At 40.1% G+C, this 144,179-nt stretch overlaps 3 protein-coding genes and 1 long non-coding RNA gene across 10 annotated transcripts; 1 reads left to right on the top strand and 3 right to left on the bottom strand.

Annotated features, from left to right (window-relative positions):
• Positions 1-37,498: 37,498 nt before the first annotated feature.
• Positions 37,499-40,354, bottom strand: LOC135412486 (uncharacterized). Its single transcript, XR_010429678.1, has 3 exons — positions 40,096-40,354; positions 38,635-38,705; positions 37,499-37,815 (listed from the first exon to the last, which is right to left on the bottom strand). It is a non-coding gene; the product is annotated as an uncharacterized LOC135412486 (long non-coding RNA).
• An 8,660-nt stretch (positions 40,355-49,014) lies between these two features.
• Positions 49,015-52,060, top strand: LOC135411048 (acrosin-like). The gene is made up of 5 exons (XM_064648170.1): positions 49,015-49,149; positions 49,419-49,649; positions 49,942-50,207; positions 50,488-50,633; positions 51,102-52,060. The coding sequence occupies exons 1-5, from the start codon at positions 49,076-49,078 to the stop codon at positions 51,864-51,866; spliced, it is 1,482 nt and encodes a 493-aa protein (XP_064504240.1). The 5' UTR covers positions 49,015-49,075; the 3' UTR covers positions 51,867-52,060.
• A 25,591-nt stretch (positions 52,061-77,651) lies between these two features.
• On the bottom strand, positions 77,652-98,752 carry SLC30A10 (solute carrier family 30 member 10). Of its 2 annotated transcripts, none has more exons than XM_064648171.1 (4): positions 84,044-84,674; positions 83,539-83,622; positions 79,813-80,049; positions 77,652-79,060 (listed from the first exon to the last, which is right to left on the bottom strand). In XM_064648171.1, exons 1-4 carry the CDS (start codon positions 84,552-84,554, stop codon positions 78,594-78,596), a joined length of 1,299 nt encoding a protein of 432 aa, XP_064504241.1. In that variant the 5' UTR covers positions 84,555-84,674; the 3' UTR covers positions 77,652-78,593. The 2 variants fall into 2 exon arrangements, with proteins under 2 accessions (XP_064504241.1, XP_064504242.1); XM_064648172.1 differs by lacking the exon at positions 84,044-84,674 and adding an exon at positions 98,234-98,752 and having other exon boundaries at positions 78,491-79,060.
• A 4,521-nt stretch (positions 98,753-103,273) lies between these two features.
• Positions 103,274-142,831, bottom strand: EPRS1 (glutamyl-prolyl-tRNA synthetase 1). 6 transcript variants are annotated; one of them, XM_064648159.1, is made up of 35 exons: positions 142,678-142,831; positions 140,228-140,312; positions 135,725-135,824; positions 133,815-133,971; positions 132,556-132,695; positions 131,794-131,894; positions 130,380-130,506; positions 129,648-129,840; positions 129,126-129,297; positions 127,933-128,166; positions 126,402-126,486; positions 126,040-126,099; positions 125,731-125,751; positions 123,542-123,652; positions 121,747-121,883; positions 120,853-121,060; positions 120,333-120,445; positions 119,622-119,739; positions 119,139-119,510; positions 118,031-118,261; positions 117,119-117,364; positions 116,221-116,451; positions 115,671-115,936; positions 114,473-114,524; positions 113,408-113,617; positions 113,171-113,243; positions 112,308-112,387; positions 111,858-111,959; positions 111,057-111,212; positions 110,741-110,938; positions 110,209-110,382; positions 107,936-108,096; positions 106,691-106,769; positions 103,922-103,986; positions 103,274-103,646 (listed from the first exon to the last, which is right to left on the bottom strand). In XM_064648159.1, exons 1-35 carry the CDS (start codon positions 142,721-142,723, stop codon positions 103,496-103,498), a joined length of 5,055 nt encoding a protein of 1,684 aa, XP_064504229.1. In that variant the 5' UTR covers positions 142,724-142,831; the 3' UTR covers positions 103,274-103,495. The 6 variants fall into 6 exon arrangements, with proteins under 6 accessions (XP_064504229.1, XP_064504231.1, XP_064504230.1 ...); XM_064648161.1 differs by lacking the exon at positions 118,031-118,261; XM_064648160.1 differs by lacking the exon at positions 125,731-125,751.
• Positions 142,832-144,179: the final 1,348 nt, after the last annotated feature.

The following is a 144,179-nucleotide window of genomic DNA, read 5'->3' as shown; positions in this document are numbered from 1 at the left end:
CACTTACCAGCTCAGGAAGAGCAGGTCAGGTCATCACAGTAGGGGCTCCATGCAGAATACAACTCAGGAAACAGCTATTGTCCCAAATTACATTCTGTTGCCTGGGTTATTCCTGTGTTTTTATTTTAAATAAGAGCAGATAATGCCTCCTGAGTTCCCTTTTCCTTATCCTATCTCACCAATGCATTAGAAACTGCCTGTATCTGAGGGTTTCCAGCTGTTAGCAATGGAGATAGGGCTAAATCTCTTTACTAACTTTAGCAGTCTCAACCTGAAATGTTTTTGTGACTGAAGAAAGTTAATGAAACCTTTCTGGTGCAGCTGCTAGTCTGAGTTAAGAAAACATCTCTGCACCGCTCCATTAACATCTCCTCTGAACATTACTGCAATAACAAGCCCCCACCCCAAGGATTCCCATACTGTTTCTTCAGAAATGAAGGTGTCACTGTAGATGAATTGTCATCTAGCAATTAGCAGAAGGGCTTAATTCAGATTTCTCTGAGATGTGATCTGTGCATTTACATGAAGAGGAGCAATGTATCTGTGACATTTGGCACTGGAAATGTACAAATGTCTCTCCAAAGGTGGTTCGGTTTCCAAAAACAAACTGACAACTTTCAGCTGTTGTTCTTAGGATGACAGAATAGGGTGATAGAATTATACACACTGACATCAACATTATCAGTGCCTGATTAAATGTGTTTGTATTTCTTGCAGCAGAACAAATTTTATAGAAGCTTCCAGTTCTTTCCAGGTACAGGGTGGCACTCTCCAAACAAATGCCATTATCTCCCACTGTGTGTTGGGACAACTTCCACAAACCTTCATCTTCTTTTTTCCCTTTCATTTCCGTTTTCATTCGCTGCCCCTTCTCCTTTATTCCCACCGAGGGAGGGAGGATGTTGGCAGCCCACCTTCACAACCTGTCTCCTTGCAGCTCTCTGGCAGAAGGGGCAACCTCATCTAGACAACTGTGTTTAGCTATTTAGTGAACAAAAGCCAAAGCAGTAAAGCTGTGGTATGGGCAGTTCTCAAGATCAAATCTGCTGTTTGTATGTGCATTGCCAGCACTTCTACATCAATTAATGCTTTTCTGCAGTCAGGTGCTTTTCATTAGCAAGAAAAAAGAGATTCCAGGTGATGATTTTATAAATGTGTTGACAAATGCCAATATTTTTTAATTCAAGTTATGATTAAAATGATTGCAACCTCCTAGGGAATATGCTAGGAATGCTCTTGATGTGGTTAGGAGGGGGAAATACTGGCAGAGGGTGCCAGAATGAACTCTTTGATTCTGCAGAAAAACTGAACAACAAGCCAGAAGGCAGTTTGTTCATATACACGTTGTAGATATGTGGCTTAGAACAGTTTACTGCATACACAGGTTAATAACTGAACCGTGGAGTTGCAGTTCTGATGCAGGTTACATTTTAAACTAAATGCTTAAGTTCAACCACTGTCCACAATCTAAAGCCCAAATCCTAGCCTTCTGGTATAGATACCGTTTCCTGTTATCTACAGATTTTTCTTCTCACCATTAACAGTGTACCAAGCAGCACAACTGACAATTGCCATATGCTTCTTCTGTCATCTTCCCTTTAGGATACACGCATACATGTGTGCCTGTCTTTATGGCTGCATTACACAAGGCCACAAAGGGTGGTTCCTCTCATTTAAGCAGTCTTACGGTTTCTGACAGCTCTGAGGTCTTGTTTGTACTTACAGGTCTATTCAAAATCTATGTCTTGTGCTATACTATCTGCAGCCCTTGCATACACTTCTGAGAGTGGGTGTGTAGTTTAGCTCAGCTAATAAGCAAGGCTGTTCCCTGAACTGGCTTACAGGAGAAGCTCTGTCTGCGTGAAATTATTTTCTGCCCCAACACAGACACAGTAATGGTAACATGAATCCCAACTTGGCCCCTTCATATAGTGAAGAAGTGTCACTACTGTCTAAGAAAGTGTAATACTTTATCTGGCAGTTGTTTAACAACTCCAGTAAGTTAAAGAAACAGCAGACAAGAATTTGTATGTGGGTTGCCACCAAAACACAGAAGGATTCCTTCCCTAATCCAAAAGAGCTCCTTCATTTTGTCTTCTTGATTTTAAGGCTTTTCCAAAATTTTTTCAGTGTGACCCCTGGATGTTAGAAAGTCAGCATTTGGCTGACTAACCTCAACACTGGGATGGTGTCATTAGTAATGCTTGTGCTTTGAGTGCTGGATTTTTAGGTCAAGGAGTTTCACAAAGAACAAGAGGTGCTGTTGCATCCAGGGTTCAGAGGTCCTGCACGAAGAGAATCAAGTAGCAAACAGCAGAGAGCTCTGAACTAAGGTCCCACATCTGCCGTGCCGTTGGTCAATGCTGGCATCTGTCACTCTGCATGTCCCTAAAAACCCTTTTGTGAGACTCCAATGCTGTGGCAAAGCACCTTTCCATTAGCAATTGAGAGACATAATCTGTTCTACAAGTACTACAACCCAGCGATACTATCAGCCCAGCAACCTGCTTATGTGCACATTCACAATCTTTCTATTAATAAACTAAGCTATGAAACAGCAGATTACTTTCCATAGGTGAACACCTAACCTGACAAAAAGAAAATGAGCACATTCTAAAACTAGAGTGAAATTAGTGTTTAAAGAAAACACCAAAACTCATTAATTACAAGTTCTTTTGAAACAATAGGGAGAAAATAGTACATTATTTGTCAGTAGAAGTGCAAAAAAATAAAATCACTATGGAAAGAATTTTTACTTTCAAAAGCAGACAGATGCTCTGTTGTGGTTTTAGAGGAGAAGGGAGGAAATGTTGGTTTGGCCCATTTTGATCTCTAAAGGCTTGTAAATCAGTGATAATAAGCTTTCCTAGTCTAGCCTGGGAGAGGCTGTCCTGGAGTGATTCACATTTCAAAGAGCTCAGGATAAACAGTGCACTACTCTCCAGTTTGTTCCTGTGGAGTAAGCAGGACAGTACAAATTGGGGAAGACTGCTATTTTAGGGTGGACCAAATCTTCCAACAACCTCAAAGCCAGAACAATTAGTAAAGTGGAGCTCAGCTGCTTTCATATTCCAGCCAAAATCACTCCCTTGTTAAACTCTGGTAATTAAATAAAGGATAAATAAACTAAAGAAAGGCAAAGGATGACTGTTCCCTTGGTTTTGTTACTGGGTTGTGTCACAGGATATGTTTCCTCCAGGACCCTCCGGATTTTGTCCCTTAAAAAAAGTCTGTTTATTCAGTTGAACTCTGCAGAAGGACATTGGTCCTGAGAAACAGAAAAGATTTATGGTAAATAAAATTCATCTAAAAGAATGAATTTTAGATGAATTTTCACTGTACACAAACCCTTTGTGTACAGTGAAAGGCCACGAATAAAACTGTCTCAAAGTCAGTCTCACAGTGCTAGCAGGACAGAAAGCACTAAAGCTCTGAGGCTCACAATGATGGCAGTGGAGAAGGGACCACGGGCCAGCAATATCAACTGCTTTGGCTACTCCAACCAACACTACACCTTACAGGGTAGACCAGAAAAACTTAATTCTTAGGTATGGAGGATGGTTTTCCAGTATAACCTAATGAGTGCATTTATACCTATAAATAACTACATATAATATCCATGTTTTCTAACAAAACTTCATTTCTAATACAGAAGGAGGCCCAAGTGTGTCTCCAGTTGAGAGGGGAAAAAAAAAGAAAAAAAAGCCATCCAAATTTCATTTGTATCAGCACAACTGATAAACAAAAAAACCCAAAACACAAAAACCTAAATGAACAAAAAAAAGAGATTTTTTTTCATTGGATTAGCTAAGAACAAAGAACGAAATCTCAAAGAGATTGCAATACTAGATAGACACTGCAGAGTTTGAAAGGCAGCCAGCTGGCATAAAGCAGGTGTGGGCAAAACAAAGTAAATGGTATAAGTTCTCCATCATGAAAGTACAGGGATTTTAGCATCCCTGGAATAGAAACTATTCCAAGGAGAGTAAAGGTGCATGTACACCACAACCTGCAAAGACTGCAGAGCTAGTACTGACTTAAAAGCTGTAAGAGGTTACCATTTCACTGTCCCCATGTGGCTCTGGAATTTGCCATATGGATCTCAACATCATACTGCATGGCAGAGGCTCGACATGCCCTACACTTCACATCTGCTTATACCATACCTCTGCCTTAAATACCTAACCAGCTCACTCCAATCTTTTCATTAGGATCTGGAAAACTGACATAATCAAAAAATCAATTCACAGAAAAAGAATCCTATGGTAATAGCTAGGGGAAGACATCAAGGAAAAGGGGGGTCATTAGTAATCAAAGGCTATGATTTTGCATTCTGTGTTTGGTCTGCATACAGCAAAAAAAGCACCTTGGAAAGAATGAAGCTCTCCCTCCCTCATATTTACATTAAGGTGTGCCCAGAGACTGCAGTCAGCATTGAAGCTGTGTTGTGCTAGACGTTCCACAAACAAAGCAAGAGATAATCCCCCATCTGAAAATAATTTGAAATCTAACCAAAAATACAAAACAGAGAGAGGAGAAACAAAGACACTGAGATGGAAGAACTTGGCAGCAGTTAGACAAGACAGTGGAAGAGCTGGAGACAGAGTCATGCCTCCTGCCTTTCAAGTGTCCTCACTGCTAACTCATGCTCTAGCATGAAGTCAGGCAGTTTATATGCCACAAGCCTATTGCTTGTAGCACTGTATGTACAATTGCTCTCTGAAAGGCTCAGGAAAATCACACTTCTTTCATGAAGGTATAAAAAAAAGATCAAAAGACAAAAACAGATTGTGTGGAAGGGTGTTGATTTACATTTTAGAACAAAATTCATATTCAGAGGATGAAAAGCTTTAAGGTAGCAAACAAAGCAGAATTATAAATATTTTGTTATCCGTGAGGTTATATCTATGTAAAAAAAGACCTGGCTCTTGGTCTATAAGGTCTATAGAATAAAAGAAAGCAAAAACTGGTCCCCTTTCTTCATCTCTGTTTTTTTCACTAGAAGAACAAGGAGATTATTACTGAATTACAAGGCAATAAATTCTGACACAACTACTTTATGGGCATATGCTGAAAAAATCTTGTGGAATTTGCTTGTAAGGGAGGTCATGAAGTCAAAGAAAAGTTGGTCTTTTAGGAAGGGCTGAATAACTTCATGAGTCATTACCACTAACTCTTGGTATTATGCAAGAAAATGTACAAAAATCTTGTTTAGAGCACTAGATGATTCTTCACGTATCTCATTTTTAACACAATGAAGGACTGTGACTAAGGCATTGGGAAGAAGAGTTACTGTCTGATATTTATGCATTTCTCCTAGTCTGGTTTGCTACTACATGTTCATGGTCTCCTTTTTTCCATGAGTTTTCCCCCTTGGGGAGAGATTTTATCCTAATGCTGACACCCAAACACAGCAAATGTACTTACACACTGTTTCAAATATACACTCTATCGTTCCATTACTAAAAAATCCAAGACTTCTGTGCTCTACAATTGCCTCAAATCTGTAATTTCATGGGATACGAATATTTAATATTTTATATCTCTGAAGACTTGACAGCATTATATTTTACACCATATTATTGCTGACTATAACAGCAGTACATCCCTTAAAATTATGCCAAAATTAAATGTCAGGTGTGAAGTTTGTCATCCTTACAATGTCAGGTGCAAGGTTTGTCATTCTTACAACATTCACTCAAAGTATCAAGAGAAAGTAAAAACAGAGATTGACATCATTTACTACACTTTCAATGAGCAAGTTGTATGCTGCCACCAAACCCACTGTAGACATCAAAATGCTATTATTTTAGTAGTCTAAAACACAAACTCTGGAGATGATGAAGAATACTGTATTTCTAGAAAGCTCACCTAGGTGCTCTGTAGTGCCTCTGGAGGAATGTGCTTCTTCCCGCTGACAATCTATGGAAAACTATACCCCTAAACTTAAATGGTCCTGAACCTCATATTCTTTGGCTGCCTAAAGTGATTTAAAGTAAATTATGCAGATACCCATGGGTGTGTCTGCTGCTGCTCATTTTACTCACACAAGCAATATGACTAATTCTATTTTAAGGCAAATCACTCCAGTTAGGTGATTCAGTCTGCATCCTGTATAAAACAAGACAGGGAATTTTGCTCAGTTCTGTAGTGATTTCAATGAATGTTACTTGAAAAAAGTCTTGCTTTTAAACTGCTCAGTCCAACTGTCTCAGAAACAGTCACTTCAACAACCACTGTGTCAACACAGATTTTTATCTAGACACTGGCACTTCTTCAAAAATCATTTTAAAAAAATTTGGGAGTGACAGGGCTCCTACACTCTCTGCAGAACCGTAGTAGGAACAGACCCACTCATTAATGATGACTCAGAAAATATAAAGGCAGAAATTATGTCTCCATTTTACACAGAACATCAGGGTTTAATCATCACCACCTTTTTAAAAGCTAAAACTTTATTTTTAAGACATGAATTCTTAAAGGGCAAAAGTTGTGTAGCTGTACTTTGCTTTACTCAAGTGAGTTCACATTGTGTAAGATCAATATCGCTCATTTCAGCAACTGATTTCCCTGTGGATCTCAGGAGAGAGGTAGACTTCAATATTTTGTGACTGTCTTGGAGTCTGGATCATAGTAGGCATAATCAAGATTAGGCATCTTCCCTATCACAACCTCCTTCCCTCAGGAAGCCCCAAGTTTTCAGAAACTATGCTGGATTGAACTCCAGATGGGGATGTGCTTTAGTGTAGATATCATGCCACAAAACTTACTCCAGTTTCAGGGACATGAACCCAATGAGTAATTTCAGACAAACTACAGCAGCCTAAAAAAGAACAAAGGGCTGATGTACATAAATAATAACTTCATCCTCTGAGACTGAAGACACTAAGAGATGTTGAAGAAAATATACAGTTTCTGAGGTTTTTCACCTTAAATAGAAAGGCTAAAACATCATAGGCTGGAATAGCAGAGTCATCCTGTGGCAGGACAGAAGAAAAACACTATCTTTCAGCTGACCAGAACTCAGAGATCTCTCCTGTCCTTGTATCAATTTGGGCATGAAGTCACAGCCAAACCCTTGGTCATATGGCTGGCATTTGGGTTAGCCACTGCCAGCTGATACTGAGCTCTGACTACTAACCTTTTTTTCTCCAGTCTTAAGTCTGCCAGCCTTGTCAATACCCTGCATGGTCCCAGCTCTCTCCTAGCCTAGGCAGAGCAGACACCATTACTGTTTTTACCTGGAGCAGTAGATAACAGTATGAATTTAGGCAGTCTGTCTGGGGTAAAGCAGAAGTCACACTATATGAACATTTTCATTTCAAAGGGTTGAGCAGTTGCTTTTCTTCCAGCTACTCAGTTTTCTCATCTTTTTAGGATTCAGTTTTCTCCACTTGGCTTTTGCTTAAGACAACAGTTTATGCTAAGTTTGACCACAAACAGTTAAGCCATTTCTGAGAATGTTGACAGAAAAGTACGAGCATAAATTTGCGCTTTTTTTTATGTTGGCAACATTTTTAGTTTTGAACAGCTCAGCATCTCAGCAGGAAGTGGAAGAGAGTTAAAATTTGACCCTAGGTCAAAAATGTTTTTTGATGATCCAGTGAAAATCTGCTTTTCTATCACCAAGTCTGTAAGACACAGAGTTTGAGTAGCAGTTGATCATCCAGCCAATGGGTCATTCTGGTTTTCATCATTTTAATAAGACCTAAGGCCATGAAATTGTTCTTAACGAGCTCTGCTCTGAATTTTATGATGTGGCAAAATTAGTTATTTAGGAACTACTGGGTACTATAGTGTACCTTTTTATTGCTGTCTAGGTAGTACCACTGAGGTCCTTGCAAACTGTGTCATTCAAGTTATGTTAAATTCTTGAATGGATGATTTAATTAAGGGTTGAAGTTTCTTTAGGTCAAGATTTAATATCAAACTACAGCAATGTATGATTACTTCTTCTCTAAAAGAAGTTAACTATATCAATTTTGCCAACACATCCTCCTCCAGCTCTTTTATTTAATCTTGTCCAATTATAACCTTAGCTCATGTTTGTTGGAGTTACAAAGGGAACCAGAATTACAAATGTTAAATGGGAAGAAAGGGGATTTTTTATATGCTGCCTTGCTTCATAGCTTTATTGCTTACCAGATGCCCACATGGGTGAGACGAGACACTCAGACCATCAGCTTTGCCATCTTAAGATCTGCTGGCAGGACACAGATATAAATTATAACTCGCACCCAGTGGGAAGCGACATGTAAACACAAGATAAAGCAACGCGTACAAAAGCACTGGCAGAAGCGTGGGTGTTGAGAAAGTTAGCAGTTTTCCTGTCTGAAGGAACCAGGCCAGCAGATAATTCTTTGGAGTGATTTCTTCCTCCTAGAAAGTACTTGAGTGACCTTAAGCTGCTGAGCTGGCAGCAAGTACAGCTCGAGTTCAGCGGATGTACATGTCTGCACTGCGTGATTCCACCACAGGGACCCAAGACCTTGGGAAGCAGCTTTAATTGAATAAAGCCATCCAGGGCATGGACAGCACTTGCGTTGAATTGTTGGAACAGCATGAACTGAAAGAAGCGCTGCGGCCTAAAAGCCATAAAACTGTACTGACCACATCTTCCAATGATTTTTTGGCGCTGAATTACACAAAGTTGTCTTTTCTTGTTGCGTTGCACAGATATATGACACAGATTATTCCTTCATTTTTCGAAAGATCATACATAAAAATTATCTTCAGAATGTCCCTAGATGTACTGCTGGAAAGAGCAGCATAAAATCCCTTACAGAAAGGGTTTTCCCTTTTTATCCCTTTGCAAAGAAATACATATTTCTGTCTCTTCAGTTTGAAATGAATATTTATTTATCCGGAGTGCATACATATACACATATATAATTTATGTGTTTATATACATTTACAATAAACCTATTTTTCTAAGAGTTCTGAAAACTATGAGAAAAACTACTGAAGGAAATCTTCCTCACTTTTTTGTCTTGTTTCACCATTTTCAATGCAGCAGCCTCGGGTTCCTGTAGCTTTTAGGTTGACTACAGGATTTGAACTATTTGAATTATCATTGATAATAGCTCACATTGACAGTACTGAGTATAGAATAGTCAGTAAAAATAATCTACCTTTGCCCAAAGGCTATAAGACCCCTTTCTTTTTATTTTACATGGCCTTATAACTTTCATTTTCATTAAACACACTTTTAATACTACACAGGATCTCGAAGCAAGAATGTCTATACCCAGCTTAATTATATATGGTTAACAGAAAAATATAAGAAACCACTTAAATTTCACATCTTCTACTGTCTACACTAACATTACAGGAAATGTTTAGAAGAAACTTGCACATGGAGTTGTGCAAGACAAAGATTCCTGTGCCTTTTTCTGACTGCTCATAGAGTGCTATTTCATGGGATAAATGGCATAGCTTATTGTAAAATTCAGATTAGCAGATAATATGCAAATAGTGAGAAAGTTTTTGTATCAGACAGCTGGCATTATAAATAATTATAAATCCTAAATATTTTCCCTATAACTTTGTTTCACATTACCTCTCAAGTTCTTCCCCCAGTGAAATGAAGGCTAACAAAAGGAAATAGACAAGACTCATAGTATAAACCAGCTTATAGTTCCTCTGTCACTAAATAAAATCATGCAAGAAAAATGAAAATGTTACCTAAGCTTATTTAAACAGTACTGTAGGTCATACATTATTCATGTTTAACTTCAGTGTCAAAATACTTGCTGAAAATTTTGCCTCTACACTAATCCTTTTGGCTAAAAACAGGTTCTGTGATGCCATTCCAGCAACATTCAGGCAAAAAAATGTGCACTGTTTGGATGAGTAAAAGCAGCAATAGATGGAACTTTCTAGTGTAAGGTTCTTGTAAGGCCTTAGAACAGCTTGATAAAACATGCTGTGTTATAAAGAGCAAGTGAAAATTAATAAAAAGAAGTGAAATGCTGAATCTTAAGTCAGCAACCCTTATGCAGCAAGATACAAGAGGCATCAATTCCATGATCCTTAGATACAGTAGTAGATGCAGTTAAGAAGGGACTGGATGCTCCTGAGTGTTGAAAAAAGGCTGCTACCTCTGTCCCCCACTGTGGAAGGAGGCCTGTTGCATCTACATCAAACACCCTTATGGAGTCTTGCAAGGCTGCAAGTCTCCCTGAGCATCACCCCAGAGGTGCAGGCTGTGCCTGCCCCAGGAGATCGCATCCCTGCACATTGAGGGAAGCACAGTGGAGCTGTGAGTGCGGTTACAAATCACACTGTGTAGCTTTCAAAGATGCTCACTGTCAGATTCAATAAATAATAGTTAAACTTCTTTTCCTGGACCTTCAAGAAATATCTTAGTGGTTTTGGAAGGTGGAAGGTTATTTAATTCAGATGTTCTTTTTCAGTACAAATTACGTTTCTCTGTGAAATTGCCCTTCATCTTTATCCCAACTGTCTTCAATGGACAAGTTAGGGAAGTTGTCACTGGATAATTTCCTGCTTCATTACAATGCTTTAAAGCTTAATTTATATTCACAACTATGCTGTATATAAAAAAATCATGGTAATGAAAGTTAACCTGTAACATTTCAACAAAGTCAGTAAATATTGTTTCAAGAACCTCAAGTATAAGTACTTAATAAAAACACTTCTGTAAGTCCAAACTTACCCATACTTGAAAGGCTGCTCAGTCAGGTTTTTAAACCAAGATTGTCACTGAGTTGCCTTAGAAGCTGTGGGTTTTAAAAGTATATTTTCATTTCTTTCCATATTTTTCTTTCCTTTCCCTTAAAAACATTTTTCTTCTCAACAAAACATGAATAGTTGATCTTTATCAGAAAAAGACAGAAAGATATTCTGGAGAGCACCTAATGCATTTTCAAACCACAATTACTTTAATGAAATTTCTTCCTTGGCTCCAATTTTCCATCTTATTTATCATACAAATATGGGAAAAAAATCAGATGTAAAAGCATAAAAGTATTTTTGGCTTTGTTACTGTATAATGCTGCATGAGCTATTTGACTTACTAACAACTTTAAGTGACATTGAGCGAAACACAAAACATCAATCCTCCTTGTGGGAAATAAATTAGCCACTGTTTGTAAGTGTGAAAATTATACACTCTCATTCCTCCATATTCCATTCTATTGCGCTGCTTCTTTGACAAGCAATTCATGCTGCCAGATGCTTCTGGAAGTTCTATGATGCAACTATACAATTTTTCAAAGCAAATATGGTAGGTACATTCCTAATTGCACACTGCTTCTCAAGAAATCATGGACTGTCATTAGAAAACACTCAGTGCAGCAAATGGCTGTTTAAGTGTTGATTTTGCAATAGGAAATCTGAAGGAAACAAATGCATTTAGTTTGCAATTCTGTATAGGAAAACTCCAACAACGAAGACTAGACCTTTAAATTACAATTCTATTCCTCTATAAAAGCAGCAATTCATCAGTTTTATCTTGTTCAGCCTAATCTAGGATTTGTCTCCTTCCTGGCCTAACCCTAGTTATCTGAACCAAGTGTTCAGATGCTGGGATGTTAGACAGGTCAAGATTTCAGAAACCCATCCTCAGTTTGGGATTCTTACTAGGAGCAAACCCCAGGGCTGACCCTTACAGAACACAGTTATGTGCAGTGGCAATTTAGGGGGGAGTTCCTCCTTAGCTTTTATGTACTCTGCCTCAGGAAAATGCAATCTATTTTCAGACACAAGAGTTAGACTGATAGGAGGCTGAGGCAAAGCTATGTTTAAGGAGAATCTGTGAGTGTTTCTTACCTGGCCTTATCAGGAAGCTCTACCCATTCTCCTTTCCACTTTCTGGCAAATGTTGGCAACTTTGGCTTAATACCTGGAATTTTTATGGTGATATATAGGATAGACAGAACACCTTCTGTCAGGGCCTTGCCCTTGGAGTAATCTGCTCTTCATGAAGACACACACAACACCAGCTGCCTTCAATGAGACATGTAAGGGTCTTCTCCTGTGTCTATCACCATGACATATGAGCATCTTTATGGGGGTTGCAACTGTTTATTATAGTTTCTGTGAAATGGCATTAGTTACCCTTTTGACAGAAATTGAGATATAAAGAGAATACATCTTCAATTTCAAATGTTAAGAGCTTAAATACTTATCAAACATTTCAAGTAGGTTTGTTTCCTTTTTGGTTTTAGTGAATTGATGTTTCTTCTCATTCACACAGAGGAATCAGTCGTCTTCTGGCAATAATTTCCCAATATTTGTTGTATGGAAAAAGTGAATTCCGAGAGTGTCAATTCTATGAGCTCTTTACGAGCTCATATTTTACTTTATTTTAGTTAAAGATTTTGCTTCAAACTGAAGACCTAGACAATGGAAAAGGAGGAAGATCCAACTGATATTCTATATTAACTTTAATGGACAACCATCTCAATCCTTTCTATGTTGCAATCCAACCTGTTTGTCCTTTTCTATCTGCTTAGTCTCTCATACCCTGCAATAATATAAATAGCATTTTAAAAAATGTATTAATCTGGTGGCCATTACAAGAGGTCAGGGTGTGGACACCATGAGCTTCAGACTGGAGTGCAAAGGGAGTTACACAAGGGAGAGATCTATGCAACCAGAATAGACTCTCTCAACTCCTTCCAAATGCATTGATGATAGATTGTGTGCTCTTTTTATTCATGTACACAGTGATCTCAGCTTTGTTCAGCCCTGTCTTTTGAGTGCAGGCATTTTAACATAATAGATTTTAAATAACCAAGAGGAGTAGGTAGCTCACTAGTCTGATAAATTGTCTCATTTTTGATAAACATCTTCCAGGGCCAGTCTTTGAAAGGGATTCAGTGTTCCATTATAAAGACTAGAGAGTCAGGAGAATAAATTACTTACCCTATCACTTCTCTATGCTTCAGGTTTTCAGCTTTCCTTTCAAATACATCTGGTGAGAGTCTCATTTGCAACCTTTGCCTGCTGCTGAGTGCTGAAGACCTCTAGCAAGGAAGCTGTACTCTCTGAAAAGGCTTGTGTGTAAAACAAATGCCACTGCTGTTGCTACTGTTGAAGAGCTCCTTCTGTAAAAGACCTGTGTAGCAAGTATGCACAAAGGGATTGTTTGACACCATCAATGTGTGTGTTTACCAGCTCATGATGCATTCATGCCATATATGTTTGCAGATGTTCTACAGCCTGATTTATGAATAGCTTAATTCAAGGGGCATCTGTTGCAAACAGTAGAAGAGGGCCCCCTTGACATAGCTGCTGCTACCTCAGCTCTTGAAACTTAAACAGGCTGTGCCTGCAGTATTCTCCCCAGTCATCTCTCTTGGTGTATGTTTCTACTTTCTAATTTTAAACTTCAAGCTGTCTGCTGAAGAATGACTCAGAGAAAGGATGGGTGACTTACTATGGAGGAAATTAGAAGTCCAGTCATAGTCAACCCAGACTTTTGACCCTGAGCCTGAGTCACACTAATTGTATGTGCTGTAACCCCCACACACACACAAAAACATGCACATAATCAAACAATTACTTTTTTAAAAGTGTCTGGACTTTCATGAAGGTCTGACTCTGGTTTGGTCTGGAACTGAAAAAGGAGACAAAAGAAGAAAAGGCTCTTCCTGCAGTTTTTCCAGTCTTGTTTAAAGAAAAAAAACTGCACAAAAATCTTGGCTTTACCATAACAGCATTGTGCTTGGCTTCATTGGGCTACTCAGGAGTCCAAAGCCTATTAAGTGTGTTTGGGATTCTCAGCTGATATGGTAGGAACCAGGCTTCTCACTTCAAAAGGCATTGTCACAGTTCGTCTCAGTCACTGGCATTCTCAAAAAAGAGGGCAAAAGCTACAAGGGTCTGAGGGACAAGGTGGTTTTCTGCCTTATGATTTTTTTTTTCTAAATAAAAAAAAAAAAAAGCCTGTGAGTAACTCTTACCCCATATAAAATTTCAAAGTGCTTTTAAAATCAGATAAAAAGCTGATTTCCCCACTTGATGAAGGGGAAACTGGAGGAAGCTATGGAAAAGATATGCTTGCAAAAGGTCTCAAACAGAGCAACACTAAAAATAAGAGCTTCTGCCTCTCATAGGCTACCCAGCAATGCCCTGTTACTGTGAATCACTGGCCTTCCATCATCCAGGGAATATCCAAAGCAAATTATACCTTTAAGATGAATCTTGATGATTCAATTATAAAATGACCTGTCAGAATTCTTTGTGCTACTGTTCCTTTACTTAAAAGTTCCTATCTTCTAATTTGGCCCCATCTGTTGTCTCTGACAGACAGAACCTCTGATCATCTTAAGGGTAAAACTTGGATGATGTATCTCTTTAATTTACTTCTCTCTGCTTAAAACTGAACATAAAGATAATTTTCTGTTGGTGATGCAAATCATGAAACATACAGGAGATAAAAGACTACGTAGTCATAGTTGCTGGAACAACTCCAGTATTCAGAATTTTCTTGGGTTTAATCTTTTTTCTCACCATTTTAACTTCACAACATCTGAGGCAAACTAGCTCTGGGTAAATTTCCCTAAATGCCATGATAATGAAAAAGAGAAAGAAAGTTGTCTGCAATATCCCAGAGAGGTTGTGAAAATCAGATTGGAAATTGTGTCTTTCAGAGTGTGCAGGGATCTTCCCAGCTAAACAGCCAGTTGGTGGAAGGTTACATCAGGCTAACTGAGAGAATTACTTAACTCTTTTCTTAGAAATGTTTCTCCTCTCTCCTCCCTAAAGTGTATACACAGTCACCATCTCCTCTTCACATTATCTTTTTCAAAAGATTAGAGAGGAAGTCAGGGTCCTTTAGAGGCTCTCAGGACCCATCCTTGATGAGAGGCAGGCTGACTATCCAGACCTTTCCCAGCAGTGCTGCGCTTTGTAACTCTAAGTGACATTAAAGACAGGTCTGAGGAAGGAAGGTCAGACCCCAGGATGGGAGAGGCAAGGGGAGATGCCCCTGCTTCTCACAGAGATAACGTATCCATTGCTTCTCAGACGCGTTTTTTTAATATCTGCCTGCAGCAGCACAATTATACCCAGGGTCTCCTTTGCAGTAACAACAATGAGGAAAGATGTACTTTATTACTGTTAAGAACTGAATGTCATTAATCAGTTAGCACACAGCTGGGCCTGTTGGAATCAGTAACTGCTCTCAGCCCACATCCAACAATTCCTGGGTCAGCCTGAAGGAATAGTCCTGCGGCGTGGTCCCAATATTATTTCTTTTGTTTTTACTTCGGTTGCAGCAGTTGCAGAGAGCACTTCACTGTCTGGATGACATAGCAGCACTACCCTCAATTCTCATCCCTGACAAGAAAGATTGTAAGTCCCTTAATACTCTAATGAAGAAGCATTTTAAAAAAGAAAAATGATCTTTAGAAACTTTAAATGGGGCCAAGCAGGGTTGCCTTTAGAAGGAGCAGGCCTTCAGCAAAGTCCCAAGAAGAGACGTCTCCGCCACTCCTGACATCTGAATTCTTTCAGAATCAGAAGGGTTTTTTAATTTCATATCAAACCTGGAAAAAGATTAAAAGTTTATTGTCTGCTGCACTTTTGTTGGGGTTAAATGAAAAAGGAAAGACAGAAAAATCATGAGTTTACCCTCTCCATATACTTTAAATCTAACAAACCGCCTGCTTTTCATTGTGACAGTGGGTATCCTTCTCTTCTAAAACTGTTTCCATCAGTGTAGCTCTGAACTTTCTTTTATGCTGCTGCAAATCAGGGTAGAACTGTTATGATAAATTTGAGATCTGGCCTAACATGGATCTATTCCGTAGACACAGACATTTATTCAATTATATGAGATCTACTTCTTTGGATGAGTTTCTGGGAATAGGAGAGCATGGATTTGGAAGAAGTTCTATTTCTAAGAAGCTCAAATCCCTAGGGATAAGATATTCATAAGACTGCAACCACTATACATTTAAACAAAAAGAACATCTTCTGCCCACAGTGAAATGTGCTGATGGCTCATCAAATGAGGTATCTGAACATTGGTTCAAAGTGAACCACTCCTATAGCACTCAGAAGATATTATAGGAGTTTTCTACATCTATAAATAAGTGGCCTGTAGTGCAATCGACTGTTTTCTGGAAGTGAAAGTCTGGTGAATAATTTGTGGCTGTTTGCTTAGAAAAGGTTTCACCTGTGAGAGTTAAAGCAGTCATCCCAAAAATGCTGAATTCTTTCCTCCCTTTTATTAGCATTCCAGTCAGCAAAACTGTAGAAACTGTAGACTAGTCATACCCTACTAGTCAGACTACCTGAACACAGAGCGAATAGTTCATGACAAACTTCCAAATCTGAAATGCAGTGACTCACAATAACTGAACAAACTGAATAGCTGGCTATTCATAAATGACTTACAAAGAGAACAAAGGTTAACCTTTGGAAAGTCATTTAGTACTCATAGTTGGCCATGATCTCTTTTTTTGCCTTTTAAAATAACAAGAGTGATCAAAAAGCAAAACAAGCCTTGAAAGACAAGCAACCTAATCTCAAAGAGATGAATCTTTAGATCATGCATGAAACACCATTGCTGGCTCGGCACAGCAATTACTTTGTGCAGTTCTATGAGAGATGGGAGCTGTGAGCCAAAAGTAAGAAACAAGGCCAGAACCAGCACCAACTTGCCACTAGCAGTAAAAAATATAAAGAGGCTGCTTTAACTGTGTGTTTCCAAATCCACAGTGTTCTCCCTCTACCAATTACACAAGCTTTTGTACTCTTATTCTACCTGGCTCCATATAGGTCTTTATGGTATATTCAGCTGAGCCTCTGAGCAGTTTTTATTAGTGCAGCAAAGTGTCTAATGTCTCTCATTTGTAGTCTTTTACTTCATCTACCCTTTCTTCCAGAAAGATGGTATGTGGGAATTGAATATTTGAGACACTCTTGAGCATGATTCATGATTCCAACTGAGTAATACATAACTATCTTTCTCCTCATCTCTTGCATGGCTTTTCTGATGTTTTGCTACCAATGTAGGCTTTCATATCTCATCTGAATCTAGCCTGGGATTCTGAAGAATTATTGGTGAATGCCATGGTTTGAGAACCCCAAAATCCAATTCCCTAGTCCAAGCCCCCTCCCACATCTCAATGGTGTCACAATTTTCATCTTTTTATAGAGAGTACTTTCTCTGTTTAGAACTATATAATGAAGGCAAAACTTTTGTGATACATACAATACTGTACCTAAACTGCACATGTGTGTGCATGACCCTGCCCAAGGATGGTCTGTACCCACCTGGTGTTGTGAGGGAAGACACCATTAAAGATCTAGACCATTGTGGGGGTGGAATTTCACCAAGGGTTTTATAAGGGTCATCTGTCTTATTATTACAGCTACATTCATGATCGGTGAAGCAAATGATTCTGTCTGTCAGTTATTAGTACTCCCAGAGCTAGCAAAAATAAACATATCCAAAACACTGTCATCTTTTGATTTCCTTTCACATGTGTTTCAAAAGCCTATGTCTTTGCAGTCAGTTTAAATCAACATATTGAATGGATTTTAATTACATATTTTCTTCTTATTCTGCCACAGAATATAACATTAAAAAGACCTTAATGGGGACTTTATATATATATATGTGTGTGTGTGTGTGTGTGTGTGTATGACATTTCCTTCGCTTTTCTCTGCTTTCATAACATGTGGAATTATGGAAATTCAGCTCCCACCTCATTCAGTTTGATTCATCTCTGGGGATGGCATTGCATTTATCTATCCATCACTTCAAAGGTTTTGTTGTAGAGGAGCTGGAATGTATCTACAGATTCACTTGACCAAGATGAGTCTGCACACCACCATTTAGGTGGTTAGCAATAGCTACAGATGCTCCCATGGATCCTTTCCTGATAGAGTGAGTTGTGCTGTGTCAATGCATGGATTCAGCATATTCTTGGCCTGGGTTGAAGTATGAGGGTGATCACAAATAAATCTAAAGTCTGGTAATGTAAACCATCTTCACTACAAACATCAGATGATCAAACTCCATTGAAATTCAACAGCCAAACTGAGGTGATTCAGTTTTATGATCTCAGACAGTTTGTTGACAGCAATATCTAACCTCTTAAAGGTCTCTTAGATGTGGCCTACTAGCAAAGCCGTTTCTGAAGTAACAAGATTGAATCCTGACAGATCAAGAAATCTCAATGTTTTACCATGAGCAGCACCTGGATTTGTGAAAGGCACTTTACATAAAATAAAACAATAAATCTTTTACTCTGCCCTTCAGATTACAGAGAACTAAGCCATGATGAGCAGCATGGGTACTGTTTAGATAAAAGAGGAAACTTCATGTGTTGCTGCCTATAGAGGACACAACAGAAGTAAGATTCAATTCACCCAAATTACCTGATCAAACCTAGCATTAATTAGCACCTGGATAGCAAGGTACAGGTTTACCCAATGCCCTAAGAGATCTTAGCTTAGGATACTCAGGTGGAGGAGGGGAATTAGAAACTTCCCTTAATTGTTCTGCATGTATCTAATGAACATTACAGCTTTGTAGAATTTTGGCAACACATACTGCTGGGGTATTATTTTAAACTTTGCTTCCTAAATCCAATAGCCTACTGTTTCAAAGCAATTTTGTTTGCTATCCCAAGTATTAGCTGAAGCATTAACAAGGTGGACCACGGAGGGCTGTGACAGAGACGGCGTGTGGGCAGCACTTTGCTAATTTGACCTCTCTTCACAGAAATGAGAGGAAACTGTGATCTGAAGCTGACATTTCCTTAGAACATCGCCCAGCTTTCCTAACACTGGGACCACAATTCACTGATAACAGGGCTTTGAAGTATCTGGAGAAGAGCCAGGAAACATTGGAAGTATTCTTCAGAGAATATCTGTTTCAGATTACCCCAATTTATAGTAAGCCACACATGCTAACTTTAGCATTTCTTCTGCCTTTAAAGCTTTTCGTCTTCTGGATGATTGATCTTGAGCCTTTTCCTTTGGCTCAGTATAGCAACATTTCTTGTCCAAACACTGCATTCCTACTTGGCATCCAGTTTCTTCCCCACCGTGTGTCACTAAGTTCACTTATCTTTCTCATCCTCTGACCCACATTAACTTTTGCAAATATATGATTTTGCTGGAGTTGAAGCAGAACCTGTGGTAAACACTGCACTGAATGTGGCTAAGAAACTGCTTGTTGTGGTTGCTTTATTTTGTTCATTTACACCTGCAGCACTGAGTCTTCTAGTTCTGCACTTCCCCTCCTCATCATCAGAGGCAGTAGAAGGATAACTCATAAGCAGGAATTAGGTTTTTCTAGTCCCATTTGAATTCAGTTGGGGTTGTACACCCAGCTTTCATGGCAAGTAATGCAAATCAATAGTAGCAGCTTTGTAGGGCAAACCACTTGTTACTGAGGATTGACATTCACAGTTTCCTCATGCTAAGTGTTGCCTGATCCCAGGTACTGAGTGCTCATTTGCAGCCACATGATTTTATGCAAATGTCTCCCAGTTTGGTTTCATACAAAAAGAAACCAGATCACGAGCATCACAATCTTTGTGCTGCTGCAAGTTAATGTTAGTAAGAGGTGATAGCTGGTAAGGTTCTTCTGATCCAGACTGTAAGGCCAATACAGAAGCACCATTTTATTCTTCCGAATTCTTGGCTAAAAAGGGTGCCAGAGCAATCATCCTGCACAGTGAAATACAGAGCAGTTACAGCAAGTTGTGGCTCTGCAAGCATCTGTCACTTGCCTAGCCACCATACAATGTCTGCAGCTCTGACTGAGCACCTCCAAAACAAAGTATGATGCATGCATTGCCTGCTCTTCAGCCACACCATGGGGCTGCTGGCAAACCTGACTATCACTGCCCAGCCTAGACATGATTTCTAGGGCATGAATGTTGATAGCTAAACAGAGACCGTAAAGTCCATTTGGTAAGTCTGTCAAACAATCATGGTTTAGCATCTAACCTATGGTGTAAAAGAGTCTATAACCTGCAATGAAGTTCTGAGACACTCCTTTGCCTCTTCCCTGGCTGGAACGTAATGTCAATTAATGTTACACAGAGCAATAAAAGTGGATAGCAGGCTACTCTACTATCAGGCACTTGTCTTGGGAAGACAAGTCAGCATTTATATAAATTCTTGCTTTCAACACATCATATAAAAATGACAGAAGTCATCCATTTGAAAAGCTCCCTTCTTTTCAAGTACGACAAAAAAAGTCTGCTTTCCAATAGGAAGACAATATTTCCTTTTATCACTACTGTAAATAGCTCGGGATGCTTTGAAATCTAAACAAAGTAGAAATTATGATTTGGGCTTCCACACTAGTACATTTTGGGTTGCTGTTTTTAGACCTGTCATCTACTGCCTTTGATAATTTACTCTGTCAGTAGTAGCATAAAAAGATTATCTGAAATGGTGGGAAGACCAGCTCATTCTTTGGTGGGGAAGGGACTATACACAGGTAGTTGCTTGTTCATCTTCCTCACAAGCCATGAAAAGGGCACTCATCAGTTTGTGCATCTCACTAACATCAAGGCTTGCGTGCACTGCAGTCAGGAACTGCAGTAGGTTGGCCATTGCTGTCTGGAAATTTGGCAGCGCTTTGGAAATTTAAGAGAGTCTTTTCAAAAGGGGAAAATCTACATACAGTTTTGGGGGAAAAAAAAAACCAAAACAAAACAAAAAAATACCAAACAAAAACTTCCAGAGAGCTCCAATTAAAAATGAGCTCTGCCATTGAGCAAAAGACAGCCTCACATACTTCCCTGAACTGGGACTAACGCCCCATATTTCCTACTCTTCAGCAGTCTCAATCTTATATAAAATACTGTTTCTACTGGTTTGGTGGGATTTTTCTTTGTAAAAAAGGTTACTGCTGAACATGAATACAGATATTCACCCAAGTGCATAATGTTGTTAAGTTCTGGGAGAGCACAACTTCCCTGCTGTTATCATGTGTTCTTCTCATTCTCTTCTTCTTGGGAAATTAGACTATGATTTCACAAGAGGTTGCCTCCTGAAATTTCTGAGTTTCCCTTACTATGACGAAAACAGCCAAAAAAGTAATAATTTTAGAAAAGACAAAAAATTGAGTGAATCCATTTTCTATACCGAAGCAACATTTTGAGGTCAAATTTACCTACATTTATTTTCACTGAAAGAATGTCTCTTTTGATGCATTTTACTTTGAATTGAACAAATATCTAATTACAAAAGTGTGATGGATGAGAGCTGATGTCACCAAAAGAACTGCAAGTCTTTTATTTCAGGTTGACCTGACACAATGTTGGGGTTTTTTCCTTCCATTTTTCAGTTCAAATATAATTGTTCAGACAGTCATTTGGCAGAAGACTTTACCATTTCTAAGGAAAAAATTGACTTGGCTATCAAAAGCAGTTGTGGAAGCAAGCACTCCTGTTGGGACACATATCTACTGAGATAACAGGTACCTTACAGTCATGAAACGCACTCTCCAGCGTCACATAAAAAAGTTCAGAAAAAGACTGTCCCTCTTCCTGATTTTGATTGCCATCAACTACAGTTTCCCAATTTTACCAATTACAGTGCCTGAAAACTTTAAATTGATGACAGTCTGAGACCAGTGTTAGATTGCTGTCAAAATGACAATTTGGCACTGAGACTCACTTTCAGGATTTCCTGTTCAAATTCCCTAGATGAAGGCAAACTAGTACTAGAGAAGAAATGGAAGGTTCCAGGCAACTGGCATGTGTCTGCTTGATCCTGGTGGTCTTGCTTCACCGTGTATGTGGAACTTGATACATTTCAGTACACTACAGTCAGTGAAATTTTACTCAAACTTACAACCCAGAATTAAACTACCTTCTAAATTGCAAAAGCACATTACTAATGATGACAAGCTTCTCACACTGCACTTAAACCACTCTTTTCAGAAGCTACCATCCAGCACATGAGTATGTCATAAACTCCCTGAGTACCATGATGTCAAGTCAGAGAGGAGTGGTTTCACCGAGGTCACACAAAGGTTGCACATGGAAGGTGAAAACAGGGTTTAGTTCTCCTGTGTTCCAGTAAAGATTTTTGACAGCAGACCATCGTCTCTCACTGATGTCAGCCTCTGTAATAAATGATGTCTCCTTGGTGGGGAACTGCCCAATCTGACATCATTAGCAGATCTGGAATTGCTAAAAGGTTTAGGGCTTCATCATGTTTTGCTTTTAATTGAGCATGAAGCTGTCTTGGCAATAATACCATAAAAAGCCTTACACCCAAATAAAATCTGTTTGCATTGGCTGGTCTTCATGAAGTGATTCAGAACAACAAAGCTGCAACTTCTTTCTTCATGTCGGCACAGTTGTCAGGACTAAATATTGTGGGCTGCACGCCTTTGAATGAGATTAATTGCACAATGTTTGTGAAAGTGCAAAGCATTTGAAATGCATCTTGTGTGGGAAGAAAACAAATGAATCGGCCCTCCTCCCCTTTTTGGATCATTTGATCCCCTATTTGGATCACTATAAAAACAGATAAACTGCTGAGTAGGAGACAAATAAGTAGGGTCATTCTTGCAGGGAACTGTGCTTATGTCATGTTCACCCTGGATAAAACTAATATATCCTCATACGGCTTTGGAAAGATTTCTTCTTCATTCCCAAAATGAATAGTTGACAGTCCATGAGAGAAATCTTTAAAAATAAAAGCACGTTTTTAAGTTTAGGTAAATAACACATTAAACCTTGAATTTAAAATCATCTTTAATGGTACCATGCTTGAGCATGCCACTCTTAGTAACCCACGCTTTTGAAGATCAGAATTTTACAAATACTGAAAGATGTTTCCTCCATTCCCACCTGACTTCTGGTTCCCCAGCTCATGAGGGCATTCCACATGATCCATATGCCACATGCTTTAATTTCCAGAATGTATATTATCCATAATTGATTTAATCCCTCAGCATTGTGAACTGTAATTGTATAATAAAATAAACGAGTTGTGTCTGTTTCTTGTTCTCCTCAGCCCCACAATACATGCATTTTACACAGATGACAAAGACATTTTAGTGTAGCATCATCAGATTTATTCAGTTAAGAGCCCTGTTCTACCACACAGATTTTTACTGCTCATTTCAGCAAGAGCAAGGTCCCAGTCTGCAACTGTGCACTAATAGAGAATTTTCACAAATTTCTTAAGCCCATCTGTGAGGTACCTTCAAAAGGAGTGCCTTGCCTTTACCCCATGAGAATCCTTGTTGACTTCTCTGTACAAATTCCAGCAACAGTGTGGCCCTGCAATCAGCTAGATCAATCAGTTGAGCTAGAAGAATGGGAGCTCTGCTAAAAAATAAAATAAAATAAAATTTAGAAACAGGTTGTTTAACCAGATTATCTTGCTGCAGGATTGCTATTGCCAAAGCATGGGATAGGCATGAGTGTGAGCACACAATTAGGTGCACTGGCAACAGTGGAATAGTCACTTCTCTTACAGCTTGAAGTCAACTCAGCCTTGGAGGGTTATCAGTAAGAAATGTATATTTCAGATGTACTGGGCTGAATCCTTTGCTGATAAGTCAATAAACTTAGGTCATTGCTAGAGGGGTCTGGACTAAAAATTTGTCCTATTATAGCCAGTCTTCCCCTGAAGCTGAATATATTAGGTAGTTCTCCAATATAGGTGAAATATATCCTCACCACTCCTGTTTTCATAAAGGGCAAAGCAAGAAGATGTGTTCTTAACCACACGCCTGACACAGCAAAACACATTGTGCTTATCTGTTCGTCAGCCCACAGCCATGATTCAGCTGCAATTATGACTCTTTCCCTGAAATAACAATTTCATCTATCATTACTATCATTATTATTACTATTACTGCACTATTTTTTTAAATGGTAAATACTATCTACCTTTGTGGAATGTAGGAAGGCTGTTTTACTTTTGATATTGAAAAGTTCTCTTTCAAAGTAAACATTGGCTGAACCTCAGAGTTGGTATACTGTTTAGGAATGCAGCCTTGCACAAAGCCAGAGGCTTTTCAGGGTGTTACAAGAAACCTCAGGCATTGCAGTCATCCCCAGGAATCAGATGAAAATGCTGTGTACACGTGTCAAAATGCCAACTTCAACTGTGTGAATATGTCAACATGACTTGAGCTGGTAGGAAGGCAGGAGCTATATGAAACAATAAAAAGCATTGTTCAACAGTCTGTTTTCTAAAACGGATTAACTGCATTAAAAAAATAACTTGAAAAAATAACACACAAAAAACAAGACAAAAGAAAAGCTGAAATAGAACTCAAGAATGAGACCCTACTGCTGCTCTTTCAAACAAGGTTAATAATTACAAGCACGCAAAGAAAAAAGTCCGGAGTGTCCCACACTTTGTTCATTTGTAATTAAGACTCCAGTGTTATTTTCATTTTCACTCCATCCCATATCCTTTGCTTAAAAGTCAGAAAGTCTCACCAGCTGTCCCAAGATGGTCTTAGAACAGACTTTGTGGAGGAGAAGCAATCATTTCTTATAGGACACAAACTTTACACTATAAAATCTCCAGATCTAATCACTGTTTTTTCTTTCCACAACGTAGCTATGGGGACTATTCTCCTTACCATTAACATACTGTAGAATAGTGGCAAAACCTAGCTCTGTCCTGTCAGGTCCCTGTACTGTCATGTCCATCCAGGTGCTTGGAGACCCTGTGTCCCTTTGCAGCAGTGAACTTGGTCCTGCTATTCAGGAGCTGGAGAGGTAACAGAACAGCTGGAGAGGAAAAGGAATTAACAGCACTTCCACAGTCTCAGGTCTCTTTGTACAACTTGACAACTCATCTAGAAAACCCAGAATATATGAAGAGATGGAAATTTAAGCTCCTTATTCTGAAAGGGAAGTCTCTTAGGCCTCCAGAGTTGTGACATCAGCAGTAGAGCCAGGCAGAAAATGTGAAAGACATAGAAGACAACTTTTCAATAAAACCATTAGGAACAAAAGATATTTTAATTCTGAGTTGCTGTCCCAGCCCCTTAAGAGCCAAATATCACAGCTGTCCCTCTTCCTCCAAGATAGCATTTAAGCCAGGCTTTATTTTACCATGATGCACTTTGGTGTCCACCTCTCAGAGGTGAGGTTGGCAATCAGAAGGCATTCTCATCAATGCTTGTCTTGAGGTCAGAGGAGCCTGGCTCAGAGGTAACCCAAGCACTGCAGCAGTATGTCACAACCAAAAGGATGCTGAAAAAAGCTTGGAGAATCTTCAAGGTCATATGTTTTCTGTTTTGATCTCTGTTTTCTGTTTCTAGAAAATAACCCAGCATTTTTTTGCACATACAAACAAAAACACATTTCTGTCCTGTATTTCTAACAAGACTTCGTAGTAATGATGACTCGAAGCTGAAATTCATGATCTAACTGGAGACTGAGCCTCTCTGACTGATAACAGTAACATGAATAAGATATATTTGATGATGCTTTCTGGCTGGAAAGGGAAGGATAGACAATGTTTATGAGCCTCTCATTTGCACAGTGGTATAATGTAATGATGGAAGGCTAGAATTTGTCTAAGTGAAAGGAAAGATGCAAGATAGTTCCACATTCAACCTTCAGGCAAAAAGCAGAAGAAAGTCTGTCTGCACAGAGGCAGTAATGAAATGGCTCAATTGTCAAATAAAAATTAAAAAGCAGACATTTGTAGTTAGGAAATAAGATGGGAAAATTAGATAGATGTGAACAATCCTGTCTGGAATAGTGAACCGGCATAGCAGCTAAAATCAACTAGGTAAGATGCTTAACACAAAGAATCAAAACTGGAAAAAATCCCACCCATTACAGATTGACCAAGAACTACATGTTCTTGAAACTCAGCATGATTACAGTGATCTGGAAAGTGAGAAATCATTTGGAATGGGATTGAATTGAGACCCCACACCTCCTGGCGCAATTATGCTAATTTCACAGAAGCTTACTCACTACAAATTATCATTATAGATTCTTTAAAATGTGAAATGTGATTCCTAACAGATGCTATGAAGGTGTCAAACAGATCCTGCTGCGAGCAGAACTGCATGACAAGTCACGTGAAAACTATCTGTTCCGGCAGCATAACCAGCAGAACATGCAATCATGAGTTTCACATTTCACGTTTCTCACTGAAATTAGGTAACACTGGAAGAAGAAAAGTAGCAATGCCAGAAAAATGGGTTGTCTAATGCACCTCGTGGCAAGAGCTGTTCAAAAGATTTTTTCAAATCCATTCTACCAAAGGATTTTTAGATTAGAATTGTTATGCTGAGCACCAGTGAAGGACTTCTGGCTTCCTGATGTTTGATTCTCCCCACAACAAAAAGTCCTGGAAGTCCCCCAGGGCACTGAGACCTCTCATTCCTGATAGTCAGCCTGATAGTCAGTATAGGATGGAATGGAACAGGATGGAATTACAGAAAGTTGAGGTAAGTACTTTTTGTGATAGTTTTTCTTCTCATTCTTCCATTTTGTTGACTCTGATCTAATATTCAGTCTCTGCAAATATTAAAGAAGGTACATCAAATGTTGGACTTGTGCCTCCTCTATAAAAAGTCAGAAATATTTCCCTAGTTTAATGCACATTCTTATTAAAAATCTTCTTAGTAAAATGAATTAAAGGAATCTGAAATAACTTATGAAATGTGTAAGTAATGTATATAGATGGCATAGATATTGTTAGAATCACAAAACTAGCCAGATTCTAGCATCTCAGTTCAGAAGGGCAGGGAGAATTGTACCAAGCATTAAAAAAGACAAAATCCATAACGCTTCTGTGAGGCAAAATGTCCAGCAACAAGTAATAAATTCAGGTCCACTAAAATATCCTGCTTTGGAAGCCAAAATATTTAATTTGATTTTCTTTTTTTAATACATTTTTATTTGTATATATATATGTATATTTATTTGTTTTCACAGGGAGGGAATCATTATTTTTTTAAATGTAAGAATTCCAATACACAAATAAAATTTGACTTCAAAAACAACCCAAAAAAACCCCATGTTCAGATAATGAAATGCTATCTTTCAACCTTATTGAAGCACAAGATAATTTTATTTTATTTTTAATGAAACTTCACTGAAACAAATTTTAAAATTCCACTGGAAATTTTTCAATATCCTCTGCCTAGTCAGATATACATAATTCCATCTCTGCAAAGTAATCTTAGCTTTACTTCAGAGCACTTTCAGATGTCAAAGGAGCAGGGAGTAGTTCTCAGAGCAGCCTCCTGTCTGTCAGAGTGTCTTTAGCACTGGTTGGCACGGAGGGAGATTGTGGCCCTTTTTCATCTAACAGCTATTCAATGCAACACATTTGTTATTCTTTGCTGCCAAGGAGACAATCTGCTTTTCATTTCCTCTGAAGAAGAGCATAATACTATGAGTAAAACATCAGATATAATTAGGCAAAATGGTTGAGTGCCTGACTGAGCAGAGATATGGAACTGTCCTGAATATGAAAAATAGCCATACACCTGAGAAAGAAACAAGAGAAAGAAGAAAAGTGGTACCCTCCCAACTGGAGCATGCAGAGGCTATCACATTACCCTTTTCTTGTGCAAGTAGGATATTTCCTAGGGATTGTGCAAACTAATCAGGTGTCCTCTCAAAACATCTAGCAAACAAAAAAAATTAAATTAAAATAAAATAAAGTAAAATAAAATAAAACAAACTACACACAGAGATCCTGCTTTTTTCCTACACAATGAAATAATATGTGCCTTAAGATGGAAAACCTACACATTTATAAGTTTGTATACAACCTGGACACAATTCTCCAGTGCTTTATGCCAATTACATGTGTGCCTGCATCTGAAAAATGTCCCTTAACTTACAGAAGGAGGAGTTTGTAAAAAGTCTTTTGCTGCTAACAACAAATATCAATCAATTCATTACTGTTCACAAGAAGTGAACGTTTTGAAACAAGAAAGCCTAAATTTTCATATTCCCCTGAGCCATCACATGCCTCATAGACCAGGAGGTTATGGAGGGCTGGAGTACCCTCATGGAAATGCAGGGATCCTTCAGAAGAAAGCAGAGGAGTCAGCTATCACGTAACTGAAGCTCCCATTTCATCAAAGCTGGACAAAGACCTGCAAGGTGCAATTAAAAGTACTATCAGTCCATCAAAACTCAGTAAATAGAGTATTGCTATGGCTAGTAAGAGACCACAGGCTTCATACTGACTCTGCAAGCCTCATCTGGACTTGTCTCAGCCTGCCTAGAGCTTTCTTTAGCCTGCCTAGAGCTTTCTTTAGCTTTATTCCCTTGTAAAAGTAACTTTTTAATGACCAGGTAGCAATTGTTTTATCTGTTTTATTTCACTTATCTTTGGTTAATTATGTTGTCCAGCCATCATTTTTATAGATCCAGTTGTAAAAAACAGCTTTTCTATACTAATGAATGAAGTAAACTTAAATATTGTCAAGAACAAGATAATTTAGGTGTAAAGGCAAGGTATGGTAGCAGAAAGCTTGAGGATGAGGACACAGGTCACAGTGTAGATGAGTACAGGTGAGGGATAACAAGAGAGAGGCCACAAGACAGCACTGGTGGCTCTGGGGATGCAACTATCTCACTAATCAAAGAACTGCTGACTCAATGAATGTATAAAACTGCTATTTAGGTGAATAAAGTGAACAAAATTAAGTCTTTAATAGACAACAAATCTGGGTATAATTTGGAGATGCAGACTGATGAAAAAAACCTCTAGTGTTAATATATGCTAGGAAAAAAAAAAATCTAAAAATAGTCTCAAATGTACCCTAGAGTAAAAGGAAAAGGCCTTCAACACCACCTACATAGCCCTATGTGTTTAGAACTTAGGACACTGATGAAACACTAACTCCTTTTCTAGACAGAAGCCAGTGAGCCAAAGGGCAGGGTGAGGGAACGTGCAAAGGAGTGTGCATACAGCAATTTTAACTGCATTGCTGATGAGTTTTCTAGAATTGTACTCTATTTTCCTTTCCTTTAGTGTTTAGATCTGGACTAATAATTAATTATTCATTAATTATAATGATAGCAATTCAGTCACACAAATAACATTTGACATTACAGACAAGATATTTTCTTCCTGCAGAACAAAATTTTGAGTGCAGTGCTACTTTTCACTCATGGGTGATCTTCATACTTGCCCTGGACACCCATGGATGTAAGAAAGAGCAGCATGTCATTCTGCATTAATGTGTGACAGAGCAATAAATTCAGCACTGACAGTGGGAGAAAGATTGCCAGCTTTTCTTACAAGGACATACTGGCATCTTGTTTTCTGGGCTGAAGTAAAGTGACTCTGCTTGTGCTCTCCAAGCCTGACAGCTTCAAACGTGAAATCATACCATTGTGGTTAGCCCAGCAGTGAACACAAGCCCTGCTGAGAACCAAGTTCAGACTACCCCAGGTTCAGCACGGCCCTAACACAGCCACAGCACTCCCAGTTTACAGCTGGCTCACATCTGGCTGCTTCAGAGAACAGGCTTCTCTCTGCCTGCAAATCAGCTCAGAGACATGCTCGAAGATACAGCCCAGAAATCCAAAACACTCATGAAAACTTCTTGTATTCCCCATTTCCTTTCTATTCTTTCTCTCTCTCTCTTTTGCATCAGATTTTTGGGTATGGCTCCTCTCCAGGAGGGCACATGAATGCTTTACTAGCAAGAACACTGCCTACAATTTCACTAGTGGCTTAGGCAGTGATGATATTAGTAGGAAACACCTTGTGGAGTTTTCTGTGACAGGATGGCCATTGCTGATCATCCCAAAGCAGCACTGGAGGTGAGGAAGAAGCACACCTCAGCACACTACAGCTCAGCACAACATGGTCCTCAAGTAGATTTCCTTCTTCATCAAATGTTCCTGTGCAGGACAATGCCTTTCAGCTACAAGAGGCAATCAGATCTGTTGCTCATTTCAAGAGTATGTTACCTGAATGAGCAGTGACTAGGGGACACTTTCAGCTGCAGCCAAAGAGGATGATGTGGGTCAGCAATGCAAACTGATTCAGTCTAATAATTGTCATAGCTGAGAATGTCAGGAGGAGATTTACAGTGGTTCTGCAGTCTGGCTTTAGCCTTTAAAAGTTAGGGTGGAGACTGTAAAGAAATTGGCAGCTGATAACAGAAATGGAATGAAATCAAAATATCTATTCTTTGTTTATTCATCATCTTGAAATATTTATAATGGTCCAAGTACCCCTCCACCCACCTCACACTAGAGCTTTTAAATATGTGTCCAGATTCAAGACTGGCAGCATCTTGAGTCCATCCTCAGATTAACCCGAACTCTTCTACTTTGACCATTAACAGATACTTTAACAAAATGAGACCAGAACCTAAGCTAGCATCAGCTTTGTATTTGCTGTCTAAACCCAAACTAATATTAGGTGTTACAAGACTAAAATAATCCCTAATGAACCCAGGAAATGGCATCCTGAATGAAGTCATGCAAGGCCTGACTCCAGCCAACAGGCCTCTGTTCTACATATATATATATATATACATAAAACAAATTTGGGGCCAACTGCCCTTAACAGAGCAATGTATACTACAGGACCTATCTAACCCCATCTGACTTAGGTTTCTCCATTCTCTAATTATTTTCTTTAAAAAGAACTGTACACATAGAGTCCATATTAAAATCACGAATGCCCATAATGCTCCCAGAGTTCACATCTGCAGTTTTCTTTGTTCTCTTTAAGGCAATGGCTGCCAGTAGGAAGATTACATGTTGCCTTGAATTTTCCCAGAATATGTCTCCTTGGATCCAGCATTATGGTTCAGCCTCTTGTACACATGGAGAGGGCAGCTGGAACATTTCAGATACAGATGTGAACCTCTCCAGAGTTAATTATTCACATTGTTGTTTGCATCTTAGATTTCAGTTACCCAGCTTGTATTAAAGTCCTACATACTATGCACTAGCCTTGGTGTGCCAATACCTTTTGGGAATTTCTGGCTGTAACTACTGCTTCATACGTGTGCTCCCAGACACTTTTTGATTTGTGCAACTGGTAGTGAGATTGTGAACATAGACACGGAAAAAAAAGTCTCCTGGAAAAGCAGTTATTTAAACAATTAACAGCATAGAGGAGATTAAGGATAGCTCTTCTAAAACCCTTTAGCTGCATTCCTTATTCTCTATAGTCCCCATGCATTCCCTCCCTTTGCTGATCTGAAATTCCTAGCCCTGCTGGCATTTGTCTTTGTGTACTGTTTTTGCTGAAATTGCAAGACACTTTGTCAAAAGGTTTTTGAAGGATGACACTTTCTCTCAGATCTGAAGGAACAGCTAGATCGTTCCCTCCCACATCCTCCATGCACTTGCTACAGAAGATCTGTGTGGTGTTTATGATGATCTATTTCAGAATTCTTTAACATTGGACACTCTGGCCTCATAGTCTGACAACTGATTGATAAGTCTTCTTTTGTGGGCTGAGAATGACTGACCTTTTCCTCCGGGATTTCCATTATAGGGTAGCCCTGTGTCCTCTTTCTTGGCCAAGTGCCATGGGAAAGACAGCTTGCAAAGACAGCTCAAAGAATGATGTAAGAATTAAAAAAAAAAAAAGAAAAGAAAAAAAAAGAGGAAGAAGAAAGCTTTGAAAATCATTCAGCATGACTGTGCAGAGATAGTTTAATATACATGAGTCTTTTTATCATGTAAGAATTCTTTCTCACATGTCTGTGTTGACTCTGAATGTTAAGATGAGCATTGCTTTAAATAGGTTTCCCTGGACATGTCTGATCTCTAGGAACTCTTTAAAAACAATTATCCACTGGGATCAATCTCCAAACAAAATCCATCACACTCAAGGCATGTATTTCCAACTTCACAAGTCATTAGTTAAGCTGGAAGAAGAAACTGCAGAAACTTAGGGTTTCCCTAAGCTCTTAAGTTATACAATCTTGTCAATGCATCAGAGGCCAGTGAGACCATTACTCAGGAATGGCTAATGGGAGGACAATAGGAAGGAAGAGTCAGCTGCTCAAGATGTGGGAAAGTCACGCATGATCCCTGAGAAACTTCTTAGATTCCCTCTTATTTAATGAGGTTCTTTTCCTTCACCAGTTACTGCAAAGGTATGGATTCACAAAACAGCTGGTAGCTTATAGAGCTGCATTACCTGATTCATATCGATATCACACTCAGCCATAACTGTGCAAAAGTCAAACGCTGAAACTCTGAGCTTCCAGAAAGGTTAGATAAAAAGAAAAAACAAAACAAAACAAAACAACCAACCAAGCAAACAAAAAAACTACTGCAATAGCTTGGGGCAGGGGGAATAATGAAAATAACACAGCAAAACTTGATGATCCAAAATATTCAGTCCAACTTCTGCACAAAAGAGGTGACCACAGTTATCCAGACCTAAATTTTTCGTGCTAGACAAGGGCTCCTATAGCATTTGTTACATACCTAGTCATTAAATACTTTCCATGAACAGCAATTTCTCAGAATCCTTTGATGTTAAGGACCCCCAAAAACATTGTATAAATGGGAATTAAGAATTTAAACATGTAGACACTTTCAATCTCTGTTTGCAGGTTTCTGGTACTGGATTTTTTGCATGGATTTCTGTTGGGTTTATCCTAGACTTGTTATATTTATATTAGGTAGAAGTATTTCATTAGTTCTATGGCTTAGGACCTGTCACAACAAAGGAGAACAGAGGGAGGTCTGGGAAAGCATTGGGATACCCACTGCCTTGGAGTATTGCTCAGAAATCTGTCAGCGTATATTTCGTCAAATGTTCAAAGAAGATGGACACAGATTGAAGGAGACTTTTTTCTCTCTTACACATTAACCAAACACTTCCCCAGACACAGGAAGATGATCATCATACTATTCCTGATGAAACTCAGGTAAACACAGTGCCCATATTGCTTACAAGTTCAAGCATTTAGGGAAGTCTGCAGAATGGAGACCTGAATCTAGAAACATTAATGTGTGCTTATTACTATAAAGTCCAAACATAACACCATTCAGAGATCAAGTCATCTATTGGGACGTGTGTTTACTATCTGTTGGCCATGATTAGCAGACCAGAAAACTTGTCATTGCCATAAAGACCTTTGTGATACTACGAAGAGGAATCATAAAAAATGAAACACCCTGCAGTGTCATTGCCACAACCCATACTGGGTTCAGTTGTAGGGTGGTCAGACTTTTATGCGAGATCAGTAAATTCTGGGACCTGCCAAAATAACTCACTCATGCAAAGCTCTGCTGAATGTGCTACTGCCTTCAAGCAACTCTAGAAGATTTGCCGAGGAAGAATTTTATAGGTTGGATATAATAATACTAAATCCTATGATGTGGGCCTAAAAGAAAAGAAAATTCAGCCATATCAGAATTTGAATTTGAACTTTACACATAGATGGATCACCTGATGCTGAACATGATCACCTGTAGAAACATTTAACTCTTCTTTTACCTCATATGATTTCAGGTGGAAATGAGTATATTTAAATCTAGATTTAAATTTTTACCAAGTTTAAGGATTAGATGTGTTTCCTAGAAGGGTCGTGACACGGCACAGATCTGAACTACCTAGAAGTAGTACTCAGCTCTAGATTTTTTAAAAATATATCAAATCCAGCTATTTCAGTTGTCAGAGCACCAAGCTCAGAATCACAGGCATTTGCTTGAAATCTAGTCAGTATTAGCAACCAAAGTGAACAACAGAGATATAATCTAATACATTTTCTTTCTTCTATAATTCTTTTTGAAATTAGAGGTAACTTCATGAGTTAGAGGTCTTTATGAGCTGAGTTTTGGATTTCTAGAGGGAGAGAATAAGTAATTTCACTGAACAATCAATAACCACTGCAACAAAAGCAAAATGACAACAGTGGACGGGAAAGAGTGGGGAGAGGGGTGCTTTAAGTCTTGAACTCTTTTATGTTGGTTTTTTCCATGCAGAGACATTGACATCTCATATTTTTTATAGTGTTTGACAACATCATTTTAAACCAAGACACTGCTTCATCCGACTGGCCTAGGAAGTGAGACTAGTGCTGTTTCCAACAGGACTGAAAACAGTATCAGACTTTCAAGAGGGGTAGTATGCTGTGCCAAGGAGTTTATCTAACTGGTAAGAGGGTATTGTCCACAGAGGAAGAAAGAAACCAGTATTCTTTGGTAAAGGACCCAAGTATACCTGACGAGCAGGGGCACCTTTCTCCACCATCAAAGGCAATGGTGCAGCACGAAATTCAAACATCTGAGAATCTAATGGCTGAAAATTAAAATAAGCTGTCAGTCTGCTAAAAAAGATTTTTAATTCAAAATAAATCAGACTAACAATTTACAGATGTTTGGAAAGAAAATGTTTAAGTTACTCACTTTCAGAGCCTGAGCCCTCCCTACCTTCAGTATTCTGCTTGCATTTCAATGGTTGTGGTGGCTTTCTCCCACTGCCTGCTCTCTCTTTATGCACAGCACAAACCTCATCGGTCAGCAGGTCTCGTACTCACCCTTGACCTTAAAATCACATCATTTCTATTATCTTCAGAGTTAAGCAGTGGAGATCAGGAGAGAAACTGAAGAGTTGATTATTCCTTAAAAGAAAGAATTTATGAAGCCAGAATATATACATATATATGAATATATGTCAAACAAAGAAAAAGTCATATTTGGAAAATAGCAATTTGGTCAAAATGTGAAAATCTTAAGCAGCAAAATAGAGCTTTAGAGAAAGGAGTAGAGGACACATCTCTTCTGGGATTTATGCCAGCACTTTCTAAAAGCACATGTAAGAAGACCACCTGTGCTGACAAGCCAGAAAAGGAACCTCAAATAAAATCCTTTAAGCTCCCATCTCAGTTCAATCCTTCCAGCTCAGAGACAAGGGACATGACAGGAGGATAGGAGGAAGACAGGTCAGCCCCTATCACTATGCTACTGGCTTTGCCTCTCCGTCCTCTGTCCAGCCAAACCTTAGGTGATGAAGGACATGGCTACCATCTGTTTTATCTACCAGTATTTCTTAAAATACACTGTCCAGTTTACACCTTTTCTGCTGCCCAGCTAGGTCTTTCTTCACTTTTTTCCTCCATGATCAGAATTTATGGGAATTTTTTCAGTATTGAACATTTCAATTTTTTAAAAAACTTATAATAATAACAAATTTAGCTCCCTAGTGCATCCAACTTCCTCACTGAAACTGGAAAACTAAATTTCTCTTTCTTTTTAGATGGTTATTTTCTATTTTGAAGTTTTCACTTGGTAAAAGTACTCAAGAAAAGAAGGGTCAAGAAATGCACATTCCTAAAAATTCTACTCCTGAATGTGTCAGGGGTGGGAGATAAAGTCCCAACAGCTTAATATGAGCATGCATTATATTTTTAAAAGTGGATAAGAATATAAAAGTTGAGAAAATTTAAAGTTTTTACTAAGCATTTTGCCTCTCTGATTAAAAAAATTATGTATTATTATCTTTACGCTAGTGTTGGTCTAGTAAAAATTTTTCTTCCCCTGGTTCTGTAACCTGGGAAAAGACCAAGAAGGGAAGGAGGGTCTTTAATACAACCAGTTCATCCTGGAGGATATGAATGCAGCTGGTTGTGTCAAGGCACTGGAAGAAACATTGCTCACATGACTGAGGCTTGGTGCACTGGCTTGTCCCCAGTGAACATATCACTGTGGGTCTTTCTTCAAAAATGAACTCTGGAGCCTAAATCACTCTTGAAACATGTTCAAAATTACCCTGGATGCATTTTAGAACATCAACAGTAAAATTGCAGAGAAAACTTTTCCAAATCAATCTCTTATGCATTTGTGCCACCTAGTGAACAAAACCAAGTTGAAATGCTTTTGTGAGAGAGAAGACAGATTTGACATTCCCAAAAATGCTTGCAAACTGGCTCCCAAGAGTGCTTTGGTGGTTCACTGGGTTACTGCCTTTGTCCATCACTGGTGGACTGCCAATTTCAAACCCTAGGACAGCAAATGAATGTGAACTGGCAAACCAGAGACACCAAAAGATTTTTTGTGTCATAGGAAAAAAAATCAAATAGCTGGATCTTACTCTCATCCTCTCACAATCCCATAAGTGACATTAGCAGTAAGTGTGTGCAACAGAGCAATGAGCAACTCAGACTTATTCTGTGTTCAGGTATATAGAGTGTAACAACCAAATTTAAACAACTAGTGTCTGCTGTTTTGCAAGGGGAACCTTAATATTACTCAAATTAATATCCACTTGGACTGTAGAAACCGTACTGGTATTATCCTGGGACACAGTTTCCTATATAGTCATTGCTATTTTGGGACCATAATACATTATGAAGACATAGCATTATTCATAGTAATAGCAGCCTTGAGGCCCCAGCCAAAAATAGGGAAACTTGAGCGTAGCTATGATTTACAGCTTAATCCAATAAGAGGGGAAAAAAGGAGAAATCCTCATTTTACAGATGAGAGTGATGAAGTTACTAAGTCGGGCAGAGCATGTTTATGCTGTATATTTTAGGCCAAATCCAGGGCCTGGTGACAATAGTGAGTTAGTGTCTGAGTGTATACAGTGTATATATCCATGCCTATAAGGTTCCCTTGTCTCTGGCATGATGCTCCTGCATGGCTTCCAGGACTGCTCAGACCAGGAGCTTGCAAGGATTCAAAATCCACATAAACCTCCTAAAATGTCAGTTGATTTTGGTTTAGTTGGTGTAATGTAAAGCTGTGGGGCTTGTTTCCAAATTCCAGGCTGAAATCCCTAACCAAGTGTTGTTTCGGTATTTTGCTTTGAGCCAGTGTGAATATTAAACGACAGCAATCAGATCCTGTGAAAGATGTTGGGTTTGTTTATCAGTATTTCCAATGTAGCAACTATCCTAGCACTAACTTTCCTCCCACAGTAATAAACTCACTTGCACATTAAGCAACAGGTCCACAAGCTATGAAACAGTGCCATCTAGTGCATAATGGAGGATAGAATAAACAAGCTTTTTTCCCAAGGGAAAACGTCCTGAAGGTAACTGCAGAATACATAGTTTGCACAAAATTTCTGGTTTCAATTGCCTGTAAAATTTAGGTCTGGAGTATACAAATTAATTTCTATCTTTTCAACTTTTGAGCTCTTTCATTTAAGTCTTATGCAGAGAAAACATTTTGCTTACAACAAATTCATAGCCACCCCAAAATTAGGTATATATTTATCACAGCAGTATCAGTTTCACAGCCTGTGTATTGAATTCTACTAACAAAGAGTAAAGCAATCAAGGAAGAATCACTAGTGGGTCTCAAGTAATGAGACTGGTTATGATTGCTCATTAAAACCTTCTGATAAGGCATTTAAAAGATCTAAACATACAAATTTACAAACCACTGTTTTGCTTCTGAGAGCAACACTGTAATTAATTCAGAAAGCCTAAAGATGCTGGTTATAGCACAGAAGACTGTAAAAATAAAAACTTCCAAAGCAGCACCAGATGATCTTCAGCACGCCTGCAAGCAAGCTCATACTGGAGAAGCCAGTGGATCATTTCCCCAAATTCTCCACATCTCTGCCATGATAGTACACAGTGATATGCAAGGAAAATGAGATGGTCTACTCTAAGAGTTTAATTTATAGGATTATGCTGCACTGCAAAATAAAATCACTCTTTACGTTGGACAATAGCCAAGTTCCTGCTCGAGGTACGATACATTGCAGTGCGGGACAGTCACCGAAAAGGGATGTATGTCCACGACCCCGTAGCCCCATCACAGAATGGTCGTTCTTCCTTAGTACCCATAGGAAGCTTTCTTCATTTTCCTGCTCCTGGATCTCCCCCAGATTCTTCAGGACATTGTTTACCACTGTGACTTAAAAGGTGTGCATGCCCCATAAGGAAGTACAACCTGTCTATAAGGGATAAAATACCAAGTTTGTCATTGCAATCCTCTTTTAAAAGCTGTATTATTTTTGGACCCAAATATACATTAATATCTTCAGCCACACTTGTCTGAGCAGTGATTTCAGCAATTTTCACATAGTGTATTATTCTTGTCAGAAGTATTACTATGCAAGAAATGTACAGGCTGTTACACTGATAATTCAATAGGCAGATGTCTTCCTCTGAACCTGCAGTGATCCAGCTTATCCACGTCAGCAGGAAGCACCCTGGTACCACTGGAAGTCTCTGCCACTGCACAAGGTGCACAGTCATGACTGTTTGCCCTGATTTAAGGATTCTGGGGCTGTTTCAGCTAGACCAGAAATGTCAGCTCAGGTGTCTTGGATTAAGTCCAGGTATATAATTGCATTCTTCCTGTCTACATTTCCCTTTTGCTTTTTGTTGGATAAACTATTCCTCATGCTGCAGCTTAAATTGTGTTTTGCTGCTCTGTATGCTAAAAAGTTGCCATATTCCACCCCAAACTTGGCTGTATTTAAAGGATGGATTAACTGTTCTTTATGTATGCAGTTTGGAACTGAAGTGCATGGCCTATTGTGTGTTTTAGGATCATTGTTATTTAAAATAGTGGTTTACCACTGGTATCTTCCCCTTCTACTCAAGTCTTGAAAAGTATATGAAAAATAGACCACTGCAGAGAGCGGGTTAACATCCACAATTAACCAAAAATCAGTATTTGGTTAGAGTCTGATTGTTGCGACATTTTTCTGGAGGGGGCTGGGAGGGAAATGGCCTCTTCAGAATTAAGGAAAAAATAATCCACTTACATCATAGAAAGCTGGAATCACATCAAAGGCTGTGAAAGCTCAGAAATTGGCAGCTTGAAATCCGCTAAGAACTGAAATGAATTTATACCTTTTTTTAATAAAGCTGGAACAATGATTCAAACAACTTAATCCCTTAGCAATTTCACAACCTTTTGTTACTCTTCAGAAGTCCCTCTCTTGTCATGGTGTGTCAAATCACCCATTTAAATCTTTTGCATATTTGAGACCAAATTCTGCTCTCCTGAGTGTTTGATGCTGTTGAATTCAATAGCACTGCAGATGTGCTTGGGAGAGCTGCAGAGCTTGGCCTCTGGCCTTGACACAGAGGGAATGCCAAAGTGGGGCAGCACAGCCTGAGGACAGCACACAACTCTGTTCTCTGCATATCTGTGTTCTACTGCAGCCCTTGAGAGAAAGTCAATTAGCCTTCATTTTTAAAATGGGAGTAACACCAACCTGCTTCCCGGGAGAGCTGAAAAGCTTGAGCACAGCCATGTTACAAAGCCTGTTTGATACCAGTGTGCAAAAACAGGCTCACTGGCCTTTTTGAATTAAGTGCCTATATACACACATGATCTCTTCAGCCTGAAATTGTCAGTAGAGCATCGTGTAGATGCAGGATAACTGATGTAGCATCTAAGTTCCCATCTAAAGTGTAGGGCATGGTCTTCTTGGTGCCAGAATAGACCCTCTGCTGGACATGTGGTGCAAAAAATAGTCATGCCAAGCTCCAGGTAGTGAAAGGGCACTAAGGCACATGCCTAGGGCCCCTTCAAGCCAAGAGGGGTATGAGTCTCAGCACAGAGCAGTGAATAAACCAGATGTGATCCTAGTCTATTCCCCGTTTTGAAGGTACCTCAGTGCATAGCCAAGAAGGTAAAATGCATGAAGGAAAGAAGTAAAAGGAGCCCAATACTGTAGTTAGGCATTTGAGGTGCTCAGCTGCAATGAGAGTGACCTTTTAGGGGCCATTTGGGTGTTGCATTAGCCACTGGAGATAAAGAAAGCAAATAACTGAGGAAGCAGTGGGATCAGCAGCCCTAAATTACCCCCTTCAGATCAGTAGCTTGACCACTGCTTTAGGTGCTGGTTTCAAGCTGTTAACTGTAACCCTGATGCAGCCAGACCAGCTCCTGCTGGCGCCAGTGTGATTTCTGGAGCAAACACCACTCTTTCCCTGAAATCATGAGATGAAGCTTTACACACACAAGCACACACATGCCTGTGTTAGTTTTCTGCAATGTTAATCCTGTTTGATCCCTGCACATTCTAGGTATAAAGTTACTTTTGCACATTTACTCTGTTGACAGCAACCTTTACCAACCAGCAGTCCTCTGTTATCTCCCTGCAAGAGCTCAGGACTCCTGTACTGCAAAAACAACCCCTTTGAACAAGAGCTGGCTCCTCTGCAGAGCTGCCAGTATTGGGAAGGCAATGTACTGAAGAAGCTCCCAAGCGTACCTCAAAAACTCAGGTAGTAGGAACAGAGCTTTCATAGTGCTTCTTGGTTGCTTTAATCTCCTTCCTTAAGACTTTGTGATCTTTTACCTGTCCTTGTCTGTGAAAGAAAAGCATTTGTTCCTCATAGGTTTACTCTGTCTGGTAGGAAACATACCGCTCTGGCAAGCTCTATGTATATTCAGGCGGACTGCATCACTTTGGGAGCCAGGAAGAGGGACAGAGAACACCCCAAGCAGCTCTTTTAGAGCCAGGTGAGACACAGATCGCTCATGGCTTCCAATTTGGACTATTCCTGAAAGCCAAGATGTCCAGTTCCATACACTGAGCATCATGACAGTACATGGAGGGAGGTAAACCTCAGCGGAAGGCCATGGCCCCTAGAAACCTCATCTGCTACTGATGAACATCTTGAAAGATGATGAAATAGATTAAAAACTTGCCAAGATCTCACAAGAGCCCTTGCTAATGCATTTCCTTCTGGTTTAAATATTTAGTGGAGCAAGGGCTAGAACCTGGTTCTCCCAGATGCTCTCCATTGGAGAGCATTAGTCTCCAGGCAGTTTGGTCATTCTCACCCAGGAAGCACTTAAGGAAAACTTTAATGGGTAAAATTTTGGTTTATTTCTACAAACACTTAAAAGCAATAGACCATGTTAGTGAATCAGGGCTTAGCCTCCCTCCAGTTTTAAACTCAAGGTCCTAGTCTGGTTGACAGTCATATTTAAATGACAGTTAATTATTTGCACAGTGTCATAGGTGTGCATAGCAATACATCGTTTAGACAAGTCCCTACCCCAAGGACCTTACAGTCTAATCTGGACGGACACAGTACAAATAATTAAAGAATGACCCATGGAAGTAAGAGCAGAAGCGAGTCTGCGTTCATAATAGCGTTCATCTGCTATTATGACTGTGAGACATGCTGACCCCTCTGACTAGCTCGTGCTGTTGCAGGATTTGTTTTCCAAATACGTGGCAGGCACAGCAGCTCTGGAGCCGCAGCAGGACGGGGCAGCGGCTCCGCTCCGTTCCTGAGGCTCTGCCGCCCTCCCGCGGCCGCTCCCGCTCGGCCCGCTGGCCTCGGCAGACGCTGCAGCCCACCCTCCCCTGCGAATGTCATCTCGTACTGGTGTGCATGTGGCGTCCTGCAATCCCCAGTATCATTACTCTGCCAGCTGAGGTACCCCTCAGCCTCTTGTGTGTCTCAGAAAATGAAAAATTTTCCATCCAGAAAGCATAATTTACTGCCTTTTCCTTCAGAGCATAGGTGATCACAGAATCATAGAATCACAGAATATCCTTAGTTGGAAGGAATCCACAAGCACCATTGAAGTCCAGCTCCTGGCCCTGCACAGAACAGCCCCAACAATCACGCCATGTGCCAAACGCTTCTTGAACTCTGTCAGGCTTGGTGTTCTGACCACTTCCCTGGGGAGCCTGTTCTAGTGCTCAATCACTCTCTGGATGAAGAACCTTTTCCTAACACCTAATCTAAACTGCCCCTGACACAGCTTCATGCTATTTTCTTCGGTCCTGCCGCTGGTACCCAGATCAGGAAAAAATCCGATACAGAAGTTGAAGGCCATGGTACTGTGTGGTCAATAACACATATCCATACAGGGACAAGCTAACGCCCACAGCAGAACTATGAATTTCTAGAGCTCTTATCTACATTACAATTCAGGCTTACATGAACCATTTAAAATAAAATAAACAACATTCAAATAAAATAAACAGCATTCCCAAGTCAAAGAAAGGAGGGTTAGCTTTTGAGGAAACTCAAAAGTAAGTTCTCCACTGACTAGTAATTTTCCAATTTCTAAACAAATCCTTTTTTTCTAAGAATAATAATCCATCGTCATTGTTGTTGTCATTGTTGTTATTGTTATTATATTTTATTGGGGGGGGGTTATTTATTTATTTACATTCCAGGCCTCCCTAATGTCTCCCGTTTCCACTGGAGACTACAAATAGAAGTACCATCTTGCAGAGGAGGAAGGTGAGTCCTGCACCAGCAGGATCCAGTCTGGATCCTGAATAAGGTAGAAGAGAAATTTTACAGCCTTGGTGCACTCACACCTGAAAGGCTCTTTCAAATGCACATATCTATTCTTGTGCGAGCTGACAAGAATTCCCTCCTTTGACATGGGTACCCTCTTTTGATTATGTACTATAATTATGTGCCATGATTAGTTACAAATGCCAGCAACATCTTCTGGATTTCAAAGAGCTAACTCTGAAAAGCAGAAAAACTGCATGAGTGAAGAACTGAACCAGCTCACAGCAAATGAGGAAAAAGACTTCGAAGGACTTGGGAAGATTTCTTCAGGAAATTTGAAATAGCAGCAAGAAAAGCCACAGAATTAGTACTTTGCCAGGGAAATCTTCCCTGTTTCTTATAAGCACCCCTGACAAAATTTTTATGGGACCACAAAGAATTCTTGCTTGCATTTCCATGAGATAAAAAACCAAACATATTTACAGGACCAAACAGGTCCTTTGTCCATGTGTATGCCCAGAAAACAACAGATAACCCAGTTCAAAAACCTGGGTTATCCCAGTCACACAGCTCAAAGGAAGAGATCAGGGATGTCCTAGCCAGCTGAACAGCAAATGTTTATTGCATAAGAAAATTGTGGTGATGTAAATATTGTTAGGTTGCCAAGGAAATTGTAAAAAACTTCACACCCTCCATAAATGTGTACACATCTTTGGACAAAGACGTCTCTATGGCTTTGGGACAGAATGTGAGAGACATGCTGAGCCTTAAAATATGCTTGAAACTTTACAGTGTGATATTGGAAAATCCAGACAATCCATTAACCTTTTACATATGTATGCATACACGTATTCATATGTGGATAAAACCAGCAAGCTGAATAAAATACTCAACACCTACACTTTAAATGGACTTTATATGCACACCTATGCTTTAAAAATATTTTTTCCATTATTACTGACGTATACTTTAAATACGCATTTTATGAAACAAATAGCAAAATCCCATCATAAATATTGATCATGTAAAAATGAAAGTATGAGGAAGATACAAATTGTTCCAAACTCAACACAAAAGTGTGAAATACATTTCACTTGCTCAGAACAAACCAGCATAGGAAATTTCTCATTTCTGTAACAATTCTGTCCATTTCTGTCTCATTTTGATTTTCTTCTACTTCCTCATCTCAAGACTGTGAAGAAATACCCTTTATACATACACACACACTCTTACTATACTCTTGATTTCTCCAACCCCAACAGAAGAATCACCCACAAGCCATTTTTTCCAGTTTCCAGAGAAGCTTCCCACAGTAATTACCCTCCCATTAACGATTTATTACTTTTTATCCCTCGTGTTTTTAATTTGTACCATAGAATGCCATGCTTAACATTCAAAATTTATTCCTTATTGCTCAAGTCAAATCTGTACGTTTCTTTACCTGTGGCAGGGACAATAAGAATGGTGACAATTGTTCTTCAGTACAAGAGCAGACTAGTTTATGCATCCCACACCTTGCACATTATGAATAAAGACGCTATACATCACCTGACTAATGCAAACACAAAGCCTGTTTCTACTAAGACTGTATTACAGGCTCTTTATGTAGTATATGAGCAATATTAGACAGCACAGAATAATATTGCTCAGCTGCAATAAGGATGAACCTGAAGAACTGAAGCTATAGATGGCAGGAAATCATGCAGAGCTTCCCACGCTAACATCAAGCAGACTGAATCTTTGACTTTAGGCTTGTCACAACTGCACCGGATTGTCCTATAAAAATACACTAAGGATCGCAGTTTCCTGAACTGTACTCAATACAGTCATATTTCTAGGGAAAGTTATGTTCATAATTCAGTTGGCAATTAAGTTTTTTCCCATTAAAATATCATCATGTGCCTCTTGGAATGCCTGAGCCTCACGTTGTGCATCATGCAGAGTAACATCGTGCTACACACATTAGAATTAGCAGTGACCTGTGTTATCTGTGTTACACATCTGTGTTATCTTGCCATGCAACAAAAAACAAGTGTGATCATACCTGGCAAATCAGTGTGATCAGCTGTGTAGTAAATCATTTCTTTTCTTGATGTATTTTAACATTTGAAGGATGTAGTTTAACAGAAAACAGCAGTAACCAATCTTATGAATACATATGACATGTAACCTAGCTTTTCCCAGCCATTCTATGCTTACAGACAGTTGGAACTCATTGGAAAATACTTTACATTGAAGACAATCCAGTTCCAATATGGAGTAAAAATTCAACCACTTAAGATTTTTCTAAAAAATAGAAATTTCCAGCATCTCTTTTTCTGTGTGTAAAGAAAAAAAAATATTTTGCCTATGAGAAGGAAAACAATTAGCCTTTTTTTCTCCTCTCTCACCCCATTTCCTCAGAAAGCTCCAGAGGTGAGCTAATTGAGGTGTGTCCCAAACATAAAGCACTGCCAAAAGTCAAGGCCAATATGTTCTGAGCAGAAATTCTGTTTGCTCCTTTGGAGGATGAAACCACAAATATCAAGTGAGAGTTCCCAGATAAGTTTCTGGAAGTCTGGAAGACCCAGCATTGTTCTCAAAGCTTTCTGACAAACCCATGCTGAGGAGAATTCTGATGTACTTTAAGAGCAGTGAAGATCCTGACGTATCACCCCAGCAATGTAGTCAGTTACTCTGTTTAGGTCAGTATCATCCCTATTACCTCACCAAACTCAGCATTTCTCAAAATAAAAAGCCATGTGAAATCTTAAAATGTTTTACCATACCTACACTTCATGACTCCATTTGTGGAAGAAAATCACTGGAAAAAAACACAGTCACCTATAGAAATATTTAGAAGTGTAACTTCCAAACAATTCTCCTCATTCAAAATGATTTACATCTTCTTGGACGCTTCCAGCTAAGAAATTAAGCTAACTTGTCAACATCAAACTAAATAAACAGCAGATTTTCATTACAATCTATTAGGACAGATTTTTATTTTTTCTTAAATTTCCATGGTGAATCTTTGAAACAGTTGCATTCACAGCTGCTCTTCAAACATCCACATCCAAAATGTGGAGATATCATGAAGTCAGCTAAGATTTGATGTTGTGTCCCCAAAATAACCGAAGAACATACCATCTTATGCAACCTGGGTAGCACAAAATTTTCCAGAATTTGAAAGATAACATAGACATAAAACTGTTTCCAAGAAACATATTTGCAATAACCTTAAGCAAATATTACATGAAAGAAAGCAGACTCTGCAACAAAAAAACACAACTAATTTTATAGTAAAAGTCTACTCATATCAATAATATCAGAGCACATACAGAAAGAGAGCTCACATGATCCAGGGTTACAAATATTATTCAGTATTGCTAACACTCACTAAATACTATTTATACTGTCCCAAAGAAAAAGTGGAAAAAAAAATCCCACATGTGATCACTTTAACACCATAAATATTAAAATGCCCATCAACCTACAGAGTTATGTGTCTCCAGCTGAAACGTTTCTTAAGTGACCTGGGAATGCTCTCCACTTATCTTTTGTGTCGAAGTATGAGTGTAGAATAACAGTCTCCATGGGCAATAGGTGAAGAGTTACAATACTGAGTATTCACAACTTTCCTGAGCTTCCAAGAATGTAATTTAGGAATTTTTATTATGTTTAGACAGATGACTGGAGCCATGTGAATTTGGCACTTTCTTGGGCACAGTTCTAAAATTCAGGAGAGGAAGTGTTTTTATGTAGCTGTCTCCTTTATGAACATCTGCCCAATCATGGTTGAAAAGAGACATCCAAATACATTCCAGATTTTCAGTTGGGTGGCAAAGTGTTCTCTGCTGAAAATAAAGAGGCCATTGCTACAGTTTGGGCTGCTTTTGGCTGCAGGATCCTCTTTCATCTTTGGTATGTCAGAAGCTTCTTTCGAAAACTAAATGTCCAAAACATAAATATGGGGACGAATGGGCTGAAAATGGAAGATTGGTGAGAAGAAAAGAGATAAGTTGTTTTTAGAGTTGTTTTTGCTCAAGAGACTTTTGCAGCTGGCAATGCTAGGCCTGGGAAAGATCAGTGTGGGAAAATCCCATTTATTACACCTGCTGATGCTTCTCCTCTGCTTTTTTTTTGAGATGTAGGAGATAACACTTTCTCATAGACACAGTTGAGGTCCTTGCTGGGAGAGAGGGAGATCGTAAAAGCACAGGGGAGAACACAGCCTTGAAGTGATGCATATGCAAAAGGTATTGTTATAAAAGCACCAGAACAGGCCTGCTGCTGCACTCTTTCACCCACTGCATGATTTTAGCAGTGTATTTAGGGTGTCTGACTTTGGAATAAACTTTTCTTTAATACCTTAGCCATCTGGGTTTACCTGTGTGCGTATCAATGCTTACAGTAAACATTTACCTTGGGCAGCTATTCCAGTGGTATCCTGCAAACGGCTCTTGAATCTGCTCTCAGGAGCAATTAGCCTTGACTTTAAAAGTCAAAATAGCTTTTTATCATTGGCTCCTCCCAGTCAGATACATAATGACAAAAGCAAATTTAGAAGCCATTCTTGGTTTTTCCTGATAGGTCAAGTGTTCTTACTGATGCATCAGGACTTGAAGAATTCTGTATGACCAAAACAGTGCACCAGGCAATGGTGAATGCCGTAATTGAACTGCTCCGGTCTCATAGCTTGAAGTTCTCTCTGTTGAAACATATTTTCCTATTCTTGCATTCTTTCCTTAACAGAGGCTACCTTTTTATTCTTATGAAGGGATGAACTTGTGACTGAGATATTGGGATATTGACCAGAACTACTCTGCTTGAGATATAGAGGAGACTGCTCAGATACTCAGCAGACTCTTGAATGTCAAGATATCCACTCTTATTCAGTGAGTCAGGAAAACACAAAAACTTAGTGGGCTGAGGCTAGAGATAGTCCAATGATTACACTCCCTCTAGCTTTAGTTCATTCTATAAATCTATTAGTTAATTCATAAAAGGCACATTCTGAGGATCTATGCCAATTGCTTCCAAAAGGCAGACTACAACACTTCTCATGCAGAATCTGCATTAAATTACTCTGTGATATTTGCTTATTAGCTCTGAAAAAAAAAAAAAGACTGGTGAAATCTTTACACACACATTCCCCTAGGAAAATTATTTTAAAATGTTAAATTTCAGTAAATGAAGAAGTGCTTTTCTTCAGCTCTCTACTTAGAGAGTACCCATGTATTTTCATAAGATGGCCAAGATGTGCAAGCTTCCTGTTTTCTGCATTATGAGGTGCAAATGGTAATTTCTCCTTCTTTTAAAGAGCATTCTCATCCATATTGAAAGATCCTCTCACAGCTATCTTCTACCTTCTCTTTCTAATGTTAAACACCAAATCCATTCACACTATGATTAATCTTATGAGACCATGTTTCTTGCAACCCTGATCCTTCTCAGCCTTATTCTCCAAAGGCCTCTCACTAGCAGGTATCTTACACTAAGAGTGAGCCTCAGAAACTGACACTGTCAGTGGAGCAATAACAGGACACTCCGGCCCAGGTATGGCTCTGGAAGTGGTTTTCCCTCAGCCATCAGTAATGCCACAGAGAATCACCTCTGGTCACATCAGGGGAGAGGGTGTGGGGGCTTTCTGGAGTCCACGGCCAGTTGCTTGCTCTTGACAAGGGGCTATGCTGTCAGAAGAGGAAACAGATGTGTTTCCTTACACAGTCCCCTCTGCTGTAATTTTTGGCTGTGATTACCTGGACACACATGAAATCTTGGAAAATGAAGTTCTTGAAGTGGAGATTGAAATGGAATACTTTAGTTAAAATAATATGACAATTTTTAAATTAAATTAATTTTAATTTTATATTTCCTCTTAAATATTCATTACCCTAGTGTGACAAACTAAAGTTGTGTCTGGACAACAAGGGAATAAGACATTTCCATACATGTAACTACAGAGTTTTACCAAAATTATTCTGTGTTTACTCCTTGATGTTTAGGCTCAGGGGAGCCAGCCTGTCTGTTGTTGAGACACTGACAGGGAAGACTGCTACAGGCCCAATCCCCTCTCTCTCTGCAGGGGGGTGAAGGTGCCGCTGTACTCTTTGCAGCTGCCAGTCCAGGATGAGGAGGATGGAGCCTGTCAGAGGGTGTTGCTGTGGCTGACGTGGCCAGAGTGGACTGTGCTGCATCTTTGTTTCACTGCACTTTGTACAGGAAGGGTGATGCTGCTTGGGCACACTCAGCTTTTTGGGCTTGCACTTCACTGTTCGGCCGCCCTGTCTGTAACATGATTGGCTCCTCCACATCCAAACACACACATGCTTCCTGCGTTAGCCATGTTCCCTGGTTGTATGAGTTTGGGGGTGGAGTTGGTGCTGCAGAGAGCAGAGTGGCAGTGAACTTCCCAAAGAGGCTGCAATGTAACATCTCATGTTTTCCTTGGAGCTCTCAGCGGGCAGTGCTGGGAGCCAGGCACTGCTGCCTGCCCTGGGGCCTGCACGCCCTCATCCAGCAAGAAGAGGGGCCTAAAGAATGCTGGAGAGAGACAACTTACAAGGGCAAGTAGTGATAGGACAAGGGGGAATGACTTTCAAGTGAAAGAGTGTAGGCTTAGATTAGACATTAGGAAGAAGTTCTTGACTATGAGGGTGGTGAGGCACTGACACAGGTTTCCCAGAGCAGCTGTGGATGCCCCATCCCTGGAAGTGTTCAGGGACAGCCTTTGAGCCAAGCTTGGAGCAAGCTGCTCTAGGTGTCCCTACCCAAGACAGCAGAGGTTGGAACTAGATGGTCCTTAAGGTCCCTTCCAGCCCCAACCATTCCATGGTTCTACAATTCTGTGTTGCTCCTGCCCCCACCCCCACGCCAGAGGCCCCAGTGCCCAGAACACAGAACCCACCACGCTGTGACATCAGCCCTGGGGACGAGGCCTTCACGGGCAACACAGGCTGCGGAGCCCTCACTTCTTGCAGCTGACACGTGCCTCTGAGAGCCATGAATTGGCTCTGCCTCCTCCTCGTCCTGCTGGCCACGTGCGGGCTTGCGCACGGCACGTGGGACAACTGTGGGTAAGTGGCCTCACGCTGTGGGAGGGAGCTTGGGCGATGCTTAGGAGGGGCCATGGGAGCAGGCCCGTTGTCCCCTGTGGCTATGCCCCAGCTTCCCAAAACCCATGGGGGAGCCTCAGTTCCTTGCCAGCAGCCAGGTGCTGACATGGACAGACACACACCCCGTGGGCTCCGCGGGCCTGCTGTCCATGCTGGTGGGGAGGGCAGATGGCTGAGCTTCAGGCTGAGCAGCAGCACAGAGTAGCACAGTAATGACTTTCTGCTTACAGATCGATGTGTGGGCTCCGAGCCATTGGTTATGACTACGGCGCCAGCGCTTATCAATACGGCTACTACGGCATGACACGCGTCGTGGGTGGCACAGGTGCCCATGAAGCATCCTGGCCCTGGCTCGTCAGCCTCCAGCATGAGTGGATACCAGACACGGGGCATTTGTGCGGAGGGTCCCTCGTCCACCCGCAATGGGTCCTCACGGCAGCCCACTGCTTTGACTCTGTCACGTAAGGAGGAGCAGGGAACGGGGGTATCCTCACAACACCAGCAGGTGCCCTGTCACCAGCACCACGTCTTACTCCCATCCCCTTTGCTTGCAATGAGCCCAGCTGAGAGACTGGGCTCAGGAGAAGGCCGGTCTCATGCCACTGCTTCCTAGCAGCCCCAGCTCACCATTCCCACAGCCTAAGGCATACTAGCGCAGTCAGTGCCCCATAGCACTGAAGGCTGGCAAGTGCTGGGCTGCTGCAGTGCATGGCTCTGCTCCCTCTCACCCCTTTCTCTGCTTCTGCCTTCCAGCAACATCAGCCTGGTGTACGTGGTGATCGGGGCCACCCAGTTGACTCAACCAGGCCCTGGGGCACAAGTCCGCTACGTTAAGCAGCTGCGCCTTCACCAATACTATAATAAAGACACCATGAAGAACGACATCGCCTTGCTGGAACTGGACCATCCTGTCCAGTGCAGCCCCTACATCCAGCTGGCCTGTGTGCCTGACCCGACACTGAGAGTGTCAGACTTGTTCTACTGCTTTGTCGCTGGCTGGGGTGCCACCACTGCAAGGGGTGAGTTTCCAAAAAGGACTTGTGCTCTGAGGGCAGTCTCAGCACCCTGGGGAGACAGGTTGAGCTTCCTGACAGCAGAGGCCAAAGCCAGAGTCCTGCTGCAGGACAGATGCCTCTGGACAAATGGGCCTGGCTTGCGGCCAAAGTCACACAGCAGGGACACAGCACTCCAGTGCCTCTCCAGAGGCCAAGCCAAGCCCTAGCGATGGGAATCAGCCTCAGGTAGGGCAGGAGAAGTGGCAAGGAGCTGCTGAGTGCTCATTCCTTTCTGTGCTCACAGCTTCAAGAACAAGCGATCTCCTGCAGGAGGCCCAGGTCCACCTCATCGATCTCAAGCTCTGCAACAGCAGCCAGTGGTATGCAGGGAAAATCCACAGCTCCAACGTGTGTGCTGGTTATCCACAGGGCATCATCGACACCTGCCAGGTAGGAAGGAGTGTGTGATGAGCCACTCAGCCCCCAGCAACACAGGCAGCCCGTTCAGCACTGCCCAAACACAGCCCCTGGTGGGCCTTGACCCATCAGTCAATCTCTCTCCCAGCCCCACGTCCACACTGCTGTTGGGGCTGCCCTCCCATTCTCCATCCATGTGTCCTTGCTCAGTGCCCCCAGAAGTCTGTCACTCTGCCCAGAAAGTCCATCCAGGCAGGCCTGGGGTCCAGATGCCAACCCTGGAACATCCATCCTTTGCACATCCAGAATCACTGTGCAGACATGAGAGAGAGCCCTACCTTGCAGGACCCCAACCCACTCACAGTCACTTGGTGTGCTCTGAATACATCCCTGGCACCTTGCTCTGCTGGGAATACAGCTCAGCTGTGAGAGAGAAGGAGACAGCCCCAGTGCTGACCGGGGCCACCCAACATGACCTTAATCCTCTCTGCTCCACTGCAGGGGGACAGCGGTGGTCCTCTCATGTGCAAAGACAACGTCGCTGACTACTACTGGGTTGTTGGAGTGACCAGCTGGGGAAGAGGCTGCGCAAGACCAAAGCAGCCCGGAATCTACACCTCCACTCAGTACTTCTACAATTGGATCCTGGCTGAGATGGCTGCAAGCCCATATAGAAGGGCTTCTCTAGCAGCACAGACTTGGGGTCATTTTCCAACTGCCCCACAACCCACTCAGTATCCATGGATGAGACCAACTGCCGCACAACCACCATGGACAAGACCAACTGCCGCACAACCACCATGGACAAGACCAACTGCCGCGCAGCCGCCATGGACGAGACCAACTGCTGCACAGCCTCCATGGACGAGACCAACCGCTGCACAGCCTCCATGGACGAGACCAACCGCCGCACAGCCGCCATGGACAAGACCAACCGCCGCACAGCCGCCATGGACAAGACCACCCACCACAAAGCCACCATGGACGAGACCACCTGCCACACAGCCACCATTGACAAGACCAACCGCTGCACAGCCGCCATGGACAAGACCAACCGCTGCACAGCCACCATGGACAAGACCAACTGCCGCACAGCCGCCATTGACAAAACCACCGGCCTCAGAGAAGCCAAAGCCACTGCCGAAGCCAAAGCCAACATCGTCGGACCAAGTTAGCTCCTGCCCCTATTCAGAAGATGAGCTAGTGAAATTCTTTACTCAGGCGAAGGATCTCCTCAAGGAGATCTTTGGGGAAAACACAACTTGAGCAGCAGGACAGAGAGGATCCAGTGTGAGCTGCAGTACACCATGACCATTTCCTGATGGTGCAATGCCTGCTGATCCAAAGGCCGCCTCAGTGTCAAAAGCCTACCCTGTCCTGCCTACACTCCTCTTCTGTGTGCAGGCAAACACTGAAGTTGACTTAGTTGTTGAAATAAAGTTGCCTATGTTCACAGTTAATTATGTTTTCAGTCCAACTCTGTCTCTTGGGAAAAGCAAGGACTTCCATGCTCAGCACATGCAAAATGAGCCTTAAGTCAGACAGGTGGGCACAAAGGTACAGAGTCATTCCAAAGGGGTGCAACTGGGCCTGGCCAGAGAGAAGGGTACTCAAAGCCACCATGAGATGGAGGAGACTGGCACATCAAGACTAGGAAGCAGACAGGAAAAAAAGTTCAGTAAGGTTCCAGTATTTGTTGAAAACTCCTAGCAGACATTGCTGCTTCATTGTACTCAAGATAAATTCCTCCTATATTAATCATTTGTGAGAAGACTGTTGCTGTTTTACATCACTGACACTGCTCCTGTATGCAACTTCCCCCTTTCCCCAGCAGCAAAGAGGGATTGCACTTTGCAGTGTGGCTGTCAGTGCTCTTGCATTTTTCCATTCTTCCGGTCCAATTTTGACACACCGGAACCTGAGGTGCACTTTATTTTCTAAAACTGTGTCAGAATGAATTTACAAAAAATAATTAAAGAGGAAAATGTAGGGGAGGGAGGTGGAAATACTGAGACCTTGAGTCGTGACATCTGTCAAACACAAGCAAGCCCCAACTACCAAACCTTGGGGTCCTTTGGGGCTGAGGGAAGCCAAAGGCTCTCACAGCTGAGCTGGTTGCACCCAGCCCCAGCACCTCTCCTGGCTCGTTACCTCCCACCCAGCCCCCCAGCCAGTCCTTCCTCACTCTGTCCCAGTGGGGCCCCACCAGCTTTCCGCAGAGCAGACCCCAGCTCTGGTGTCCTTCCTCCCCAGGGAAAGGACCTCAGCTGTGCTGTGATGGCCCTCTGTGCCCCAGACACCTCCTCTCTGCCAGCTGTGCTCTGTGGGCAGCTCTGGGCCAAGCCCTTGCCCTCTCTGGGTATCAGAGATGCTGGGCCCGCACCCTTTGGAAACACCTCACCTGCCTGGCTCAGTGCTTCTCTCTGCCCTTCCGGACAGGGATGGGACATCCCCAGCTTCTTTGGGCAACCTATTCCAGTGCCTCACCACCCGCACAGTGAAGAATCTCTCCCTTATATCTGCTCTGAATCTACCCTCTTTCCATTTAAAACCATTCCTCCTTGTCCTATCCCTACAGACCCTACTGAGAAGTCTAAATCAAGTAAACCAATACATTCATACCCTTAATCAATAATCTGCTAAATCATACTTGGACTCAGTGGAAGTCATCCTCTGCATTATGCCTAGCACCAAAATACAAAACCACTGGAGAGAAAAAAAAAAAAAGGCAAAAAAAAAGACTTAATAATGCCATGTACCACCATGGCATGAATTCCACCTGTTCTCCATCTCAAGAGGCACCACATTGCAAAACATCCTTCTGCCCCCATGCATTTGTAGCCCATGCCCACTCTCCAGGTTGCTGCATCCCTCAGTACACACTTCCAGCCTTCCTATCCAAGTCACTTACAGCTCACACAAGTGAAATTCAATCTATGCTAATTTTCCAATTAATTCTCTATCCTGCTTTCCAACATTCTCACCCCAGCTGACATGAAAAGCAGGCACCTAGTTTTACACTGAGATGGCAGAACAGATGAATGCTTAATGACCTAAGTAGTTCAATTCACTGATGATTATTAAATCCCAGAAAGTTTTCCAAAGTGAATAGCAGGCAGGTTCACACCACACAGGCTAAATGTGACACCATGAGCTTTAGTTTAGAATTAGTGAAAAACTTGCTAATGTTTGATTTCCTTCAAGGGAAATAGATGGTTCCAACAAACTCTAAAAATGCTTTTTTAAAAAATCCTATTAGTCATGCCTTACTCAGCTAAAACTTAGCCCAAATTGAGTCTGTTCCCTGGAGTTCTTTCAGCTACCCACAGAGCTGCTCTGCCAAACTGCCCTGTCTTGAGACTGCTATTTTTGAATCTGTTTCTTGCAATACCCTGGTCATCGGAGTGCAATAAAACCTTCAAAGACTGAATTGTTACCTGTACTCAGAAATGCATTACAGGTTTTCATCCTCAACCTTGGAAAGAAACAGTCTTTTTCAATGAGAATACTTCAGGAATTTTTATAGATTAGATAGATAGATAGATAGACAGATAGATAGATAGACAGATAGATAGATATGGAACTAAGCGTATTTTTTTACTTAGAACCAAAACATTACCAGTGCATAAAAAATTCCCCCATCAGCTCCACTTTATGGCAATCTTGGGAGCATGTGATGAGCACATGTTGACATGATTTTAGAAAGTTTTGTAATTGCCAATTGCAAGGTTAGATTGTACCCCTAGTTCACTGCCAGGGTATAGCCTATAATTAAAAAAAATAAAAACAGTGACCCAACAAAAACTCTCAACATCAGGGAAACCCTGTGGGTGATGTATTTCGGAGTGGTCTATGAGTTCTTTGGATTGTTGGAGTCAACTGCCTGCCTAGGAGTACACTTGAGGCATATAACAGCACTCCCCTGAAATCCATGGTCTGTCAGGTCAGATCTCTTAGACGATCTACATAATTGCATAAATTGCTTTCACTTCTTGTTCTCTATATACAACTCAAAACAATCAAAAACAGAGTTTAGGCGTCATTAGCCCATATAACCTATTCCATAGCACAAACATGTCATTACATTAATTAACGTACTAATGCTGATTACTTAGGACTGCATAGCACATTAGGGCAATTAATACTGCAATGGTTTGAGTTGGAAGGAACTTCAAAGGTCATCTAGTTCCAATCCCCTGTCCCTAGTCAGGGACACCCTCCACTAGACCACGTTGCTCAGAGCTTCATCCAACCTGGCCTTGAACACTTCCAGGGATGGGGCATCCACAACTTCTCTTGAAAACCTGTTCCAGTACCTCACCACCCTCACAGTAAAGACTTTTTTCCTCATACTTAATCTAAAACTACTCTCCTTCAGTTTAAATCCATTTTCCCTTGTCTTGTCACTACGTGCTCTTGTAAATAGTCTCTGTCCATCTTTCTTGTAGGCTCCCTTCAGGTACTAGAAGGCCACTGAAGTTTGCAAAAACAGATTGTATGGAAGTCAAATTTTAGAAATCTTCAGATAAGCAGGCAGTGCATTGCAAACTTTACTATTTCCTTTACCTGTCCAAGATGGGGCACTAGGTTTTAATTTACCTGAGTTTGAGTCCCAAATACAGAACTAATTTCGCAAATGAATTCTGTAAGAATCTGATCCAGTTCTTCCCAGTAAAAGGTTGCTGCTAAACTTTCACATTTATTAATGGAACAACCACATACAACAATAAGGTGTCCACACACAGCAAAGGACAAAACCAACAACATGCTCTACCTGCAAGATATGTTCTACTTCAAAGAATCACTGCAAGATGCCCCTGACCAGAGATAGAGAGGTCAGCTGTGATTCTGCCCAGATGTAAGACTCACTGCTGCCTGAACTCACATTGTTTTGCTGTCTGTGACATGGAGTATTCTTTACAGGATTTCTATGAGTAGATGAATTCAGCACAATCTCTGGAAAAATAATTCCCAGGAAGTACAGTTAAAAGAGTCATGAGAAGCCCTTTGTTTCCACTGCACCTTGGGAAAATCTACAGACTAGGAGAGGAAAAAATCCCAACTCTTTAAAAAAAAATCCTCTCTACAAAAATAAGTGAGGAACTTCACAAGCGTCACTCGCTGTAACTGCATTCATGAGTTTTACCAGTGTGTTGAAGTATAAGCTTGATGGAATACTTCAGTAGTTCTTTTCAAAGTATTTTTCCACAGAGACTTGTATCTTTATGCAATTGTAGTTTTCATAAGTGATCCAAACGTTCTGTGATTAATACTCATAAAGAGTTGGTTCCATACATTTTGATGACTTCATAATATTGTGAAGCAAATCACGAACACGACAAACTCCTTTAGTTCAGGCACAATTTAAAGCCAAACTAAAAATGCCACAAGATATTAACTTCGCATGTGACATCAAGGGAAGTTACAACAGTTGTCAAAGCTTAGAACATCTCTATTCTGAAGCATTTAATAAGCAATGCGTAACGGTGGAATTCTCCATTCTACCCACAAGGGTAGAACCAGTTCCACTGTTACCTAAAACCATGTTATTCCTCTCCCTCTTTGAAATTGCTTTATAATTTCAGGGCACACAAGACTCTGTAGTGGCACCAAGTCACCACTCAGCCTCAAGGTGCCGTCTTTCTTTTCTGCCCCCGTGTCTTTCATTTTTTCTGTCTTTCTGCCTCCAATACACACTAATTTTCATCTAAAACTTGTATTTTGGGAATATAAAAGAAAGAGCATTGCTATTTTGTCCCCCAAATAATACAGATTTAGTCTCACAGTCTCTGCCAAAGCTTCACAGAGCAGCAGCATGGACAAGCACGATTCATGAGTGGCACAACTTATCACCACAGACCTTCTGTGTAGCCACGCACAGAAGAATGAAATTGGCACTGTCTGCCTGACCCTGCCTTCTCACATCTCAAGAAAAGTGTGAAAACAGACACATTTGAAAATAAAAACATTTTAAACTTTCACCTTGAAAAGAGCTGTTGGTGATGTGGCTGTGTGGCTCAGAGAAGTACAGCTCAAGAGGTCTGCCCTTGGTTGGGCACTCCGACGGGTTGAGACAGGAACTTGCATCGGGTCAGGAAAGGTGTGGGTTTTGTGGCTCACCTGGCAGAGCAGGCTCCACTGTTTGCTCAGGACACCCCAGTGAGTGGAAGGCACAGAGCAGCCATGTGATGGAGAACCTGGAAAGCGAAGCACTGGAGTAAGGCATAGGAGAGGTTGAAAGGAGATAGAGCACAAACCCCAAAGGAACCAGATTTCAGTAGTGTCACTCCTGTCTACAGCTGTCATAGAATCATAGAATCAGCCGGGTTGGAAAGGACCTCTGAGATCATCAAGTCGAACCCTTGATCCAGGACGTGGTTGCTGTCCCTTCTTCCAGTGAGACATGATATAGTCCAGCAACTGGAGCTGTGATCTGCTGTGGCATAGGGTCACCTGAAGGTTTATTCAAAAGTCAGATTTGTACTTGCACAAGGGAGCACTTAGTGCAACACAGGGTTACAACATTGATCCTACAGGAAAGCGTAGAGTGATAGACCACCAGGTCATACGGAGAGGAGCTTGGTGCAGGGCTTTGCTATTCTGCAAAGGTTTTTCACAGTAACAGCAACAAGAAAGTTGCAGATTTTCCTGGCAACAGACACCTCAGACCTCCAACAGACACTGCCTAGGTACTTCACACATTTCCTTGCCCAGGCAGAACACACAGAGACTTCAGTGCATACCTCTGCATTGGAGGGTCCAGCAAACTCGATGTTTTATGCCCTGCTTGTAACTAGAGGTGCTATGAGTAATGACAGTAACGAGAGGCACATGATGGCTCTGGCGCAGAAGCAGGTAGTGCCTGGAATGCTTGTTAGAGCACAAAGCCTGGCTTTGTTTCTTGGTTGTAAATTGTTCAAATCTCTTGGAAGTTTTTTTGAAATCTCCTGAAAAAGATTGAGAAAATAAAAATTGTTTCAATAAAAAAATTTATGCCTTCTCCTTGAGGAAGAAATCGCAACAGTTTTGTTTTTTTCCCCTGATCATTCATAAGGTACTTCATAAATAACTGATTCTTTTTCTCTTACAAGGGGATTAAATGCATAAGTATCTCCCAAGGAGATGATAAGATGTAAAAAACAAACTCATTATTTCGATGAAAAAAAAATCTAAATAATACTGTTTTAAAGAGTTTTGCAAAGTCACTGAATGAGCATTTTGTTGACGTTTATCACTTCTCCTAACAACTACCTCAAAATCTTATTTCAATTGTAAAGTTTAAGAAAATATGGCTGTCTCTTTCATTGTTTTCTCTTTTTTCCCTCCCAGTATTGGGCAACTTTTTCATTCATTCCCTCGTTAGGCTTCCCGCACTGCCAAGCAACACCACCGGTTAATTTTCCAAATGTCCACTAGAGGGTTCATTTCCACAAGGCTCAGCTGCACAGCAGGCAAACTACTTCAGCAGCATGCGCAACCCTGTCAGTCAAATCACGCCATTGCGAGCACCTATATGCCTTTGTGCTGTTGTAGGGTAGTTATGTTTCAGCAACAGCTCAGTTACCCGAATTGGAGATTAAACCACCCTTACGGGATCTTATGCACTTCCAGGTGCCCGCAGCACTGCGCCCTTGGAGCACACACCCACCACCCTCCCCATGCACCTCACTGAGGGAGCTGGGCTGGCCTGTGAGCTTGTACAAACCTCAGTGCCACCAGCAGGCACTGAATCATGGCAAGTCTCATGTTGTTGCAGAGGTTTATTAACCCGATGAACTCATGGGTGACTTCAGCTTTCATTTTGGAGAAAGGAGGTTTCTAGTGCTCCTGGTAGGGGGACAAAACCAATTGAAAAAGCTGAATAAGCACATCATGGAATCATTTAGGTTGGAAAAGATCTTTAAGATCATTAAGTTCAACTGTAAACCTAACACTGCCAAGTCCACCCCTAACCCTTCTCCCTAAGTGCCACATCTACATATCCTGGAGGCTAAGGGATCCTCTCTGCCTCCTCTGTAATTATGTACCCTTTCAGCCCAAGAGATCCTTCTGTACAAATGTTGTACATGCATCCTTTGCATCCCTTCCCTGTCCACAGCCCCTGAGACGTCCCAGACAGGGAAGGGAGCTGAGAGGCCCTGCTGCCAGCAGCGTAGTGCATACAGCTGTGGTCTTTAGCAAAGCTCGAGCTCACTCAGCACCAGTTTCCTCACTGATCCATGGGACAGAGGCCCTGCCTTTCTCCTCCATCTGCTCTCTTTCTAATATAAGGCAGCCTTTATCCCCTAAGAACCACACTTTCAACATACCCAAGCATGCAACAACCCAAACTTCTAACAAAGCGTATATTATCTCAAAACAACAACAAAAAAACCCTATAAAAAATTAGGTCAACAAAAGAGATTAAAAAAAAAAAGAAATTGAAGGTAGAAAAAACTCATCCCAAGGATGGGTTTTCTCTGAGTGCTGTGAAACACCAGACACTTCAAAAAATCTGCTAGTTACTTTGCTACTATTTCTGATTTTTCAGGAGCTGTAAAATGAGATGAATAGACTAGTTGTGAGGACTGAGATTGACCCTTGGCAAATGATTTCTTGTTTGTCTGTAAAGGGAGAGGTTGATCTTATTCAGGGAATTGGGGAATGGCACAAATGGGAGGCTGGAATGGGTTGAATGGATGTTGCCAGTGCATTAGAGGTGATCTCTGTCCTAGGAAGACAAAAAGAGCCTGTAGACACAGATAGCTCAGATGCTGATGCCTTTGCTCAGGGTGAGCACTGAATGGGCCTTGTTTGCAAAAGAAACGTGTGTCAAGGACATACAAGGATTTATAGCATCCAGAGATTAAGAGAGTTCAGAGTATACAATCTATTTTCACATACAAAGAGCAAATTCTTAAAGGGTTGTTAATCACCTCAGATGTGAACTCAAACCATAAGGTGAACCCAACAGCTACTAGGAAAGGCTGATAGCACAGCAGCAAACTCATTGCCACCAGATTGCTCCAATAACTTGCACAAATTGGCTCCAGTAGCTGCATCATGGATTTGATTGAAACTGCTGTGCAGGAAGAGGTTTTGTCATGACGTCTTGCTATTTGGTAGAAAGTATCTCATTCTTCCTCTGTTTTATTGATCTTCTTCAGTAAACAGTAACTTTTTCTTGTTTTTTTTTTTTAGAAAGACTCTGCAACATTGACTTCTAGCTGCAAATCCTGGCTACAGTAAGCTGGTTTTCCATCCTTTCTCAGCATTTATCTGCTAAAGTAAGGAATGCTTTCTGCAAGGGAAATCACTTCCACTTGAAACTGGCCCTGATACTGCACTAGAGAAATTTAACGAAGGGAACTGTCCTGCAGTAGGAGAAAGAAGAGCTAAATGACGGCTCTCCCAGCCTCCAGGGGAAACTCAGCAGCATTGGCCTGTCCTGAAATCAGAAGGTGCATGTAACTTGTGTCCGGGACATTCCATTCCTTGCAGGGAAAAGAGGTCATATTTTATGACTGGCAAGTAATACTTCAATCATCTGCAAAGAAAATCAGATATATCCCTTAAAGAAGAGAAAGGGCAATAGAAAATGCTTGCCTGTTACAGCTATGAGAGTCATTGGGTTCAAACTGTCAATTATCCTAGGTGAACTTCTCTATACTTTCTAGATCATTCACTGCTATTAAAATGCCTTAAATGTCAAAAATGCTGGTGGATGCTTCTGTCACAGGCATTGTTAACACTGTGCCTACTGTTGGTAGCACGCAATGATGATAACAATTAATCTACTGTTTTCTAGAACAGAAAAGAAACCATGACTGTCAAGCATATAGGGGAAGAAATGGCTAAAAATTAATTTCAAGACTGCAAGATTATATTTTTGAAGTACCTGTAATTAAAGGGACTAGGTTTGGAGTGATGGGTTTTTCTGGTTTATTATAGTTGTGTTTGGCCTTTTGAAATGGCCAAGTTTTCTCCCACCTCAGAGGCAGGCAGTCCAAAAGCAGAGGAATGTTCAAAAAAAAAAAATCAAAAAGCTTTTGAAAGAAAGGTTTCAGACGAAAGGAAATGAGATAGCCTTTAACTTCCTTAAGTAGTTCTCAGACCCTGAATTTTTTTTCCTCTGCTCTGTCCTACTTTCCAGACTTATACCTAAGCCTATAGTACAGGAGTAGTATAGGCTTATATACTGCAATATACTGCAGTTACTGATCTCTTCTCTCTGGTGACCAGTGACAGGACCCAAGGAAATGGCATGAAGATGTGTCAGGGAAGGTTTAGGTTAGACATTAGGAAAAGGTTCCTCAGCCAGAAGGCAGTTGGGCATTGGAATAGGCTCTCCAGGGAAGTGGTCATGGCACCAATCCTACCAGACTTCAAGAGGTGTTTGGACAATGCTTGCAGGGGCAGTCTTGTCCAAGGCCAGGAGTTGAATGATCCTTGTGGGTCCCTTCCAACTCGAGATGTTCTGTGATTCTGTGATTCTATGACTTGGAATATTTTACCACTTTTACTGTGGAATAACTCTAACTTCCACTGGAAGCTCTTTTTTTGTCCAATCTTCCCTGCACATTGGTCTCACCTCCATCACCACAAAGTATGTCCCATCAGACATGTTTAATCTTTTGCTAAACAACTCACCTTGGGCAGACTGTTAGTGTCCCAAGATAGACACTAAATAAAAACCTGCCTTGTCTGAAATTAGAATATGGAAAATAATGACTGTAAAGAAAAAAATCTACCTCTACCAACAAGGATCTGCTGCAATAAAATATAAAATAGCCTTCCAAGGACTATTTATATCTCCCGGACTTTAATGATATCATGCAGAAATGTATCTTGAAAATGCTTTAACTTCACACTCACAGAGTTTAGTGGTAAACAGGAAGATAACTGAAAAAATCCTATCCCCTACAGCGAAAAGAAAATGTGTTCCTTCAGACTATCTTCTTTGTAACAGAAATCTAATTCAACAATGATCACCTCAGCTGATCAGTTTCTTCAGTTTTCAGACCTGAAAATTGTTGTGTTCATCCAAGGTAATTGCAGCTTTGCTTTGCTTTCAATAAGTAATGTTTTAACACCACGTGTTTTCAGCATTGCCCACTAATAACCACAGTGGTTTATTAAATATGTTATTAAGTAATCTTGTAGACTTCTGCTTGTTAGACAAATATGTGGTATTGTATATAATACTGCAAATTAACGCCCTAAAGGATATTTCTTCTGAAGAAATTTCACTAAATAAGTTTTTAAATCATGTTTTGGGGGAAAGCGAAGTTAACATCAGTACAGTGAAAAGATCTTCCTTTACATGCTTCTTTAGGCTTTGCTTTATACTTCACTTGAAGGCTGGCCCTAAGGTCACCAATTTATTTGTTATAATTTCCTTATATGAGGAATACTACGAGACGAAGTGCCAGTCAGCCTACATTCCACCAGCACCAGTTTCCTTCCCTGTGCTGATTCATCTGCTTTTATCTAACAACATTTTGAAACATTTGGGTTTATTACTTTGGGATTGTTTGTACTGAGCACACATAGGTGCTGCTGTTTTGGGCGGGGGTTTTAGCACACATTAACCTGCCCGTGCTTTGAACAAATATCCTCTCCAATACTGACTTGAACAAAAGGATGAGTCAAGAGTCCAGCAAAACATCTCTCCCACATCAAAAAATCCATAAAGCTGCCTCCTGATCCCGGAGACAGTGACGTGTGACTCCCTGTATATAGGACCTCAATGAACTTGGATCTTCAACAGACTGAATTCAACCAGTGTTAGCAAAGACCTGACTCTGCATCTGCAGGGGGCACTTACCTGAAGCTGAAGTACTGCAGATGACAACGTGACATAGGTGACAATTTGGCCTGCAACTTCTCAAATGAAGAGATGAAAATGAAGGAGGTAATACTATGAGCCCATGCCCTTCCGGCAGAGGGGCAGCAGCTTGCACGGTTCCGGGTACCTCACAACCTGCTCCACGCCACATCTCCTCCTGTGCAGCACTGGAGGAACAGCCGTGGTACTCAACAGTGTAGCATTACCAGTCTCAGTCTGTGTGCAATGAATGTATAAGGATAGAGAACCACAAATGTATTTAGGACTGGCAGTGAGAAGAGAAAATGCTGGTTTAAACAAGTGCAGGACACTTTTGTTTGAAAACATTGGTAGTTTAAAAAATGTAGATTATCCTGAAGCCATTCTTTACAGAAATCATTATTTCTTCCAGTTTAGGAAGGCATGGATCAATAGCAAAATGGAGCTTCACAGCATGATTCAACTCACCTTTGACCACCAATTTGTGTTTCTTCTATGAATCAGTATTATTAATTATTACTGACTCAAGAACAAACCCTTTGTTGATACCAAAAGTCCACGAGTTATCATAAACTTTAACTTTGACCATGATCCAGTGCCTAGTAAGCTTACTAGGATTTTAAATCTATTGCTCTTCAGATTAGACTTCTTACTGAGAATTTAAGGTACCATGGAACAGACTGTCCCCTGATCTATTCCATCACGAACTAGGATTAATTCCATTTGCAACATTAATATGAAACCACTGCAAGTGAAAGATTTAACTCAGTACAAGTATCAGGCTTGCATCTCTAGCTTATATCAAGGCAAAGAGAGCAACACAGAGCCAGGCTCTTACATCATGGCTCCAGAGATCATGCTGATCTTCAAGTCTAAAGGTGAAGAAGTCTAACTCAGCCCTCACTGTTCCCACCATTTAGTATGAATTTCCATATAATTTCTCTGTTTTACTGACATCTCATCTTCCCTTGGGGAATTTTGCGTATAGATGGGGGATGGGGACAAGAGATAACATTCACCTTCCATTCCTCAGAAACAAACCCAAAGTCTAAGCAGGTTGCTTTTAAAGTCTCTAAAGCAAGCACTGAGTTGGACCCTGCTTAATTGCATCAGGCCCTGACAGATGCATATGCAACCAAAGACTTCACTAAGATAACAGTGATATCATAACTCATTCTGATTTTTTCCGTTGAATAAAAACTAGATGTGATTCAGTTTACAATAAGTTACCTTATTTCATTCTGAGATGCAAGTGTCTGACTGAAACTGTACAGGACAGCTCATCAGAGTAGTGATTTTTAAGTTCCATGCAAGACCGATAGGGAATTACCATGTAAATGTATGATTCTCTTATCACTGAACAGCTTCTGATCAGGAAAGTAAGTCCAACAGGAGCTTTCAAATGCCAGTAGTTCGTAAGTTCTTGCCATCTCCCAAAATCTCTCTTGGTGTGAAGAAGTTCAGCTTTCCAGAGGGTAACCTGTCCTTGTGTTGGTCAAGTCGACCCACACCAGAAGAATGCAGCTGACTCCTTGGAGCCACCACCCAGCAAGACTCTCTGTACCAGCCTGTCCTGTGCTAGCAAAGAGGAGTAGCAAAGATTTTCATTGTTTAGAAACACTGCAGTCTTCAAAAAATACTCTCCCAGCACTACTCTGACACAAGGACTTGTCTCAACAGGCTCATCTTCAACAAATGACACTAAAGCAGAAAAACAAGTACTCAGATATTTGCCATGATTTCTATTTTAAGGTTTCTCTTTCATCTTATGTTTGAAGGAGCTCTCCAGCTTTGGTACAGCTGCACTCCTGGTACAGTTTCTGCAGTCCTATTGAAACCCATTCCATGACTAGAGAGCTCGAGGCCTGTCAAAAACTTTCAGCAGCAGCACTGGGATTCCCAGCCCTGACTGCACACTCCGAAACCCAGAGTCCGACCCAGAAGGTCCCTGGGCAGCATAAAGAGGAACTGTATGCTTTCAAAAAGCAGGCTAAATAGTTCATTACTTTCTAATTAGGGAACCTACACAGATTAAAACAGATGCTTAAGTTGTCCTGTGTATGGCATACACAAAGCAGATTTCTGTCTGCACAGGGTGGTAAGCAGATAAGAAACAAGGGAACTGCTCCAGGCAGATAATAAAATTCATGATAGTATAGAGCTGTGCTCCCGGACAACTGCAATTCAGCATGATTTCCATAGAAGTAATGTGGGGTTTTTTTCATGTAGGACTTCATGAAATATTTCTTGAAAAACATTAATTGAATTATATTGCCAACCCAAGATCTACAGAAGGGTATCTACCCCTGACTGCCACAGGCCTGTGATCAGGGACCAAATAATTTTATTTTTGAATCCACAGGTGAAGCACAAAGCTTGGCACAGGTACCAGGACTGGGAGCCAGTCTGAGTGCTCCTTTCAGAGCTGAAGAATAGATTCATTAACTTCTTAGTCACATTGCTAAGCCTAAGCTACTTATAGAACCACTGAAATCAATGAGATCACCAATTAAAATAGACCTACATGCATAAATCCCAATGTACTAACTCATAACCAGACTCAGCATCACTAAATCTGAGGTGAAGACAAAGCAACCAGAAAACAACAGTAACACATGCTCCTGACACCCCTTTTACCGTAGCTAGCTTGGCTACTCACACCAAACACCATTAAAAGCAAAACTCACATAAAAAATTTCCAAAATCAACAAGAAGATTGAGAATTTGGTCTACATTTTAAACTCTTCGGGCTCAGAAGTGGCACTCATTTTATGTTTCTAATACCTCTGGCGAAACAGGGCTCTGACTTTTGTTCTCAGGTGCTCTCCTAAGAAAGGAAAAATTAGTAATTTTTAGAGCAATAAACTTTAGGATATTTCTATATTGATTAACATTTTTAAACATATACCCCTTAGTATGGGGTCAAATAAGACTTCAGAGTTTATTTACAATGCCCAGCTGGGCAAACAAAATTTGACCTTGTTAACATAGTCTTATCACTGAAAGACCAAAAGAGGAGAGGATTAAAAAGAAAAAAATTGAGAGGACAGAGGCATTGGTTTAGCCAGGAAAAACAAATAGCAGTGGTGGGTATCACAGTGGAGGTTCATGAGATTCAGTTCCCCAGATCGTGCAATGCCCATGGTCTCAGCAAAGGTGGAATCACCAGTCTTGCAAATCAGCTGAACTTCATTTTTAATTAATCAGATTAAAAGGTAAAGTGCCCAGAATCTTTGCTCAAGATCTGCTAGACTTCTTTCCTTTAAATGTATAACAGCAGTCAAATTAGTCAGAATTGTTTAATCATTCATACAAGAAAAGTTGCCTATCTCCAGAGAAGTGCCCTTGTAATCACTTTTGTAAATACAGTTGCATTAATCAAGTATAGGATAACAGGTTCAAAGCTGTAAACCCTGGAAATCTTTTACCATATGAAAGGTTATTATAGGCATTAACTCATAATGTCTGTTGGTTATCATGACAGCATCAGTTCCCCAGGGGTCAGGAGGTTTATGCTAAAGCACACAGTGCTGAGTAAAGAGCACGTATAAATCTCTATTGTAACTGAACCCAAAACACCCTTTTCTCTTCACCACCTCAAACAATAAATCGAGAACAAGAGAAACATGCAGGTGCATCCTTCTTGACTTTGTGCTCATCCCAGGTGCTCTAAAATGCTCTCAGTGTCTTGAGAAAAATCAAGCATCAGAAGATGCTCTGGATTTCTCCAACCACTGCTGTAGGGAGGCAGCAGACCAAAGTGGCAAAGGCAGAAAAAAATGGACTGAGCACAGGTGAGCCTCATGGCAGCCCCACCTGGCTGCAGTCTAGCCAGCCTGGTCTCAAACAAGACAAAAAACTGGTTTAAAAATTGTGTGGTTTGCCAGTGTTGTGGATGGGCAGGATCTCAGGGTCTTGAGGTTATCTGTGGTCTTTGCCAAAAGGAGAGTATTTAGCAGCTGAAGGGAGCTTTGTCTTGGAGTCACTGTGTGACCCTGAAGGAGGCTATGGAAAATGGTCTAGCCAGATGCTTCCCATACCCATTATTTTACATGGTTTCACACAAAAGATCTGAGGGTTCACAAGTATTTCCTCAAGAAGTAATATTACAGTGTATCCTTGTATTGGTCTTCCTCCCTAAATTGCTTGAAACTAGTCACTATAGCCTTTCTTTTTCATGTTGTTGGTAGCAGCAGTAGTAGTAGTAGTAGTAGTAGTAGTAGTAGTAGTAGTAGTAGTAGTAGTAGTACTAGTGTGAAGAAACACTTCACCATAGCCACAGCAACTGAGTTTTCACATCTTCAAACTTTCTAACACACCACTTGACGGTTTTCAATAAAAAAGTTATGAGCAGCAGTTCTGTAAGAGCAGGTAGTAGTTTTCTACGGGTAGTAGTTTTCAAGCAGGCTGCTCTTTCAAGACCTAGACCTGGTCACTCTGAATGCCTCCTTGTGCAATTTTTTCCACAACCAAGCTAAGGAGGACTCCAAGCAGAAGGACAGCAAGCACAAGTTGGCCAGCAGCATGCTGGTGAGGGAGAGATTAGCAACCATGAACAAACAGGCAAGGAAGAAAGGAGATTAGTGGGGTGCTGGGTGACAAGGGAGAAAGCATCTGAGAAGAACAAGCAGAAGGAAAATAATCAAAGGGATTGGAGGGGCCAGATAGAGTCAGGGTGGAGCAGGACCCAGCATGCTTGAGGAGGGGTGATAAGAGCTGTTGGATTGTGGCTGTTGTTGCCAGCCAAAAAACATCATCATCATCATCATGACTGGGCTTCATGAACGAAGATTTGGGAAGCCAAAAAACATACTGCAGTAGCAACTGCCCACCGAATAAAAAAGCAAGAGGACTTTTCCAAGGGTTTTGGCTGTATTTGGCCATCTATGCCCTCTTCTTTTCTCCCTATGCATGTCTAGCTTACATTTAAAGACCACCTTTGTGCTCCTCTGTACTGAGATCAACCACAGCAGGGAAAATCAGCATGAACTCCAGGACAACGAAAGTCCACTTATCATGCCTCTGCCTTTTACACAGCTTCAGTACCTAGAAGCCTCACATAGCTGGGATCCACACAGCAGTCTTCAGTAATGATACAGGAAGCACACCCAATACACATGAAAGCCTGACCCTAGATGCTGGCAGTTTCTTCCCGGCAGACACACAGCTATTTCAAGGGCAATTCTGCAATCCTAACATACTGAATTGGTCCAATTTCAAAGCAATAAGCAGGAAGGATACACCAGATAGAAGATATCAGGGATACCCAGCTAGCAGTGTAGCAAACTGTGCCTAAAGCAAAACCTTGCATTTGCTCAGTGGTAATAAATATGGTCATATATGGTCAGTATCGTGTGTGTGTGCACACACATGTGTGCCTGTAAAAATAAACACATGCATATACATGTATGTGCATTAAGCAGAAGACATTCCTCCACTTCATCAGAGCTGCTGCTGGCATTTGCTGTGGAAACATCCTTCATCCTACAAGAGACTCCATGCCCCTCTTCCTTATGGATCCTTGTCCTGAGGCCACATTTGCCCAGAATGTTTTTGCTCTGTGTGTGTGTGTCCCATACAAAGAAGGTTACCCTTGCCCACGCAGCGCAGGCGTGGGGCTGTACAGAGATGCTGGATTCAAAGAAGGCACAGGCACGCTGCCGAACTCTTTGGCCAAGTGAACAACTACTTTGAAAGAGCTCTGTGAGCCAGGCTCCTCTTTGTTCCCCTCAGTCTCCCATTGCTGCTGCCTCACATGATTATTCTTTGGCCAGGACACAAAGTGCTTAGAAGAGACAGTATTTGTCTTTCAGAAGGAAACTTAACATCAGTGTTAGTTGGGGGGTTGCAAATATAAAATAATTTGTAGAAGCCTTTGACTTCTGCCAGAAATAATATATATACATGTACAGAAACAAGCACCACTGCCAGCAGGAGGGGGTCATTGCCTTACTGCTCCATGGCCCCTGGAGCCAGAAAAATAAATTTTCATCCTGTTGCGGTGACCACTGAGTCACTGTGTAACCCCATCTTGCTGTGCTGGTAGCCCAATTCCCTGCCACGTGGAGAAGAACGGAGCACAGAGACAAATTTACAGCTGGTGAAAATAGCCAGAACTTCCTTCTAGCCAACGCACTTGCACTTCCTTCTGCCAGCAGATAGTTTGCTCCCGTGTTCCTTCATCAGGAGCCAAATACCTTCCTTCTTGGGCTGACAAAGAAGCACAAGGAACAGTGATGCTCAGTCTACTGAAGGCAGGATTTTTGGATAGCCTTCATGTCAGCCCAACCACTAACCCAAAAATATCAGTTTACTTCATGGAAGAGCAGTACCCTGCCTTACAACCAGGAGGAAGCATAATCCATTTCATCACTTTCAGACCTTCAGAGCCCTTAGGAGAAACTTGGGATCTCTGCTTTTGCTTTCTTCTTTCTTTTCAGTGCAGATGTACAGCGCCAGCATATTAGCATAAAAGCTGAGCCAGTGTTACTTTCAGGGGAAGCTGGACTTCTTGTCACTGTGAGTGTAAGGAGCTGATTGGTTAAGATCAGATTAGTATTTCGGATACGAAAGGGCAGAGGCAAATAGGAGTTACTGCAGAAAAATGAAAAGGCTCTCGTCTGGAGATAATGGGAATCAAGGGAAATTGTAAAAAAGCCTCAATACCTATCTGAGTAAGTCCCTTCCCTTCAAGTAAAAAGCATCAGCAGTAGCAGGCACAAAGAAGATGCATACACCACTGCCCACTTCTAGATGGACTCAAGCTATGCTTGAAAGTACAGCTGGCACTCAGAGAACAGGGTTTGTAGGGGCCACTGAGAGAGTTCCACAGGTTTCCACTCTTCCCTCTCTGAAAGTCCAGCAAATCCTTCCCAGTCAACAGCTGAAATTGTTTGTCCTGGGGGATGCACAATGTCCCTTTGCCACAGCACAGGCACAGATGTGGAGCAGATGCTCCACCACAGGTCTTCTCCCCCAGAGCTGGTGTGGCTCTGAGGGAGAAGCTGAACCCTCTTCCTCCTCATTGAGAGCTGGGGAGCAGCTCCTCTGAGCACCATGCAAAGGCCATGGGGGCTGTGGTTATCTCCCTCTGGTATGACTTATCAAGCTACATCCAGACAATTTAGGGCTCACTGAGCCCTAAACTGAACACTCACACTCTTAGAAATTACACACTGGAGATGTTCATGAGTAGAAAGGTGCTCCCCAGATGGCAACATTCTCAAAATCATTTGTGTGTACTTGTTTGAAGTGTTCACCAGCCATCAAAAGGGCTGCAGGTATTGTGCTGCTGGTGTGTGTTTTGTCACAGGGTAGACCCTGCACATTGCTGGGCACTTAAAGCTCAGCCAGAAGGAAGCACTTTCTGTGAACAATTCAGTCAAAGGAAACTGGGGTGTGCAGAAAGGTACCATCCCTACTTCATATGTGAACTCTAGAAAGAAATAGCTAATTAAAGCAAGTGCTACTCTGCAGGAAATCATGGCATTCACTGTGCTGAATTCCCACTGCTGATTGTCCTCCCTGATCTAAAACTTGGGTTATCAGCTCATCCACATCTGATGTTTTTTACAAGACTGATTTTTAAGTTGTATATTTAAAAAAGGGTTGCTTTCTACCTCTTGAACCTCTTGCAATCCTTTACTTACAAAACTATCTGTACACTAGGCTGTGGACTTACTGTGTCAAGTCAATGACTTGTATAACGTCATGACCAGGTTATTTTCCCATACTTACCCTGGAGCCCCTTACTGTAGTTTTGTTTCCATCTCCTCACCATAGGGTGGTCAACGATATCTGGTTAAAAACAGATGGAGAACTTTATTAAACACGGGTGAATGCTGAAAAAAAAAAAAATGTGCTAGGACTGGAAGGAAGTAAAGAGAAGTGGAATGCCATATCGAACGTGTCACTTGCCTTGCATTGTTTGCTTCCAGAGCCATGCAAGCAGCTGCGGTGATAGCGTTATCTGCCAACTGCACTGCTGATTCAGGCAGCCTTTCCCCTCCCAGCTCGCCCTGTACGCTGATGCAGCACCATATAGCTAGGGAAAAAGAGGAAACTTTTCAACCCTAGGTCCTAAGAAACTACCACCATCTTCATTTCCTTTTCTATCTGTAGGTACTTCTACCTTGCAAAACAGAAGCTCAGGGACAAAGGGCCTCATCAATATTGGTAAATTAAACTATGACTGGGGATGAACCATGATCATCTGTACTACGAAGGTGTTCAGGCATTCCACAGCCCATAGTAATTACTGCCATGAGGCACAGTCCAGAGTCAAGGACCTAATCTCAGCTGGCCATCAGCACAGAGCCACTGTCTTCTGAAGTAGACAGCATTTCAGTAGCATAGATGAAAGCTCTTCCAGCCGCCTGGTCTATGTGCCTGAGAATGTTCCCAGGTATAATTAATTCACTAATATATGAGTACTTGATAACAATTCATGGTTATTCAAGTGTCTGCTATCTCTATTGACCAAGATACGTGCTTCTTTCATCAGACAACCAATGTTACTTTAAGCAAAAACAAGTTCAACCCACAGACTAACACGGCTGCTCTAGTGACTTCTCTAGAAAGCTGGTGGTAAGCATTGCAATTATGCCTTTCCAGCTACAATTTTATAAGAAAATAACCCTGTGCCTGTAAAATATCACTAGGACTCAATAATAAATTCCACACTTGCATCAGAGGGCAAAGCTTAGGTCCCTGAAGAGACAGAGGCTTACTCATCCCTGATGAACACCTCATTAACCTCCCTTGTCATTTCATTGCACATCCCGTACTCTCAATTTTACTGAACCTCCACCTTACCCTAACTGGAACATTTGCTAACTTCATCCTAACTGTATTCTAAATTTGCCAGGGAATATAACTTACCCTTCGTCCTCCATCTGTGATCATTGTTAATGCCCCATTCCTTTCTACAGCTTTGGATCAGAACAAGATCTCCACCAAATCAGAAAGCACTTGCCATCAGCAGAAAGACAGGCACCCATTTGTGGTGAATCCACAGCAGCCACTTAAAATATTCTTACAGAAAGGTGTGGGTTTAAAACTGCACATTTGGAAACCCCGAAAACTGTAATTGCAAATAATTATAACTTGAATTCATTAGCATTTTGCATACATAAATATTGGATGCATAAGAAGTCATACAGATTGTAGATTTTTTTTTTTAAGAAGCTATTTTTAAAAGCCCAACCTACCACATTCCATCCCAAATTCATGCTATTTCTGTGGCTTCTTGGAAGGGAGGTAAGTACCAAAACAGTAGCAGCCCTCTAATGTGGAAAATACCTTCTGCTCCAGAAGAACCCAGATACAAAATAAGGGCTTCTGTGTAGAGAAGTCCTTGAATTCCAAATGTCTTACACCAGTCTGTGCAGCAGGGAAACTGCTGTAGATGTCAGGATCAAAACTGCACACTCCAAATCTATCAGCCCTTTTTTTTCATGTCCTAGGATGGTGGTTTTTCAACATTTATTGATCAGAGTGATCTTATATCTGTGAAAAGTAACCTCAGGATCACTTGTGCAGTGTTGCTGCAATCATTTTCACGTACAACCAATAATGGTTAGGTTAAACCTCCAACATTCATTTTCTGTTCAAAATTTTTTTTACCTTTTCAGCTTGTCTTCAGCTTACTCTTCAGAAAGAAATGAGAGACCTGGCTATTCTGGACAATGACATCTCAATGACATCTATGCCTCAGTCTTCAATGGCAAGTGCTCTGGCCACACTGCCCAAGTTGAGAAAGGCAAATGCAGGGGCTGGGAGAATGAAGACCCTAAGCCCATAGTAGGAGAGGATCAGTTTCAAGATCATCTAAGGAACCTGAATATGCACAAGTCCATGGGACCTGATGAGATTCATCCATGGGACCTGAGGGAGCTGGCAGACAAAGTTGCTAAGCCACTATCCATCATGTTTGAAAAATCATGGCAGTCAGGTGAAGTCCCTGACAACTGGAAAAAGGGAAGTATTTTTAAAAAGGGGGAAGTGAAAAACCTGAGGAACTACAGACCAGTCAGTCTCACCTCTGTGCCAGGCAATATCATGGAGCAGATTCTCCTGGAAACTGTGCTAAGGTACCTAGAAAACAAAGAGGTGATTGGTAACAGATTTCCCCTTTACAAAGGGGAAATCATGCCTGAGAAATTTGGTGACCTTCTATGACAGGACTACAGCATTGGTGGATAGGGGCAGAGCAACTGTCATTGTCTACCTGAACTTATGCAAAGCATTTGACACTGTCCCACACAAAATCCTTGTCTCCAAGTTGAAGAGACACGGATTTGATGGATGGACCACGTGGTGGAGAAAGAACTGGCTGGATGGCTGCACACAAAGAGTTGTGGTCAATGGCTCGGTGTCCACATGGAGACCAGTGACAAGTGGTGTCCCTCAGGGATCAGTACTGGGGCTAATACTATTCAACATCTTTGCTGGCAAAATGCACACATCTCAGTGGGCACACTGAGCAAATTTGCTGATGACATCAAGCTTTGTGGTGTGGTCAACACACTGGAGGGAAGGGATGGCATCCAGAGGGACCTTGATGGGCTTATAGGTGGACTGATGCAAACCTCACAAAGTTCAACAAAGCAAAGTGCAAGGTCCTACACCTGGGTCGTGGCAATCCCAGACACATCTACAGGCAGAGTGGAGAAATGATTGAGAGCAGCCCTGTGGAGAAAGACTTGGAGATAACGATTGATGAAAAACTCAACGTGAGCTGGCAATGTGCATTTGCAGCCCAGAAAGCTAATGGAATCCTGGGCTGCATCAAAGGGAATGTGGCCAGAAGGTCAAAGGACATGATTCTCCACCTCTACTCTGCTCTTGTGAGACCCCACCTGCAGTGTACAGTTCTGATGCCCCCAATATAAAAAGGAGATGAAACTGTTGGAGCACGTTCTGAGGGGAACCACAAAGTTGATGAGAGGACTGGAGCACCTCCCTTTGAAGACAGGCTGAGAAAGGTTCATCCTGGAGAACGGGAGGTTGTGTGGAGACCTCACAGCAACCTTCCAGTATCTGAAGGGGAACTAGAAGAAAGCCAGAGAGGGACTCTTTGTCAGGAACCGTAGTAACAGGACAAGGAATAATGAGTACAAATTGAAAGAGGGGCAATTTTGGTTAGATATTAGGAAGAAATTATTTACTGTGAGGATGGTTAGATGCTGGAACAGTTTGCCTAGGGAGGTTGTGCATGCTCTAACCCTGGCAGTGTTCAAGGCCAGGTTGGATAAGGCATTCTATAATTAACAAAATAAGTAGGTACATAAACAACTGGAGAATCAAACATGGTCTAGAACCACAGGTGGTAGATACTTGATATTGATGCTAAGAACACCAAAGGAGCAGGCAAAACCCAGCAGCGCCAAGTAGGAAGACAGCCCCTGCATCTGCAAAGAGCTCACCCAGATGCAGCCAAGATCCTTGTCTGCTACCTCAGAGTTATGGACTCTAAATTCACTCCAAAAATAAGAAATGCAAGGCTGTTCGCAGAAGAAAAGCTTTTGAGTGTTGGTTCCCATTTCTTCTAAATACATACAAAAATTTGCATCGTTAACAAGCTCACACATTGAGAACAGACTTCACTCATACAAAGGTCTTAAAATTATCCAAACTGACACAAGCTCCGTATTACTAATGTACATCAAGCTTAGAACAACAGGTTTATTTAAAAATACACTTTATTTACAAGACATTCAAACTTCATTTTGAAAAAAATATAGCTATACATAAAACTTTAAATTTTTCACTAATGGTTAATAAAACCATAGTGAGATTTACAATTCATTGATTCAGCAATCACGGAAATTACATCTTGGCACATTAAATCATATAATGAACAGAAAAACTGGAGGAAACTTTTAAGCAACAAAACTCCATAAATGTAACAATTTTGTACAGCAACATCCTCACAACAAGGTGTCACTGTTCAAATAAAGTATTTAACATAGAAAGTGCTTCCACTGTACAGCAGAGTAAAGAGAACTTACAGGAATGTTCATAGTTTTTGAATGATCTTCTACCTATTTTCTAATTAGCGATCCAAGCTTTCCCCCAGGATATTAATGAATGACCAGTGAACCCCCATGATTTCACTATACCTTCCAAGGTTTAGAAACCAACCTTTTTAGAAAGTTGATTCAGGTAGAGTGTTTATAAAGAATTTAAGTATATATAAATGCATATGTTCACATCTCAGGATGACTACTACTTAGACAACAATTCTACACAGATCACAGGATACAAAATAGTCCTTATAGCTCACATAATAGCTCACATCAAGCCATCCATAGACCTTGGGTGGTAAACTTCACTTTGGGGAAAATTCAGGTGCTGGCATATTCCCTTCAAAGTTCAGAATAAAAGGGAGTATTCAGGACAATAAGTGTTATTAATCAGGAATGGAAGAGGGAAGGAACAGGAAAAACTAAAGAAGGTCAAAAAGTGTTTTGCAATGGTAAGGTGTGTCACATAGGAAAACCAGTAAGAGGGTGAATTTGAATAGAATGGAGTGCAGAAATTTAACCAGTGCATAAAAGAGGTATTCTTAAACTGTATTATAAGTACACCACCATGACCAGAAGGCTAGCAAAACCATCCTGCTTTTATTGAGGAAACAAAATAAGAAAAATATTAAAAGGAAAAAAACATAGAACTATGAGTCAGAGTAAGTATTGCAAAGAACACAAGGAAAATGAAGTCAACTAAAAACTTGGCAAGACAAAAGCAATACTCCTAAAAACAGCAGCAGTTATTTTTCTTTACATTGAAGAACAAAGGCAAGACCTGCATTCAGAGAGTTACAAAAGAAGGAAAAATTAACAATCAAATCGGCACTTTCGGCACATATGAAAATGTGACAAAGAATTGATTCACTTTAGGAAAAGGCACACAACTGATAAAGGCCCATAAACTGCTTTTGCATTCAGTGTCATGTTAACTTATTCCAGATTTCACTTTTACTCCAGAGCGATCTGGTAAGGTTACCAAATGTTTCATTGTCATACAGCTAGGTCACATGTATGACTGGTTATGGGTCAGAGGGCCACATTAGCTGGACAACCAGTTGAAAGTCAAACATAATTTAAGCAGATTTCCTTTGCTACAGGCAGTGATGGGCAGAAATGGACAACCACTGCAAGAGAACCCAGATGCCATAACGAGACAATTGTAAGGCAGTACTTGAAGAGGACACAGTAGCACAATCAATCAGGGAGGGAAATAAAGTAATTAAGCTGAAGAGGCCAGAACAGAGATTTTATGACAGTGCAATGGATTACAAAACTGAATGTAAAACATCTGCCCATAGATACAGGCAGATACTGAAATATACTGTATTTCAAAATGAGGGAAGACTACTCCAAGAGAATTAGAAGAGATATGCCAAGAACTGAAGGGAAATAAGCCAATACAACATACACACTGGAATTAAGACTTCTATAGAATTAGAGAGGGGCCACCCAGTACAGCCTAGTTGTGACACACTTAAAAGAGACGAGAAAAATATTTTGTTGTGGGACTCAAATGAAGGCAAAGATGTGGTCAGAAACCTACACAAAAAAAAAAAAGCAACGTTCATCTCATAAATAACATAGCTCTGTTGGTTTTGCTTGCTTAACTAATAAAGCAAATTTAAAATCTGCTTGTTTTCTAGACCTGAAGATTTGTATAATCCCTGGTATTTTCCCATTTATTCACAGGCAACAATTACAGTCCAGTCAATCAGACAAGAAAAAAAAAAAAAGCCTAAGAATGTTACTTCATTGTATTTTCAGACTTCAACACTTTCAAAAGTTTAGAAAATACATAACCATGGTTTTAACAAATACTAGAAGAATAAAGATGGTCCATTTTGTCAAATGCTCCAACATCACACAAACAAGTTTTTTTTAATCCCAGAGTAAATACTGCCATTCCAGTTTTCAAACATTTAATAAAATATATACATATATTTTAAAAATTACCTGATTTAAGACACAAATGCATAATTATGAAAGGGTGCTTGTTTTAGAGGATATCTGGAAGCAACTTCTCCTTAGACTTTGTTGTTATTTTAGGAGCTTTCCATTCTGGTTCTCAAAAACCATATAAATGTATTTGTTATTTACATCTAAACCTCATCATTTAAACACCATCATAGATGAAAAGAAGGAAAAAAAAAGAACAGAAGAAAGGGCTGTCTTACTTTATGCCACATGCTTTTAAAAGACAGAGCAATTCTTACAATGTTTCCTGATTTACATTAATTCGTGCAATAACTGCCAAGCAGGATCCTGCTGCTGCCAACAGAAGTAAACAGGCCAGAGGATCAAGCTTTTAATTATATTAACAAATGTTAATTTATATAATAAAAATCTATAATAAAAGGCTATGAAACATATTAATTCACCCAAGAATCTGTTCAAAAGGGACAGGTAACTACAAATCTAGAAATGTGCTATTTAGACTGCAATCACTGCTTCAGTAAATACTATTTTCCAAGCAGTAAAATATCCTGCTGTGTGTTTTAATATTCATTGAATTAATGCAATCATCTTTATTAATGTGGAGTTGGCTGCTTTTAAGCCAGCCTTACAGGGAGGTCCCGGTATTGTCCCAGCCCAGGTATGAAATCAATTTGCTCTTTCTCTTAAGGTGTCACTGAGGTAAAGACAGCACTATTTTATAAAGGTGTCCCCATGAATAAATGGATAAAATAGCCTGTCCAGGCCACACGGACCATTGAAAGGCTGCTTTTGAAGCAAAGTGTATTTGAAAGCTTCTGGATCCGACCTGAATGACCAGGGAGGCTGAGCACTGCACTCAGTGTGGATTAGGTAGTGGATCTCCTCTCCCAGAAACATGGAGAGCACACCTGACCTAAACCCAATCCTGGTGACAGAGCATGTCACCTTGTTTTCCTTAGAGGACCCCTGCATGCCTTCAGAAAAGAACAAGCAGCAAAAAGATAATGAACTGCTTCACTAAATTCACTTTGAGATACACCTTTGGGCAGGGGGAGGAAGGGCAGGGCAGAGGGGAGGGCTCAGACCTTTAAAGGCAGACAACAAGAAATAATTAAGACTAAACTAGGAACAATTCCCTGGTTTAATTTTTTTTTTTAAAGCTCCCTCTAAGTGATAATACTGCATACAAGACTTAAAGGTACTTCCTTAATTAATACAATTATGTCTTAATTAATAAATTATGTCTTAATAATAGAATTGCAGAATTTTAACTGTTTATAATAAACACATTAGCTTATTTATTCAGCATGAATAACAACAGACACTCAGTGTTAAAGATAATGCAATCATCCCACACAGTGATAAAGTAAGACCATGGTTCTTAGAACTTCTGTTGTCAGAAGGAAAAAAATATTTAAAAAGACTGAGTTGTACAATCATAATGGTGAACAAGATAAAAGTTAATTGGATGACTGCCTACATTTCCATTTGCTAGAATCAGTGCAGACAACATCAGTAGGTATTTATTTGCTTTCATGATAAGCAGTCTATTCCTAAGCACACTCATCTGTAATTAGGCTGGGACTCCAGTATTACTATTAGAGAAGCAAGACCAGCTTCTGCTCTGTCCCTAAATACAGGAGTCAATCAAGAAAACAATGCAAGTCAAAATTCCTGAGTGCTTCCCCTTAGACACACTTAATTTCATTCACAAACCCCACTGGCCAGGAGCACAAGTGTTACTGTAAAACATGAAAAAATGGGGTTTAAGGACCAGCAAAGCATCTTTACTGAAGTCCTTCATAAATATACAGTACTTCAGCCCAATACAATCATTAACTGGCCTCAGGGCTTTCACGAAACAGCTCACTTCAGCAGGAAAGGCCAGAGTTTCATTCCCAGTGCCACTGGCCATGAACTGCAAACATCAGTGCAGACAGCGAGCAATACACCCCATCCACTCTAAGAACAGGAATTCACCCTTATTTGGTGACAAACTGGGTAAGGCTGCATCAGAAAAATCTTAGATGAATGCAACAGCCTTGGTGGAAATCTTAATCCTTATTTCACATACAAGGGGCTTTTAGGTGTATTTTGGTTTACAGCTAAAGCACAGAAATCTTTTTGCCACACCAACTTCAGCTACAACCACCAATGACCCCATTCACAGGCATGATACGTTTGTTCTGTGAAAACAAGATGCAGACTAGAGGGAGCTGCCTAAAACCGTGTACTGCTCGCCTGTGATTTGTCATCAGAAATGTCACAATTTTTCAGGCTGTCCTCTGCTGCCGGGTCTTCGATTGGGATTTCAATGTCACTTTTACTTGAACCATTGTCTTTGTGCCCTGCAGAAATGTAACTGTTGTTTTTCTCTCTGTAGCCATTAGTTTTAGCCCGGGGGGGCTCCCTCTGACTGCAGCACAGCTGAGGGTCACAAGCTTTTGAGATGCAGGGCGAGCTGCACAGTAGCTGGGAGGTCTTGTGGTCAACATACTCTGGCTGGATGGTCACAGAATGGACCCCTGCTTCATGGAAAATCTCCCGTATTTTGTAAGCAGCGTCTTGGTAATTGGCAGGGGTTTGGCACTTGACATGAAGAGTGGCAATGTTCTTCCCACTTGCAAGCTCCCAAACATGTACCTCATGAAGGCTGCTAACTCCCGGTACACGAGCTAGTCTGTCAGCTGGAAGACATAAGAAAAAGGTATTAGAGGCTTTGGTGTACTGGCTAATTATCCACTGTCCCATTTGGCACCCCATCCAAAAGCAGCAGTATCCAAACTATCATTTTAGAAGAGATATACTTGATAAAACATGTTTACTCCCAGCTGCCTTCAGTTCAGCCTCCAGATGACTGCATGAACAGGCCACCTCTCCTTTTGGGTTCACCCTTTCCTCAGGCAATTTACCATTTACCAACTGTTCATACAAGAAATGTTAGAGCACCAATTCCTCCATCAAGACCCCATATCTTCTGCTTTCTTTCCATCCTGAGCATGATGGAATTTCAGAAATACCTAGTGCTACCCCACAATTGACCAGTGTGAACAGCACCTTAGAGTTACAAAATAAACCGACCTTAATGGAAATTTCTCAGCTGTTTTGGAAGCCTTTAGGAAGAAGCCAATACAGGGTTGGGAAATATTGTAACTCAATGTCGTTTCTTTCACAAGCAACCCATACAAAGCATTAACAGCTCAAGACCTGGTATTTTTGATGTATTGTTGGAGTACCACATTCTCAAAATGCATGCTTTAACTAATCCAGAGAGATTTGAGTCATGTTGCTAGGACACAGGCATGTGACTATTTCTCACAGTTCTTGAGCATTTGGAGCTATTATGAGTAAATAATCCAAACCTGTCATTCCACAAATAACATATGCATTGAAATATATCATTAAAATTAACAGCATTTCAACAACAAATTTGACTTACTCAGCACTTGTATATTAACACCTTTGGGGACCATCTGCAACAAAATAGTTGAGGTCTCCTTGATAAGTGGGAATGCAGAAGACAAGATGATGATCACCATAACTATTGTCAAGCTTGGATCAATGTAGCACTGCCAATTACACGCAGCATCCCCCAGAGGACGTACATAGAAGATAGTAGCAGTAACTACCACGACCACAGATCCAAGTGCATCTCCCATAACATGCAAAAGAACACCTGAAACAAATGGCACAATTTCCATTAGTGAGGTGGTTTTGGTTTCTTTGCTTTGTTTGGGGCTTTTTAGGGGGCAGGGGGGAAACACTCCTGCATTTTTCAAGTATGTTCTAGTTGACATGAAGAATGCAAAATTCCAGGCATTAATATCATAACCAAAGTTTCCAGTAACCACTTTCAGGAAAAAACAGCAAGGGAAACACTAAATCTGAAGCATAGCTATTTAAGTAGGATGCCTTATTAAACATGTAGGGTAGGCCAGCAACTTCTGTCCAACTGCAATGCCATGGTAACGTAAAATGTGCTTGCTTCAATGTCTGCAAATTTTTAAGAGATCCTGGCACATTAAATCTCAATTAAAAATTGATGACTAAATCTATCAGTTCTACCCTGGAAGCTGAGAGAGCCACAGATAACCCCCAGTAACAGTTATTCTCCCCCATCAGTTTATATGACACTCCTGAAATCTAAAAAACTACCTAAGCAAAACCTAAGTCCAGCCTTGTGGCTTTGAATACCCTCAAACTCCAGTTTTCAGAACAAGTTTGATTACCAGTCATATTAAATCTTGTACACCAACACTACTCAGACTCAGCAAAAATCAGACTCTGGTTTGAGATCAGTCACATGGTTTAGTATGTGCCTGGACTACTCTAAATGGAGAGGAATGCTAGGTGCCTCTTTTTACATCTTTAAATACTGTTTTGCACAAAAGGCAAAGACACAAAACAGGCTCTTTAGTAGCACAAGTTTAGCTGCCCTGTAAACTACAATGATCGAAGTAGTTTTCTTGCTATGAAGTTACAAAAATCCAAGAAGTCTCTTTTTCTTCTTTGTCTTATTACTTTACATAAACTTCCCTCTTCCCATCACTACTCAAACCACTCCACTTTTGTCAGTCTTTACTATTAGACTCAGATTTCATTCCAACCCATGCCTAGTTCAGGGCATCTCTCTATGTATGAAGTTAATTTCTTTGTCAATACTTATGAGAGAATAAAATGAACAATCACCTTTTAACATCCCTATGACACGTACTTTGAAGTGTTTCACTGCCATTTAATCCCTTCTTTGGGCTAGAGAAGCTGTAAAAAGCTCCCCCCAAAACTCATTAACAACACAGCAAAGAGTTTGGACTCTTCGGTGATGCTGGATACTGGATTAGCCCTAGAATTGTGCCTGTGCTGCTGTTTCTTCACAGTTCTGGACACACACCTTGATTTGTGTGAGGCAACAACCTCTGGAGTTCCTCCAAATCACTTGGGTCAGATAAGAAAGTACAAGCTTCTAGTGAGTCCGACTCTTTCTGCTAGAGTCAGGCATGTTCTGCCCCATTTGGCAGACTTCCACAGGGTTTTACTCCTCCTAACAGTGTTGCAGTGTTTTCTTTTCATTTACAAATAATCTCAATTCAGCACGGGCTATCAACTATTGCACTAGCAAGAGGGACAGGCAGGATGCAATTGCCAAGGCAACTAACCAAAGAGAACAGCTTATAAAGAACAGGAAAATGTTTCAGAAAGTCTTCTTTTGAGTTAAGAAAAAAGTAAGTATATCAGAATTTTGAGGAATTATTAGCTGAGAATACAGAATTTGGAAAATGCTTATGTTACACTAATAATGTCAATAATATGTACACCCTGGTAATACATCAATAATGAGGGCCTATGCAGAAATGAACCCATTTCCCTATCAAACCCCAAAAGCTATGATTATAAGCTAGAAATGAAGATTAATTTTTACTAAATAAAGTATTAGTAGTGGTATGTTAAGCATGGTAAGATCACAGTTTCCAACAGCTTGTGTTGGAAAGTCTGAATTACCCTGCATATGCTCAAGAAGTATAAGGAATAATTTCACACTGCAATAATTAATCCTGCCAGGCAGAATTTGTGGATTCCTGTTCCTACCACTTTTAAAATCAAGGAAGCCATTCCTCTAACAATCCATTTTGTCCAGCCATGTTTTTCAGGGAGGCTCCAATTCTACAACATAAGAATTTTTTGCCAAGTGATTATAAAGTATAGCTATGTAACTAACTTCAAAAGAAAAACATAAATGTTGAATCAGAATTTTAAAGACACATATCTGTAGCACTGGCTACAGAAGCAATGAATATTTGTAAGGACAATAAAGACTGATTTTGTAAAAATTACATATCGAAGTATTACTTACAAAAATTTCTCTTTTTAAAAATGAAAGATGACAGCTATTTTAAAACAACTGTTTTAAAATATCCTTATCCTTCAGACATTTTTGAAAGTTTCCAGCATCATTATACCCAGGCACTGTGGTTCAGGCAAGCAAGGTCTTCTCTAAAGCAATTTCTTATCCTTCTCTCCTCATCCCCAGAATAAGTTTCCTTATTCTGCTGCAATAATCTTACCATTATAATGCCATAATATTCAGTGACACCGATTTCTAGACATCCAGGCAAGTGTTGTGGCTCTAGCACATGGTTTGATTTTCCAAAGCATCTTGCCTTATAGATGCATTCTGTAGCTCCGAAAACACTTTTGAAAGACAGGTAGACAGACACACACACACACACACACACACACACACACACTAGAAAAACCCCAGCAAACCCAGGTGCCTGACTGCCATGTCGACCCCTTAAGCAGAATTCACACAGTGCAAATTTACACAACCTTGGAGGAATATCAGATGTTGATACATGACCATAAGAAGCCTGAACTACTATCCTGTCAGGTTTCTGACAGCCCTTTCCCTGGGGACAAACTCAATGTTTCATATATTCAAAGACATCTGCATTTGGCTCTGCTCAGAGTACCTATATAGACATGTATACATAGAAACACCTACACAGACAGGGAGTGACACGTGGGTAGTTTATTCCTAGAAGTAGCTATAGTATTTCACTCCACAGATTCCCAGAGACCTGCCAAATTACAACGTAAGAGGGCTGATCCTGTCCCAGACTTTTCCAGGAATGGGTTCACAGTTCAAGGACCTGGAAAAACATGGTGCTGCAGCACCAGTTTCAGAACTTTTTTCCTTGTGCTGACAGCAAAACATTAGCAACCTTGGAATTTAAAAGAAATTCTGTTATCTGCTGAAAAGCATTTTAAAGTTGAAAACTGCTCACCTACTACAGCTGTGACACTCAAAGATGCTCCTCATAGCTACCTGCGTTACCTTCCTGTAAAACCTCTACTGACTTGAGCTTAGTGCAATAGGGTTTGTATCCTTTCCAAAATGTTTGGCTGCACTCTTCTAAAGAATAAAAATCAAAATGTGAGCACACTCAGAGACAAATCAGCATGACACTATTTTGTTACTACCTCTACTATCTCATACAACCAAAACCTTTCTGCCAAAGATAACCAGGTCCAATTACACAGAAGAGTCCTGGGCTTTTGCTCCCTTTCTTACTGATAATTTGGGAAGGGGGGGGAGGAATCTGAGATGCAAACCATGAAGTGTTTTAAGCTAATATAACATTAGCAGTATATTCCCATGCCATACCTCTGATGTTCAAGGCTTCAGACTTTTTCTCTTTTTTCTTCTCAGACCCCTCTTCAGGGCTTTTTTGGTCATTTGGTGAATCACCTGCATTCAAAGAAGAAACGCTGTGTTGTGTATAAGTTCTACAAACAGAAAAAACATCAACCTTCTCAAAACCAACTTCTTTCAAAGATGACAAGAAGAAAACAACCAAGCCAAAACATTTCCTATGCAGCCCTCTGAGCAACGCCTCCTTCCCCCATCCCGCGGAGACGCCCAGCAGGCCAGTGTAAAGTACAAGGTGAAAGAGGCGGCGGGTGTCTGAATGAGCTTAGTGAAACCCCACAGGGCCCACGGGTGGCTCTGGGGCTCTGAAAGGGCCCAGAGGATGGGTCCAACAGCTCGGCGAGTCCCCAGGGCAAAAGAGATGGAAGGGATGGAATGGGAAGGGATGCAGAAGCGGGGGGTGAGGGATGCGGAGAGGTGAGGGACACGAGAGAAAGGCGAAGATGCAGCCGAAAGGCACCTGCTTCAGCCGCCTCCCCCTCCGGCGTGCCCCCGGGCACATCCCGGAGCTCAGCGGCGGCGGGCGGCGGGGCGGGCGGGCGGCGGCGGCAGCAGGCGCCCCAGTCCTGAAAGACGAGGAGCCCCACGACGTTGACGGCGAGGCCGAGGGTGCCGACGATAAGCACCAGCTGGGCGTCGTCGATGGGCTCGGGCCGGGCGAGGCGCAGGACGGAGTCCACGAGGATGGTGAAGCAGAGGGCGGTGAGGAAGACGGCGTTGCTGAGGGCTCCCACCGCCTCGGCGCGGCTGTAGCCGTAGGTGGCGCGGGGCCCGCGGCGGCTGCGGCGGGCGATGCGCCCCGTGGAGAGCCCCACGCAGAGGGAAATGAGGTCCGAGAGCATGTTGAAGGAGTCGGACACCAGCGCGATGGAGTTGCCCAGGTAGCCGGACACCAGCTCGGCCACGAAGAAGCCGACAGTGAGCACCAGCATGAAGATGAGGCGGCACGTCTTCCCCGAGTACCGCCCCATGGCGGTGGTGCGCTGCCCGCGGGTCCCGCTCCGCGCTACCGCCGGGACATCGCCGCCGCCGCCGGCCCGCAATAAGTGCGGGCGGCCCGGGCCGCGCCGCCGCCACACGGGCCCGCCCGCGGCCCGGCCCCGCCACACGGCCCCGCCCCGGCACCGCCCCGGCCCCGCCGGGCCTCGGGAGCTGCCGCGGGGGGCACGAAATCAGCCAAACACGGAATAAATAGGAAAAAGAGATGGGCCGCGGGCAGGCGCGGAGCTGGCGCGGTGACTGGCGAAGGGCCCTGTCGGGTGGGCAAAGTCACTCAGTGCTGCCCTGCCTGCGCTCCCACCATCCAGAGACGGTGAAGTCCCAGTGACGGATCCAATAATTACGCTCCTTTGGTGCTTTATTGGTGGCTTCAGTGCCAAATCAAAGGACAGAGTGCCATCTACTGAGCCAGCTGATTTCCGGCCACCAGCCTCTAAAAAGGTGTGTCAAAAACCCAGTCGAGTCCTGGGTGGCATCAAAAGGAGCGTGGCCAGAAGATTGAAGGAGGTGATTCTCCCCTTCTGCTCTTTAGAGACCCCACCTGCAGTACTGTGTACAGTTCTGGTGCCTGCAACATAAGAAGGACATGGAACTGTTGGAGCAAGTCCTCAGGTGGGCCACCAAGTTGATTAGGGGACTGGAGCACCTCCCCTACAAAGACAAGCTGAGAAAGTTGAGGCTGTTCAGCCTGGAGAACAAGAGGTTGTCTGGAGACCTCACAGCAACCTTCCAGTACCTGAAGGGGCCTACAAGGGAAGCGAGGGAGGGACCCTTTGTCAGGAACTGTAGTAATAGGACCAGGAGTAATGCGTACAAATTGAAAGATGGGAAATTTAGGTTAAGTATTAGGAAGAAATTGTTTACTGGGAAGGTGGTGAGATGCTGGAATAGGTTGCTCAGAGAGGTTGTGGATGCCCCAACCCTGTCAGTGTTCAAGGCCAGATTGGATAAGGTCTTGAGCAACCTGTTCTAGTGGAAGGTGTCCCTGCACATGGCAAGGGGTTGGGACTAGATGATCTTTAAGGTCCTATCCTACCCTTCCAATCGTTCTATGATTCTATGAAAATAGCTCCTTATTGTGCAAAAATTTATCCTCAACCCATAAGAAAAATAATTTCATGCATTTTTAAACCTACAGGATAGTCTACAAGAAGCATAATAAGCAAGTAAACCTCTATCTTGTATTTGTATTAGATTTAGATTTTTTCTTGTCGTTGTTAAAACAGTTCTTGAGAAAGTGACAGCCCTGCTTGCAAATAGAAAAGGACAGACCTGGACTACTAATACAGCATTTCAAGGTTGATGGGAACAACTGAATAATCAAAGGAGGTGATGGGAAATTAAGTCATCCTCAACTATGGAGTTCTCAATAGGAGAACTGGACCCCCCCAAAAAAAAAAATAGGTAGAATACATATGACCTAAAGAAAATAATGTCCTTAAAGTGGTATCCTGGGAGAGTTTGGAGTATTTCAGCTATGCCTGAGGCACACCAGTGCAGAAGGATGACTTCAGCAACTGCAATTCATACTTATGCATCACATCACACATTTTACCACACTTGACAAAGCACCCATCACTATCAGATTATAAACCAGCAAGGCCAGGGAACACTATCTTGTCTCACCTACCAAAGGTTCTGCAACCAGAAATTCACAGAATCACACAGAATATACTGAGTTGGAAGGGACCCACAAGAACCTCCAAGTCCAGCTCTTAGCCCTGCACAGCACCATCCTCAAGAGTCACACCACGTGCCTGAGAATATGGTCCAAATGCTTCTTGAACTCTGGCAGGTTGATGCTGTGACCACTGCCCTGGGGAGCCTGTTCCAGTGCCCAACCATCCTCTGGGGGAAGAACATTTTTCTAATATACAACCTAAACCTCCCCTGACACAACTTCAGGCCATTCCCTTGGGTCCTGTCACTGGTCACCACAGAGAAAGGATCAGTGCCTGTCCCTCATCTTCCTCTCACGAGGAAGTTGTAGACTGCAATGAGGTCTCCCCTCAGCCTCCTCTTCTCCGGGCAGAACAGATCAAGTGACCTCAGCCACTCCTCGAACGGCTTCCCCTCAAGGCCATTCACCATCTTCATTGCCCTCCTTTGGATGCTCTCTAAGGGCTTAATATCTTTCTTATATTGGGTGTCCAAAACTGCCACAATATTCAAGGTGAGGCTGCCCCAGTGCAGAGCAGAGCAGGACAATCCCCTCCCTCGACCAGCTGGCGATGATTTGCCTGATGCCCCCCAGGACAGGGTTGGCCCTCCTGGCTGCCAGGGCACTGCTGACTCATATTCAACTTGCCATCGACCAGGACCCCCACATCCCTTTCCAATGCACTGTTTTCCAGCATGTCATTCCCCATCCCAGGTGCAGAATCTGGCCTCCCTCCCTTCGAGGGCATCAACGGCTCCTCCCAGTTTTGTGTTGTCTGCAAACTTGCTTAGTATTTCTTCCAATCCTGGTTCCAAGTCATTTTTGAAGATGTTGAAGAGCACAGGGCCCAAGACAGAGCCCTGCAGAACCCCACTAATGACAGGTTGCCAGTTTGATGTTGCCCCAGTCAGCTGGGACCTCCTTTCCTTAAAGACTTCAGGAATTTCCTCTTTTTTCTAACTCTGAAGCTATTGCATTGTTACTGCTATTAATTGAGTTTGAGCAGTTGCTTGAATAAACCTTTTGAATGAGGCCTCTCCATTTCACCTAATTCTGTGCACACAACCAAAGCCTGTCTTGCACAGAACACAAGATGTATCTTAACCTCTGGAGTGGGTTTGAGTAGCCATTCAGAGGATAATTACCCCTCCAAGGAATTAACACACACAATTCCCAGTTAACAAGAGATCCTTGTGCATGCCCTTCATACATTCAATACCCTGCAATATTCAAACTAACAAATGCATAAAAATAAGTGTATTGAAATGAACCTTACCATAAAGATAAACATAGTCATAGAAACAGATAGAGTAACTTACATCAACACACATTTCAGCTCTATAATTACAGCCAACAAGATAAGAGATTTTTAATGGTTGTGCCAAATGAAAAAGAGTATGACAAAGGTGGAACAAAGAGAAGAAAAATGTGAGTTATAGGAAGTCAAATAATCAGATATAAATTTTTAAATGATGGTCTATATTTTCTTTACTATAATTAATGATAGAAAATTCTGCCTCGGGCACGTCACTTACAATGAAAAAAAGACAATTCTCTGAGGCCGAGATCATTGCACCTGCATAGAACTGAAAAGAATTTCCAGTCGTTCTTATTTTAGGAAGACTGATAATACTGACTTATAAGCTGAAACATCATTAATCCTCCTGCACAAAATATGCATCAATCCTCTTTGGGAAAAAAAAAATAACAGCTCATAGTCCTGAACTCACTTCAAAACATAAAAATATCAGTTATTTTGAAGAAATAGTGTTAAAAGTATTATTTTCAGCAAATAAGGGTAAGTCCTCTGACATTGGACACAAATACATCTAACTCTCTGAAGATGTCAGAAGCAGTACACATTCAGAGCTTCAGCTCTGAAGCTTTATCTGCTGATCCGCCAATTTATTCCTTCTGTCAAGCTCACACGTCTCAGTCTGCTTCTTATGATACAGCATCAGTCTGAAAGCCACACACTGACACACAAACAGAGCAATATTTGTGCTGAGTTAGGCAATGGGTCCATCTCTGAACTATTTCCAGTTCCCATCCACACATTTTGGAGATGAGGGAACCAAACCTGCACTGTCTTCAAAACCCAGGGCAGCCATAGATTCATACAGAGGCACAGCAAAAGTCCTGACTGCCTCCTTTACTCCTTTCCCAGTACTGTAACACATTTGAATCGCTTTTGTCTTCTGAATATCTAGCGTATGTTTTTATGGAACTGGTCATTCTCTCCTGCTTTCTGTTTCTCATCTTCTGTCATAGTTAAAGCCCAGCTGGCAACTAAGTGCCATGCATCTCCTTGCTCACTCTCCCCTGCCCCCAGAGGGATGGGGAGGAGAATCAGAAAAAAACCTTATGGGTTGAGATAGGAACAATGTAATAATTGACACAAAGTAATATATAATACTCATACTATTAAAAAGAATAATAATTGTTCTGTGGTTTTGGTGGGGTTTTTTTTAAAGAGAGATTAATAAACCCCAAAAGACCAGTGATTGGCAGCTCCTGACCAACCCCTGAAGAATATGTACTGGGCATGACTCTCTGTGGTATGGAATATCTCTGGTCAGTTTGGGTCAGCTGTCCTGGCTGTGCTCCCCCACAGCTTCTTGTGCTTCTCCTTGCTGGCAGAGCATGGGAAACTGGAAAGTCCTTGACTTAGAGTAAGCACCACTTAGCAACAACTAAAACAGCAATGTGTTATCAACACTCTTCTCATATGAATCCAAAATGCAGTTGCTATAAAGAAAATGAACTATCCCAGTCAAAAGCAGGACATCTTCAGTTCTTTATCCATTCAGGGCCTTTCCATTTGCACTATGGCTGCTTAGAAGCCTCTTGGACATCAAATCTTTTGCTTGCCCCATTCTGCATACAAGCCTCCCTGTCCCTCTTCATCCAGGTATCACAATCGCTTCAGGACAAAAGACTCCTAAAACTGTCAAGTGATCAAAGGTAATCATTCTCATTCAAGAAGTTGTTGTTTTCAATAACAAGAATAATTAAATTTGGTTAATCTTCAGAATAAAGTGTATGTTATCACTGTAGCTATTTTTCACCTTGATCTTCTTCTACATAATCAAAAAAAAAGTCATAATTCTTCATGTTGGAGTCACCAACCCTGTAACCAGTGTTTTCACTCGGGCTCTTCCCCCTTTCTGGGCACTGCTGTTCTGCTTGCACCAATCCACTTGCAGTATCAGAAGATTTGGTCTCAAATCCTTTTAAAAAGGAACCATGTTTATGTTTGTTTTGCAGTGTGCTTGGCATCCTTCTGTGTTTTACACTGACTGCAGACATTCAACAACATAATGTTACAGTTACACTTACTCATCCAGAACTGAGATTATCTGAACAAGCTACATACTATTAAACAAAACAATCAACCTAAATATCCCAGGCTCTCTGTTTCTAACTATGCTGAGTTGGAAGAAGTTCCTCTTAAGAGGTTCAGAAAAGGTTGTCCAAGACCTTAGTTTTCTGAACTATTTGCCAACTCTAGTTTCAGCTACAATACTGCTAGAAAAGCTACAGTTTCCTCATCCCAATCAGGAACAGGAGTTGGTAAAATTCTTAAGAACTCATAAAATTATTACAAACAAGACAACTTTCCTTCTGAATCCCAAAGATGCAAAGCAGTCCTATAACCTTCAAGATCTCTGTGTGCCAAGCTTTCAAAGTACTCAGCATACCAATTTTTAACACCTAGCCATTGGCAGTCAGACCCTCTAGCCAAGAGGTTGTCCCCACCTGGCCATAAGGGGATGCTTAGGTAACAGTAAAAGCAGGGTGAGTATATATAATACTTCCTCTTAATACTCTTTTATCCTTCAAGTATTTTCAGCTCAAATGAGTTTCTGAGCTAGGTGTTTCGTAGCCCTCAGTGGATTTTTCATTCATCTGCAAGTCTAGCCTTTCACACACTGATGTAGACTTCAACACTAATTGGCAACAAGTTCCCCACATCACTCTCATGGTGTGAAGAATCATAGGATGGTTTAGTTTGGAACCCCCCTATCATGAGCAGGGACATCTTCCACTAAATCAGGTTGCTCAAAGCCCCATCCAACCTGGCTGAGAACCCTTCCAAGGATGGGGGATCCACAACTTCTCTGGGCAACCTGTTCCAGTACCTCACCACCCTCACAGTCAAGAATTTCTCTAATACAAACATATCCTCTTTCAGTTTGTACCCATTACTCCTTGTCCTATCACTACATGGCCTTATAAAAAGTCCCTCTCCAGCTCTCTTTTAGATATTGAAAAGGTGTTTTAAAGTCTCTCTGGAGCTTTCTCTTCTTCAGGCTGAACAGCCCCAACTATATCAGCCTGTCACCTCTTTCTCCTTGTTTTGAACCTGAATCCTGCTAGTTTCACTTAATGTTTTCTTGTTCTCATTTCAGAGAATGGGACAAACATTCAATGACTACTCACCCTATGCCACTCTTGGTTTTGCAGACTTGTGTCATGCCCTCCTTAAGATATTAATTTTCAAGATGACAGGTAAAAATCTATTTAGTTCCTTCCAGAGAAGCCATTACCAGCCCTTGAAAGTAGGATATCTCTATAATTATGAGATGTGACAATAGTAACAGCAGTAATGATGGTAATTTTCTTCTACTACTGAATGAAAATAAATCACTCATAGCCTCGTGCTGCTGTAGAATTTGAATAGCAAAAAGAATCATAAAAATAAGGAACTAAGTATAAATGGTACCATTAAGAGAGATCACTCTTCATCCTTCTTATCAAAGTCCTGACAGAGATTACTTTTTGACCCATCATAAAAATTACTTTCAAAAGACATTTCAGAAATGACCTGGAAGAAACTAAAGAATGAAAGAAACCAACGCCCACACGTTGCCACATGTGATAAAGGAGTTATGCCTCTTTAAGACTAGGGAGGAAAATGTTACATTTGCACTAAAAAGCTGAGGCTGACCCTGGGCACATGACATTCAGTCCGTGGCTTGAAAAGCAATGGATGGCTGTGAGAGGACCTTTCAGCTTCATTCCGAGAAGACCTGGAAGGCTACTATGAAGTTTCTTTCTCTAAATTAGGAATGCTGGGCCAAATTCATAGCAAATCTAAATGGAAACCATGTGGTTGGCTTCTGCTACAGATAAATTTGACCACAAAATGAATCACAAAATAAATACTGACCAACAGACCTTGTTGTGGAAGGGGGTTAGTATGAGAGTATTCTGTTTGCAGGTGGTTTGTTCCTCAGTGCTTTCTCATTTTATTTGTATCTCCCTCTCACACCTGCAAGAGGAAGATTAAGTTTCACTGAAGGGTGAAACAGCTGGGAAATCATCAGGTCTGCTTCAATCCAGGGACCAGAAACCTGAAAGGTAGCTCTCCAGCAAGACCTCAGCAGTCTGGATGAAAGCTTTATCAGTGCCCTTGGCAGAGTACAGAGGTGAATGTCCCTGGATTTTTAATCACAGCTATGACTTCTCATGACAGTCCTGAAACTGTCCTGGGGAGAAGTATTGTACCAGTGGTTGGACACGGAGAACGTATTTTTCATGGATTTCTAAATTTGGCTTGAATACAGTGGTAGGTCAATCTGAAATTAGGACCCTGTGGGATTATTTAGTTTCTACCCTGGAATGTCTTCTGTTTTGTTATATTTGTTATATTTTTTTCCTATTTTAAGATAGTTGTTCAGTTTTTTAGTTCTAAACCACCATTCCCTGCTCTTCATATCCAGCATACTGGATATTTTTGCATACTTTAAGACACATCCAGTCATTATCTGCTCTAGCACCTGGATAATACTTCCTGAAATATTTCAAATACTTGACAATTCACTTTTTTTAAAGTGTAGTTCTGTTATATTTCTCATATAAATTTATGTGTTTATATATAAAATCTCCATATAACCTTTTTCTACTGGGAGGTAGCACAGCACATTGCAAAGAACATGAAGAAGAGAAAGCCACTCACCGATTTCATCATTGTAAATTGCATTGAGCCCTACTGCAAAAAATTCCTTTTCTATTCCGGCAGCATTTCTAGACTGAATCTGATACCAAACTTGTGTCTGTATCAAACTATCTGCAGAACAGCCATCCAAATAAAACAATTGCAGTTAACTTATAAAACATGTCAACCTTAAAAACCCGATTGTATTGAAACTGTTTATGACTTTGAACTCAGTTATCTTACAGTCCTTTTATTTCCTTACAGCTCACCACAGATACTGTGATGTAACAGACAGTCTGTCTATTCCTTTGCTATGAAATTGGTTCAAGGTTGAGAGCGAATGCAGATACCCAAAGTTCAGCAGCACTAGTACTGTTGGAATCTAGGTTCAGAAGGTTTAACCTTACCTTTATGCTCTTGCATCAACCATCCAGGGATGCTTTGCTTGCTTTACTCATGGATTTAACTTTTTCATTCTGCATTTTCCATTTTGCCCAAAAAGTAGCCCTAAAACATTTGCTTTTACTTGCTTTGATGCAAAACTTTCTCATTGGAAACTAATCCTTGGATTATCTTTGAAGGTTTCTTTTAAGAGCATTCAAAACAGATCTGAAGAAAATTTAGAGAAGCATGTTACTAAATAAACTTTCACAGTCTCTTACCTTGTCTTTTTAAAGGTTTTGTGTTAGAGCTTCACTGAATATAGATTAACACACACCTAGTTGCCTTTTCAGTAGCTGCTCAGAAAAGCTTTGGAAAAATTTGATGAGGATTATTTGCCACCCTATTAAACTAAAGAAGACCTTCAGAAAATATGTGTTCAGTCTTAGGTATTTGATAAACACTTAAAATTACTTTGAGAGTGCCTCTTGGCCTTTTTACTCAATTTGAGAGGACTACATTCGGCAGTGCTGTAGAACTCAAAGTCATATAATCTAAGTATTTAGTTATAGTAGGCTTTGGTTACCTACATGACAACACATTAACACCTCTGGGATTTATGGAAATAGACACATAAAGCATACATCCCTTCATTTGTGCATACTATGTTGTCAAGCATTTAGGAGTTGGATGCCACGGTGCACTACCCAGGCAGCATAAATCCTGAGGATGAGGATGCACTGTGTGAGTGAAGCAACTGTCTCTTGGTAAACTCTGGTGCTGCACATTTGACAATCATCTGTATGAATGCAGTCAGAGGATGAATTGGCATGAAGAGTTTACTGAAGAGCTAGTGCTTTCTGGGAAAAATAGTATCAATCCAGTGAAGATAGACTCAAAAGAGAGGCAGCACAGAGTAATGCTGATCTTGAGGATATGCTTTTAGGCTTTTCAGGTGTGAAAAACACAGTAGGCCAGAGTCTGGCATTACAGGTGTTCCTTCTCATTCCTTACAAAGGCCTCTGGGTCATCAGACTGGCAAAGTCTGTCACCCTTTCAGCAGTGCACTTGAAAGAGAAACCTGTTTCAATCGGGGAACTCATTTTTTTCTTCTTAGATATGGGTGAACTTAGTGATCACACTGACAACCTCAGAAACTGAAACCCTCTATTCTGGAACTCTAATTCCCAGACCATTTTTGCCATCTGCACTATAGGTTGTTGGGTCTGTTCAACTGGAGAGCACCACTACATTTAAAATTGCTTTTTGATACCTGCACACTTTAGCTCACTAGGTCTCCACTGGGAAGGTCTGTGGCATTAAGATGCAGGTTAAGCAGCCATTTATCCACTTATTTTGGCCTATAAATGTCCTCACTTCCCCTGGGATCAGTATGTTTGCAACAACAGCTGTGAAAATCTAGTTCAGAATATAACTTCAGTGCAGCCTTCCCAAGTCACCTAGGCATTTAAGGCTAGTGCCTCTCTTCATTCACACATGTGTACCCCAAAATCTCTCCTAATTACAAAAGCCTGGAAAAAAAAAGATACGTCTCACAGCAAGCCTCAGAATAAACAAACTCACTCTGCGTAGGTCCAGAAGGAGAAAGAAGGTGTGTTCTGCATTTAAGTGGCTGCTAGCTTACATGCCACCTCTTATCTGAGAGGCAGGCTGCTGGTGCACACTGAGATAGGAGAACCAAGATCCAGCAGTGTTACCACGCAAAAAGCTCACACACATACCCACTAAATTGTACAAAGGGGAACATAAAAGCAAGCCACGTGGCTGCTAACACAGAACATGTTTTATTTACTGAATTGTGAGCTGTGCAAAGACCATGAGGTCCCTCATGAGAAGATGAGAGCTGTTTCTCACAGGTCTCGGACATTTTATGGATGGCTTAGTGTGAGATGGGTTGGGCTGGGTGACATTTTTATTTCCTACTTCCCCCCACCTCCCTGTACAGATCACAAAACGACAGAACAAATGTTTTGTTCATGTTAAATCTTTATTAATTTTCTCAAGACAAACAACAGAGAATTATTATAATCAGACTAACGCGGTGCTTTCCAAACTGCGATCCCTCTAACAGTTTAAAACTGTGTATAAATGAGTAGAAGAGACATTTACACTGACCTACATGAACAAGAGCAGTTGGATCACTGTGTGTGGTAAAACAGGCTTCTGCATTTTTATGACTAACTGTAAAGGGCATGGGCAGTATTAAAATTGTCTGGTATTTATTATAAGAGCATAATTTTTTTTCAGCTGCTAATTACTTTGCCATATTCTTCACCTTTGTGCCAAAACTTTCTGCATAAGATACAAGATTTCGAAATTGTCAGAAAACTCTGGCTAAAGTTGCTCTGTCATTTCCAGCAGCAAGAAATTTTAACTCCTAGGAAAAGTTTCCTGGGGAAGCTTTAATTTTTCCCTGTTTTTACAAGTATTTCCTGGATTTCAAGTCAAAGCAATAACTAGCTATGATGGCCTCTACCATGGATGGCCCAGCTGGCTCAAGTACCTCTACACAGCAGTTCCTTTAGAGACAGAAATATTGTTATACCTGTAGTAACTTGCTCTGGGTCAGTATCAAAAGAAAGAACAGGGGCACGTCCTCCCTGTACTCTTGCTGACCTCTCCTCCTAGTCCTAACATAGTGTGGGGAACTACACTTGTGTGAATCAAGTGCAAAGATGGACCCACGGGACAGAGAGACCTTAATTCAATCAGGTGGGAAGACACAGGTGCTTACAGCTGGCAGAGGGGACAGACAGGAATTTGCACAACAGAGACAAAAGGGAATGGCAGCAGATGAAGACTTAGGCAGTAGGACACTGTAGGACACAGAGGAAAAGGGTAGCAAGAACCAGAAAAAAGAGAAGGGTGAGGGACAGAAGAGTAAGGGATGAGAGGAAAAACAAGCCTAGTCAATGGGTGGAGGAGGGAATTGGCTCTTCTGGGTAAGCAGAGATGGCAACTTGGAAAAACTTACTTAACAAGAATATTCATACTAAGATGAGCCCCTGAGGTGTGAATGTTGCAATGAGTTAAATGAGGAGTACAGATGTAGAACAAGGGAAAAGGATGGAGAGCTGGGTTGGCACCTGTAAACACCTCACTCAGTGTCCAGACCTGACTACCAAGGCTCGTTGTAGGCACATCTCACTCTGCCACTGCTGTCAGCAGCATCTAGGAAACCCACCAGCTAATTTTCCATCCCTGATGGCAGACCACGCAACAGAGAAATGAGATGAACTGTTGACTGTGGTGATTAATTGTGGCATTAATACAGGAGGAAGAATTTGTTTCAGTGGATTTAGATGCTCCTGCTGCCCTCAGCACCCACAATACAACACTAGACAACTGAACCACTCTATTTCCTTTTTGCTTTGTGTTTTTCAGACAATCACATACAAGAGAAGAGAGGGCTGTTTAAATCTATTCCTACTTGGGGAACAGAGATACGAAGGCAATTGTCCCCTTTCCCTAGAAAGCCTAGGAGGTAGAGGGCTACTCTAAAAATCTTTACCTTTCAGTGAACCCTTTGAGGAGACTCCTCAGGTGTCACTAAAGGTATTGCCCGTGGACAGCTGGACTGCATCAGCAGGATTCAGAGACCATGCCCATCTGCTTGAATTTCTGCTGCTGATGCACTAGAAAATTTGCCTTGACTTCCATCTCCGGGAAAGAGCATATTTTCCTCATATACATATCCTCATAAGAGAGATACGGAATCCCTTTTTTCCACATTTTTTAATACATAATATATATGTAGAGCATGTGAGTACACTTTTCAGAGTACAGCTATTTGGGGAATAACATTTCTTCTGAAAGAAAAGTAATAAAAATCCTACTCAGGTTGAATACAGAGAGAATTAGAGGAAATAAATGGGAAATTTTACTGAAGTGGGAATTAGAAAATTAAGTCCAGAAGAAAAGAGCATTCCCTCGACAGTATAAAATGGCATTATCTTACCTGTAGGCACTACTGCAAGCAGGGAAGTTTCATCATACCAGAAACAGAGAGGTAAAACCACCAGCTAATCTACACAGTATATTTATGGGATGGTACGAAATTCATCCTTGGTTCACGCAACTTAAATTCAGTTGAAAGCAAAGTGGAATTACCAGGTATTTCGACAAAAGTCTATTGGACAGAGAGGGATGGCTGTGTTGTCCCAGAGATTTATTAGGAGTAGGATCCTGGAAATTCAGTGAGAACATCATTTAGCTGCACAGTTGCCATTAATTTCAGTTAATTTCCTTATAAGTGCTGATGTGTTCCTCCTCCCTGACTTCACCTAGAAGCACAATTTCAGAAGCTGTCTTCCAAGAAGTCACCATAAACAAAGACTTTGTCAGGAACTGCTGACAGTTCCCAACACAAAAGCCTATTAAATCCCTCAGCTAATTACATATCGCCACAAATTTAGTCTAAGAGTAGCTCAGATGTTAAAGAGTTGGGCATCTAAACACACAGGCACCAATATCAGTTATGCATCTGGGTTTAATGTTATACACCAGGAAAGTTAAAGCTTCAATACGATCTGCAGATACCTTTGATAATGAACAGAAACATTTTCCAATTCAAGATCTAAATCAAAACACATTAAACACTAAAATATAAACTATCAGTTTTCTAATTTTTAATTCCAAAGCCTGGAAGTCAAACATAGGACTTACCTCACCTCAGCTAGAGCAGTATATAACAGCATATAACAGAAGCTGCTTTTTCAGGTGGGGTCCCTCAGCTTTCCCCACAGCACATCCAGGTAACACTTTGCAAATATCTGGCTCCTATCTCAACTGAAATATAACTATTCTTAAGAAATATGTTTGTATGTGTATATAAAAACATACAGAGAGAGAATAAGAACTCGCATGTGTCATGCATCAAAGAAAGTGAAATAGCTGCTGCGGGAATGAGAAAAACAGTCCCCATCTCTCCTCCCAAATGAAGAAATTTTAAATTCCTATGCTAGGACAAATAAACTAAAAGGCCAAACCTCTGTGCATCGAACAGAACCTTCTGTAAAAGATTTCTGTAGCAGAGAACCTGTTTTTCCTCTGCATGCTTTCCCAAGCACAGGTTAACAAACATCAGCAAAGAATACTTCAACTCCGTTTTTTCAGTCAGCATCCAGATAGTCTCACAACATATTCCCAAACCAAGGAAGGCTGAGACTCTTCTCTTGCCCTTACCTATTCTCTTATCTCATACAAACTGTGAACACTGCTCAAAGATAACCACATCTTTGACAAAATTTATAGCAGAATTACTAAAATATTGAGAGTGGAGACTGTGGGTGACAGATATTTCAGGATTAGGTATTTCATAACAAGTATCTCCTCAGGGTGGCAGTATGTTTTGTCCCTTGTTTGGCCAGCCAGTGGATTAGGGAGAAAATTTCTCCTGCAGATCACTGTACACTTCAGAAAGACAATACATACACTGCTTGCACGTTACTTACTGATAAACACATATGGTGGTAACTGGAAACATGCGTGGGTTCAGGCACAAAATCCATTACCCTCGCTAACAAAAGAATGAAGAAAACTATGTTTTACATGCCCATCTCAGAGAAGCAGTAAACAGTCTTTATAAGAGTCATTAAGCAGAAGTGTAGAGGGCTGGGAACGCTGAGCAACCGCATGAGGCTATTTACCTGTTTCAGTGTCTCCGTGGGATGCACGGCAATAACAGCAGTCCATGAAGATAACGTAGTTTAACACATTGAGGAGTAGACCTGCAACCCCGATAATGAGGACGAGCAGTACTTTCTCCGTCTTCTGAGGATTGATAAACCTCTTGATAGCCTCAACGAAGACGCTGAACATCAGAGCAGTGGCAAAAACAGAGTTGCCAAAAGCTCCCAGCACGTCTGCTCGGCTGAAGCCGAAAGTGCTGGCCTTGTGCCACTTGATGCGGCTGAACCTGACGCCGAACAAACCGATGATCATGGAGATCAGGTGAGAGAGAACAGTAAAGGCATCTGAGGCTAAGGAAAGAGAATTGCCCACGTAGGCTACGGAGATCTCAACAGCAAAAATGACAAGGCTCAGCACACACATGGCGATGAGCCTCATGCTCCGGCCCGAGTAGCGGCCCATTTCTGCTGCTCTCTGCCCCTCACTCCCAGGTTCAGCAAGACAGAGCTGCGTGAGGAGCAACTCACTGCCTGTGATTCTGCCCTTTATCTGTCAGTGCTGCTCACATGTGGGAGCCACTTTTATAGGAAGCAGTAAAGCAATAAATCAGTTTAAAGGGCAGTTTAGCAAGATTTGTCATGTGAAGGCAGCCTGAGGGCTCCAGTCCTGCAGGTGTTCCACCCTCAGGAGGCTTTTTTTCCTACAAAACAAAAATAAGCCAAGGGAGACTACTGGGAGCACCAGCACTTGCTGCTCTACTCAGTGGCAGTGTCCTAAAAAACTGAATAAGGTCGAGAGCATAAGAAGGTGGCTCAGAATTTTAAGTGGTTAGACAAGGCCTCTCTTTTGCACAAAACTCTCCTCTCATGTTTGTTTCTGCCATTTCTGTTGGTAGTAATTTTAATAGTGAAAAAAATCTTACTACATACCTGTGGAAGAAGACATTTTAAATCCATGTTGAGTGGACATTATTTGTAAGAACATGCTAAACCTGTGAGAGTCACTGAAGATGTCGTACACAGAGCAAGCTTCAAAGACAACTGAATTCATCTTTCATTTTACCAACCTAGTACAACAACTATTCAACTTCTTGTTCTTTTGTCATGTTTTAACATTGCCCATGGAAATGGAGAAAATTTGGAGGCTATTTGCTAAACAAACAGCCAGTACACATGGAAGCTGAGGCTTAACAATAAACCACATTGTTTATTTCCCATTTAGAAAACCCTGCCTATCTCAAACTCCCAAAGTAAGCCTCATAGGCTTGCACGGAAAAGTCAGAGTTGGGGAAAGCACAACCAGAAATTAAGGGGAAATAAGAGCTGCTGAAGTCCTTGCTTGTACTTTGTGCCATTTCTGGAACAGAGTAATATCCTGAAGCAGTAACATTTTTTGTCCCTCATTGTAGTGCCTCTTGAGCTCCTGATAGTTAACACATACTCAGAAACTGCAGCGAAGAAAATCTGTAGCACACTAGGCAATATGGGCCATAAGACCACGTGCCTTCCTGAAAAGCTTGTGCTCCAGCTTTTTGCTTAAAATGCCCATCTTTGTACATATATGCACAGTCAAAACGGAAGAAAATTACATGAAGTACAACCCTGGAGAGATAAGATAATAGTACTGATAACCTGAGCTAACCAACTGTCCCTGCTGACCTCACACTTCCCAAGGTGAATTAACTTCATGTTAAAAACTCAAACACCCACCCCCAATTTTCATCTGGATTTTTGCTCACAGGGCTTCAGCTGCCAAAATATTTATGTTTAAAGTCCAGTTTGTTAGAAGCCTTGACTGTCAATATATGTAATTTTTTAACATTTGGTCATTTGTCTACCTACATACTGCAGCTGCAACTTGGAGGTTTCCCTCCCCTTCACTTTAAGAACACCATTATTAACCCTGGAAGGGTGAATTAGTAGAACTAATTATAAAATTGAAAACTGGTATCTACTCCTCTTCCTCTTCATTGTGTCCCACCTGTGTTACTACTTCTATTCCAGCTATTTCTATGGTAGTTTTTTCCTTCTTGTATTAAAGTGATGTTTAACTATTTATTTTATTATCTTAACTACAGAGCATGAAAAGTGAGAATTTTTTTTCAAGTTATTCTCCTTTCAATGGGAACAGTCAAAGGTCAAAGTTCAGAGGTCTCAAAATTCCTGCCTTACACAAGGTTGAGATTACCAAAACAAGAGCTAAACAAAGCACTTCCTTTGCTCACCTGTGCTCTATTTTTTAATAAGGAGCTGCTAGCACCATGTTAAGGCAGTTCCCTTACATTCCCCCTTACTATTCAACCCAAATTTATCAATATACAAGAACTAAGGAACATCATGAAATTTGCAATTCTATTATAAACATAAAGCAGTATTATTTAATCAACAGTGGTGTATTATTCCAATTCATACACCTATTTTTCTAACAGACAATCTATTAAGAGTCTGAAAGTTTTTTTCTATAATGCTTCACAGATAGCTCAGATTGTGCTTTTGTTGAAAGGATACTTGACATGAACATTATCTCTCCCACGCAAACATTGGCCTCCCTGTGGAAGATAATCACAGGGAGATCTGCACTTGAGTCATCCACATTCCAGGCACTTACTATGGCCAGGAGGAAACATGTTTGGGAAAAGTAAGGGAAAAACAAAAGAAAAAGCAAAGGCTGGCCTTCCGTGAAATCTCTGGCTTCAAACCAACCCATCTGTAGGTTCAGAGCAACTCATTTCTAAGAACAGTGTGTCAACATGTTTACTCATGAATTTGATCAACTGGTTGAAGGCTGGTTGTTTGTTCAAACTGATAAGGCTACAGCACTGTTAGAGGCTGCATTTAGTTTTGCCTTTCTTTTGTTCTGAGCTTTAACAGCTTCCACTCATTTTAAAAATACGGGTGTTGTAGAGTATTTCAATGGGAGCTGAGAGCTCATCTACTCTTAGAAATCTGGTTTGCTCTGTCAAAAAACCTTGGCACACTCCTGTCTCTTACACCTGCAGACATTGAAGCTGAGGGTTGCTGCCTTTCCCCTTCCCCAGCACCAGAGAGCTGCCATGGCAATCCCTCTAAAGGCTACTCTTACCCGTCATTTCAGGCTGTGAAAACATCACTCTGGTGTTACTATTCACCCTCTTTCTCAAAGTACAATCCCAGCCAGCATTAGAGGCAGCACCCCAGGAGAGACCTCCACCAGAACAGAATAGCCCTTTAGAGCCATTCCTCTGGTTTGTCAACTGAAACCAAAGATGAATGCATGCACTGATCTTAAGATGCAACGGAAGCAAACTCTTCAGGACTAACCATCACACAAGGAATATTACAGAGAATTTCTACGTGTTCAAGCGCTCTGATCAAGCTGATCTGAAATATTTAACCATTTTTGTACTTTTCTGTGGGAAAACTGGGGTATTATCACAAGGTGCATGATCCTAAACTGGACAGGCCACTGGTTCAAATTTAATATTCGAAATTTCGACCAGGAAGGCTGACCACAGGAATCTGGGCAAAAGCAAATATTTTGCATGTTTTTGAAAAGCAGAGGGGGGTGAAGATCTGGGAATAGCATTCTGTAAGTCTCTTATATGCTTCAGTCTATGGCTACTACATAAAAGTAGGGGTTTGGAACAGGCAGCCATGGAGTATTGTCCCAGTAAGAGTTGGGGGAGGATCTTACTAGTCCAACTTTTTAATTGCCAGGTTTTTACTCAACAATTTTCGGGGAAAGGGGTTTATATAGACAGCCTTAAAACCATATAGGAGAAAAAAACCTAATATATTATGCATATGTCTTCCAAAAGTTATTTTGTGCCAGGGCTATCTTTTTTTTTTTTTTTAAAGCCAATCTTGTGCCCAAAGTGGAAGCAATGTTATTTTTAAAATAATTTCAAAACTCTGTGACATCCAGCCTCCTCTGCTAAAGCAACACTTAGCAAGTACAGGAAAAGCAAAGAAGATTTTATGAAATGCTGTAGATACAATCACAGCCTAAAATATTTAGCATGGAAAATATCTCTCTCTGCATTACCTCTGCCTTTGCAGTGTCACTCTCAGACAGCTATAAAGGCCAGTTTACAAAATAAGAGAAACAGGCTTTGCAAAATATCTGGAAGAAATGGCATCCACCTGCATCTTGCTAACAATGTGGCATTTAAACCTTTCAAACTTGTTTTACAATGGGGTGAAAATTTGGGAGGTGATTCTCCCCTCTACATCTGCTCTTGCGAGATCCCACCTGGAGTACTGCATCCAGCTCTGGGGTCCCCAACACAAGACAGACATGGACCTGCTGGAGAGAGTCCAGAGAAGGCCACAAAAATGCTCACAGGGCTGGAGTACCTTTCCTGTGAGGACAGGCTGAGAGAATTGGGGTTGTTCAGCTTGGAGAAGACAAGTCTGCAGATAGACCTCAAAGTATCTTTCAGTACCCCAAGGGAGCCTACAGCAAAGCTGGAGAGGGACATTTTACATGAGCAGGTAGTGATAGGACAAGAGGGAATGGCTTTAAACTGAAATAGGGTAGGTTCAGATTAGATATTAGGAAGAAATTCTTTACTATGAAGGTGGTGAGGCACTGGAACGGGTTGCCCAGAGAAGTTCTGGACTCCCCATTCCCAGAGGTGTTCAAGACCAGGCTGGATGGAGTTCTGAGTAACCTGGTCTAATGGAAAGTGTCCCCACCCAGGGCAGGTGGGCTAGAACTAGATGATTTTTAAGGTCCCTTCCAACCCAAACCATTCTATGTTTCTATGAAAATATTCCTTGAAACACCTGACTCCAGAGGGAGTTTGCAAAAAGGGTAGTATTTACCATGGCTACAGGTTAGCAGCAAGTCTCTATTCAAAACTGAAAGATTTGAAGGCAAAATTAAAAGGAAATGTTTTTTCTATAAAGTAGATGTAGCATGCTAAACTGAACTGTAGTGTTTATGACATTCTCTCCAATCTTTCAGGATTTTTCTCAATGCACAAAAACCCACATGTACCAAAACAGAAAAAAGACATGAGCAAAGGGTACCTATTCCTCCCCCCTGAGCAACACAGCAAAAACCACCACAGCATATTACAGCTCACAATACATGTTTATTATTAGAGATGTTTACAGAAAAGTCTGTGAATTACTGCTAGCCTAAGATTGACAATTGGGGTGGGGGGTTATGGTTTATGGCTTTGTCTTTGAATTATGTAAAAAGTCACAAAACCGATTAAAGTTTAAGGGGCTATTTCAGTCTTATTAAAAAAAGTTCAATTCACAGATAAAGAGGAAGGTTCTTTCTCTAATAGTTTAGTAACTACGACCAAATAGGGTGTAAAACTTGGCAGGGTTTTTGCCGCACACACATCTTTCTCCACGCTGGAGTTCACGGAGAGGCTGGAAAGGTATGCAGAGACTTTTTGCTCCCATGGAAGGGGCACCAGGCTCAAGATCTTGATCCCTGAAATAAAAGTATATTCATAGATAAATACTTTTATTAAAAAATAAAGGTGCAATAAGGTGTATTATACATAAAATCTTAAAATCACAGTAATTAATTTGAAAGTTCCAGAACCAAGGGAAGTAAACATACTGAATTATGCAGGAAAGTAACAGTCAAAGCCGAGAACTGTATGTGTTACACCCACAGGCACTTTGCATTCCTGTTTTATAATCAAAACATCCTGATTTTGATCTTGGTAGATACTTTCCAGTTCAGTTACACTTATATTTTACCTGGCAGTGGTCGTCTTGATCCAATCCTCGCACTCAATTTCCCCACAAAAAGGGATTTGTACAATCTGAAGGGAAGAGAGGAGGGGAGAAAAAAAACCCCAACAGTTATACATCTAAAAAAAATCATCTTTGTCTCTGGAAGATTCCTAAACCTCCAGATCTCATATACACTCAAATTGGGAAAAGTTCCAATTGTTACAACTAAATTTTAATAGCTCTTTTTCATCAGAGAAATAGATAAGCACAGTCATCCCTCCTAGTGCAGCATGGAAAAACATACACAAACCCAAAGTAGCATTTAAATTTAAATTGATTTTTTTTTAACCCAATACATCTTCCTTCTGAGGAAAGTATAAACAGTTTTCCCCTGAAATGTTCCATTTCTTTTGCTTAGGAAAAGTTTCATATTTTCAAACTGCAGAACAAATGTTCGCTTACACACCGCAAGACAGTGCCATCCTAACAAAGTTTCCATTTTAATTCCATTACTATGAATTTTCATTTTTTTCTGAGCAAGACAATTTTATATATACATATTTTAAGAAAACAGAATTGCCAACAGCACATTTTTCTTAGGAGTGTGGGGGTGGTTTCCTGCTGTTTCCTTCAGTTAGCTTAACTGAGGAAAATCAGGAAAGTAAAGTTGAAATGATGTTATACACTCCTCTCAGTAATACTCTTAGCTATTGTGGCAAATCTCTTTTCCCAACCGTTATATTCAGTTTTACTGATTTTTTTTTCATTTTTAATGGACTTTCAGAGAGAAAATTCAGTTTGCTACTAAAAAGTAGCATTATTGTTAAAAAGACACCCCCTACACACGTTTGAACACTCAAGTAATGCTGATAGCTGAGGGCAACACCAGCTACTAAATTCAGTCTTCAGAATCTCATTTTAATTCTATCCAAACTGTGAATAAGGTTTATTCACTGTCTTTCACCAAATTCACATTCTTACTGCAAAATTCTCAATTTTCCATTAACTGGTGTATACACCTTTATTAACAGACTTCACTTTATAGCTTCCCTTTCTTGCAACTGAAAAAAGGAACTATTACCACTCTACTACACTGTTCTTGCATTAATCTTTTGTTAGTGAAATGAAATTGCTTAAATATCTGTGTAATTACCCTTTGAGTTTCAATTGACTTTGCACGAAACTTAAAAGAATACAGAAACAGTCCTCATTTTTAAAGAGCCAAGAGTCTGTAATTCCACTAAGGGAAAAACAGCAACAGGAATTAAACAGGGGCATGTCAGCTTACAAATTTTCCTATTAAACAGTAGCTAGTGTTAACAGAATGCTATAAATTTTGTTCATATAACATATATAGGTCGAGAGTGAAACAAACACAAAATGACATATCTTTTCAATTTTCTTCAATTCAGATATGCTGATTGCAATAAACTTGTATACCCAAGGACCAAAATGGTCAGAGTATCCAACTTGGAAAGCAAAAATATTTGAAGGCAGTCAATCATCGTTTCAGAGTGCTTGTTTAATTCAGAGATGAAAGATATGTGATGGCACATCTTGAAATCATGACACATGAGAGCAGTAGTACTAGCTAAACACCTCTGCAGAGCACAATTATTTGTTAAATAAAGACTAAAGACTTGTGTTTAGTTTTGTGGAGGAAAATAAGGCAGTACTACTATTATAGCACCTATGCACAGAATGACATTTAAGACATCTGTATCCTTGGCTTCATAAGCATGCTAAATCAGTCCCTCCTCTGAAGTTCATCATTATTCCTTTAAATCTTGTTCTAAATTGAATTTAAGTGCAATGGAAATGTAAGAAAATAGTGTGTTGGAAGGTCAAGCCTAACCAGGAATAAGTACTTGTGAATTCTTGGCACTCATGCATTTTTCATCAGAAATTTTCAGAGGAGATCTAACTGGTAAACAAAACCCCCTGATCTCGCTTTATAAAATACACAACCTTAATGACTTATGCTGGGGATCCTAGCACTTGAACACTTTAAATACATCAACAATTTCACAAGTTGGTCTGTGACAGAATTTCAGGGTTAAAAAATTCTGTCAGTGTATTCCTGAAAAAGAAACAGTAGCTCAATTCTGTACTGAAGACTTCATCTCTCATCTAAACTTCGATACTTTCCCACAGATGTCTAGATCAGTAAAGTTCAACCATCCACATGATGGGTTATTCTTACTATCATCCTAAGGAGGTTTCTGACTTGCAGTAACCCTTAATGAACCCAATGGCTTCTACTCAGGGGTCATAAAGGTAAAACTTCTTTGACGTAAATAGATCGTACTTTAAACTCTTACTTGGACTTTATTATGAGATTTAATAAGTGTTTTGCCACTGTTGGCATTAGAATAATGACAGTAAGGTTATTGTAACCCAAATAAAATGTCTACATCAATCCCTCTGAAAAGCACATTCTGATAAAAACACATTTTATATGCAAATTACCAAATTGCAACACTGTAAGTCACTTCAAGACCCCCAGTCACCTCTGGCACAGGACTACATTTTGAACGGTGGTAACGCGAACACTCTATTCAGTAAATACCATATTTTAGCAAGAGAAGAAAGTAGCATGTATTACAAATTTTGGGAAAGGCAATTTATTTTTGTGCAGCTTTACAGGAGAGGCTTCAACTGCTTGTAAGGGGGGAGTCCCATAAAAACGACAGTAGTATTTATATATAATCTTTGAAATTTCTAGCCCCTGATTATTTGTAAAGGATACAAAGTGTGTGGAGGCACAAGATTAGAAGTAGTAAATTTCCTTACCTTTCCTGAATCAAGCTCTTTTTGAAAGTCCTCCATATTATTGGCCACCACCATATGACTTTTTAGGTCCTCAGACGCTCTAAGAAAAGGCAAAAAAAATTCAGTCAGGGCAGATTCATGCACATAATGTCACTGGCCAAATTAAGGTTTCAGAGTCAGTCAAAGAACAATTATAGATTCATCAGTCTTCCTAATCAGTTTATGTCTTTCTCCTGCTTCCCAAAGTGCTAAAATTTTGATTAATTGCTGATAGAGTATTCTCCAAGTTGCTGCACTTTTCACCGTGTTAATTCACACTGTTGTGCATGTCAGTTCAACACTAACCAGAAGTAGACAGAAATAAATATTACAGAAGTACGCTTTCCTTTTTAAATTACGTTCCAAGTCTAAATCACAAAAGAGTTTTTAACTAGGTAAAAATATTCTGCCTGTAAACGACTTTGATAACCACAGAAGAAAATGTGCACCAGCACCCTGTTCTTTCCAGTGCAGCTATGAAGAACAAATTGCAGAGACAGACATGTGAGGGATTCTGGCATATGCAGTAAGGGCAAATAACAGTTCCAAAAGCATTTCATTGCTTTCAAGAAAACAATCCTATGGAAGTCAATAGGGTCTTAAAATACACTTTTGAACACAGAACTTCAACTACTGAAGTTTCTCGGACACTACCATGAACGGTGATTCCATTACTTTGCTGGGCATCCTGTTCCAATGCTTGACCACCCTCTCAGTGAAGAAACTTTCCCAACACGCCATCTAAACCTCCTCCAGTTCAACTTGAGACCATTTCCTCTTATCCTATCACTTGTTACCTGATAGAAGAGACTGACCCACACCCAGCTACAACCTCCTTTCAGGGAGTTGTAGAGAGTGATAAGGTCTCCCCTGAACCTCCTTTTCTCCAGGTTGAACACCCCCAGCTCCCTCAGCTGCTCCTCATAAGACTTGTACTCCAGACACTTCACTGAGACAATACTGTTCCATGAACTATTTATGGTGTATGTGTTTATTAATACTTCACATGAATTCACCGAAGTATTTTTTAAAATAAGTTCATGAGAACAACAGGAAACTTCTATCACTGTATGTGAAGAAGTTTAAGAGGCAGAAAAATTATATGTCACAAACAGAAAGATGTGCCTAACCTGTCTCTCTTCACAGATAAACCAACGTGAGAAATTCTTCTGAAAGGTAAAGTGCATCCGTGATTAGCACAGCCATTCACTGTACCTCTCAATTTACCTGTTGTAAAGGTTAGCATGGATCTCCTCCAAAATCTGCTTCAGTTTATCTTCTGCTTCATGTTCAGATAAGGTCAGCTTCTGTCCTGTGTCTCTTCTAACAGCTACAAACTGTTGGTTCTTCATGTCTCGTGGTCCCACTTCAACCCTGACTGGAACACCCTTCATGAAAAAAAAATCAGAAGTTATGATGAAGAACTAATTTTCAGGAGAGTTCATTTTCTCTCTCTCTCTCTGTGTGAGTAATTTTTTGTTTGTTTTTTTAAGACCAGTCTTAACATGGAATCATTTTACACATTTAAGTTTCTCTGGAAAAAAAAATAAATTACCATGTATTCCACAGCTTTTATGTATTTTTCTCTTTCCCATCCACACTCTCTTCATTTGTGCATTACCTTGCTTCACTACCTTCGAGACTGCATTCGTGCCAACATTAAAGTAATACTGAAACACAACTGATGCTGCCCTAACACAGTTATCCCAGATATTGCAAATCAGGTTTATGAAGTCTGAACTATTAAGTCTTTTATAGTAACTATGTTCTTGCTCATCCAGTAATACATTTTAATTCTGTTTTCACAGACCACTTTCAACTGTATTAACAGCAAATAGCAATAGCCCTAATACCAACATTATTTGCATAGAACCTTTGACTACAAACAAAGCTTTTATGCTTCATAAACTTTGGTGATAGAACCACGTAATTTCTCATCTCCCAGATACCATCAGATAAAAAGAGTCTCCATTTTACTAATAAGTAAAGAGTCCACTGAGTGTAACTTACTGTCTCTATATCCTAACATGTATTGCAATCTGTACACATTTCTTCACAGAAAACGAAGAAAGTAAATGCAAATACATTTGGGGGGATTCTTCCTCCCCTACCCAGGGGAAATTGAATCAGTAAACTTATAAGTTAAAACTATTCAAGAGGTGAACAGGAGAATCAAAACCTGTACCCAAGCTTTCTGTGCGTGCTTTGCATTTGCTTCAAGTTCACAGCTTCCAAATGGTTCCCTATACTTCCCCTGCCCTCCCACCTTATTTATGTTAAAAAGGTGAATAATGTAGTAAAATCTATTTGAAGGGTGAGGTATCTACTCCTACTACAAAGCTACATAAAAAGTCATTCAGAACTGTTATTAAACAGCAATTTAAACAGAACATTCTAATTTATGACACACAAAAAGCTGTCTCCATAATTAAAACTTACAGGAAAGTATTAGGTACTTTCCAGTGAAAGAAGAATTCCTAATGATCTCTCAGGAAAATTTCCAAAGAAAGCAAAAGAACTAATACCAGACATTATAAACGAAGTACCAATAACTTGGTTCTTTTAGGAAGTAACATTAGAAATCTGCTAAGCTGAAAAGTGCATAAGGCAAATTATTTTCCAGTTAATTCCTGTATTTTTTATTCCAGCACCTTTGTATTTCTTATCTTATGAAATTCTTATACACTCAATAAAATGAGTGTACTGTGCCTGCAGTGAGCCTGAAGATGTAGTTTATGTATCATGTTGGACACATTAGTAGATTTTATAAAAAACATCAAGTTTGCCCCATGCCATGCCAGTCTGATAAACCTAATTAAATTTATAAAGTCTTCCAACATGGATTCATGGTATTAGAAATCCCTTTAAAAAATAAAGGGAAGAGAGTAGGACAAAATGGGAACTTTGTACAACTTGGTTAGCTTCAATCCTCTTACACTAAAAATTAATATATCGAAACTAACTTTAAATTCAGAACAAAAATACAATATCCCATAACATCACAACACATCATTCAATTTCTAATTACCATTACTACCACTGTTTCATTCTGGTCATTTATTTTGTTTTATAAAAGCCTCTTATATTTGAAGAAGCAGAACTTTTCCTCTCAACTGCTACATGATGGGAACATGGCAATTTTGAAAAAAAAAAACAAAACTGCTCCTTTCTTTGCTGATTCTGTCCAGGTCTGTCTTCTCTGCTCCACTGTGTGCACAGAAGGCACTGCTGTGAGCCTGGAGACACTTAAGTACTAGTATAAATTTTTAAACATGCAAGTAATTTATAATATTAATTTACTGACATGGAAATCCTCGCAAACAGAACAAGTCTCAGAAAAATATCTTTTCTTCATTTATTAATGAAAGTGATCACTGATTATCAGGCAGCAATTCTTCATTCAGAGAAAATATTTGCCTACAGAATACAAGGCACATGTAACATATCTTATACATATTCCCCACACATAGGCTTCAAAACACCTGTGGAAAGAAATGTACCTTAAGTTCCCAGTGGTTGAACTTCCAACCAGGTGAGTAGTTGTCTCGTAAATCAGCCCGGACACGGATTTTAACACTAAGCAGCCTGCTACAATATTCATTACATTTCTTCAACAGAGCCCCTCTGTCCTCTTCAGAAAGAGAATTTGTGATGCCACAGGGAATAATTACAACCTGCAAGAAAACATGACATGTACTTCACTTCATAAAAAAATTAGCTACTAGTTATTATAAAAACTTAAAACCAATATTGTGGCCCTATATTCCAGTAATTTCTTTCAAGTTCTCAGAAATAAAGGATGCATTTCCCTTTTCATACAAACAATACAGATAACATTATTTTAAATGGATGGACTATCAAAGGGGACTTGTTCACTGCAAGTTCCCTGATGATTTGTATTAAACTTTATACAGCACACTCTGTAATCAGCTCCTATCCCATGTAAAGTCTTCCAGTTGCTCAATATGAAATGCTCCTGAATTACAAGACAAGAAAGGAAACAAAATGGTAGTTTAAGGCATTTTTACACACCTGAATACAGGCTACACGAGGTGGGAGTACCAATCCCATGTTATCTCCATGAATCATTGTCATTACACCGATAGTTCGAGTTGTAAGGCCCCAGGAATTCTGATAAGCAAACTGTTTTTCTCCTGGTTTCTTGGGATCTTCAAATACAATTTCAAACATCTTTGAGAAATTCTGCCCTAGATGATGTGATGTTGCTCCCTGAAATAGATGAACACAGAACATTCTACTCAATGGAAAGTTAAGTCTATCAAGCATCAGTTTAAATCTTTCACCTTACTGTATTCATTGAAAAAAAATTATTTTAATAGAAAAGTACCTGGATAGCTCTTCCACTGGCAGATATAAATGCCTCTAAAGTGGTTGTATAATCACCCCCAGCAAATTTCTCCTTCTCTGTCTTCCTTCCTTTCACAACAGGTATTGCTAGGAGATCTTCATACACTTGAGCATACAGATCAAGTATCTGCAACACCTATGATGAATGTACTCTCTTAAGAATTACTCAGTATTTTGCATTTGTTACATCAGAAATAGTTTTACATGACAGAGTCTGAAATCTTAAAAATTTAACATTTTCTCAAGACTGTATTTAAAAACTAATCAATTATTTTAATATTTGGATGTTATTTTCTATGAATCAAATAGCTACAACTATAAATCATGATAGAAAACAAGAAGAGTCACAGCAGAAATGCCAGTCCAATGGTTATACTGACTTCTAGTTTTCACCTAAGAGTCTGAACATCTGCTAAATAAAGATATGTCATGACACTCAATGAAACAGCTGTCTCGTGGGCAAAGAAAACGTTAAAACTTCCAGCACTTGACATGTGAATGCATTATTTAGATTTTTAAGAAAAATTTATTTTTAAGGAAAACAATTTTTAAGGAAAGCACTCTCTATGTCACTCTTCAAAATCCCCATATTCTTTGTAGAGACTAAAGTTTCAGACATGGGTTACATTTGAGAAAAAAATGGGTTCGAGTATACTTTGCATTTTTCACAAGGGCTCCAAAGAAGAGAGATTTCTATGTGGTCACAGTAAAAGATCTGTTTGTGTTGCTATGGAGTAAGGTAACTTCCTGAAAGCAAAAGCACCAGTGCATTGTTTTTTACCTCCTCTGCTGCTTCTTCATATGTTGCAAATGCTGTATGACCCTCCTGCCAAAGGAACTCACGAGTGCGAAGGAAGGGTTGGGGATGTTTGAACTCCCAGCGCTGGAGGGGCAGAAATAAAAAAAATTGAACACTATGATTAACACTGAAGTGTCAAATTATTGTTAAAAATAATGATTATAAGCAAGTGCTAGAAAGTTCTTAATAAAGATAAAAAGTCAACTATTCACAGATTTCTACTTAATATAATCAACAGTATACATTGATAAAGAATGTTTTAGTAGAAACAGTGAGAAAAACAAATCATACAAAGCACATTAACACTTTTGTCTTGAAATATGTGCTGTGATCAGTATCACCATACCAAGTCCACATAAAATAATTCTCCTACAGTGTACTTACGATAACATAACCACAATAATGATACCCAGGAATCGTGTACACACATACCACAACACTGCACCACTGATTCAGCTTGATGGGAAGATCCCTGTGTGACTGCACCCACTTGGCATAGGAAGGATATATGACTGTAAAAAGAAAGCAGCTTTGAGTCTCTGCACAACACAGACATTTATGTCAAACCTTTCCTTTTAATACATGCAAACTTAACACTCTCTGCTCTTGAGAACTATGTTTTTATGTTTAATTTCCTTTAAAACACATTTTTTGTCCTAATACATAATATTTTCAAAGGAGTACTTTCACTTCATCCTGAGCCTCTGCAAAATTGCTTCCTTGCTGCTGGTTAAAGTACAACCCCAAGCTTATTATTTAATGACACCAATTTTGAGTCACTGGCTTATAATATGTAAATACATCTGAGTTCACAAATACGAATTCACTGACCTCACGATTTCAGGATGCCTTACTAGACCTGACTCAAGTAGGAAGTCATCCAGCCTCAGGTATTAAAATACTTCCTTAAATTACTCAGAGGACATTTTAGTAAAGGCTCGTTTCACAACTATAGTCAAAATATATGCAAAACTGGAGAGAATTATCAGTTGAAGAATTTTTCTTACACTCTAAACCAAAAAGCAAATACATTTTTCAGACAAAGCAAGTCAGTCTCCAGGATATTAATGAAAAAAAATCCTAAACTGTGCATTTCCTTAAAAAGTCTATTTAAGGGAATGCATAGTTGTGAGAGTTCTGTAAGCAGCAGGAAAATGAAGAAATTTTTATAAGGAATTACAGAAAACATTCTAAAAAATGGGGTTTTCCACTTTTCAGAAGGGACTCTTGTCTATCAGCTACACTATACCTGTAACTGCTCTCTTTACAGCCAAACTACATAAAAAGAGGCCAACCTGTTTCACTAGTGGGACGTATGGCAATTGGTTCAGCCAGTTCTGTTTTCCCAGATCTTGTGACCCAAGCAACCTAAAAGAAAGAAAGAAAAAAAACAAAAATGACAAAACCAAAACAAGTTTGGTAAAAAAAACCCAAAAAAACTAAACCACCCCAAACCCAACTTTCATATTCAGCTGCAGACTAGGTGGCTGGGTTTTCTTACAGTCAGATTAAAACAAATTTCTGAAGCATACCTCAGGAGCAAAGTCAGCAATATGAGACTTCTCTCTCTCTAAGGCAGCCTGGGACACAAACATGGGGAAGTAACAGTTTTCCACTCCAAGTTTCTTGATCTCTGCATCGAAGAAATCTCTGATAGCTTCCCAAATAGCATGAGCCCAAGGACGAAGAACATAACAGCCACTCACATCATAGTATTCAATCATCTCTGCTTTTGTGATCACCTTTCAAAAGATCATTTGGATACTGAAGTTTCAGTTTATACACAAAGAACGCTCAGTAATTCAAGTGTGTGGCATGCAGTTTAAGAGAAGTCTGCTATTCAAAAGTATTTGTGCTCAGAAAGTGAGCAACTAAGATATACTTTAAGATGCTTGTATTATCTAGAGAAAGTTAATCAGGAACATTAAGTTGAATAATAGATCTGAATAATGTAAACACTTAACTAAACCTGAATTTTTTGAATCCAAGTAAGAGACTAAAGCTAATTTCCAGGAACCAAAAAACTGCACTTTTGTAAGAAATGTCTCTAACTCATGTCTGAAGAGATTTTTATTCCTTATGCAAAAATTATACTACTGAGAGGCAATGTACAGACCACTGATACCTAGTTACAATCTCTCCTAAGCAGACTAATCTAAACTAATCATTTCTACTCTAGTTGTTTTGAATCTCACAAGCCAGAAAACTCATTCAGTATCAACAGATTCTAACTTTTATTATGCATCTCCTTGAGTTGAAATAAAACTCCCAAGACTGTGAAATTCCTATCACTTCACTGAAGTTTTACACTCTTAATGTGAAGAGGAATTCAGGTATGAATTAAGAAAATCATATATATTTATTATATATATGGAGTGGGGTGGTTGACTCCCTTTTTACAGCTTCCTAAATTTATTCAGCTCTTTAATCCAGGCACTTCTATTTAGACCATGATAGCAATGTAAGACATACAAAAGGGAAAGTACTTTGCTGTGTCTTAAAAAAAAAACCAACCCAAAACCATAAATATAAGATATAAATTCAAAACAGACCTTGATTTATAACAGAATGAAATAATTAAACTGATATGCACTTACCTGAGAGAACCACTCTGAAAGATTTTCTTCTTTTTTAACTTCCAGACCCAACCTATGGTATTAGAAAAGAACCAGATTTGTGCTGTACAGCATTTACCAGTGAAATTTATCCTAATCCTTTTTTTGTGGGGGGGAAGCAGGTGTGGGGTGGAGGAGGGCCAGAAAAAGAGGGCCATGAACCAGAATATTTTAGTTTTACTTTATAAAGCTAACTTTTGGTGGGAGGAATTGTTAGTGTTTCCTTACCTTGGCTAACAAGAATATTTAATAAAGAATAGTTTCTTTACTACTGCTTGAACCCTTCTAATTCTCACCATGGTTGTATCAAAGAATCTCACAATGATGCATTAAAAAATCCAATCTCCTCCAGTAAAAACTTAAGACTAACCAGACCTGTGTGTAAGCTGTTTTACTCTTTATTTTAAAACTTCTTACCTAGACAGTGGCTACAATTTCAGGAAGATATGCAACTTAAATTTACCATTCATGTGAATATCAGTCACACTGTCAAGATAGAAAACTGACACTACCATCAAAAAACTACAAGACTCTAAAGAAGGTTAAACTCACCAAACTCAAATGATAGTAGGTGAAAGTAAAGTTTCAATATTTCTACGAACAGAGAAGTTTTAAGGGTGAAAAATATATATTTCTGGCATAATTTCTATACAAAATAACCATGTCTCTGCCTCTAATACGTGATTTATGTATATGAAACAGGAAATACATAGTGATGCATAATACATGCTGTAGAAAGACCTCTAAACTTTGAGGATGGAAGCAGGAGAGAGAATGCAAAGCAATCATCACTGAAAAGTTCCACCACCAGCAGTGCCTTGCTCTGGGTTGGGCTATACTTTTCAAGGTCCTGACAAAAAAATATTCTGAAAACCCTGGTACAAGGGTTTATGTTTTTTTCACCAGGGATTATACTGAGCAAGACACAGCAGCACATTTGTAGAAGCAAATAATGAAGCACAGCAAGTTCTCAATGACAGTAACAGTATAGGATGCTGAGGCACAGCTGACACTAAATAAACTTTGGTAACTTGCTTTTGGCTTAATCCTAACTATGAACACAGTTATTTTGCAGATGTCCACATTTTTCAGTGAAATGAGACACTTGTGAAACTCTAAATCTGAATAGAGGTAAACAGTTGAAGTTTCTATCAAATAAGATTTAAGACTGCATCTTTACCTTGTTTGTTTCTTGGGGCCTTGACCCTCTCCTGATCCATCTGAGGAACGCTCATTACCACTCTGTCCTTGCAAAGGTTCTTTTTTAGGGCCATCATTTTGCTTCTGTTGCTTACTCTGCTTTTCGAACTTGTTCTCTTTCTCTTTCTTCTTCTTGTCTTTGTCATCTACACCACTAGCAGAAACTGGTTTATAGTCAACTCCTGCAACAGACTTATACTGGGCCTTCAACTGAAGAAGTTCCTTAACAGCTACATCTATCTTTTCCTTGCAGAGGGAAAAAAAAAAAAAGAAAAAAAAAAAGAAATTTATAGAGAAACACAGGAATAACATGGCTCTAGCCCACCAAAAAACCAAACTTCCATGTGTTAACATTTTAAGGACTATATCTGAGAGGACTGATTTTAAAAGTATGTTTCAGATCTCATAATTCAAATGCTACCTATTTTAAATGTACATTTCTACTTCCCATAATCACGCTGAATCTCAAATTCACTTTTAGATTTAAATACATATATTACATTTTTGTATTACAGTATGTATGTTCTTACCTTATCTGCTTTTTCTGCTTTTAATTTCCTAACTTCATCTCCTTGAAGAGCTACTTTGCTAAACAGGGCTTTAGCTTCGGGAGTGTCTGGACCACTGGGTACTGTGTTTGGTGCCTGAGGCAAAGCCCCTTGAGCTGCTGGTGGATGTCCTGGCTTATATTCCTGCCCAGTCTTTTCCTTGTAGTCAGCTTTTAGAGAGAGGAGGAGTTTTACTGCTTCATCTATTTGGTCCTATATGGGGGAGAAACAGCAAGATGTATTGGTGAGAATTAAAGAGAACTGACAAGAAGCATTGATTTTCAGGCTATGAAAATAAAATTTCCACCTAGCAATAACCAGGGTTTTATAATAAGTGGAGGACTCTTCCCCAAGCAACAGGAGTGTTTTTGAGAGCTGTCACATTGTATCAGAATATTCCCACAGCCCATACGGCCAGTATAGTCTGTTAAAAATTGCAGCAGAACTTACATTAAAAATACAATAACCTCTTTCAAAAAAGATCTTTAAAAAAACACAACAAAACCAAAGCAAGACAACCAATCATCACTGATGATGTTTTCTGAAGTTTAGAACAGTCTCGCTATTTTTGCAGCGCACTAGATACTTTTTTAGTCACTTGTCTCAAATATAGCAAGAAAAAGTAAAATACATTAAAAAGTTCTGCAAGGTTGGCATCTGCCATGTTTGTGCCTATTCATCTAGACATGAGAGGTTAAGCTTGACTTTCTACACCTCAAAGTCAAGAAAGTATCCAACATCAGAATAGTCTTGTTTGGCCTTATCAGACCATGCATGACCTGGACACAGGGGAGTTTGAACATCACTTGGTGAAAGATTTCCCCCCAGTGGCAAAATGTGGTAAGAATTACAATTGCTTACTCTCACATTACTATTATACCTTGGAAGCTTTCTCTGCTTTGAGCCTGCGTACCACTTCCCCTTGTTGAGCTACATTATCATAAAGTGCTTTCCCATCCACTAAGCTACAGGTTGCCAAGTTACTGCAGCATACAGAAGATGGAAGTGCAGAAGATATACAAGGAGGAGCTGAAGGTGGATTTCCAGGCTTGTACTCTTGACCTGTCTTTTGTTTATATTCTGCTTTTAGGCTTAAAAGAATTTTCACAGCCTCATCTATTTTTTCCTGAAGCAAGAAAGAAAAAACAGCAGTTGCAGATAAAGGTAGAAATAACAGAGATGTAACACAATAGCTGAGATAACACAATCTTTACCAGAATGGCACTAACACAGTTGTTGTAATAAAACTTCTAGAGCTATCTTGTTAGTATCAGTTGCCATTATTGAGTTTTGGGGTAAAACTTTTTAGGCAGAACACCTACAAGTTGTACATCAAAGGACTGAATCAGGCAGTATATGTAGGGGCTGATTTCTGTGCCCTTGAAAGCCTCCCATTTAGGTAGCTTAGACCCCTCCAGTTACAGCAGTCCATGAGTTGTACACTGGAGAAGGGCAGCAAATACTCAGACTGAATAAAGAATGGTTCTTTGGTCACAATCAAATAAGTCCCTAATTTATTATCACCATTCTGGCTTCAAGTTACAGTCTTTTTCAAGTTACTGCCTCTCTTCTGCTTCACTTATCATGTATCACTAAAAAAAAAAGTTACTTATTTTCCATGCACTATCACAGAACTCATGCAGTCAGCCATATCATCAGCACAGGAGAACTTGGGAAAGCACTTCACAGAACTTGTTTATATTTTGCTCCTGGAGTTTCACAAAACTTGCAATTAGGTTTTAGTCTAAACTGAAGATACTGTTGCACTCAGAAGCATCCACAGCTAGTACACCTTTGAGGCTTTCTCCGATTTGAGCCTGCGGACCACTTCGCCTTGTTCAGCCACTTTGTTGTACAGAGACTTGCTGTCTACTGGACATGGGGACGGAAGAGTAGAAACAGGAGAAGACTGAGGAGGGACAAAGACCACAGGTGGGCTTCCAGGTTTGTACTCCTGGCCTGTCTGCTGTTTATATGCTGCCTTTAGGGATAAAAGGACTTCCACAGCAGCACCTATCTCATCCTGAAAGAGAAAGGAAGGGGCAGAAAGAGGGAGGAAGAAAGATATAGAGACATAAGACTCTCAAGTGTACCATAAAAACTTTCATGAAAAGACATTCAGCTTATGCACACCTATTCCATTTTCTTAACTATTTAGTAGAGTTGTTCAGAGAAGTTTTCCCTACTACTTTCCTATTTTAATAAAGTAATTCCAACTATGTAATATACAGCCTTCACTGTCCTAAGTAAAATTATAACAATAAATTAGTTTAGATCTTCCCATTTATTTAGATTTTATGGTGCCACCAAGACACTACTATTAACATTATTCAACCACCAGGCACAGTGTGTTATTTTCTACCTTTTCTTGTTCTGCATTAGAAAGAATAGAAAGAACACAGCTAATAGTAGCTACATTTTCTATGCTCCATTCCAGAGGGGAAGATGTCTCAAAAATATCTGTAGTATTTGGACCTTTCTTTTCCTTTCTGATTTTGGGGCTTTGGTTTTTTAAGGTCCAAATAGCAACAAGTCAATCCTATGAAGTCACATGATTTGACCATACTGAGTTAAATAAACAAATAAATGTTGCAGGGCATTTTAACTCCAAGGACCAGATCTGGATACTTAATCAACTCATGCTGTGGGATGAAACCTGTCCACATTTCAGAACAGCAGTCTAAGAAATAGGGGAACTCACGTGCATCTTTATGAATATTAACACAAACTGTCATCCACATCTAACTGAAGAAGTAAGTATTGGAAAACACGAGTCTTGACAGAACAGAGCCCAGTCCAAACAATGATCACTATGAAAACCTGGATCCACAAGCACCCGTTCACTTCCACAAACAGAGAACTATGGGCTATGGAAACCCAGACCAAAAAAAATCAGCCACCTTAGATGCTTTCTCAGCTTTCAGTTTTCGGACCACTTCTCCTTGTGCTGCTACTTTATCATACAGAGCTTTACTGTCCAGGGTACCAGAGGTCTCAAGCTTTGACGACTGTGCAGGTATGGACACTGGAGGATTTCCAGGCTTATACTCCTGGCCTGTCTTTTCTTTGTATTCTGCTTTCAAGGCCAGCAATTGTTTCACAGCTTTATCAATATCTTCCTTTGCTGCCTTCTTAGCTTTCAAGTCACGAACTATATCACCCTGTGCAGCCACCCTGTTGTAAATGATCAGGTGACCTTCAGATACACTACAGGTTGGAGTAGAGGTGTGACCAACAAGTGGAGCAGATTTTCCTTTTATAGCTGAACTAGCCTTGAAAAAAAAAAAAAGAAAAAGAAAGCCAAGTATTCAGCATGATAATCTGGTACAGAAATAGATGTACAGTAATACATTTTATGGCACTTTTCTAAACCACAAGTTTACCTCTTTCTTTGCAGTTTCAGCTTTGGCCTTCTCTTTTGACCCAGATGTTGGCATTTCCTTAGTGTGTCCATCAGGGATGTAAATCAAAATGCACGGAGCATCCTTACAGCTGTAAGGACTATAAGAGGATTTATAGAAAACACAACAATAAAGGAAATACAAGGTACACATTAACCTTTATTGAAACAAATGTTCTACTCTTCCTAGAAGATGCTCACGCACAACTTTAAGTTTACCTTTGTACACAACCGTAGTTATCCGAAGTTACATAAATGGGGATCTGCACTGATTCCTCTTATGTACCATTTTATTTTATAATATTAATATATATGCTTATGTTATTACTTGCAGTGTAGATGTTTGATAGCTTGCTAAAGAAGTGTACAATACTATGTGCATGCTCTAATTGGGAAAATGCCTATTTTGTTCTGTAGCACTGTTCCTTAATTCTTGTACTTCAAATCACAAGGAAGTCAAAGTTAGGTGGGGTGCACCAAAAGTGCCATGTACTTGGCTTAAAGACAGTTTGAAAAGGCAGGAACATACAAGTCAAAAACCTGTCCACAGAAATACTCCACAGAAAGGTCATGGTGAGGGGGAAAATATTTGCAGACAACATTACTCTTGCCAATGTGTGTGTGAAAACACTAAAACACAGCAAGCTAAAGCAAATTCTATGATGTCTGTTTAGGCCATTCTTAGGTAGCTTACCTCACTGGCTCATAGGGCTGATCACAAATAAAGAATCCTCTCCTCTGAAGTTGGATGATGTCTCCTTTTTTTAAGTCTCTAAGGCAAGGATCACCCAACATCAGTTCCTCTTGCTGTAAGTGTTAAAAGAAATCAGTCCATGTCTAACAGAGCACAAAAAACAGTAGAGCTGTAGAAGGATAGTAGTGATTTTCTCATTTTGGAAGTGCTAAAATGTTAGTTAACTCCAAAGGCAGCTGAAAAAGTACTAGCAAGAAAATGCCACATCATAAGAATGTATCAAGACAAAAACTCAAACTATTGGTCCCAGAGGTGTGAAAGTCAGGTAACACTTGAGAAAATGCGAGTCAAATTTTAATTTTGAAATTATGAGAGGTTAAACGGAAACTAGATACGCCAGCACATGATTTACTTGCTTGACAAATTAATCCAACCAGAAACACTGAACGTTTAAAAAAACCCCAAAAAACCACCAAACACTAAGTTTTGTGGAATTAAAGGGGACAGAAAGATAACTTACCTTGCTATTTCGGTTGATATATTGCTTGAAGTCTTCATCCTTGCCTAAAACTGGCTTAGTGATCAGATGCTCATAATTAACACAGACAGTTGGGATGAGGGGTGCACGTGGAGTTTCTGCTAACCAAGTGATCTTAGTTGTTTTTTTGAAGTCCTTATTATCCAAATTCAACTTGGCATTGATGGACACAATTTTTCCACTTGAATTTCTACAGGAAAACAGAAATAAGAGGAAAGCCTAAATGATCAGTTCTGATTCAATGCTACAGATTTCAGTGAATAGATTCACTGAAAAACAAGGTTCAGAGTTCATTTTTGAAGTGAGATGTTGAAAACGAAAGGGTGTATTCACTCCTGAAGTTTTCCTTTAGTTTTGTTTTCTTAAATATCAATATAGAGTGAAAAGCACAGGAAAAAATCTTTACATATTTATGTTCAACATCCCAACTCACCCCACTCTGCCACTGTCTCAACATAACCATTTCAAGGATGCTGTGATGACATTAACACCTCAACAGTTCTGCAACTGACACTGACAGGTTTAGTTCCTTAGTATGCAAAAGCAGGATTTGTTACAGGGTAGAAGTTGTTAAAATTCCAGATGGTTTTTTTCTGTCTGAAAAAACTGTTTCACGGTGGAAATATTACCACGGAAATGAGAGGGACATGCAGTATCAGGGCTGACTGGTGATTTCAGACTTGAATCTGCAGTAAAATACACTCTAGGCTAAAATGCAGTTTTGTGGCATATTTCAAAGCAGAGATCTATATACAGAATCATGGGATGGACATGAGCAACCATTAATATTTTATTGTTATAAGCTTCCTATTAAAAGAAAAATCAACAAAAAGCTGTAAATGAAAATTTAATTTCATCTCCCACTAATCAGGTTACCTGTTTAATTTGGTGATGATAATATTGCCCCAATTTATGAATGTAACAACCTCTCCCTCTGTCAGGGTCTCTGCATCTGCGCCCTCGATCAGGACTCTGGAGCTGTACCACACAGGTTTCAACCCAACATCGGCATTCTGTGAATGATGATTTAATTTCAAAGGATAGATTGTTATTATATGAGCTGACTAAAGCTAATGCAATGCTAGAACACTATTTTATTTATGATAGGAGACAGATGAAGATAGAAGATGGACAATAAAAGTAATGCAGAGCTACAGTATTCTTCCACAACTCTCTAGTTTCTTGTTCACAGGTGTTGCATGCATTCCTCTGACAGTACACTAGAAAAAATCCTATCTTCTATCAAATACTAGCTCCAGCACCACTGATAGCATATCCCTTTTCCATAAGGTCTATACATCTTTAAGATCTCACAGGTAAAAACAAAGGTTTTCTCATGCTTCCATTTTGCTATGCAAATTCCCTTCAAAACTAATTTCATAACTCTCACTTTTGTTTTTTTATACAATTAATATGGAAATACATATGGAGCTTCTTCCAGCTTCTTCCATACATTTTTAAAGACAGAAACCAGAACTATATCATTTATAACATGAAAAAATATTCAGCTTTAAAGCATCTCAACAATCAAGATAAACATTTTTTTTTTAAAGGCAGACAGTTGTGAGTTCGGACTTTGCCAGCTGGTCAAGAGTTTGCAATTTGTTTCTTCTGGTCAGTATTTATTTCATTATATACCAGAGGCAGCATTTATTATTAATATCAAAGTTTTACTAGGCTAGCTTGCATCTGACCAAACTTCAGACTTTTTGACCCTTGAAGAGTCACTCAAGGGTCAACTCAAGGTGCAGTTCTCACTTGCACCTGCTCAAAACCTGTTTCCTTGTTATCAGCCATGGGGAAGGGGGGAAACTAGATGTCCAACCCCAGTTACAAGAAATGGCTACAGGAACACTTGGAGCAACAAAATCAAAACAAAGAAACGAAGGAAAGCCTCAGCAATATTCACTTATTTCTCCGTGTAAGTGTATGTAAGTGCATATATAACTAAGAGATGCTTTCAGTGAAGTACAATTTGAGATGCTTCACTCAAAGGAAAGCATCTTTGCTAATTGTAGTGCAAAAAACAATTGTATCTGTAACATACTCCCCTTCTTCTGGATTATTATTCTGTTCACTGGATACTAAGAGTAACAAATTTGCAAGTTCTTAGCCTTTGATAATAACTATTTGCTATACAAAAGTAGAAGTCTTATTAAAACAATACCCAGAGACAGTAGAATTAACAGGTCAATATATCACTTCTCCACTTAAGTCTAATTTTATGAATTATTTAAAAAACATCTCTTGCATTCCTCACTGTTATGGATAAGCAGTGTCTACTGTAGTATATCCATAAAGCTTGAATAAGATTTTATATTTAAACTTCTCTGTGAAAAATAGTATCAAACAATAAAAAGTCTGAGCAGCACTTCAGACTTGTAACGTCTCAACTCTTCTGAAAACTCCTGGAGAGGCCTTTCAATGCACCTTTTGTGTGCATTCTCCATATTTACAAAAGCAGCTTCCTACATGATCTTAAAAGAATGAACACATTTATTTGTTGCCCAGTTTTTGACAATTCTAAGGAAAAAAAAGAACACCTTGGGTTTATCTCATGCTGTCTGAATAAGGTAAAAGCAGGACTCTCCTTGCTGACTGCTCCAAGCCAAGGTACTTTCCAAACTTACTGATCTGCAATACCAGAATACTAAGAGAGTAAAGCAAGAACCTTTGGATGTTTAGCCACTTCTTTCATCTCCTCTTGAGCTTCAGGAATATTTACTGGGACCACTGCATCTTTCAGTAAAGCAGTGTACCGAGGTGCTACTGGGTCTATAACCTACAGAAAACAAATGAGGTGGATCATGAATATATGACATTGACAGAGAAATAAGATGCTGTACAAAACATTAACCACAAAAAAAAGGAATATTAACTGGTATTCTTTATGTTACTGCATTTTTTTAAAGTTTGCTTTAATATCACTTTCATCCAAAGCTATAGAATAGTGAGAAAACAGTGGTAATACTTCACAGTTTCCAATCTTTACTAAAATACTCTGAGTAAAAACTATGAATTGGGTACTACTGACACCTGAAGTAACCAAAACTATGACCCACTGCCTCATAGGGAAGACATCAAAATATGCTTTGATATAGTTTTACTACACACATAGGCTATTACATCTGGAACACTTTCTCTCTAGGTAGCTGAATTTAAAGCAGTAATTTATCAGTGGAGTTTGTTCTTTTTCCAGCAGCATCAGACCTGATCCCATACTTATTTTCCAGGTCAGTACTCCAGCAGAATCTGGGACAGACTTGGCTATAGAGGAAGCACCAATTAAAGTCTGCAATTTTAATACAGACACATTAGATACTATAATAAGGCAACACTGTAACATTGACTTCATTAGGATTTCTAAAACATGAGATTGGCAAGAAAAAGGTGCCACTTAAATGTCTTCCTGGATTTTTACTGCATTTTATCAAACTCAGCTGCTGTAGTTTTTCACAGCACTCTTCATACCTGAAATACTGGTTTGCCAGTATTGGCTCAAAAGCACTTATATACCCAATTCAAGTAAAACAGTCATCTAAGGTCAAAAGCAGTATCAGAGATCTACCAGTTTAACTGGAAACTAATACAAAGGAAAACACCTGTTTTTATTAATATGAAGTGACTTTTTTTCCCCTTAGTTTATTCCTGCTCAAGTGAAAAACTACAGTTATATATTTTTCTATATTTTTGAAAAAATATTTAGCATCTAATTACTTGACATTAGCAAGTAAGGTGACATGATGATACACTTTAAAGAAGTCACATACTTGTAAGTTAGTAGTCACTGATGTCAGACTCCTAAATGTTTGATGCACACTTTAAAAAAACACTTGTGTGTGTATCTCAAAATGTAGGTGTGCTATGTGATTTTAATATCATAATTTTGATAATTAAACGACTGAATTTTATAGTGATATTACCAGGCTCTTTATTTTACTTATTAAAACTCACAATCTTTCCTCAGATGACTAATGCTAAAAAGGCAGTAGTATCACATATAAAATATGAGCTCTCACACTGATGAAGCCTTTGAGCTCAGCAACCAATAACCTGTAAGGAACTAATTGTTTTTGTTCATATTGCAGATTGCAAAAATACATGTAAATGAAATTGGTTAATAAGTTATGGTGCTGTCCAAGGGGCTGAGTCTAAGAAATTCAGTTTAAAAGCCAATTAAAAAAAAAGAGCCCTGAAAGTTCATTGTGGGTTTTTCCCCTCAAACCAGTCGTTAGTCATAAATGTATTTATGCAGCAACAGAAAGAACCAATTCATAAACCTATGTGTATGTAGCAGATAAAATGCAAAATATATGAAGAAATACAAGACACATGCCAGACAAGCAAAAACTATTAAATGAACGGATTTGGTTACTATCTAAGCAAAACCAAGCAGGAATCCCAATGCAAAATAACAGGTGTTTCCACAATCACACAAAATATGCAATCCGCATTGAAACAATTCGCCTTATTATAGTGTCCAAGCATCCGCTGCCAAAAAGCGACTAATCATGTCAAGATGCAATATTCCTGATTTGACATCCAGTCAGAAACTTCAGCAGTGCTGGCTTTATCTCCACAGGCAGGATATGCAGCGCGTTAGTCCTTTTGCCACAGAAAGGAAACGCGGCCAACGTGGATCGATTCGATTAAGATTTGTGTTCACGTTAACAAATAAGTCAAACCAGAAATGGGCAATTCCAATTAAAACTTAGGAATAATGCATTTTCAGTGGGTTTGTAGAGCTCCTGTTATACAAGCAAACGTGACTGTGCTATGAAGCTGCAAAATGATAGCTTATGCTATGTATGCTTACAGCACTGTAAGCTATGTGCTAAGGTAAAAAGCATTAAGTAATACCTTCTTACAGATAGCTCGCAGCTTGAAAGCAGAAAAATGAAATGCAGGTTTCATATCAGATTTACAGCAAATATCATTATCTTTTCCTGTACTAAGGCAAGTAAGTATTGGCATAGGACAATCAATAGGATTAGTGCTTCTTCAGGTTAGAAAGGGGTGGGGACATTCCATTTTCCTGAAAGTGTGCCAAATGATGCAACAGACTGCAACTGCTACTTGTTGTGATAAGCACGCCAATGAACGGCGGATTCTCTACATATCCCAGAAAGAGGATATCGGGAGTAGCAGCAAATTCAAGTAAGCACATACCTTTTTATTGAAGGACCAAATTTTATCCCACTCCATATTCACAACAGATCGAGAGGAGCCCTGGGAAAAAAACCAAACCAACACATTAATATAAATATTCTAGCTCTTAGATTCATTTAAAACAAAGTCCTTTAAACTACAAACCCTCTAGGATTTGCTTTAATCAAAACAGTTTACAAAGGTATCTTAAGCTGCCAAATAATCACTTTTTGAAGTAAGAAACCTCCAAGTCCATTTTGCCATTGTTGAAGCAGTACACATAAAAGGAGCAAACCTTCATAAAAAGAAACATCCCAGTGACAAGCTTCACAAAAGCTTGTCCTTATCAAGGGAGATTCAAAGAATCAGAAGAGAACACCCACCTGAGCAGCAATAAACTGTTTTAGCCCTTCAACTGTCATGCCTCTTCTTAAGACACCACGTACAGTGGGAAATCTTGGGTCATCCCTAGTAGAAAAATGTTGCATTAGTGTCACATGCTAAATTCTACCTATTACTTACACTGATAAAAAAACTTAAATAATACTGCCACGCACAAAAGGTGCAGCTTCAGTGTATTTTTCTCAGTGAACTAAGAGCTAGATGAGAAGATCTAACTGAAAAGACTGAGCTCTTATCCATACAAAATGTACCGCGCAGGTTTTCTTCTACTTCACCTCAGGAAGGGAAGCCATCCGTCAGTGAAGTGGCTCCTTTCCTATATCTGTGAAATCTTAAGTCTCTCAAAAATGGGCAAGGTAAAAGTTATATCCCTATCCCATTACTTCTTTTCCAATGGCAACTGAATAATGGAACCTGAAACAACAGGGCTTGATTCTTTCTCGCTCAAGAGAAACCAGAAACAGGTGAGTGACCATGACAATGTTATCTCTTGATAACATGACAGAATTCTATGATTTTTTTTTCTCTAATGCAATAAATAAATAAAAATACCTAATCTGAAATGTAACACATGAGTTGGTGGGAAAACAAATCAAACCTTGCTGAGGACCTAAAACAGGGAAGCTTAGTGAAGGAAAGGTCATCATAAGACCAGCTATACCTCTAGGAAAAAAGAAAATGCAGGGGGGGAAAAGGATAAATTTGGCTTCAGCAGAGGGGCTCCATACATAAGGTAGGAATCTATGCTTCCAACACAATTGACAAATAGAACCAACCAAAAAAAGGAGCACACCTGGCACATGTGAGCATGACAACCAGGTAGCCTAGGAAATTGTGTAAAATGATGCTCTCATGGGCTGAGCACAGAATCATCTAACACCAGCGCAGGAAAAGCACTACCAGCAGCTGGCCAACTTTGAAGAAATCCATGGATAATGCTGAGTCCTGTACTACAAGATGACTTCAGATGGTGTGGTCCCACAGCTAGCTCATTGTGGGAACGGACAAAGGAACCCCTCTGGACTCTGAACTACTTGCAGAAGTGTAAACCCACAGTTCGTCCTTTCTAGGTAAATCCTGAGGCTACCAGGCCACCAAGCACTATCTGCATAAACAAAATAACATGAAAAAATTAACAGAAAGAAGGAGGGGGAGGGCAGGTGGGAGGGAAGTAGGATGGATAGGACCAGAAATTCTTCAATCCAAGCCTTCTTCTGACATTACTTAGGAATGCATCCAATGACTCAGAGTGGAAAATGTGTAAGTGGCACCCGCAGTAAAAGCCAGAGTCCAAAAATAAGCTACCTCATGTTTATTACAGGACATGAATATGTATGCACACAGTTACTGCAGAGTAGAAAACAGAAACACTGTTCATGCAGAAGCCACTGTAATTAATCCGTGTTCTTAAATATTGTTTAAATATTCACTCATGCTGTCCAAAAGCGAAAATGCATGTGTCAGTCACAAGTACCTTAGGGAATAATGTTGAACTAGAGACATGTAACATACCATCCATCCACAAGCCCTTCGTTGACAAACCACGTAAGCTTTCTCTTAGAGAGCACAGTGTTGTTGAGGTTTAGCCTGCTATACTCCCATATATATGGTTTCCTTATGCCCAGTGCCTCGATGATCCAGTAGAATTGTTCATCTCTGTCGTGGTATTCAGTTGTTCTCAATGCATGTGTGACACCTTCAATACTATCGACAATAGGGCAGGCAAAGTCATATGTGGGATAAACTCTGAGAAAAAAAAGACCTTTAATTAGCAGGGCAGAAGAACAAAACACTTTCCTCCCATGTAAACATTTAAACTAAGCATAATTTATATTCATGTATTACAAATAGTTACACACATATGATCCCGAAAACTTTCAAATCAAGACTAAAATAACACATACACAATGAATTTTCCACAAAAAAATTCAAAGCGTATTTTTAAAACAAAGAAAGCCTTAAAGAAATTAACTGATCACAGCCTTAATATTCAAGTCTAAAAAAACCAACCCTACACTGCTACTGTTCTTTTCAAACGCAAAAGATGCTGACTTATAGGGTTTTTTCCTTAAATATCAAAAGGAATTATTAATAGATCAAATAATGAGCAAAGCTTTCATGCTTAAAAACAAACCCCTACCCACAAACAGTTTTACTATTATAAGCACATTAAATCAGTGTTTCCAAAAATGGAAACAGAGGTTTCAAACAGGTGCTGAACCATATCCTTGACCAATTTAGTAGGCTGATTTCAATGCACAATGTAGCAAATATTCATTCTGCACAGAGACAGCAGTTGCTGTGAAAGTGGAAGCAGCCACCCAGTTAAGTAGATCAAGGATGTTTTGCAGCAACATAAAATCGTAGCAATGTAAAATTGCCATAATTCTGTTTAAGCTCTGAGAGCTAGAGCAAACAGCTTTGTTGTCCAAGACACGGCCATCATACTTTGACTCAAAGTTCTCCACTGCATACATTTTACGGTATTTATCGACCAAAACTGAAATAATATTCACTGCTGACAATGACGGTCAACTCACAGGCTTTAAAAGTCATTTGCAGAAGTTTCAGAAAGTCAGGAGACTCCTTACATATTCGGATGGAAAAATGCTAGCAGGTTCCAAATATTAAAAGAAGCTTACTAAGGAAAGGAAAATGCCCTGAAAAGAGCAAGTTACCAGCTACACAAGGAGGAAGTGACATACTTGTAGGTATTTCCAGTACGAGGGTGAGGCTGGTTTTTACAACGATAAAGAGTTGGATCCCTCATACATCCATTATTACTACTCATATCTATTTTTGCTCGTAGACAACAAGTTTGTCCGTATTCTGTTCCCTTTTTCATTTCTTCCCACATTTGTAGATTTTTATTAACACCTAAGAACAACAAAAAGAAAGCATAGAACCACATTTTATTACTGCAGTAACAAAAAATCAATGTCACCCCCCCTCTTTAGATACTGGAATTCATCTTCATGCACTTCACACGTTGAATTTTTTAAGTGGTAATAAATGGTGATGAACTCATACATATGCAAGTCTGCTGAACCTGTCTAAATATACACTTATTCCAGCCTTGCAGAACAAAGAACTAAATGCTTACAAGTTCCTGTAAGGACCTTAAACCTATGCAATTAGTCGTCATATTCATATTTGTTAATAAAAATCAAGTTTTGATGCCAAATCAAAAAGACAACAAGGCAAGACTGACGTTTAAAATATCTTACAGTTATTTCTGTGTTTAGATTCCACTCTCTGCTCACGCTCTGCTTTCATTTGTTCTGCAGGAGTATCATCCACATATGCCTTCCCTTCTTGAATAAGCTTCTCAGCATATTTCATAATTGTTTCAAAGTGGTCTGAGGTATATGTAAATTGATCTGGTTTGATGTGCAGCATTGCAACGTCTTCGAGAATAACCTGCAAAGTGTGAAATTGTACACTGTAACATTCGGGAAAGCAAGTTTTCTTAAATCTTTATTCTCTTCATGTCAGATGTGATGCTTCTAATGCTCCACTGCCTAGGAAGGATAAGCCATAAGAATAAGCATGAAAGAAAAGAGAGTCACGCACTTATCATTCATTCACAGCCTATAATTACATGAGATCAGACTTAAAGAAGGAGGCAGGACAAGAAAAGGAGATGAAAGCTGAAGCAAATTACTTATTACACACAGTGACTATGCAATGAAAACAACAGTGTACTGCAAGAGTTGCACATCTACATACCGTAAAATAAACATTTGAGAAAGGGAAGTAATATCTTAGCTATCAGCAAAAGGCCTTTAAGCTTCTTAAGGTAAAGTTGACAGCAATGTCTTCCAAGCATAAGACTTAAATGTAATACTGATACTGTAAAACTGTATTGTTGCAAAAGAAGTGTGCAACAGTAGATCTGCATGCCATTTACCCCTGAATTAGCTGCACAGTGAATGGATTTCTCTGCTGTCTTATCATACCTTCTCAAAGTCTTCTTTCTCTTTTTCTGGATTTGTGTCATCAAATCTCATAATAAGTTTTCCTTTAAAATTAACCTGGTAGTGCTGATTTAGCAGGGCAGCTTTGGCATGACCAATATGCAGATATCTAAAGAGGAAATAAAAAATAAATGTATACATTAGCTATCCTTCAGCTAGATTTCTTTTTTTTTTTTGTGAGAGAACAAGAAAGAATGGAAAGCAATACCTAAGTGTAACAGAAAAAGCCAACCTAGGATATTTGTTGAAATACCACACATTTATGAAAGCATATTATGTTTCTTCTACCATAAACTTAGTAGGTAAGTGTTAAAACTATCTAAATCTGTAAATTAGAGCGTCACTATGGATATAAAGACTGGACTGCAATTATCTCCAACTTTACAGACTAACTTAAACCAACTGCTGATGATACCCAGTCGCAGCTACCAGATAATTTGAACCTACCCAATTTCAGAAGAATGGAATTTTCTGAAATGGTGGTTGCAGTGTATTTTTAACATAAGCTATAAAGGTACTGACATTTTCAACTAAATATAAATCCTCAAATCCACAAAATGAAAATCACTTTCCAAAAAAAAAAAAAAAAGTAATGTGTTCCTGAAGAACAGTGTTTTAAATAAAACATCAGAATTAAGACACTGAAAACTACTAAAGTAAGTTGAGAACAGTATTTTCTACACATACACATAAATAATACATAATTTATAATATTTGAGTAACACTTTATACTGGACTAATAGAGTAAGACACACAAGTACAGAAGTCACATGATGCTGAACAGCCAGTTTAATGAAAGAATGTAATCATGGAAATTTTACAGGTCATGAGGTAATTCCAAAAAGAAACAGGAAATGAAACACTGGCTGAAAAATGAATTTATTATATTGGCTCATCACATCTCCTCTATGTGATCTTTAAGGGGTTTGTGCTTTGGTATTCCACACAGTCTAGACCCCTGGGCCTCTACCTGGTGTCAAGGTTCCCCAAGGAAGGCCATCCCACACATCTTTCCCTTCTCAAATCTAAGCTTCCTCGAAAAGCACAGAGCCCTTTGACCCGACTCACAAAGCCTGTATGTACACATCACAGCTCCTGGCAGTGCACACACCACCATCATCCATGTAAATGTCATCCTCCTGCTTCTCCTCATCCCACTGCTGTGCAGAACCACGTTATGTGCTGGCAACTAACCTCCCTATTCCAAGTTCAGGCAACAGTGCAATGAAGTATAGAGGAGAAGTGAACACACAGCTCTAATGTAGACAAAGCTTTAAACACCCATTTGGCTTGACAACCTTGTCTGATAGGCTGATTAACCTCCTCACCAAAGCACACTTTTTTTTTTTAAGACAAAACACAAATAGAACCATCTCAAAGTATTCATGTTTCTTACCCACTTGCCTCAGGAGGGAACCTTACAATGACCTTCCCCATCTCTGCACCAGGAAGTTCAACAAACTTCCCAACATCCACTTTCTTTTCTTTTTCTGTTGCCTTAAAAAGAGATATAATTACAGATTGCATTAGCTATATAATCAGATAAAAAACTCTAGATAATAGTTTCTGTATCAATGTCTCCTTTCAAACCAGACAAGAAAAAGCTGCCATACTGGACCCCAAATTCATCTCTTCACAACTTTGACATTGCTCATAGCACACCAAAACCAGATCAATTCTGGAGTTTTAAGTTATTCTGTCTTTCAGTCTGATCCAGGACTGAAAAGTCCCACCAAGTTGTCTAATTTATTCCATAAAAGAAAATAGTAGCAATCCAAATTTTTATATCTCAGTGTTCTTAACCTGAACATGATCAACAATTTCAATCAACCGAAGAGTGCAATCTTTGCAGGTCAATCAGGACCTAAAACGCTCTTTGGAAAAAGGAAACAATACATCTAAAGAGCAGTGCTGATTAAAAGAAGAGGTGCCAAATTTTCATGATTCCACTTAAGCACTGGAGTACACCATTCATCCCTTTCTAAATTTGAAAGTGACAGCTGTAGCTGTAAACAAGAGCTTACAAAAGTTTAGTTTACTGCACAACTGGTTCCTTTTAATTTTTAATTCTCTAACTTAAAACAACAAAATAAAGTTTTCTTGCGGTATATCCACAAAAATAAAGCTACTCTCTCCAGAGGATCTCAGTAAACCTTACCATTTTAACCTTTGGTGTACCAGCAGCCCACTTGGCTCCTACTGACCGAAAAGCATGCTGTACCTCAAGGAAGCTGAACCATCGCTTTGCATGCACAGGAGCTTTGTTTTGCTGTAATTGCTCTTGCCATACATTATTATCTGTTGGAAAAAAAAAAATTTCAAACTGCTAAATTATAAAAATAAAATGATTACCAATAGCAGCTTTTTAAGACTAAAAAAAAATTATGATTTTAAATAATCTACTTACTCTCTCTTCTGAAGACATATTTAGTCAAAGGGACACAAGCCATTCTAAAGAAAATTAAATAAACAAACTCCCTCCAAACCCAAAACATACTGCATTCTTTCTTGGATTCATCAAGGCAAAAGGTGAGAGGGAATGGTGAATATACATTTTTCTTTGTATTATCCATCTCAAAATTAGTAACAACTTTATTTCAAGGCAGAAATACAGGATATCCCTCTCTTGTGTCTACATTTGATATTTTCTAAGTTTTATCATAAGTGAAGCTTGCATCAATACTCTCCTTTATTTTTGAGGGGCTGTATTCCTACAACCTAATTTTCAAGGAACACAACTTCATTAGAAAGATTCAGATCGGGAAAAGGAGAGAAAAAAAGGACATTTCCTTCAGATTTCTCTCAAGAGCAGCAACTTTGAAAAAATACCAAAAGCCGCTAGCTTTTAATCTTGATTATGCACTTTACTTCCAACAGGAATTTGCTTATACTGCATGGTAGATTGTCACCTATCACCTTTAGACATAGAGCTAAGAGAATATAAAAACTAAACCCATAAAAAGAGATCATCAAAGCTTCTTTTAACCTTCAAAGGCTATTTCACAGAGTAACATATACCTCTTCTAATAATTCAAAGTAGACCAAAGAAATTTCCTCTACTAAGATAATATCATAGAAAGGTCCATGTATATAATTTTACATGGCACATTTTCATACTTAGGCAACAGGTAATAAAAGACACTCTTACAGTTAACACAAAAGAGGTTAAAAAAAAAACACCTAGGGATTACATCTCATAAATTTCCAAATATAACAATAATTTAAAAAAAAAATCTAGGGTTTCTAAGCTATACTATTGCCATCACTAGTGATGCACAGGTGAAAGCAGTGGACATGGTAGTATATAGTCTCTCATACAGCTAAGAGGTACTACTAGCATCCATAAAAAAAGGAAATTTGGAGATTCCTGTTATACACTGATTGCAAGTCAATGAAACAGAGGACATGTACTGATACCTTTTAGTACAGCCCAGACACACAAGTCTGCAAGGCTCAGGGAGTTCCCGACCAAGTAGGTTCTTAGGGACAGACAGTGGTTGAGCTCTTGGACTGCTGAAAGAAACTGGCTGGCAGCAGATAACTTTGTGGCACTGAACTCCAGCCAATGGTCAATCTAGGTTAAAGGGACAAAAGATAGCTCAAGTTACTAAAGGAATGAGAATTAAGCTCGTTAGACAACTGAAATAACATACAATCCATTTAATAGTTGAACAGAAAATATTAACAGGATCATTAGGATTAAATATATCAGATAATGCATCATAATATATGTTGAAAGAATGCTTAAAATAAATTATACTGAAAAATTCATCCAGAATAATACTAAATGATTAAACTTAATTTCTTCCTCCAGCATGAATTCAAGCTGCTGAAAATACCAACTTTATTGAAGTTACTCCCATTGGTAAAATAATCAGGAGTTCTTAGGTATTTAATTATCACATAGAGCATATAATAATCATCCTTATCCTTTAACTATTCAAATACCATATTTGTGACTTATTTGATCTTCCTGGTACTGTTACTGGTTAAGTATACCACTTTCCCCTCAGTCCCTGTCTTCTCTGCCTCATCTCCTTTCAGACTTGAAGCAATCGAATCCCTCCTTTGCCACGTCCCACCCCTTTCTCCATGCAAAGCAGTCTTCTCCTATATCTTCATACATAAACAAACAAAAAAAATTTTAAGAATTAGATTGGATAATAGTGTAGCCCTCTCTATAAATTGCATCCCTCAACCCTGTAAGAGACTAAGTGTCTCTTCTAGTCCTCTGGCCCTATTTCATGTGGAAGTGTTCCGTAAACTGCAACGGGAAGCTTTCCAACATTCAAGGCAACGTGGCAGGCACAGATGTAATTACAACCACCACAGAATTCAGTTCAATCATTTGCAGTTATGCTCCAAAATATGTGCACCACAAATGCAGCTGTCACGGTACTTCTCAAAGTACAGCTTTTATTTTTGAAAGACACGAAGCAAAAAGAACCATTTTATCAGCAACACCAATCTTTAAAGTGTGTTTGCCGAGGACTGGGCTTAATTTAAAAATTAGGGGTTTGTACCTAAATAGCTACAAGATAACCTACAACTTTTTAAATGCCTTAAAAGCAAAATACTAAGACAACACTTCCCTTGAGACCAGCTATAAGGGCTGAAGAGTGATTACCACTAGTTTCAAGTAGTTCTAGAAAAGACCTGAATCAAGTCCTTCAATTCCTTCCCCAGTTTCAGACACAATAAATTTCAATTTGTTAGTTTCATTTACCAACTTAAATTGGTTGATTATTCTGAGGTAGACTCAGGATGAAACTGGATTCAGGGTTTTGTTCATCAAATACAGCAAAAAGGACTTCAGCATTTCAATGTCACAAGGTGTTCCTTGGTGTTACACTGAAGTGTTACAAGGTAGCAACTGATGGCAACAGAACTGACAAAAGTGAGGAAGGAAAATCACATCTATCACCTTCCAACTTGAATTATCTTACCTTAGTGAACTCTCAGCTTAGGAGTTGTTATTGCAGGGGTGGAAAAGGGTAACCCTCTCAAAGCTCAGGCTTTTTACTCTTCTTTGTAAGAAAGAGAAAGCTTAGCAAAACAAAACCCTCAGCAACCCACTGAGTTGGAACCTCAGTCTGACAGTAAAATGCATAACAACAGATACAAGTTCAAAAACAACTGACTCAAAAACAATTCTCCCCCCAACTTTGAACGCAGGCCAAGAGAGAAAAAAGGTAAAAAAAAAACAAGAGAGAGGGGCTTTGAAAAACCTGGTCTAGTGGAAGGTGTTCCTGCCCACAGCAAGGGGTTGGAACTAGATGATATTTAAGGTCCCTTCCAGCTCAAACAATTCTATGATTCCTTCTCACCTCAGTGTGTTCCAACAGATTTGAGCCATACAACCCGGCAGATGCAGCAACTCTAGCCAGATACCGAGCTATTGAATTCACATCAGTAAATGAAACATGCCTAAAGAAAAGGAAGAGGCAAGATATAGGTTTATTAAATTACTACCTCCACTTCAACTTTAATTGTACACACATAGCTTAAACACCTGTAAAGCAAACACAAAATAACTTCTGGGTGAACCAACAGGTACCAGGTCACCAGCATAAAAAAAAAATAAATTGAATAAACCTAGCAAAAGAAAAAAAAAGTCCTTGTTTTTCTATCACCAGATGGAACAATAAGCTCCTAAACATAGACAGAAATAAAGAAAATAAAACTCTCTATTATTCTTTCAAATAACAAAACACTCGCTCCACTTTCTGACAGCATAACCTGAGCAATGTATTTTCCAGAATATAAGGAGCTAATCAATATTTGTTTTCTTTTCATAGAAGAAGGGTGACTTTGAAGAGGATTCCTAGACAATTTACAGAAGAATTCTGAAGTCTTCACCGTGGTTTTAAGGGCTAGATTCAGGGAAAGAAAAATCCTCTTAATTTTTTTACTCACTCAATTCATACTTCATTGAGACCATCCCTTGATGAACAAGCTTGCCTGACTACATTTCTTCTTTTTACCCTGTCTTCTCCATATAAAAGACTAAGTTTGAATTTGTTTTTCCTGTTCTCCTTATGAAAATTTGAAATAGATCTGGAGAAAAAAGGCTTTCCAAAGAGCATACTTCTATGTTTTCATCTTCCTTTTCTACCTTACATACAGTATTAAAAAAAGCTGCATACTGTCAGAAATCTAGCTTCCACTTCATCTAAGATATATTTGTATTTACTAAAGAGCTTTGGAAGAAAGAGGCATTACAGCCATCAGTTCTCCAGATAACACTCATCTCTACAGTCTTGTGTAGGTGTAGATTGAAAAACAGAGCTCCAATTGCTTCTAAACCAGCATTGACATCAACAAAAGGAGCTCCTCTAAGTGTTCTTCTGAACATTTACTCAATTTAATGGATTGAATGCTACACTCCAACTTTTCCAACCAAGGTTACAACTGTTCTGCCATTGTTCTGCACTTCCTTTTATACCTACTGTATCCCTGCATCCTTTATAAAATCAAAAGAATTTTTGGTAGCCCTCAAACCTCGCAAAAATCAATTAAAGTTCTCAAAATTATACAGAAGACTTCTTGATATATTAACAATTAGAATGAGTTCCATTTTTAGTACAGATGGATCAGTCAGTCTCATTAGGTTAACTTTATTAAAACCTAAGGAATATAGTCCATTGTGGAGAGGGATTTTTTGCCTTTTTTTTTCTTCTTCTAGCTTTTCAAGCATTCAGGATCCAGTACATAGAAGACTCATAAAACATAACCAAAAACAAAAGCCACAGTAGGGTGTTCAACTTACACAAAGTATGTCCTATTATAATTTGACACTGCTATCAGATTTTAATGAAGCTTTTTCAAACTGAGGAAAACAAAACATTTTCAGTACATTTGCACTTGAGAAGTCTGTGAAACGTATTTTTATTGTTTTCAGTAGTTCATACTAAAACAAAAACCCATGATTATCCAAGCAAAATTGAATAAGTGTATGAAATGGGACAATGTTACTCTGAGTACAATCTTACTTGTTCTTGAAGTTGTTTATTTTCTTCAGGAAAAAAAATACTTCCACCCAAACGGGGCTAATTGGCCTCTTTGGAAAAGTTATGAAAGGCTCTTTGCAGCTAGTGCCTGCTAACTCCAGGGCTAAGTAAGGAAGAATGAACATGGACAACGTAATGTTACAGGCAAAGAGTGTCTCTTCAAAGTGACAAAAAATGCCACATAATTAAATACCAGGGCAGATATTCAAGAAGAAAAGGGGGGGGGGGGAAGGAAACACAAAACGAAGCACAAACAATTTCCAATTGTAATAAATCTTCATTGAATTAATTTGTAAAAAGCATTGCAGAATGGTTGGATTCATCTACCTACAAGTCATTGCTCCCAACACAAAACAGAAAAGCTGTACTGCAGTTTGTAATCTGACAAGAGGCAGGTACACTAAAACACTCCAAAAAGCCACCAGCTAGTGCAGACTGCTAAGTAGCTGAGTGGTTTGCTTAGGAGTTATTACTATATGAAATTTTGAAGCTAAGGCTTCAAAAATGACCTTTAAAATAAAATTTATCATCTCAAAATATCATCAAAAGTTAACTTTTGATTTATCATCAAAAGTTAACTTTTCAGCTAACTACCTGACAGTTAAGTTTCAGTTAGTTAGCTGAAAAGCTTGTTACCAGATTTTAACTAAGTTTCAAAAATAGAACCTAGAAGAATCACAAATAAAATGTTCTTTTTTTTATTTCAAGTCAAGTCATTAGAACTAATGTATTCCTGGAAAAGAAAAAAACAAAATCTGAAACATCCCAAGTGATTTTCAAGTCATGCCAAAACAAGATAGCTTCAGCAGAACTGATGCCATGAAATCCATTTACCAAAAGCATTAGTTGAGATATGAGTTCAGCTGATGCTTCCCACGTTAGAGATACACTTTTAACAGACTTTAAAATAGAGAATCAATTTTTAAAATTATTGTACAACCAAGCAAGAGAAAATTAATGCAATATTGAGGTTTGGAATAACTTTTTGAACATAATCCAACACCAGGGTTGAAAGGACACTAACAGACAAAAATTTCCATCTGATGGAACCATGACTCTAGACATTATCCTTGTGGGGTCAAAGTGCAGAAGAGCATTTGCTTTACATTTCTGACAAGTTCCATTACAGCCAAAAGAAGCATTTTTGCAATGCAGTAGGAAGAAAGCATTGTAATACAAAATTATTTAATAAAATATTATTTCAAAGCCAAGTGTATAAATTTATAATATTCCAAGATAATTCCCACGTGTCAAAGGATTGTACACTATATATGCATATTTTTTGGTATAGACATCCATACACTGCCTAAACTAAGTAAAATGAAACCAAAACCTGGCTAATGCTACTTATGGGGAAAACTTTCTCATGCAACTGAAAAATATCCAATTAACTCTCTGTTATGTAGGCTGTATCCCACATGTGCATGACACACACCGAAAATCATTAAAGCTGTACCAATTAAGTCCCAATACAACCTGTCACAGTTCTCTTGCTTTAATTCAAAAATCATGAATTCAATGCCATCACTAGGCACAGCAAAAGACAACATTGAATATCAGATTACAGTAAGAACTCATATCTGAGTTCAGGTCTAACATTTTAAACAGAAAAAAAATATTTGCAACCTGTAAAACAACCATGACTGAAGACTGTGAGTCTTCCTGTGCTTCAATTTTTTTGCATTGATGCACACAGTGACAAGCTCTTTCCCTAGGGTTAGAAGACAGTGGAAATGCTCAGCTGGTGTTAACGTACGAGGATCGAGTCAGGAACTCCACAGCACAACATGAAATATGTTGCTTTTATAGCCATTCTACAGACATGCAGGTATACCAGTTTATGGTGCACTGATGGCTTTAACAGGATCTTCTACTGAAATAGCTCACAAAATGAGAGCTTGTCAGCAAGTCTTTGAACAACAGATTTGCCCCCCCAATCTCTCAAAAACTAATCAATATTAAAAAACTACATTTATAATCACTAATTCCAAATTCATCGTAGTGTTAGTATACTTTCAGTTACAACTGCAATGTTTATGGGTACAAATATGCTCCTTACTGTAGATACTAGAGGTCAGAGATTTCCACTGATATGTCAGTGGTACTTCAAGTAGCAGGATATCTCCTCTTGATATATCCAGATGTCCTACCTGATGTGGAATCTAATGTGACAATGCAGCTTCCCAAAACTAACAGTGTTAGTCCTGTATTTCTGATATGCATTTAATCTTACTCAGACTGTAAAGACCATCTTCACGCCCTAAATCTGAAATTAATCATTCCAATGGCAGAGTATTTTTAGAAGGACAGACAATAGATTACTACAAAAATTTCCAATATCCTTTCTACAGGATGCAGATGGGATACACTGGATAGCACAGCACAGTTAATTAGCACTTTTCTGAGATAACATCATGCCTTCACTTATATATGCAGCAGTGAGCCTAAAATAATGTCATATAAACATTTTAAATCCAGTCCACCACACACACAGAAGTCCAAGAAATCTTGTATACCGATCTTGCTTTTGATAATCCATGGCACCACAAAAAGTCCTAAACAATAGTGACTGGTGTAGCATAAATGATTATATGTAAGCGCTTGAAAATAAGAATACAAGAACTTTTGCCATAAAGCTCTAGTTTAGAATACACTGTAAATGTTTTGCCCATGCTACAAAGAGACAACAGTAATGCAGTGATGAATAAAACTGTATTTTTTCTCTTCCACCTACTTCAAAAGGTTACTGTCAATGTTAAAACCATGTGACTTTTAAAACTGCTGACCCAAAGCTAGAAGGAGAGATGCAAAGTCACTTACTCGGACACACGGAGGATGGTTTCTTTGCCTTCTTCCACTGAAATTTCAACATCATTCTTCACATGCTCCACTGTCAGCAGAGCTCCTTTAAAAAGAACAAGAGAAAAAGATACTGAACCTCCTTCCAGGGAAGGTACCTTTCACAGCAATACCCAAGCAGCTACATTTCTTCTCCAATAGGACCTGATGACTGAACTGACTCCTTCAGGTAAGACTGCCCAGGGGAAAAAATCAATGTTCAGTCTTATATGCAAGAGGCTTCTCCTTCTTGGCAAGCCTTACAGCTGACAATGTCCAGCACACAGTGATCTGCAGTGAGCTCAGCAAGTGTCAGCAGCAATACAATTTGCTTCCTAAGGGTATTGTAAAAATTACATATATTGTCCCCCAATATATGTAGAGATGCTAAACAAAATGCTTTTAATTATTGAACAGTATTACTAATGCACTCCATCCCAGCCCTGACACATGCAACAATGGAGATGAATTACTGAACATATCAGTACTTTCTGAAAGAGAATGAAACTATTTTTAACCTGAATTAAAGTTTATGAAAAGATTAGCTATTCAAAACCAATAAACTCTATCTATGTGAAAGTGCAGGAAGCTGACACAGGATTCTCAGAGTAAGTAGTTCAGCAGTGACAGTAAAAAATGGTCTCCAGAAAGAAAATATTTATCCAAGTTTTTAGGCTACATCACTGATTGGAAGACAGCTCTCCCCACATTCAAAGTGGCTTGATGCAAACCTGCTCTAATCTCTAGCACAACACAGCACAACACAGCAGCTCAAACAAAGCACTGAGCTAACTTGGCTGTATTTCTGGATTGGCTCTGGTCCAGATTCAGCCTGCTGAGCATAAGTAGAGGAGCTTGTGTTCTTCGACTTTGCTCAGAAGCACGTACAAAGACAGCAAGCTTTTGCATAGGCAAATATTACTTAAATGAAACTAGATAAAGGACTATACTCTTGGTCTTGAAAGGCATCTAACCTGTTACAGCCTTCATGGTGTGCTGTTCACTTTATCTTCCCTAGAACAACGCACGAACTACCCAAGGCAGATGATACTGGAAGCTATTAATACACTGGCCTAAATACAAACCACTGGAGCTAGGAATTCCCTAGCTCTCACCTGTGCTCAGCTGAAAACCCTTCTTCTGGCATTAACAGTAAGTCAAGGTTCTTCTTCCCATCCCTCAGTTATCCATCTGTGAAATTCAGGATGACATCCCTTATGCAATACATTTGTAAGACATGTAAGTATTTTAATAACATGCACGGAAATGCTTTGAAAATGACAAGTATTACGTGCACCAAGCTATGTAATTAATACTAATGACATTAAAAGCTACTACACTTCTCCCAGAGCACAGCAGACATGAAGAATTGTATGAAGTAGGGATGAGCAGGATGAGCAAGATTGTCTTCTTGATACAAATGTTTACCCTAGTGTTTCATCTGTAATATTCAATATTTCTGACACAATCACGCAATCTCCTGAATTAAATCTCGAGTGCTACTCACCAGCTATCAAAAGAAAAGAAGTCTCCAAAGCCCCTAAACCTGATGTTAATCATAACCCATATTGCATCATTTTCTGGCAAACCATTATAAACAAGTATCAGAAGAAATTTTATTTAAAAGTTGTATGTTATTGTACCTTAAATCAGTAGTCACGCAAGTTGTATTAAACTCTGGGAATAACATTCCCAACCAGCATTTGGGAACGTGAAAAAGAAATCAATAAACTATGACGAAGAATGGGAAGAAAATTTATTTTGAATAGCTGTAACAAAATGGAGAAATGGTATGTAACACATACAAAATGCTGTTCCCAGATGGCTGAAAGTGCAATGAAGGAGGCTTTCATACTTTTAAAGGCAAAATAACCTGGAAGGGCAGTGAGCGAGCAACTGAAAGAGCACGGATTTCACAGCGCAACTTTGAACCAGCTCCCCAGACAAGCCGAATTTTAGCAACAGATTAAAAACTGAAAACAAAAGATAGCAGCAACCAAGGAGCTCACAAGCACGCGGTCTGAACCAGGGCTGCCTTAAAATCCAGCCCCAACGCGCCAAATCACTCGAGGGCTCCGTCCGTGACCGAGTTCTGGCAAGTGCCGGCCGCTGTCACCGCTGCCCGAGCGGACACCGAGAGGCACCGGGGACCCGCTGCCTCGCCCGGCCGTGCCAGGGCCGCAGCGGGCACACGGCCCCGCGAAGGACGGGAGGGAACGGGAAGGACGGGAGCGATGGCAAGGGCGGGCACGGGGCCCCGCGCCCGCCTCCGCACGCGGGGACAAGCGGCGCCGCATGATGCAACACGGCGGGCACGGGAGGGAGGGAGGGAGGGAGGGAGGGGACGGAGCCCGCCGGATCTCCCGGGAAACTGAGGATTGGGGGGGGAGAGGGAGGCGGGAAGCGGGAAGCGAGGTCCGGGCCGCACTCACCGAGCGGGGGGCTCCCCGCGTCCACAGTGAGGCTCAGCGCCGCCATTCCCGCCGTCGCCGCCGGAACCAGGGCAGGGAGCGGGGCGGGGCGCGCAGCGCTGCCACCTCGGCGAGGGCCGGCCCGGGCACGGCGGCCCGGCAGGACCCGCCCCGGGGCGGGGGACGGACCGTCACTTCCGTCGGGAGAAGCCACAGAGACAGCGGAGCGGGAGGGGAGGGAACGTGATTCGTCCCGAAGTTCGCCGGGAGGAGGCGGAGAGGTCGGAGCCGGGCGGGAGGGGGCGGTGCAGGGCGCTTTCCCGGCCCCGGGAAGCCGTCCGGAATGGGCGCCGGGGGGAGGCTGCGCCTCAGCGGGACCAGGAAACGGCGCTTCCCTTCTCATAGCTGAGCCTTCCCGAGGGCTTTGCGGGAGTTGCTGCAAAAGCTCTTAGTCGGATGTGTGGCAGCAGCCGTGGAGATGCCTTCTACCCCTTTTCTGTGTATGATGGTACAAACGAACAGCACAACACGTACAGACACGTCTGTTTTGGTAGGATGTTATTTGTTAAACTCCTGACAAACGTGCAGATTTTGCAGCGGGTCAGATGAGTCACAGAATATCCCGACTGGGAAGGGACCCACAAGGATCACCGGGTCCATCTCCTGGCCCTGCACAGCACAGCCCCAAGAATCAGACCATGTGCCTGACAGCAGTGTCCAAATGCTTCTTGAACCCTGGGAGGCTTGGTGCTGTGACCACTTCCCTGGGGAGCCTGTTCCAGCGCCCAACCATCCTCTGGAGTCTTGGAACGAATTACAAAAATGCTGTGTCACCGGTTTTTCACAGGAGACTGACTCAAGTTCACTTTGTTGCAAGGACAATGCAGTGTCACTGTGATTCCACCCCCCCCCCCCCCCCCCGGTCAATTTTATAGCTGTTACTGTAGCACCTAATGTGCTAGCAGAGAAATTATCAGATGCTTGACTGGTGGACCGGTGCTTTTTGTGCAGTGGATGCAGTGGTACAGACAGAGCATGGCTGCACTTTAGGTGCTGGGTTTTATGATTGATTCCTGCTGCTGGCTTTAATCTCAGAGTTACTTAATATTCTCCTGTGTTAGCAGTCTTACAGTTTCTGTAAGCATGGAAAGTGTTTCCATACATAAGTGTCTTTACACATCATGCAGAAGCTGGTGTATGCTATGTGTGTTCTACTCCCATTCAGGGAGAGCAGAAACAGAAATTACAGCAGAATTAGAAACAGGCTTATGCTGAAGAGAATTTCAAACCTATTACAAGTTTCAGATGAAAATAAGGATATAGATACCTAGATGAAGATTACTAACTGGGTTCTGTACTTAGTACTTTCATGATTACATGGAAAGAATTATTAAGGCAGGCTTTGAGGTGTCTAAGTTGTTCTAACATTTTATCTTAATGTGTTTTGCAAATTCACATGCAGATTTTGATGGGAAAGTTAAAGCATGCATAACAAAGAATCCTGTATAAGATAAAGGTGAAAA

The sequence above is a fragment of the Pseudopipra pipra genome, chromosome 3 (assembly GCF_036250125.1).
Source record: "Pseudopipra pipra isolate bDixPip1 chromosome 3, bDixPip1.hap1, whole genome shotgun sequence".
NCBI classification, from domain to species: Eukaryota; Metazoa; Chordata; class Aves; order Passeriformes; family Pipridae; genus Pseudopipra; species Pseudopipra pipra.
This window is presented reverse-complemented; position numbering and strand designations above follow the sequence as displayed.

What these genes read in the sequence shown, in the direction of transcription:
- LOC135411048 (XM_064648170.1), top strand. Translation starts at nt 49,076, where the DNA reads ATGAATTGGCTCTGCCTCCTCCTCGTCCTGCTGGCCACGTGCGGGCTT. An exon ending in GGCACGTGGGACAACTGTGG is followed by an intron (nt 49,150 to 49,418) that starts GTAAGTGGCCTC and finishes TTCTGCTTACAG; the next exon opens with ATCGATGTGTGGGCTCCGAG. An exon ending in CACTGCTTTGACTCTGTCAC is followed by an intron (nt 49,650 to 49,941) that starts GTAAGGAGGAGC and finishes TCTGCCTTCCAG; the next exon opens with CAACATCAGCCTGGTGTACG.
- SLC30A10 (XM_064648171.1), bottom strand. Translation starts at nt 84,554, where the DNA reads ATGGGGCGGTACTCGGGGAAGACGTGCCGCCTCATCTTCATGCTGGTG. An exon ending in GGGGGAGGCGGCTGAAGCAG is followed by an intron (nt 83,623 to 84,043) that starts GTGCCTTTCGGC and finishes CTTTGAATGCAG; the next exon opens with GTGATTCACCAAATGACCAA. An exon ending in TGTTAATATACAAGTGCTGA is followed by an intron (nt 79,061 to 79,812) that starts GTAAGTCAAATT and finishes TATGTCTTCCAG; the next exon opens with CTGACAGACTAGCTCGTGTA.
- EPRS1 (XM_064648159.1), bottom strand. Translation starts at nt 142,723, where the DNA reads ATGGCGGCGCTGAGCCTCACTGTGGACGCGGGGAGCCCCCCGCTCG. An exon ending in ATCTAAACACAGAAATAACT is followed by an intron (nt 129,298 to 129,647) that starts GTAAGATATTTT and finishes TGTTGTTCTTAG; the next exon opens with GTGTTAATAAAAATCTACAA. An exon ending in ATGAAGAAGCAGCAGAGGAG is followed by an intron (nt 111,213 to 111,857) that starts GTAAAAAACAAT and finishes CATTCATCATAG; the next exon opens with GTGTTGCAGATACTTGATCT.